Source organism: Homalodisca vitripennis, chromosome 6 (assembly GCF_021130785.1).
Source record: "Homalodisca vitripennis isolate AUS2020 chromosome 6, UT_GWSS_2.1, whole genome shotgun sequence".
In the NCBI taxonomy this organism is placed as follows: domain Eukaryota; kingdom Metazoa; phylum Arthropoda; class Insecta; order Hemiptera; family Cicadellidae; genus Homalodisca; species Homalodisca vitripennis.
This window is the reverse complement of record NC_060212.1, coordinates 60,547,501-60,684,506: the sequence shown is the minus strand read 5'-3', so window position 1 is coordinate 60,684,506 and position 137,006 is coordinate 60,547,501. Positions and strand designations below refer to the sequence as shown.

At 34.5% G+C, this 137,006-nt stretch overlaps 2 protein-coding genes across 2 annotated transcripts; both read left to right on the top strand.

Annotated features, from left to right (window-relative positions):
* Window positions 1-21,838: 21,838 nt before the first annotated feature.
* LOC124364360 lies at window positions 21,839-45,553 on the top strand. Its single transcript, XM_046819759.1, has 9 exons — window positions 21,839-21,993; window positions 34,723-34,841; window positions 36,268-36,376; window positions 36,667-36,725; window positions 36,909-36,944; window positions 39,410-39,533; window positions 42,460-42,551; window positions 44,218-44,245; window positions 45,401-45,553. The coding sequence occupies exons 1-9, from the start codon at window positions 21,915-21,917 to the stop codon at window positions 45,451-45,453; spliced, it is 699 nt and encodes a 232-aa protein (XP_046675715.1). The 5' UTR covers window positions 21,839-21,914; the 3' UTR covers window positions 45,454-45,553.
* A 13,264-nt stretch (window positions 45,554-58,817) lies between these two features.
* On the top strand, window positions 58,818-116,888 carry LOC124364359 (protein big brother-like). The gene is made up of 7 exons (XM_046819758.1): window positions 58,818-59,018; window positions 68,083-68,169; window positions 69,867-69,977; window positions 97,542-97,658; window positions 97,814-97,933; window positions 107,829-107,918; window positions 116,215-116,888. The coding sequence occupies exons 1-7, from the start codon at window positions 58,842-58,844 to the stop codon at window positions 116,254-116,256; spliced, it is 744 nt and encodes a 247-aa protein (XP_046675714.1). The 5' UTR covers window positions 58,818-58,841; the 3' UTR covers window positions 116,257-116,888.
* Window positions 116,889-137,006: the final 20,118 nt, after the last annotated feature.

Here is a 137,006-nt window from a genome sequence, read left to right as displayed (position 1 = left end):
GTGTGTGTGTGTGTGTGTGTGTGTGTGTGTGTGTGTGTGTGTGTGTGTGTGTGTGTGTGTGTGTGTGTGTGTGTGTGTGTGTGTGTGTGTGTGTGTGTGTAAGCAAGCACTGTTCTATACATTTGTTGTTAACACTGTGGCACCCAAGTGGTGCTACAATATCTAATACTATAAATGGTTCCACATATTTCTATTGCAACCTCTAGATAAGGAAGTTTCATGTTAGTACTATTCTAACTGTGGGAATTCGGAATCTAGAACATGAAATAGGAAAATGGGCCTATTTCTTCAAGGTTGTAGGATTCCAAAGCTAAAGTCACATTTATCTCTACTTTAGACCAGTTATAGCTTTCTTTTCATTTTATGTAATTTCATTCATGATATGTCATTTCTGTACTAAAATAGATGAATGGAAAGTTACTAACAGTAAAACCTTGAATTTTTAAGATTTCCACACACTCTCATTTTTATGGTGGTGGTTAGCCCCAAGCGTTTCTACTAGATACATCGGTGAATGTAATGTTCTTTGATGTGTAATTACCGTCTTATATCTGGACCTTATCAAGGGTAATCAATAAACTACCCAGAACAGTAACATGTTCGGACATTTATACGAGACCCAAACCACTTGTATTACTCAGATATTTTTGTACAATGAATTGAGAATGCTGAAATGGGAATATGGTGGACCGAATTAATTCAGTTAAACGAAAATTCAGTTAAAATAGGACAATAAACAACTGTCCTACAGCTGTTTACAGCGAAAATATGAGGCTGCAGATCCACGATATTATACTGGAAATAATTGAAATTCCTTATGTACTGCATTTAATCATGCCGTAGTTATTTATTTGAGAAACAGAAACAAAACGATCTCCTTTTATTAGAATCAATCCGATTAACTAAAAATATTGGTGTGTTGTACTAATAACTAATAAACGGGATAGAACCACAAGTTACTAGTTCCCAACAGTATCAAGAACTTAGGCAAGAAAAAGTTGTGGGCGGGGTTCAGACAAATGATATTTTCCCATAATGGAAAAAAAGTAAGGCCCATTTTGTTCCTTAAAATGTTTTTGAGCCGGTTCTTTGTTGAGAACGATCTTTCAACAGTACATGTTAGTAATACTGAATACTTAAATAATAATAGTTAAATAAAAAATAATTAAAAAAATTGAAAATTTGGGGGAGGGGTCCGGACCCCTAGGATCCCCTCTCTGGCTACGTCCTTGAACTGCATTTAACATAATACCAAAGAGTTTTAAACAATTCATTCGCTCATTTGGCATGAGTTGAGGAAAATGACTGCACAAGTCTCGGAGTCTCGTGACCATAGAGTAACGTATTATGTATGCTAATATACGCTCGTGACGATCGTGCATAGTACAGCGTCCTAACTGATACATTCGCGACAGACAACAGAATATTCAATACGATGGAATATCCGATTGTCTTAGAGACAGTGTGCATGTAGTTGTATTTCCTGGATTATGTACGACACAGCGCTCTGGTACGATCTGTCTATTTTAACCGAGATTGTAAACTTAGTTATATGTTATTTACTACCTGAGTAAGAGATCAGATTTCAGGTATGTGACAAAGCGTTGCTGATTCCTTGTGTCACTGAACGATGCCAAATTTCCGCAAAATTCTGTTACCTTCGCAATTATTCCATCGCCAAAAACTAAACTCGATCGAAGAACCAAATGATGTTATAATTCAGTTTCCGTATGTTTTGAATGTAGTGCATTAGATTTATTACAATCCATAATATCAAAACAATCGACAACAACGTAGTCAGGAAAATTGGGAGGAGGGTCTAGACAACTGATATTTTCCCGTAATGGACAGAGAGTAAGGCCCCATTTTGTTCCTGAAAAAGTTCTTCACCCGTTTCTTTGTTGAGAACGATCTTTCAGAAGTACATGTCAAACATTAAATATACTGAATAATGTAGCCTAAATAATAATAATCGTTTACTAAAAAAGTAACTGAAAAATTAAAAATTTGGGGGGAGGGAGGTCCGGACCACTTGGACCTCCTCGTTGGCTATGTCCTTGACAAATCCATACTATTTTTAACGTCCGATAAGGCGTGGTTAGACGTTTGATTTAATTTACAGACTGTTCATTTTCCCGATCGAAATATTGGTCTGACGTTCATTTAGATGCGGGATTCAGAATTAAACCAAAATAGACAATATTCCAAATCAAGCATTAATAATTCCACTTAGGGCATTTAGATCAACCCCCCCCCATATAGCTTTGCATACAAAAGCAGTAATAATCCATTTAAGTCTAAGAAGAAAATATGTTAACTGAAAGATTAATGTATAAGATTATTACTCAATGTAAACATCCTGCTTATTTTGGTTTGATGTACTTAAACTCGACATATATAGATATGTAGCATTGGGAAAAGAAGATAACTTTATTTTTACAATAGTTTAAAAACATTTCTCAGATGAACTCTAATTTCTTTATTGATGAAGAATATAAAAATCAACGGGATTTTAAAGAACCTCTGTTTATGATTGGCAATAGTGGAAAACCTAGCATCAGTATAAATATAACAGGTAACAATGAGTTTACAATTATTAATAAGCATCTTCAAAATGAAAAAGTTATTTTGCAGGCAATAAGACAGAAACTTAACACAGCATACAAAGAGTATCTGTGTGTTTTCACAAATGCCCCAAAAATAAAATATGGTACAGCGTCTGCCTTTTATATTCCGATGCTCAACACATCAAGTCAATAATCATTAAACCCGTATTCGTCTAGTTATACAGCCGAACTAATATCAATTTTAAATGTGTTGAATATATAAATAATTTAGATTTATTTATAGATAGATGTCTAGACAAAATATATATGGTTCAAAATGTTGAAAAGATGGGATATAGGTAATGAACATTCTAAGATAAGATTTGGTCGCGCCAATATAAATAAAAACATATATACTATTGGTCAGTACTTCACTCCCCTATGTCTGACATGTACTTTAGGTTCCCTAGTGAGACTTTAGAACATATCTTTTTTACGTGCCCTGCATATGATCATGCTAGAAGCCAGGGGTTGAATGAATTAAGAATAAGTATGGGATGAATTTTCGAAACTTAGCTAAATTTCTCCAGTCAAATGATTTAGAGATTTTTAAAACAAAATAACGCTCTGCGAACTGGTAACAATGTAACCTGGATAAGGTGCTTCATCCAGAGTCCTCTATTTCGGATTAGGAATGCCTGATGGACCCTTGGCGAGAATTCCTAGATCCTTACAAGACTCCTACGTCAAGAATCAAATAGTACGTTGAGGCGGTATGGGATTTCCCGAATCTTACTAGCCTAGAGCTAACAATTAGAGAAAATGTTATTGTTGTACAGCTGTCCATCCATTCAGCTGTTGCTGTAACTCGTCATCTTTGGTTTGTGCAGTGCATGTTTATTATTGTATTATTTGTACTTTATTCGTGTTTTAACGACAAGATGCGATTTACATTTTAAAATCAAGAGTACGGTACGCAGATATTATTTTCGTCTATGGTTTTGCCATTGGAAATAGTCGTACAGCTAAACGAGAATACTATTTCCGAACAGAACACCTATTCACGTAATATTTGCATCGGACATCAATAACTTACGAACAAATTAATCTTTTCCGATGGTTAATTGTTCGAGAGAAGATAATATCATTGACATGATACAACGCAGTCCTCAACTTGGCACTCGTCTACTTTCAAATTGATTAAACATATCTCTTAGTACAGTATGGAGGACATTGAAAGAAAACCAATTTTATCCATATCACTTACAGAGTTCAAAATCTTCATCCTGGTGAAGATTACAGTGCATTAAGATTACAATTTTGTTGAAGGATGTTAGAAAATCTAAATAATGTAAGTTATCTTTTATTCACGGACGAATCGATGATTACAAGATACGGCATCCTACATTTGAAAAATAGTCACCGGTGGTCAACTGAAAATCCAAAAGCAGTTGTAGAGTCCAAATGTATCCAGTGAAACGAACTAACTTCATCAAAGGCTTTGAGGAAACTTGTGAGCACACAGAGAGTATACTGTGTAGCAACTAATTAATTGCAGTACTTTCAAATTCAATTTTCGATAACTGTAAGGTGTGGTATAATTGGTGGTCAGTTAACTGGCCAGTTTGTTTTTTAAAAACCACCTTACTGGTCTCGTGTACAAACACTTTTTAGAGAATCATCTGCAAGTTCTGCTTGAAGATGTACTGCTTGAAAGAAGACATAAAATGATATTCCAACATGATGGCGCACCGGCACATTATTTACAAAATGATAGAGAGCACATGTAGATACGTTTTCCAAGCACATGGATTGGTCGAGGTGGACCAAATAATTAGCCTCCTAGCTCCCCTGATTTTAAATCTCTTTTGGATTACTAACGTTGGGATCATTTAAAGCAAATTGTAAACACACAACCAGTTAATTCCAAAGAAGAATTATTTAACCGAATTTTAAACGCTTGAGAACTACTTAAGAACGACCGAGATGCTATCTGAAAAACAACACATGGTTTCGTTAAACGCACTAGATTGTACGCAAATTATCAAGGAAATCATTTTGAACACCATTTACAAGGTATGGAAATCGGAATAAAAGATTAGCAAAGATCAGCAATTAAAATGTTTTGTATTTACGAAAAACGTTATTTTAATAAACATATATTGCATTTTTTATCTTATTTTTCGTATGTATTGATTTAGTTCAACATTAATTCTTAACACTCTTTGTTTGTTTATTATTAGCCTATTTTACATTATTCTCTTCGGAATTAAATTCTCTAAAAAGTTTTGGTTAAAAGGTTTGCGTGTTTATCACACATTTAATGAAGTTAATGTACTTCAAATCTAAACAAAACATGTTTTTCGAGATAGAATTTTGCATATTTTGTCTGATGTCACAAAAATGGGTGGTCTAACAGGTTTGGGACGTATTTTATTCAATTTTTCAGTTCATTTCTCAGTCCATAAAATCCAATAAATGTAACAACTATCTTTACGCCATAAAAACATCAATTTCGCTTATTTTCGTCCTCTCCTAGAAATCTTTTGCTAGCCGTAGCTCGCTAAAAAGCATTTCCGGACATAAGTCTATATGAACTTTTTTCATTATTTTGATGAGCGGAAAACACCTGAAAAGTTTGTCGGGTTACTCGTGGGACACCCTGTATACTTAAATGACATTTATTATTTTCACCCGACTGTGGCGGAACCTGGGTCCCTCCCCCTGAATACATTGCTGATTATATCAGTATGAATTTACGTCATGGAAATTATGTTCGTTTGACTGCAGTTCCGCGTGAGGTGTAATTTCCTGTACAACTAACCACTCATTACATATCACCGTACAGTAACACATCCTCTGGTGTAAAAACTTGGATTTACTTATTGTATAGCATATTTTCTTCTAGCGTTTTCCGCGTGCCCTGATTATGTAAATTCCACTAAACATACACATTTTTTTTAATATTCCAATTTTTGTCTATTTGGTTTTCTGTTTTAATATAGAGAACTTGCTTCTTGTATCCCACGTACTGTTTTCTTTTCTTCTAATCTTATTAATTAAAAATTGTGTTTATACTTTAGAAGGCAGGAGTATGCCATACCAAGTTTCTCGCAACAGACTCAGCTGAAGTTTCATGAAAAATTTCAAGTCTACAGTTCATTACATGCTTGAGATGTTCTGCAAACAGACAGACAAATATACAGAAAAAAATATCACCCCAGAAAACAAAAGAGAAATTGTGCCAGGCTGTTGGCTTCACTGACGCTTAGCCACATCCCATGGATAGGCATGCGTCACCTTAGAATTCATTCTTTGCTATGTTGCATGCAAATTTTAAGTATATTGGTGAAATCATTAACGAGATACATACCAAATAGAAGTAGTAGGTAGGCCTGCCCTTCAAAGATTGCCAGCAGTGTTCATGCAGTTCGTAATTAATTTCAAATTTTCGCATTCTACCGATATATGTGATCTGGACTTAGTCTAAGTGCCGAGTACTCGAATACCGAATGTATGCAAGCTGGAGCTCAGGTCGCGCAAAGGGTCAGTCTGTGAGTTTTATTGATTTTTTCTTATCTTGTAATAATATTCTGATTCCTGGGAAGATGACGTAGATCACGTTAGCTTTCTGGTACTTCGTGCATGACATTTCTGTCAATTGCTATTGCTGTCAATTCTTGTACGGCCTCGGTCAGGACTGATGCTAGACGATCCACTCACTATTTCACAGGGACAGTCATTCAGGTAGGCATCTCAAGACTTACCACATTGTGACACCTGTAGCATCCCTTCTGCGACAGAATTGTTCATCAGACAGCGTATCTTCTTTTACGTCGCAGACACTTTGACCTCTCGTGTCCCAAATGATGACTAAAGTAAACCTGGAGGAGAGGTAGACGCAGACACAGAGTGATTGCCTTAAGTCAAATGATGAACTGCTAAACAGAATTGCTGAACTCGCATACCGTCAGTCTGCTTTTATAGATGGAATTCAGCAACTTCAATTAGATCTAGAGTGCAAGGAAAGCGGGGAGTGTGTGCAGGCTCTACCAAGGTCGTTATCGCTGTGGGCTGTTACACCCCATATCAAAATGACGTAGGCCTAAACACCAAAACTGAATCGGTGACTATAGCCCTGAACTCTACTGAGTGCAAGCAATGTGTTGAAAAGGAATTACGTCTGAAGGTTTGCGAAAACGCTAATTTTAATATTCTAATTCAGTGTGCTGCAATTCAGAGTAAATATGAGGACCTACTCAATATCACGAAGAACTTTTAAGGATACATGGGAGAGAAAAAAGACACGAAGACAGTCTTGTCAACAGAATGCTGACGATAACTCATTATATTACTTTTCAAAACAGATTTGATGTACTCAGTGAAGATCCACGATTAGACGATCGATCACTACTTGAATGATAAAGTCAGGTGCGCAAATGCAAGAGAAAGATCAAGAAAAAGGCTCACCGGCTCTTGCATCCAATATTAGACAGTCAAAGCCAACGAGTACTTTAAACGAATCTCATGATTCCAACAGAAACACCCCCAAGAAAACGTACGAGATAGCCATATTCGTAACATTTCTGATACTTCAAAGAGAAGGGTGCCACATGGTGTTTTTGTTTGTGCTAATTTTAATGCACCTTCTAAATCTATTTTAAATAATGCTGAGAGTATTAACGGAATTTCACCAAGAATGATTATGTAATTTTTGTAGTTGGTACGAATGATCTATCGCACTGTTCCCCTGGGCGCGACTGGGCTTGTGTTACTCTACCTAACGCACTGTTAAGGTTGTTGAAGGCTAACCAACACATTACCACATCGATATGATCTGCCTCCAAAATTTTATATCAACAAATTAGTTGACCAAGTTAACCGACAAACGATGTCACTGGCAGGGGAGGGTATCGAAGTTATTGATATTAATGAGTTTGGAAGGAAATATTTTTTCATACGTCATGGCCTACATCTAAATGACTTGAAAAACATGCTTTGTGTGAGTTGATTGCCCGGCATGTTTCCTCCTCACCATCAAGTGTCTATCGGGAGTGGATTGCACATTGCCACCCGACATCGAGAGCTGTTTGACCCACCACTGAGAGTCCGTGTATAAGAGTGAGTGATACGGATATTATGCCTCTTGCCGAAGATTTATCCACATGTCGTTCAATAACAGCAGCCTCACCACCTCAACCCCCTCAGGATTTACTTTCTGAATTTCTTCTTCTGCAGTCATCGATAGCGACGGCGGGTGGTCGCGCCCAGGAGAAAGGAAGTGCCGTGCCGATTCCTGTACGAGTTCAAGAACGTTTTTTTTAGATATAAGACAGCCATTAGACATAGATACTGTTGTTTAAAGGATGTACCAATCCAAGACTGTAAATTACAAAATGTAAATAATGTATCAGGTCACCAGGTCGTGTAGAACTCCGGTTAAAAATATTCGAATTATGCACATGAATGCGCTACTGCCTGAGTCATTTCGTGAACTCTCCCATTCGGGTGGACCTTGTTACCAGCAGATAGTCGTTGTTTGACTGAGAGGTAACTGGCATGCTGGACAATAAAGTGGTGGTCAACGTGGTTGGAACGGGATTGTCTGACCATTTTACTCAGCTTGTTTCAGTGACAGGAGCTAGCAATGTTGGTTTGTCATAATCCTCCCGCCACGTGCAGTACCCGTAAAATAACCGCGCAAAACCTCAATCTTTTAAATAACCTCTTATATAGAGAGTCGTTGAGTTATTTTGATAATTCATTCTCTGTTGATACAATGTTTGATGGATTTTTTGCAAACATTTAGACACAGTTTTGTTGTTGCTTGTCCGAAGAGAACAACAAATATAACATGCATCAATCAACAAGAAATGGCTCACTCAGGATATAATAAATTCAAGTAGGCTTTAAAGAACCTGCGACTTTAAAACCCTACTAAAAAAAGAATCACTACAAACATTATTAAACAATTATTCTAGGGTAATAAAAGCTGGTAAGTCACAATACGTATATAACCCTCTCTCCTTTTCTTCTAATAAGAGTAAAGATGCGTGGAAATAAATTAGTCCATCTAAAAAGAAAAATATATATCATCGATTTTTAAACTGACTGATGAATTAGAAGGATGGCTTTTAAGTGGCAAACAGAAATATATGAGGTATTGAATAATCACTTCACAAATATAGGAGCACAAATACTAAGTCGAGACCTACTGGAACTCTCTTTGCAGACCCAGACAAAAAACTATACATGATAGTCCTCTCACATTGTCGTGCTCTTGTGGGCCTAGCTAGGTAAATGAGACACTTGTAAAAGTACATTGTAAGAACTAAATTTGTTAACACCACCAGCACTATACATTTTTGAAACTGTTATGTTTACAAAATCCAATAGTGTATCAGTCATTGATGGATTGCATGATTTACTGCATGATTTTTATGTAATTGCTAAAATAAATACCATGTTGTCCTTATATAATCTGTTTAGCAAAAAAAAATAGTAAAAAATGTTTTTTTTTTCAATTGTAACATGCTTTTTTTAAATGTTTTTGTGCTGTTGGCTTCAGATATGGCGCCTTATGCAAATTAAAGGAAAGAAGTCCAAATTTCAGTAGAGCCATATATGTAACCATTATGCATTTGACTAATAGTAATAAAATTGTACAAATGGCAGTAATAATAGTCCAGTTTATTATTAAAAAAAGTTTTAATTGACAAATATAAGTTGTGTTGACAAAAGATGACTAAATTATATAAAATTAAAGACCTAAATTAAAAGTTTACTTATTGTTATTGAATTAAATGCAATGAGAAATCAACTCTGATGAACCCTATCATGTGTATTTACATGGTGTGATATTTGTAAAAACAGTTGTTGTCTTTAATTGAGGCACAAAGTTAGATTGCACTTAGAACACTTCACAAAGCTTCGCTACTCTGCAGTTAGGCAATTTGCACCTCCAACCTAGAGTCACTCCAGATAGGCCAGTGCCCTGTCTCGTCTTTCTTACATCTTTTGGAGGAATGGCAGAAACATGTGGCTTTTTAGCTTAGATTGGAGAGCCACATCCAACTCAGTGGCTTGGTCTTCCTCGTTTTAGAGGTTGTTTTGTACCTAGTTTTACACATTGCCAATTCCACTGATTCCCTAAACTCTGCCAATGGCAGAGTGACTTTGCCTTTTTTTTTTCAGACTCTTTTGGTACAGCAACCAACTGTTACACATCGTTACGTCCAGTAGGTGATAAAAAAGTCTCATGTACCACTTTCTTGTTTTCATTCGTATTTTGTACCGCCCAAGGATGGAGTTGATTTTGTCAACTCCTCCCATGTGTTGTTATAGGTGTTAACTACTTGTGGACAGTTTATTTCTTTGATGCTTCTTGTTTTTTTTTGCAGTACCTTCCAACCTTGTCCTGTTTACCAATCCCCCACAAAGGAGGAAAGTAGAGTGACAACACTTGTTGTCTTGCCAGGCAATAAGAGACAGTTTCAACCTCTTTCAACTTTTGCACATTTTTCAGTTGAAAATCCACGTCGCGTCTTTTGCTTGAAATTCTGAAGGTGAAGGCAGGTTGTTTCCTGGAACTCTATCCCTCCTGACGGTTCCAAGTGCATGAACATTCTTTTTAGCCAGATGAACAAGTGGTACAGTAGTAAAAAAAGTTGTCCATGTAAAAGCTGGTGATTTTGCGGTGAAATGCATCGTGACAGGCGAACTACTACATTGGCGCCATGACCCGAGATCTGGTTCACCTGGAAGTCTTCGACGACTTTCGTCATTTTCTTGGCCCGTGTAAATTTCAAATTGTAGGCAAAACCGGCTGACCCCACTTAAAACATAAACTTTGTACCCCCACTTGTGTGGTTTTTTAGGTAATATTGTCTAAGGTAGTTTTGGCCATTGGAATTCAACCCAAGGAATTCCCGGCTTATTCTTTTCTTTCACAGGTTTTTTTTGTTTAGGTTTTGTTCCCACTGTATTTTTTTTTAGTTAGACTAGCACATTTTTTTCATACAAAGATTAGGCTTTTTAGGTTTGGTCTTCATACAAGGATTACTAGATGTACCAGACGTACCTGGGCAGTGGACTTGGAGGAGGGATATTTTCATCTTCATCGCTCGATGAATCAGTAACTTGCAAAGGATCCAGTTTAGCATAAACAGGTTTGTATTTTCTTGGCGTTCTCCTGTCGTCTTCATCACTGCTTACCCTCAAAGTCTGGATCAGCGTCCACATCGTCCAAGTCTTCACTACAGTCAGATAAGGGTAGCAACGCATCAAGAATATCATCAGTATTCAAAAACTCGTTCCATACCTAAAAAAAAGAAGAAAACACTTAGTTTAACTTGAAAAACTAATGTTACTAACATTTGTTTATATTAAGAAACAAATAAGAAACTATTTTTCATATTAATGACTTAAGTGCATAATGGCACAAATCCAATCAAAAATTGGTCAGTTTTAAGCCTATTGCATGATGGTACATATATGGACCATTTGAAAAATAAACATTTATAAACTTAAGAAAAGAGCAATATAACTTTAAATAGGTTCAATATGATCTACAATACCTCATAGAAGGTGAATATGTTAGTCCTTTTTCATCAAAACTCACAATGAACTTGTATTTCGGACTTAAGAATCAGGCATTTATAGGTTAAGTTCACATTAGGAGTGTCACCATGTGCTGAGTGGAAGGAAGCAACGGTGCTGCAACCTAGTGGCAAAATCTGAAAGCTCTTAACTCAGCTGGTAGTGCCAGATGTGGAATGTCATGCATTCAAGACTTTAAAAGACATTTTTGAACACAAAAAAAAATAATAAGTGGATGGTTCATATTAGTCAACGATGCAGTAAAGGGTTAATATCGGCGCCAGGTTATTTTGGAGGTTTCCTGATTGTCTACATTACATCCAAACTAAATCGGGATTCAAGCTAAAATTGAGGGAGCACTTGGTGGCGGGGTGCTTTTACTCATTTGGAGAGTGTTTTGCGTCGAGTTTATTACATTTACGCTTTAAACCTGATTCTCTTAATTTGATTCCTCTATTTACGCTGATTTCTTTTATCATTGAATAAATCTAAGGTCCTGTTGTTTTTAACTATTGACTTTGTTTTAACAATAGTAAGATACTGACACTGTCATACAACTTGTTGTCATACAACAATAACTGTTTTTATATGAAATAAATAAGTATTTATATCAGTTGAGTTTCATATAGTGTTTAAATAATAAAATATACACACCAAGTCACCAAGTGATGGTGTAGGCCTATGTGTTGTGGTAGTTAGGCTACTTGTGTTACATGTCGTGAAACGTCATATTATTGTGTTGAACTTGTTTACAAATTCGTGTATTGTACAATTTTTTCGTTGCAACCGTGGAAATATGTAGAAATGAAGTTTATTGCAAAATTTAAATTTTACAAATGACATCTTTCTTGAGATATCTTGCCACGTGGTCCGTCCACATTTTGTTCAGTTCATGAGTTGGATTTCAAAGCAGTGTTGAAATAATCAAGGTCAATATATCATGTACGTGTAAGGGTAGTTAAGCTACATATGTTAATAAGTCACACATTAAAATCTCATATGACTGTACTCAGTTCGTTTAAAAATGTATTTGTTCTGCTATTTTCTCATTGCTGTCGTGGCTACCTATAAGATCAATTTTAATGTTCTCTAAACCCCTCAGCCAAGTCCCATGCAGTGACGTGCACCATCAGCGAACTCGATGTTCCCTATAAGGAAACGAAGGTTCTTGTCTTGAGGTCAGTTCTTTGGTGAAATATATTATGGATAGACATAAGTGAAGTTTCTCTAGTTCTTCGAGTAATAGGCTTCGCTAACGCTCAGCCAAAAATTAAAAGTAGGCAATGTAATTCAGATAAGAAAGTCTTATTTTTAACGGTATGTACTAGAGTTTTTTTGCCTACAGGAGCTTTTATCAATTTAAAAACTGTAAGAGTTGGCTATTGTTTTCTAAATAAAACTTAAATTATCCTCAATTAATATAAAATTGACATTTTTAGTCCATTGATAACTGTTATGCCAAAGCCAAATTGTGACAGCACATCTTGAGCATTGGCATCAAGCATATATATAATGTTTATACTTAATCATAGCAAAGATTGTAGTAGCCTATATAAATTCTTGTAGTATATAAAAACGTCTTTTACAGCACGTTTCGTACTACATACAAACACAGTTAGTCTATAACAAGCACAGCAAGATACTTACAATACGAGATTGCCCTTATTTGACAAACCTGGATTGAAACAAAAACACTTGCGTGTGTTTTTGCTTCCAACACTTCGATGGAGCCTTATTAAAAACCTTTTTTGGCATTTAAATCAGGCGATTCTTTTTTTAGTTCACTAATAAAATATTTTGAGAAAAAACTTGGAGAGTTTCCTCACAGAAAACATCAGCTGAATTCTTCAACTCTATTATTTCAAAATATCATATCTAAATTACCAAAGTATTATATACAACCCTTTCTTTTTTATTTATTCATACAGCATTTTGTTTCACATCACTTGGATATACCATTATGTACATCAATCATGATAATTAATACTATCACTAACACTCCTACTACTTACTTATAGTAGACTTACTACTGTATAGTGTATATCTTTAACCTTTATTAATGTTCTGTATAATACAATATTTTAATAAAATGTTTGAGTTACTATCTCTCAATCTGTGCAATCCTTCAATGATTTACTACGAACTCAGCTTCTCATGCAATGGCCATTTATTGTGTGATGTTCTATTATTCTCCATGAGATAAATACAGAATTTTGAATTTAAATGCGTCCTATATTGCTTGGTAACTTATCTTATAAATCTTGCTTAGTTGTTATAGAAGCACATACTGTTTTAAAATGTATTAGGTTATTGGACATGGTATTTGAAACAAAACATCGGTTCAGAATTTGTTAATTCAAACTTCTCTTCAAATAAGGAGCGTTTTAAGATTTTTACAGTGACACGTGATTAATAAACGAAGTTTTTCAATATTTATTTCGTTGGATGACAATGGATCTTGACACAACGACAACTGATATTTTGTTCGCGTAATTTACTTAACTGTGGGACATGTATTGTATGTTGCGTTCTCTATCAGCTGTCAAATATTTTGCATATATTCACAGTAAATGACATTTCCTCAAACAACTTTAAGATTATTTAGAGAAGGTATATCGGAAAAAATATATCTCTGATTGATCCTTACATCTAAGCAGTATAAATGCCAAATTTCGTCAAAATCTGACCACCGTGTGAATGAGCATCAAATAAATTTAAAAACGTTCACATTTGTAATAAGGGTGAGATTTTGTGATGGGATGTTCTACACTGAAAGTTCTCTCTCATGTGTTTGGAACTTGAACATTTATTTTCAATAAACTCGCCATACAAAAAATAAACAATTTTAATCTGATACAGTAATTATCACATGATTGGAACTTTCTTACACTAAGTTATGCTGATTCAAAGCTAGAACCTTATCCATTGTTAAATGTCAAGAAAAAGGAGTAGGAAAGAATATACTTTAAACCTATAGGCTGCTTGCCCATGTAGGCTAATTTCCATTGTAGACTATATGTTAATCAGTAATATATAGTTTAATAACCCATACTTAAATTATATAAATAATAACTATCCAACTACTGTATTTAAAACTAAACTGTTTTATTTTTATCGCCGCTTAGTACGTATAGTAAAAGGGTAATTTACAATTTATCAACACTGTATATATAGGTGTATATGTTTTTGGAAATAAATATTTTTTCTATTTTATTCTATTGTAACCCTAAAGGGGTACACATGTATTTTTCTTCAGCTGGCACAGACGGGCATATTGGGGCCCATTTAAAGACTGTTTAAAAATATGAATTATCATAAATTACGTTGAGAAAATAGGTTTGTTGTCTTCTTTAGACTCTTAATGTGAGTGAGAACACTAATAGTATTGATTGGAAATAATTTAAAAAAAAACTATAAGTTTTTTGTTTCAATTGCTTCAATTTTGTTGACAAAATGAGTACGTCACTATTTGAAAAAAAAAAAAAACAAAAAACATATTTATTAATTGTTTGAGACTTTTAGATACAAAACTATACAGTAGGGCGTAGGCCTATATCACATGTAAATGTATGTGGAATCAATCGATAAATGTATTTATTTTATTATACTATTACCAATTTTACAAAACAATTACAAAATTAGGACCAATTTGACTATTAAATTATTTTAAAATATACGTATGTAGGTAATCTTTTTTTATATAATCTATTTTATTGGTTATTGTTAAAAAAGGCCAATAATTAATTCCACTTAATAGGCTACACATGCGTCAGGAGTAGTCACTCCCTTCAAAATATTGTCACTATTGCCACTTCCGTTATCCTACAAAATTGTCATAATTGTGTTGTCTGGTAGGTCCATTTTGTAGTTTTGCAACAAGAATTAAGTACACAATACAATAATATAATGTACTTCACAAATAACCACAAAAATAAAAACACAATACGGAAGATGAGGATGTACATAACCTCAAACGGCACATAGGGCTGCACCATTGATATGTATTTATAATATATCGATGGGCTACACTGGAGCCCAAGAAAAAAAACATGTTTGCTACTCAGCTGATAGCTGACAAAATGGAGGGAGGTGATATCTATTAGTTCTGACTAAATTGACATGGATACCAATAATTCCCGAGACATTGTTAACTGAGAAATATGAAAAATAAACTTCTGTGGAGTCCTGAGGACCCCATTTGCCGTTTGAAGATAAAGATCTTACAGTAAAACACACTAGAAGAGCAATAGTTAACTACTGAAAATGTTAACATTACAGTGTAAGTGTAATTACTGTTATATAATATCTTACACATTTGTTTCAGATGACACCTTTATCATGTCGTTTCCTTTTGTTATCACAATCTTCACAGCATTCGACCCGAGAACTACATAATGGTCCCATTATGTGACTAAGTGTGGGTACTTATAAACATGTGCTACATTCTGCGTTGTACACTCTGAGGAAACAATTGCCAATTATTTGATTACGAAATCTGACCTTGGTTTTTTGTTACATCGACGGTGTCGTAATAATATAAGTGTAATTTTGTAGTTTGCAGAAGCAGAGGCCAATGCTAGGATGTGCCTGTGGGATTCCCATATTAAAGTAGGAGATGGTGGACAAACCTCCCCTTCCACTCACCATGCCAAGTGTGACGATTGTGGATGCTACTTGTATAATCCACCATCCTCGGTCGTTTAAGCGGTAAATTATGAGAAATACAAAAGTCTTAGGAGAAATCTGCAACAAAAGTCATTGTTCCGTATACATCCGACGTCTGCCGGACGAATCGAGATGTGAAATGAGAATTTATAAGGAATAAACTGTCAGTTAGGGAATGTAAAAATCCATTTTCATAATTGCACCTCCAGAGGTAACTTGCTACTAGAAACTGTGGACCATTCTAAGTTAAGAAGAATTTAATAAGAAACAGAATTGTTTAAACATTAGTTATTGGCTGAGCGTTAACGAAGCCTATAACTCAGGGTCTGACAAATTTTCATTTCTGTCTTTCTACTTACTTGGCTGCGCGTTATATAGAGGACGATCTAAGCTATAGACTTGAAATTTAGCAGGAGGCTTCATTTCATATAGGCTACATCGATTATGGTCCAAATCACTCAATGGGATTTTGATATTAGCGAATATTTTTACATCGGTCTTATAGGTAACCGAGATGGCAGTGAGGAAATAAATTTAATTTGTAAATAAACTGAGTACAATCATATGACATTTAACATGTGATATAGTAACGCATGTAGCCTAATGAAATAAGCTACATACTTTCTTTGAAATATTGCGTGATTCCTCAGCCAGATCGCGATAAGTGGTGTGGCCTACTCTTCCTTCGTTGTATAATTTAAGGTAATTAAACAGCTTGTTTCACTTTACTTCTCAAATTATACAACTATTAGTGCAAAGTAATAAACAAATAAAATCTTCTAGTACAACACTGTTGCATTCTGGGGTTTGAAAACAACTGAATACGCAAATTGGTCTATAACATAAAAACGGATTATAATCCGTTCGTTATACATCAGATATTAAATAATTGTACACAAGAGTACCGACAGTTAAAACCTACGTAATAATAAGGGTTGTTTTGTATTATACATCATATATTAAATAATTGTACACAAGAGTACCGACAGTTAAGACCTACGTAATAATAAGGGTTGTTTTCTATTATACATCAGATATTAAATAATTGTACACAAGAGTACCGACAGTTAAAACCTACGTAATAATAAGGGTTGTTTTCTATTATACATCAGATATTAAATAATTGTACACAAGAGTACCGACAGTTAAGACCTACGTAATAATAAGGGTTGTTTTCTATTATACATAAGATATTAAATAATTGTACACAAGAGTACCGACAGTTAAGACCTACGTAATAATAAGGGTTGTTTTGTATTATACATCAGATATTAAATAATTGTACACAAGAGTACCGACAGTTAAGACCTACGTAATAATAAGGGTTGTTTTGTATTATACATCAGATATTAAATAATTGTACACAAGAGTACCGACAGTTAAGACCTACGTAATAATAAGGGTTGTTTTGTATTATACATCAGATATTAAATAATTGTACACAAGAGTACCGACAGTTAAGACCTACGTAATAATAAGGGTTGGTTTCTATTATACATAAGATATTAAATAATTGTACACAAGAGTACCGACAGTTAAGACCTACGTAATAATAAGGGTTGTTTTGTATTATACATAAGATATTAAATAATTGTACACAAGAGTACCGACAGTTAAGACCTACGTAATAATAAGGGTTGTTTTCTATTATACATAAGATATTAAATAATTGTACACAAGAGTACCGACAGTTAAGACCTACGTAATAATAAGGGTTGTTTTCTATTATACATCAGATATTAAATAATTGTACACAAGAGTACCGACAGTTAAGACCTACGTAATAATAAGGGTTGGTTTCTATTATACATAAGATATTAAATAATTGTACACAAGAGTACCGACAGTTAAGACCTACGTAATAATAAGGGTTGTTTTGTATTATACATAAGATATTAAATAATTGTACACAAGAGTGCCGACAGTTAAGATCCACGTAATAATAAGGGTTGTTTTGTATTATACATCAGATATTAAATAATTGTACACAAGAGTACCGACAGTTAAGACCTACGTAATAATAAGGGTTGTTTTGTATTATACATCAGATATTAAATAATTGTACACAAGAGTACCGACAGTTAAGACCTACGTAATAATAAGGGTTGTTTTGTATTATACATCAGATATTAAATAATTGTACACAAGAGTGCCGACAGTTAAGATCCACGTAATAATAAGGGTTGTTTTGTATTATATTAATGAAACTATGCACATTATTTTGGAGGTTAAAATATATTTCTCACACCATTTCCTAATTTTTCACGGTCACAACTCCCTCGAGAGTTTATTGATAATCCTAAATGGCATTATAAGTCAAATACATATAATTTTAATAATACAAATGTTTTCATGAGTCAAAAACAAGTATTTCAAAATGAAATACATACTTAACTATGAAATGTGAGCTATTTAAGGATTTTAGCTTTGGTTAGTAAATTGGTTGATTTAACGTTTACTTGAGGTTTATCAAAACACAGACTATTAGGATAAAGAATGCTATAAGGTTTGTGATCACAAGACGTGGAGATTCGAACAGAAAATGTATACTACGATTTCAATAAGCCACTGTATTGAGTCCTTGCTAGCTATTGAGTGTGTCACTCTTCAACACCTCATCGTTTGGTATACAGACTGACGGACAGCGACACGATTTCAATAAGCCACTGTATTGAGTCCTTGCTAGCTATTGAGTGTGTCACTCTTCAACACCTCATCGTTTGGTATACAGACTGACGGACAGCGACACGATTTCAATAAGCCACTGTATTGAGTCCTTGCTAGCTATTGAGTGTGTCACTTATACAGTATTGAGTCCTTGCTAGCTATTGAGTGTGTCACTCTTCAACACCTCATCGTTTGGTATACAGACTATTTTCAATAAGCCACTGTATTGAGTCCTTGCTAGCTATTGAGTGTGTCACTCTTCAACACCTCATCGTTTGGTATACAGACTGACGGACAGCGACACTATTTCAATAAGCCACTGTATTGAGTCCTTGCTAGCTATTGAGTGTGTCACTCTTCAACACCTCATCGTTTGGTATACAGACTGACGGACAGCGACACTATTTCAATAAGCCACTGTATTGAGTCCTTGCTAGCTATTGAGTGTGTCACTCTTCAACACCTCATCGTTTGGTATACAGACTGACGGACAGCGACAGCGACACGATTTCAATAAGCCACTGTATTGAGTCCTTGCTAGCTATTGAGTGTGTCACTCTTCAACACCTCATCGTTTGGTATACAGACTGACGGACAGCGACACTATTTCAATAAGCCACTGTATTGAGTCCTTGCTAGCTATTGAGTGTGTCACTCTTCAACACCTCATCGTTTGGTATACAGACTGACGGACAGCGACACGATTTCAATAAGCCACTGTATTGAGTCCTTGCTAGCTATTGAGTGTGTCACTCTTCAACACCTCATCGTTTGGTATACAGACTGACGGACAGCGACACGATTTCAATAAGCCACTGTATTGAGTCCTTGCTAGCTATTGAGTGTGTCACTCTTCAACACCTCATCGTTTGGTATACAGACTGACGGACAGCGACACGATTTCAATAAGCCACTGTATTGAGTCCTTGCTAGCTATTGAGTGTGTCACTCTTCAACACCTCATCGTTTGGTATACAGACTGACGGACAGCGACACTATTTCAATAAGCCACTGTATTGAGTCCTTGCTAGCTATTGAGTGTGTCACTCTTCAACACCTCATCGTTTGGTATACAGACTGACGGACAGCGACACGATTTCAATAAGCCACTGTATTGAGTCCTTGCTAGCTATTGAGTGTGTCACTCTTCAACACCTCATCGTTTGGTATACAGACTGACGGACAGCGACACGATTTCAATAAGCCACTGTATTGAGTCCTTGCTAGCTATTGAGTGTGTCACTCTTCAACACCTCATCGTTTGGTATACAGACTGACGGACAGCGACACTATTTCAATAAGCCACTGTATTGAGTCCTTGCTAGCTATTGAGTGTGTCACTCTTCAACACCTCATCGTTTGGTATACAGACTGACGGACAGCGACACGATTTCAATAAGCCACTGTATTGAGTCCTTGCTAGCTATTGAGTGTGTCACTCTTCAACACCTCATCGTTTGGTATACAGACTGACGGACAGCGACACGATTTCAATAAGCCACTGTATTGAGTCCTTGCTAGCTATTGAGTGTGTCACTCTTCAACACCTCATCGTTTGGTATACAGACTGACGGACAGCGACACGATTTCAATAAGCCACTGTATTGAGTCCTTGCTAGCTATTGAGTGTGTCACTCTTCAACACCTCATCGTTTGGTATACAGACTGACGGACAGCGACACGATTTCAATAAGCCACTGTATTGAGTCCTTGCTAGCTATTGAGTGTGTCACTCTTCAACACCTCATCGTTTGGTATACAGACTGACGGACAGCGACACTATTTCAATAAGCCACTGTATTGAGTCCTTGCTAGCTATTGAGTGTGTCACTCTTCAACACCTCATCGTTTGGTATACAGACTGACGGACAGCGACACGATTTCAATAAGCCACTGTATTGAGTCCTTACTAGCTATTTGGTGTGTCTCTCTTCGACACATCATCGTTTGACACAGACTGACGGACAGCGACACTATTTCAATAAGCCACTGCGTCAAGTTTTTACTAGCTATTGGGCGTATCCCTCTTCTACACCCCATCATTTATTCTTTTTGAGCAATTATTTCATGACTAGGTACACATAAAACTATACACCCTATACCGTGCTCAACACTCAAAATTCATTCAATTACTGCTATTATCTGCAGGGTCGTTTATTAATAATTTTAATATCGTTATTTTTGGCTAAAAGCCAGTAAAGTTATGTACAATTTGGCCTATTATTGCACTAAGAATATCTGCCGATCCCTGAAAATTTGTTTTGATATTTTAAACACTTTCAAATAACTTTTATACTTTCATATTTTTGACTCTATAATAGGGTTCAAGGCGGCAGCCAGGGTATTTATACTTAAAAAACTACCATAAGTTTCAAGATGATGGAGTTAATACAGTTTGATAGATTACACTGTCATGTCAACTATTACAATAAAATTGTCATATCACCAGTGAGTGATATAATAACTCCCAAAACTACCAATGCATGTGCAGCATCCTACCTTTCCTCCGACTGGGAGGAAGGAATATTTGTACTTAAATTCAGTTCTTTATTATTTGAATACTTTCCAATACACATAACGTAGCTATGGTGGAAAGGGTTGATTCAATGTGCAGGTCGAGTTTAGGTCCACTTCACCTTCCATTTAGTGCTGCGTCTGGAATATGAACACAGATTCCAGGAGTCAAGTCTGTGACAACTTTCAGGTTTCAGAAGCTGCGCTTATAAGGAAGGTGAACTGGAGCTTAACTCAACATTAATAATTTCTAATAATTATGATAAAATTGATATTTAAGGTGATGAAGTATCAACTTACTTAAACCTTTTAAAAACGTTATTCCTAGAAAATATGTGACTTTTTAAATTTATTAATATTTCGTTAAAATGTATAGTTTTTAAAATCATGCATATACATATTTTTAAATGTAATTTACTTGAATTATTTTTTAAATAAAAATGCTATACTCTCAATCATAATTTGCATACAGTAAAATATTTATTTATATCATCAGTGTTTGATTGAGCCTGGGTAGAAACTTTTTCCAAAATGATTAGTTTGAATGCTTTTCATTTCTTGTAGAGTGAGAAACAGTATATCCATTTTTGTCTACAGGTGGGTATGTTGTAGAACTGTGACTGAAATCAAGGAAGCATTTACCCAACTAACAATGGATTACAGTGATTCACGCACTTACAAGATCGTAAGTCGAGATGTCCAAGGAAGAAGATCTATTGTCTGCACTGAATTAGCAATGGCCAAATGAACGATATTTCTGCTGTATGCCACACGGTGAAGAGAGCCAGCCACAGGCAGGAGGCTGGGGGCTGATGCGGTTTGTTGACCCGAAGTGGAAGGCCGGGCTGGGCCAGTATATAACTGTGGCCCGGTCACTGGGGCACCACATTACACTGCAGTAGGTTACCTGTACGGAGCACAACCATGTTTACACAACAGCTGGTACTTGCGCTCTTCGCTCTCGTAGCGGTCTCTGCCTACGACTTCGAGGACTCTAGGTTCAGTGAGTAACTTTAAATGTCTTTAATTAGTAATAATAATTTATCTATTTTGTTGAAATTGTATCGATTTCCAGCATTGCCAATATTTCCTTCCAAAGTTTGGACGACAATTTAAAAATCAGGAATTAGTTTTGTTAATCATATGTGAAAAATTGTAGCTAACGTTTTCAACATACAAGCTTGTGTTTGGACTGATATTGTTACTTTGTGTGAGGCACAACCCTTTAAAATAACACTTTACTGGCAATAAGAAAAATATAAAAAGCATAACATAAAGGATCACATGAATGTAAAGAAGTAAGCTTAGTCACTTTTGTAACCAGGATCAAGTAAAAACGGATACGATTTTTACAATTTGTAAATAAATAATTATTTAAGGGAATTATTTTATGAGTTCTGGCTTATAAATAATTACGTCACTGTGATGAAAAACTGCTCAATTATATTAATTTGTTTATATACAAACAGACTTAAATCGCTTCAGTAATTTTTAATATAACGTAAAAAGTTATATTTTGTTTTAACTCAGTCAAGTTGAAACGTCGCTATGTGAATTTATCAACCACACTTTTAGGTTCTGTTTTCGATTAGAGTACTTTTGATTTTTCAGCAAGATTTGTGTCAAACTCCATAACACTTCTGAAGCTAGGAAATATGGAATAAACTTGTAAATTCGACAAGGAATGGTATACATTTGGAGCAGAATTAAGAGTTATCTCAGCGTTGTGGCTCATCACAACGGTTGAAGTATAGGGTATGAATCTTTTTACAACATGGAAATAAAAATTATTGGAGGAATTAAATGTGTATTAATAAAAACATAACTTCCCTAAGAAAAATATTGTTTAAAAACATAGTTTTTAACCAATTTTATGTTATTTAATTATGAAATTTCCTTGTTACAATTCTAAAAAGCTGTGACTCAACTACATAAAGTAAAATTAATGTTTTTGCCTTCATTCGCTTATTTGGGCCTTGTTACGAAATTATAGCCTATAAATTTTTTACTTTAAATATCTGTGATTACGTGTGGAGTGGTCAAATCTTTCTTGTATTTTCTCATGTGTTCGGGAAAACTATATCTTAAAGAACTATGACTTAAAAATAAAGCCAGAAAATAATTGCACCATCTTCTTATTGTGACTACAGATGGCTTTCCACAAGGAGGTGAAAATACATCAAGGTTTTATTTGCATTAGCATTATTTTGACGTGGTTAGAACATGATCATTTATATGAGAGTTATGTATGCGTTTATTTATAGCAATACAAAATGTCTTAACCTAAAAAATTGTATTTGAGAACGTAACTTACGGCATCTTTGGTCGATGTTTTACATTTTGTTTTTCTAGATTTTATACTCAGAGCTTATAGTAGAGAACTCCAATATTTGAAACATAAAGTGTGTTATTTCAATAGCGATTTCGAATTTTCGGGACTTGACCGATTTACAGAGACGAAAAATTAAAACCTTGAAATAATTTTGCTTTGATATCACTTACTTACCATACATACAGAGCATTTTCTCTTACTCTTCTTTTTCTTACAATTCTAAATGTCTTCTACATTTACATTTACATAATTATCTTATCTTAAAAATATAAAATCTGAAAAGACTAAACAATCGGCAAAAATATTAAATTGTCTCTAAAAATTAAACAACATTAATTATATTCCCACTACGTAGTTATCTAAGATTTTAAATATGAAAAATATTTTTTTTTGTAGCATCAAGTTGTGCGTTAAACGGAGCACTTGCTAGCAAAAGTAGCTCATAAAAACATGCGCAATTAAAGTTAAACGCACACAAAGAAAAGAATATATTATGTCTTTAATGGATCGTGACGTTTATAATGAAGATTATTGTAGTATTCAAATCCATATAAAATTACAGTGATCACAACAAAAACGGTGATAACGGAATACAATAAACATTAAAGAACGAGTATTTAAAAATTACCCTAATTACAAGCATCAGTATTTTTTCAAGAATGTAATTAAGGCTGTATTGTGTATTTTACAGTACATCCAAAGAGAATGAAATAAAAATGTAAAACCTTTATTGGATACAGGACACTTGAATTGTTTGAATAAAGAACGAACGTATAGTCTACAGCCCAGATTTTCTTTGGAAACACTCGACAAGAATAATATTTGGTTTTTTTTAGTAATTATTATTTTGGCAAACGTCTGCCCCTACTATGTGAAAGTCTGGGAGTTGGTAATGCAAATAAACGAGTCACATAAGTTAGTTAAAGTTCGCGTATTTAACATAGTTAACAAAAGGTTTGAATTATTGAATGAAATATTTATTCAAATTACAAAATGAAACCTTTAAAACCAACATACAACAATTCCCAGCTTTATGTAAAAAATGAGCAGAGATAAATAAGTCATTTGTTATTTTGAACGTATTAACGAGGCAAATCCAATGTTTCAGAAGAATGAAAAAATAAATTACAGTAATAAAATGGAAAAAATTAATAAAAGGTAATTGATTTATGAATATTTGTTTAATATTTCTCAAGTAACTTTCATTGAAAAAAATCACAAAGAAATTAATTTTGAATATTAGTCAAAATATTAAAATGCAATCCAGTTGGGGTTCCTAGGCATTGGTTTATATCCCGTCCCGTTTAAACTTTTTTATTTACTTATCAAAAAATAGAAAATTGTTTTTTTTTATCGCATAGCTCCGAAATTAGTTGCCTTTTTTAGTAACTGTGATTATATTGATAATGACATTTTCTAATACAGAACCAAAACGACAGTTGGCGGTGTAGTTTCACTGTTGTGAAGATATACGTCGAAACTTCATTGAATGCTTATTGCCTCTGTCCGCCAATCTGTACATGTTTCAGCTGCATAGAAAATGTTGATGGTATTGTTTTAAAACTAATAGTCTCATGGGCCCCAATGCCTAAAGGCTACAGACTGCCTATCCTATTAGACCACACTACGTTATACTTGCGCTGATAACACTTGCCAAAAAACATTTCTTACTCTTTGTACTAGCATTGTCTGTATGGTAAATTTAATTGCATAAACTATAACTAATATGGCTATTTTGAGTCCCGGGTGAAAGAAGCGCTTTGGATGATTTACGGAATAATAATACTGAAAATAACAATAATAAAACAAAAAGGACTATTCAAACCTTTGTAGATTTAATTAACTGGGATGGACTTTTAATAAACTTTTAATATTCTTCACGTCCATTCAAAGATTTTCGGTAAAGAGACAGATTTTGTGTTTCCGTTATTTTTTGTCAAAGTAGCCTAACTGAAAACGGAAGTGGAAAATATTAAAATTATCCTAAAATATTTTATGTTTATAAATGTATAATAATGTTTACTAAAAATAATTACAATGCCTGCATAGTTAGTAGAGACGGCAGAAATCCCCTTGCTCGTTAAAGCTAGCTAGTTCTGTTTTAAAGCATATATACTCTATATTTTTGTTCAGCGTTTTAATCCAATATACTCTAATAATAATAAATTACCTAATTTTTTATAAATTAAATTTAAAACTTAGACCTTTTTAAATGCCAGAGTTTACTCAATATAACAAGTTTTTAATAGTTTTCTGTAATACATTTATAATCCCTGTTTCCTTCGTTTGCCGCTAGATGGCGCAAAACGGTAACATTTCATATTTTAGCAAAGGATGCAATATCATATCAAAGACTGATAAAATACAATCAGATGTACAGATATTACCCAATTAATATGAGCAGCTGATTAAACTAAGTTGTAAAATTCAAAACTACATCAAAGTGATGAAAATCTTTAACCTACCTTCAACACTATGCTATAACCACTAATAAAATCGAATAATTTCGTAGTTCGTACGATCTGTACTAATTTCTTTGAATTTAAACTATATGAAGAGGCCGTTTGAAAACTATTTTCCGCATTTATGGTCTAACTGTACTTGTGGCGACCATGATTTTAACCCCAGAATGACAACTTTATACCTCTTTTACGCCATCATTCTTAATTGTAGATGTATGGAAGATGGTGTCTATTTTTAAATCTTTATTACCAATCCATCGGCTTCAAGAACGTAGCCAGCGAGGGGGTCCAAAGAGTCCGGACATCCCCCTCAAATTTTCAATTAGTTTTTTAGTAAACTATTATTATTATTATTATTCAAATAATTCAGTATTACATATACTGTTGAAAAGAACATCCTCAACAAAGTAAAGGGTCAGGAACTTTTTAAGGAACAAAAAGGGGGGCTTTACTCTCTCTCCACTACGGGAAAATACCAGTTGTTTGGACCCCACCCAAAATTTTTTCCTGGCTACGTTCTTGGTAGGCTTTTCAATGTTTTATTAATTGTATTAGTCATTCAGAGAAAAAACTTATAAACCTTTTTTACTTCATTGGCTTGATTAAAAGTTACACACGCAGTTTACAAGAAAACCCAAAAAGTGTTTGATTACGTTTTCATCACATCTTTAAAATGAGACATCGCGCATTATTCTAGGGCCAAAACAAGGGAATACAGTGTTTAATATTGTTCTTAGGGGGAAAAACAAGTTCGTTACACTACAAAGGGTTGTTAATATTTCTCTGTGAACGAAGCAAAGTGTCTATATATTGGAAGACATTCAACAATATATCTATCTTTTTTAATACATGAAGATTGAGATCTTGACCTTGACCTTGGAACGGATCATATAGCTGTAACAGTGACCGGTGACCGGTACCACCGGTAGTCTCCCCAGGCTAAAGCGGTTCACCGGTCTGTGGAGCTCTCAATTATAAACCGTTACAACTCTCGTGATTGTTCCCGCGCCGGAGGCTTGGTGTTGGCTGTCCTGGTCTTTGTTCTAGAATATTCAATTCAGTGTTTTACATTTCCCGCCACATCCTGGTTGGGTATTGAGGTTATGTTAATTAATCCGTCATTGCAAATTTGAATTGCCTACTTATTATTATTTAGTGTATGAAAGAACACATCTTTAACATTGTGTAACTTTATAATTCGGGCCAAATAGGTTTTTAGTTTTTATAATCATTACGTTGTTCTGAGAAAGTGGTTTGAAGTTTGTTACCACTTTTCTATCTTGGTTCCGACATTCGGGCGGATAAGATCGCACAGTAAGTGCATTATAAAACTGTTTATATGCACATGGGTTTCATTATTTTGTGTAATCTGAACTTTATACAAACAGAAAGTTGTGTATACTTAATTATCGGTTCGTATAATTATACCTATTCTCATAAACACAATTGAATGTTCCAACTAGTGTACAACCGGTCTAAGTTATTAATAATTTTTGCATCAATATTTTTGAAGTGAAAACTTCTTTAGGCGAGTTGAGCGTTTTGGTAGAGGGTTAAAATCCTCGGTTCGCGTCACCGACATGCTAATGATAATAGTAGACTTGGCCGCGACTACTAACCTGCATGAAAAACTCAGTCTCGCTGTGTTAAAACTGTCCCGGCGGAGTATGAAAACAAGACTGCGAAAATCAGTGACCTTTACGGCTTCCTCTCGTCGCGAATTTAAAAGTGAAGCCAATTGTCGTACAATTCTGTAGGATGCGTCAAATTAAAGCTCTTAATATTGGCAATCTATTGGTTACATTTTTAAATATTAAAAAAATTTCGAAATAATTTTGATTATTGTTTACATTTTACATAGCGTTTACAATGACAAGAAAAAAGTAGTAAGCGAGGATTTTTTTTATTTTTTGGTCAGACAAAATTTGTCAGCGAGAAAGTTGTGTGAAAATAGATGAATATTTTTTTTGTAATTTATCATTTTTTTATTGGAAGTTTTAGTTTAGCCAGTAGTAGCGTATGAAGTGATGAGTGAACGTTTCTTCTGCCGGAACTGTAGTTGGCGCATTGGCTCACTGATACCGTATTAACTCAATAAATTAGTTTATTGTGCAATAAAAATACCTTTACGAAAGAACCAAGTTAATTTAACTAATTTATTAGTCTTAAAAATATTGTGGGTTTAATTGTTATTGCAATTATATTACTTTATCCGTAGTTATACAGATAAATTAATAATGAAAACAACGAATATATTTTTAAACAATTTTAATATTTGTACGAATATTTGTATTTAAAATTTAGCATTATTCATTTTAATTATGTTTTTTAATATTTAACCTCTTCATCATGAAATGAGTATTAATACGGTATAAGATTTATCTTACTAGCGTGGTACAATAACTCAGTAAAATAAGGCAAAATAAGGATGCAACCTCGGAATGAGAGATAATAAGCTAAAATTTTGCATACGTCTTTATTTTTGATAGTATAAAACTTACCTCAAAAGTCCTCATATAATCACGTGTACGCGTCTTTAGATATTTAAGGTCAAACTTCACGAAAATCGGTTTTTTGCAAATATCTCGTTTCCCTTACGCTAAATGACTTTGAAGGTGGTTAGAGAAATTGTAGAACGGAAAAATTCTCTTCAACTTTGTCTGAAGTATTTTTTATGTACGTTCAAACCTTTTTTTAGATACAGCGCAAAGAGTAGGGGACCGCTTACCTGTATATACGAATAATGCGAGGTCAGCCAGTAGAATAGAATACAATAAATAAATGAGTTATATTGTTAATTATTTTCACTTACTATTATTATTATTATTACTTAATACTATTATTATTGTTAGCATTATTATCGCATATATTTATAGCATATATTTATAGATATTAATTATAAATTATATATTCTCTAAATAATACTTAATTTATTTTTACCAAACATACAATATTAAAAGAAATATTTCAAATGAAATTTGATTTATATATTTAATTATATATTCACTTTCTTCATTGAAACCATCTGAAGTTTATGAAGCGTTGATGCATGATTGTCCATTACACTGCCCACAAATTAAAGCGCATCGCAATTCCTGATTTCCTGCATCCGCAATTAGAACCACAACCTTTTTTGCTATTGCAAAATAATGTATTCAGCAGTTCTTCTGGTGCTGGTGGTAATAATGTTTGTTTGTATTGGTTCCAGGAGTTCATTTTGCACTACCCAGCCGAATTCCTGGGGTTCTAAATCATTTCCCAACCAAATTTGGGTCTGATAATAGACACGAAGGATATGCTGACAAGCTGCTGTATTTGAAGGTGGAAGACTTGATAACTGCACTGGTTTGTTGAGTCTTGCTGATTTGATGAACTGGGTGTATCGATAAGACTTCTGATATCGGAGCATTATACGTTGCTAAGAAAATACGTACTCCATTTTCAAATAATTCTTGTACAGAGCAGTTTTTTTGTTTAAATAATTGAGCTGATTGATTTAAATCGTGATTTTTTTGAACATTTTAATAAACGATATTTTACCTTTTTTTATAAAGCGCAGAAGACGTATCAAATACACTAAACGCGTGTAAAAATAATAGGTGTTTTCTTAGAATGAGGGTATTTATTAAAACTTGTCTTATTAATTGAATTATTATTGGGTATTTATGAATTCAGTGTTGTCTCTACATTACCCTTAACCCAATTTTTTTTGAAAAAAATTTCTTGTTGATGTGATTGAGCACGTCCTATCAAGATAACTAGCAAATAAATATCTTCTCTTACAATGACATAAGTTTTTTTTTAAGTTTAGACTCTGCAATAGCTGTTCTACAATGGGAACATCAGCGTCATCTCTGGCTTGTTTTGTAGTGATATTAACAGTTTTTTTAATTTGTTGATAAGCATGTCTATAAATATTTTTTTATTAGATGAATGCGATAACACTTTTTCTTGGCTGATTGCCACCTCCATTGTTTCATCAAAGCGGAGTTCGTAAGATTTTGAAACACCCAGCAGTTCTTCTTAATTGTTCCATTGCTTTAATGTTCTTAGTGTAGTCTGAGTAAACCATCAAATACAACAACGATACTTGACCCATAATGTGTTTGTAAATATTTGACGTATTTATTCAAAATATCAGAGATAGTATCATCTTTATTCCATACAACGCGATGCAAGAGAAATCCACCATCGATGATATATGTTGTAGTGGTTTCGTCTAGGCATATTAAATAATAAATAATAATAAAAATTTAATAATAAATGATAATAATGCTAACAATAATAATAGTATTAAGTACTAAGCAATAATAATAGTAAGTGAATAATTAACAATATAACTCATTTATTTATTGTATTCTACTGGCTGACCTCGCATTATCGTATATACAGTAAGCGGTCCCCTACTCTTTGCGCTGTATCTAAAAAAAAGGTTGAACGAACATAAAAATACTTCAGACAAAAGTTGAAGAGAATTTTCCGTTCTACAATTTCTCTAACCACCTTCAAAGTCATTTAGCGTAAGGGAAACGAGATATTGCAAAAACCGATTTTCGTGAAGTTTGACCTTAAATATCTAAAGACGCGTACACGTGATTATATGAGACTTTTGAGGTAAGTTTTATACCATCAAAATAAAGACGTATGCAAAATCTTAGCTTATTATCTTTCATTTCCGAGGTTGCATCCTTATTTTACCGGGACTACAATAGATTTCTAGTTATTTGATAATATTTTTTCGTGGATTTTAAAATTGGAAAATTAAAAAAAATGTTATAATAATTTTAGATTTTATGAAATATGTTCATTTATTGTTTTTATTAAGATATTGTTAAGATAATTGTATATTAATTATTTTTTCAACCACTTTGTATATATATTTGTTCATGATTTGTTTAACCCATCATATGTAACTAATAAATAAAACATAAAAAAATTTCATATAATTTTTGCATAAATAATATTTAACCTCTTCATCATGAAATGAGTATTATTACGGTATAAGATTTATCTTACTAGCGTGGTAAAATAGATTTTCTAGTTGTTTGATAATATTTTTTCGTGGATTTTAAAATTGGAAAATTAAAAACGCGTCACATTTACAATTACAGATGTACTGCTACTATAACGTATTGTTAATTACTCTCAAACTTAATAGTTCTGTTTTCACTTCTATCGGCAGTCCCACGACTGCTACTGTTTTTTTTGTAAATTAGATTTTTTTAATTATAACCATTTACGTGTATTTTACGCATTACGTATTCTGTCATAATCTTTCTCTTATGCTGTCTTTACTAATTGGCAATTTCAGTGAAATGAAAGCAGATTTGGATAATTTATAAAACTGGCATTACCTTCCTAATATAAAGCAGTAGCAATAACGAATCATTCGGGAGCATTTCTGTGAATTAAGCGGAGCGAGAGGGTAGATCGATTTCGTTCTTTGTCAATATAAAAGTAAGTTATTACAAACAGGAGAAAATGTGAACAAGAACTTTGAAGATTTATTATAGGGGAATGATTTTAAAGTACAGTACAATGTCGTTTATCCTAACCTGATTTACTCAGACCTCCGGTTATCCGAATTGATTTTACATCATGGTTTTTTTTTAAGAATAAATATTTGTTTAATAAACGGTATTTATTTTTTTCTGAACTCATATCCTGCAGAATAATGCATAATAACACATATGCATCAGGCAGAACGATTCAAATCCCAATATCGCATTCCCCGAAGGGTTGGCCAATTGCGTCAGTATTGCGGCAGGAAGCATACTGAAAATCCGAAGGCGCACGGTGTCTTTTTAAGAATCAACACAGATTCCATATGAATGCGTTTTTTACAATTTAAAACACATTTTTAATTCCAAAATATATAAAATTAATATTTTTTGCGTAACATTATAAACAATTGTAAAAATTTGAAATCCTTATCATCAGAAGTTTTCCATTGGGCCTAATTATAAAAAGACCCAACATGACTACTTCAAATGTCTATAGTTTCTCGTGAAGTGACCTAAAATATGTTTTTTCTGTTTTCAGGAAGGGTATCTTGAAGGATTGTGACAATTATATTTTAAAACATTTACTCAACCCAAAATCGATTGTCCCACCTTAAGTCACAACCAGTAGCCTACGGGCACGTTAACAGTCGTCCTTTTATGTGGTTTCAAAAAAATGTTCTATTTTTGTGGTCCGTGGCCAATAGCTCGTTCCAACGGCCGACACGAGGGACGGTATACCGCTTAATAAAGTCATAGGACTTCAGATGAAAGTCGGCGCCAATTATGCGGTTTTATGGATTTAATCATTATTATTATTTTTGAAATAGTAAAACGACAATAACTTTATTACCTGTTAAAAATTAGATTTAAAAATGTATGCTTACGGTATATGTAGGTACGCCCTAAACCAAGTCAACACACCACTTAAAAATTTCGTCAAATATTATTCTTACAATTAAAACATTTAACGCATCCCTTTAAAAACATGTTGATAAATCCATAGTTTAAAATATAAACTAACTCCTCGGTAACACCACTGTGAAACTATAATGTGGTATTTAGCGACCCTCCCTCCGGGAATAGTCTACCTCCGAATCGAGGTTTAGCCGTAATACGACTCTCGTACAAACTGCTAGTGTACAGTACACCCATTTTCAAAGTAAATTAACCAAACATGCAATGGATAATGGTAAATTTAAAGATATTGCTAATATTTTCTTGTAAAATATTCATAAAACTGTATAAAATAGAATAATGGAACAGTTCAATGTATTTAATTGTATAAATTATGATTGCCCTAAAATGTTCTCCCAATTTCACGATTCGACCGCAGCAACCATCGCGGTTTCGTCCTTTTTTATTGTAACTAATGCCATATTATGTTCCCTGTAGCTATACGTAGGCCTGCCGTTTTTATGTTTCTATTAAATAAACGTTCATGATATACAGGGTGTTCAGTAAAAGTGTTCCAATACTTTTGGATTTTGTTCTACATATAAAAATGAGCAAAAAAGTTCATATGAAGGAATGTCCTAAAACCGTTAGTTTTCCGTATACCTGTCTGTATGTGTTCTTTATCAAAAAAAGTTATATCTTTTGGGCCAGTTAAGATAGTTATGAAACTTTAGAGTCGTTTTAACCTTTGATAGACCCTTTTCAAAATAAAATATTAACGAAATCCTTTCACCTGTTTCAAAATGGCGTACTTTTAATTTATTGCATCAAAATAACTGAAAACCGGCTGACGTCCGCCATTTTGAAACTTTTCAAGGATTTTGTTAGCCTAATATTTTATTTAAAAAAAATTTAACTAAAGGTTAATACAATTCTCAAGTTTTATAACTTTATATTAACTGCTTCAAAAGATATATATTTTTTATAAAAAACACAGACAGACGGATACTATTACCTTCATGTGAAATTTGTTGCTCATTTTTATGAGTAGAACAAAATCTCAAAGTATTGGAACACTTTTACTGAACACCCTGTGTACAATTTAATTTAATGCAAAAGTATAAGAAATTTTATATAAATAAGTAATATACTCTAGTCAGAGGTTTTTATTTTCTTAGACGGATCGAGGCTGAAATAACTGTTTGAATACGCCGCTGAGGTTACTACTTTTACTATTCGCGGAACACTCCCATTTCACCGTATTATAGCAGGGGTGGCTTTGATAACCCTTTTTAAATGGCATAATATTGTCTCTTGCACCCTCCCGGGGATGGCCTCTAGAGCTCTCTTCCGCGTCTTTGGACAGCATCTGAGCAAAATGCTTATTGGCGTGTCTGTCAGCGGGGATCCTTCGGTCCCTGGAACTGTCCAGCAGTTGGAGGGTGGACCGCAGATGGCGATTACCTCGCTGAAGAGTCTGATGAGGGCGGTCAACTGCGCAGCAATCTCAGCCAGGATAACGTAGACGATGCGCTGGTTAGGGGTTGCTATCTGGGCTTTTGCGTCAGCTGCTGTTACCTCCTCGTTTATTGGCTGGGTAGTTGAGATAGTTGACTACTCCAACTTCTGCCTTGGTGTCGCTCTGGGCCTTTCCTAAGTAATAAGTGATGGCTATAAGTAAATGTTCCCATATCCGCGCCCATATCTGAATTATTAAATGTAAAGATCCTGTTTTAAGATCGAAGTTGAAGAGCAAAACAGTTTTTAGCGAGAGCTTAACGTTCAATTTCAACTTTCATAAGTTGTTATTAACCCTCATATAAAGCGATGTGCCGAAAATCCCAAGGCATTTTAGATTGTATATATTGTGATTCCTGACTTAAGTGTGTTAGTTATTACCTGAAGAAGGGATCAAATTGTAGACCTCGAAACGTCAGATGTCTGGATTTATTATGTAGAAAAATTACCTACCATTCAGATTGTATGTCTTCGTGTTTTAAAATAATTTACTGAAATTGAGGGCATAGGAGTAACAAATGGGAAGTTTCTGAGGTTTTGCTCCTCATTATAATAAAATCAAGGTAGGCATACACCAGATCATGTATTCTGTAAAAGGCTTCGTCTGGAATAGAGTGAGGGAATCCCATCTGGGGATATGAAAGTTTCATGAAAAATTTAAACTATAGCTGAATTTGTTCTTAATATACACTGCAGACAAACAAACTGATAGAAGAGAAATTTTGTCAGTCCCTGAGTGATAGATAGCCTTTGCTAAAGCTCAGCCAAATCCTATAGAAGGACATACACCTTACTGAACTTGATCTAACGTATTTATAAATATGATTTCATGTAAAATTTCAAGTTTACAGTTAGACCTCGAAATATCCTGCGGACAGAAGAAAAACTTTGCTTCATTTGTCTGAGTGAAACAAATATAGTCAAATGAATAATACAAATTAACTTTTTTGAATCTCTATTTATAAACAAATTATAAAAATTTTACTCAGAATGTTGCCTCTCAAACACAACTTCTTTTGCAGATGAACTGCTAGCCGACCGATTAGAAGACTGGGACTTCTCAGCCAGGGTACGCAGGGAAGTCTCCCCAGACGATGATGATTCAGACAAGTTCCTCAAGTGCAAACACCACCATGGCAAGGTTGTCCGATTTATATTATTATATTTCACCAATGTTTCTTGAAAATTGTTTCTTACATTGATAACTCTTGATTGCATTTTTTTGTTCTCTTAGGACAAGAAGCTTAGAATATTGCACCTAGTCCTATAAGGGCCTTTATGCTGCTTCCGGAGTGTCAGGATATTTTAAATGGTAAGGTTGGGAGTAGGGGTCGCCTCCTGTCGAGATTCACGAGGAATAGTTTAGGGCACTAATCTCAAGTCATGTCTCTTAGGAAGAAAGAAAAGCCAGCTCTGAATCACTCTTTCCAGTCAAAGCAGGCAGGGGGTGGCACACCCTTATGTCCTGGCTGGCAAGAACCTTTAACTCTTAGATAAAAAACTCCACCAACTCCAACAGTCATCTCCTGTAGTAGACTACTCCATTGAATTACCCTTGCACCCTAGAATCTCGACATTTGCTGTTAGTGATGTGCCGCTCCTGCACATCCATTAGGTTGCCCAGATTTAAGTGATACATTGGTTTTTGCTCTACTCAGTGTGGGTTTAACTGGAAGGTACAAATCAGCCAGCAGTGAACCCTACTGGGGACTGTTGATTGCATACAAAATGGCTGAAATTACAACTAGTATGGACTTTAATTTAATTTCCAGAATTTCTTTCAAATGAGAGTCCATCAATAAACTGATGGAATTATAAGGAACAAAGTTCTAAATTCACCAGACTAAATTAATTTCATTTCTAGCCTCGCATGCATTTCAGGATATAGTAATTGTCAATCCTTCATGTGCTATTAATTTTGGTATAAACATTCTTTAGGGTTGATTAAAGGTTTTCTCCGAACATTTACTTTGTTTTGAAAAATAAATGTTGTTGGCTTTGTATCTTATAATAAATAGTTTCTATTATTTATATTGATTTTTTGTTGATAGGTTTGTTCAAAGACGTAGCCAGCGAGGGATCTGTACCCTCTCAATTTTAAATTTGTTCAACTACTTTTTTAGTAAACGATTATTATTATTTAAATAATTCAGTGTTACTGGCATGTTCTGATGAAAGATCATCCTCAACAAAAAAACGGGTCAAGAACTTTTTAAGGAACAAAATAGGGACTTACTCTTTGTTTACTATGGGAAAATATTAGTTGTCTGGACCCCTCAAAAAAAAAAAAATGTTTTCCTGGCTACGTTCTTGGGTTTGTTGTTTGCTGTGTTGTAACATTGTTATTTACTATTATAGTCTTCAACTGCTTAATAATGAAAAATTCACACCACACCATCTCACTTTGTTATTAACAATACCTTTTGGACACTCACCAAATGGAATTGTACATTCTGTAATATAAGAATGTATTCTAACTCTAATCAAATCAAGTATGTTTTAACAATTTTTCCATACACTAATGGAACATCAAGTAGAAAACTCTAACATGTTTTGGTATTGTTTAGACTTGTTGTGGAAAAGGACGCTGGCTCAAACATTTCGGGGACAAGGACAAACAGGCTATCTCGGACTGCTTCAATGATTTTGTCAGCAAACTGAATGCTTCCGGTATATGTAAGTCTATGTCTGTAATCAAATTTATAAAGATTTTCTTTAAAAACAGTGCATTCAGCTGCATTCATTCTATCAGTGGTGTTAAAATTTCTAAATGTATCAACTGAATCAAATTCTGTCTTTTATTAATAAAGGATGAAACTAGATACATTTTGGTGTTCATAATCTAAGATCCAAATCCATCAACTATCAAAATAATCAACAGAAACTGTATAGAATAGTATCCATATTCGTTAAGCTGAGTTCTCTCATTAGTGTTCAGTAAATTAACCATAAATGATCTTTTTTAGCAACTGGAGGTGATCCATTTTCCTGTGCAAGAGTCAATCAGATGAAAATGAAAGTTATTGTGAGTACAGTTTTGTTAATGTTGCTTTTTCATTTACATCTTATAAGCCTATTTTAGATAATACCATCAGATATTTAGTAAAAGTATGAGTTTGTTCTTGTTTTATTCAGGAGTTATACTTAATTACTTATATTCACCGAAGTTTATACATAGTGCATTTCTAATGTGCATATATTTTTTCAGTGCACAACTGAGTGTGTGGCAAAGAAAGCAGATTTGGTAAGTTATTTTTTGTAATTCATAAAATATTTACTGTTGCGTTTTTAATGTTAATCAAAGACGTAGCCACTGAGGGAGTCCAAGGTGTCCGGACCCACCTGAATTTTCAAATTCTTCAATTAATTTTGTTGTGAACGATTATTATTATTATATAATTTGTTTTCAACAAAGAAACATATCAATAACTAAGGAACAAAATGGGGCCTTACTCTACAGGAAAATATCATTTGTCTGGACCCCCCCACCACAAAAATCTTTTCCTGGCTACATTCTTGACGTTAATAGAAACAATTAAACTCTTTTCGACTCAAATTGCTCACTTATGACTCCCAAAAAGTAGTAGTCTCTGATCTCTGTTACATGTTATTGTAAACTGAGAAACAGTTATTCATAATATAAAATGTGTACTAAGGGACACAGCAAAAGAAATCTTGACTAAACATGAATTTATGCTAATTTGACTTACATTCTATTACTTACTTACTCGAATTTTTGACATTTCGTCCAGTTGGGTTGTATGGTGTGGGACATGATGTTGATCAAGATGTTGGGTACATTTCGGACAACAATAGAGTGTCCTGAATTTCAGAAAATGTTATAGGCCAGGTGGGAAGGAAGCATAAACAGAGATCCATGTAGCTTGTACACTGTATAAAAAATTGTTGAAACTATAAAAACTGTGGAGGAGAAATTTTTTTCCAACTGCTCGTTCCAGTCCAATCCATCATCCAGTTTCATTCCCAGGAAATCTGCACCCTTCGACTAATGTAACATATTATCTCCAATTTATAAAATGGGGTTTCTTATCATTCTTAATTTGTTTTTGATAGATAGATACTCATAATCTTGTATTGTTGGGATTTGGTTTAAATTTTTTTTGGACAAGAATTGGGCAGCCAGGTTTATTTTTGTGGTTGCATCAATTTCCAATCGCTCAGTTTCTTTGTACTTGTGCCACTATTGTTTTACCTGCAAATAGCAATAGATTATTTTCTGGAGTTATTTGAGAAATGTGATTTATGTAAATAAAAAAGAGTGGACCCAGTTTTGATCCCTGAGGCCTACTACAGCTGGTCAATTCCAGGGATACTTATAATTCAAAATTTTGATTCATACTTCACCTTGATCATTTGGTATCTGTTGCTTAAGTACGACTTCATCAACTCAATAACAACATCAAAGTTCTGATAGCTCTTTTATGAATATCTCTGCCTCAACACAATCAGTAAGAGTTATAATTTTGTGGATGCATAATATTTATGTATAATACAAATTTACGCAAAAACATTTATAAACTTTGTGTGACACAAAATACAAATTTAAATATTTTTGTACAATACACACACTAAAAATGAAAAAATTATATTTTCACAATTTTTACTAAAATTCTACAATATGCTACTTTGCATTTTCTGAAAATGGGCATAGATAAATTTCTTGACTGTAAAACAAATGAACATAACATAAAACATAGTATTTCATGAAAAATATACAATTTTTGTTCTAGTTTTCACTATATTAATTTGTTTAACTTTGGGAAACAGCAAAAATTTGAAACTTAACAGATTTTATTGGGATTATACTCCAATTAGCTTCTTATTTCAGCTGTCTAAAAGTTGGGTTGTGATAGGAACTGGTTGACTTCTAAGTAAAAAAATTAAAAAAACTTAGATTGTTATAAAGCAAAATTTTAAATCAGTCTTTTTCTTAAGTTGTATTCCCATAAGTGTACCATTTGCATCCTTTAAAATTAGTAAGGTATTATGATATTTTAACAAACTTTTTAACCACCTAACTAAATAAAAGGTAAATTTCTTATATGGTTCAATGTGAAGTCTTATATTAACAATGCTTTCTCAAAACTCGACATATTGGTAATATCTGTCTATTTTATGTAATACAGATATTAATATTTTTGAATCAGTGATATTAATGTCTGTTTTCACACTGATTATTTGATGTGATGTTAATTTACTGTTGTAGTTTCAAACCAATTCAACTAGAAAAAGGTAGTGGCAGTTAAAATTCAAATGAGTTGTACTAAAAGGTTCTATAGAATATTTTAACAAGATTGAAAAATAAATGTTAATTGTGCTATTTAGTTTATTTTTTATTAATGTTTTTAGTTTTATATTATCCTTTAGTAATAATATTTTTTTTAATTAGATGACTACAACATAGTTGGCCTGATGAAATGATTTAGTAAATTCTCTTCAGGGGTGATGGGCATATGTATTGGGGAGAATTTGGTGATCAATATCCTCTCCCAAAATTCTATTTTATTTTATGATAATTTTCAATTGCATTTAGATACAGCTAAAACAATCAAAATGCAAACATTATGTTAACATGCACTTATGTTTACATGGTCTTATTATTGGTTTACTTTTTAATTCTCAACAGTTTACATACTCTCTTAACACTTAAAGCATACATTTTGGTAAATGCTTCATGCTTGTTGTTAGGTTGACGAAGATGGTGCTTTGAAGCTGGATAAGGCACTCAGCTACATGGACAAGCTGGAGCTGGAAGACTGGCAGAAACCCATTTTGGAGGAAGCGATAAAGAAATGTGCACCAACAGCCAACAGTAAGAAACAATTTTAATATTTAAATAAAAACATCCAAGACAATAATTTGTTGGTAACATTACATGAGACTTTTTTGTGTACAAGATTGTTAATTGTTTTTATAAAGTAATTATTAGGTTGAAATGTGGACCAAATTAAATCTCTTTCTTGAGGTGACAACATACTATATGTAGTAATCAACGCAAGATATTCACTCATCCAGTCAGACATACAAATCTTAACATTGATACATATATTCAAAGTCTTTCTACGCTACCCCCTCCACTTTTAGCTGGCTATATTACCCGATTCCCATAGTTAGCAAGAAATTCCTCCCCCTCCCCCCTTCAAGTAGAAGACTACATAAGCTAACTAACGTTTTAACCAAGCTTTGAACGCCTTTGCCCTTGACTTTAAGAGCAGTAGATTCATCTTACTTTTTATTTATTTATTTTAAAATAGTTTGTTACTTAACGTGTAATTAAAAATAAAGTCAATTTATTCTTTCAATAAAAACAGACGGTTTGAAAATCATTGTTTTTTTAAATTTTAAAACATGCTTTTATGAATTGTACTTATTGAAAATAAAAAACTATTCATTCATTCATAAGAACCTCTCTTTTTCAATGTGAACAACAGATGTCAAGATAAAATTTCAAAGTGGTAAAAAAATGTTTGAAACCTTTAGTTTACAAACATTGCATCCAACAAATCCCACTTCTCCTTTTGTGAGATGGGATTTAGACATTCGAGGATGTCCATTGTTATTGAAAAGACCGGAAACTCTATACAGTAGACAATTCTTAATAATGGTCTCTTGCGCATTGCAGTCAGAGATCAATGTGCTAATAACTGTCACCTGTGTATTTAGAATGTTTGTAATAACATTTTTAATAACTGACATTGTTTTGATGAAAGTGTCACTCATGTGGGAGAATTTACTGACCACTTCCCAAAAGTCCTTAAAATGTTACAAAAACTTTGCTTGTCGTGATTTGAATAGTTAAGAACGTAAATGTTAAAATCACCTAGAGTTACAAATTTGTTTCTTGTTGTGAATTTCATTTGAAAGAACTTCAAACTGTTGAAGAAAAATCTCAACATTTCTACTGGAAGAATGGTAAATGCCAATTGTTTTTAGTTTTCATAAATTTGTATTCAAAGTAATTCCTATCAATTCTAAATGTATCTTGGTTAAATAGAATACTTTGTTGAAATTGAGATTAATTTTTGTGAAAATCGCTACACCACCTCCTTTATGAGTATTCAACAAATTAAAATGTTTTTTGAAATGATGTATCCACTGTATCCACAGTGTTCCACTAACTATAAACACGTCGGGTTCTAATTCATCACATATGAGATCTAGCTCCCCATCTTTGTTAGAAGCACTCTATGCATTTTGGTGAATCAATGTCATAAGATTGTTTATTGGAATATGGTTTCTCTTTGATTTATTCGTGTACAGGATAAGTTTATTTTGCTTGGCTCAAAACTAGAGGAGGTTGTTCTAAAAGATTAGGCGACAGTATTGAATTTTCTGTACATTCTATCATTGGAGAGGTTTGTCTACCTGCCTCAGCATACCTGATGCTCTGAAGAGTCCTGACGGTCTGTGAAGATCCCATTGAAACAGAAGGAAAGGCTGAGTATCCAAGACCAGCCAGTGTCTCCACGATGAGCTGTCCCAGTTGTTGCTTTCTTGTAGCTCTGAGGAGCATGCCATACACTGTAAATTGGAGGGACCACTACCACCATTGTCCATCACCATCACACATACATGGCATGGGTTACTACACAGCTTTTGGGTTTAATTGTTTAGCAAGATGTTCTTGTTGTTTGGACTATCAGAAGAGATATCATGGCAGTGTGGCAAATTCACTGAATTGAATTTCGAACCAACCAGTGTTGGGTCTAAAATACATTTCTAGACTGGATTCTAGACAAAGAATTATTATTAATGCTGATAGTAGTATTAACTGTGCAAGAAGTAAAATGACTAGGGAACAGATAGACAAAATACTGAATCTAAACAATTCCAGTCCATCAGTATTTTTAAAAAATGTAAAAAAAAACTGATGGCTTATCATTTAGAGACTTTAAATAAATCTCTTTCTTAATTGTTTAGAGAATTCACACAATTTAAATAGTATGGCTTATTATTTAAATTTAAATATTTAATTAATAGTGCATTGAATTTTTAAAACAGCTTAAAATTCTAAAATGGCTTTTCTAAAAATATTTCAATGCAGATTACAAAAACCGAACTTTTTTAAGAATGTAAGAAGCTACAAGAATGATATGGGTTTTAAGACATTCAGCATCAACTTATAATTTATAAATTAATGAAGACAATATGCTAAACAATTAGATTTTTAAAATTGTATAGATTTACTAATTTTTAGGGATTTGAGGGATTTTACCTAAAGCCTCATGGTTTGCTCTTGAAACAAATTCTACTCAAAAAGAGGATTTTACATAAAAGTTCAGAATTTATTCAAGAAATTTAATAGGCGCTGATGCATGTTAAATGAGTTTTTACCACACCCCTACACTTGTTGCATTATATTTTAATAACTGAAATAACAATTTTAATATAAAGTTATATCGCAAATTATTTAGACCTTTTTGCAAGCTAATGAAGTTACATCAAACTTGTTACAGTCTGTCAAATTAGAATTTTTATAAAATCCAACATATCCAAAAATACATTTTTTGTAGCTATTATCACGTTAAAATAGTTTAAACTCTCTACTATCTCATAAGATAAATGGCTGGTTAAAGTTCGGACCTTTGAAGTATTTTATTCTATGTTGCACATTGATCTACAGAGATTCATCAGTTTTCAAATACGGATGGATTTTAATATGTTGAACATATTATTGAATTAACAATCTTATACATGACAATTTATTTAGTTGCTCTACGAAGTGGTCAATGTTGCAGATACCCTGGTATCCACACCCAATACTGGAGACATCAAATGCAACCCGGTTTTACTGAGCCTACAGCATTGTCTCTTCCAAGAGGTAGAAAAGGTAAGTTGACAGCAATGTCTTTGAGATTATCTTGGTAAGGTTTCAATTCTTTGATGGCTATCAATAGAATGGAACTGCTATATACAGTACGAGAAATTCCATGTGGTTCTTGGCCTACTGATCAACTGAAGTAGAGGGGGAAGTCGTGAGCTCAGTCTGTGAGCTGGCTTCCTCTCCTCCGCCGTTCCCCCTCCTTGCCAACTGCGGTTCCCCTCCCACACATCTAGGAGACCACATGAAATCTCTCGGCCTGTACTAAATATGAATAGTGATTAAATTATACAATTGTTTATTGAATCATAAGTCTTAAAATTAATATAATTAATTACAACTTTAGGAAGTTTAAAATTCCGAAGTTGTATAGTTAGGTAGAAAAGTGAAAACAGTTTCAAAATGAAATTACAGGGTACAATGATACAGTAGAATGATGTTAAGATGTGGTGTTGTACACTGCACAATAGTTATTTGTTGATTAATTGAAGCAAGTCTCACACTCTGTATTTTCAATAATTTAATTTAATGCAACTTTAAATTCCATATACCAATGAGTATTTTTCACTGTTTAAAGTATACTATTGTATGTTATAAGTTACACTCAAATTTGGGTTTAGTAGACATTTTCATAAATTTAATGAGATTAATTGTCATTGGATATAAAAGTATAAAATAATACTTCAAAAGAGTTTTTAATTTCAATAACTTGTGTAACTCATTTATTATGAAAACTTGCCATTATGTTGAAACAGTTATAATTTATAACTTTCAATTAAGGAAGATTGTAATGGCAACTACTGAATGCCATCTTTACACATTTTAAAATACAATCAAGGATGTAGCCAGCAAATCCAAATTATCAATTTTACAATTACAGAAATAACTGGACTTGGATTATCTAACGACAGCGATCCTGGCTCTTGACGGCTACCACAGGATTTATCCTTGGATGTTGGATGTAAAAGAAACGTGATCATTACACGTAAAACAGATTACGCTGCTGTTTTTGTGTAATATTTTATAATCTTCACAAATCCGAGATTATTTGTCAGTAATGTAACTGTTATTCTTGTATACTTGATTGTTTTTTGTTCAGATAATTGTACACAGTGGATGAATTTATGGAACACAACATCGTGTAAATGACTAAATACAAAATTTAAGATCAAAATGTTTTAAATTATACATATTTTTATTTTAAACTATTGCGTATTTAGGTTATACATAATTTTATTTATTTCTCAATACTAATGTATTAGTAACGCAAAATATATGTTAGCTTAAACAATGTTTGTTTACACAGGGACGTAGCCAGCGAGGGGGTCCAAGGGATTCGCACCCCTTCAATTTTCACGATTTATTAAACAATTATTATTATTTAATTAATTCAGTATTACTGACATGTACTGCTAAAAGATCATTCTCAACAAAGAAACGGGTCAAGAACTTTTTAAAGGAACAAAATGGGGCCATAATCTCAGTCCACTACGGGAAAATACAGTTGTCTGAATCTCCTCAAAATGTTTACCTGGCTACGTTCTTGAATACAATCTTAATAATGCAATTTTACTTTTTTCCAAAACAATATTAATGCTATATAATTAATGGGTAGTATATTTTCTGTTCCGAGCTGTGTGTTTCTATATACTGATAAACATGTTTTTTTTTTCAGAATTGTCCTGAGGATCAGAAAAAGACAGGTGAGATTAAAAGTTAATTGCTTGAGTTTATTGTTTAACATGCAGCTTTATTGTGAAGAACTTAAGCTTCACTTCATGAGAGCAATGTTACAACTCAAAAACTTGTACGTTCTTATTTCTTGTTGCAGAATTATGTCTAATTTTAAAGAATACTAGTAACAAATATTCAAATCTCTTTATTTATCCGTGCAAAGAGTATAGTCTTAATATTTAAACAATGAAATATAAACATATTTTTTTCTGGATAGTCAATTAAAGTATTTAAAGAATTAAAAGCAAACTCATTACACCTTTAAAATGAGATGAGTCTGATAGTTCTGAGATAAGAAATAGAGCAAAAATTATAAGGGCACAACACTGCTCTTATGGAGTTGAGATCAAGATGGAACTAAATGGAATGTAGATCCATCATAAAGATTATATTTAATGTTGATTAATTAATTTTTAAATGTCAGCAACTGTCTTGAGTAGAATATTATTTTGAGTTATTGTGTGTCATGGTTTATAAATATGGACAATAGGTTATGTATGGTAGATAAGGGGCAACTAATAAAAAATTATCCATCACCAATGATTACTTTGTTTCTGTCAACTCACGGTATTTATGAACACATTTTAATATGAAAGTTAATAGACACAATTATTATTATTTCTTAGAGTTTTTATAAGTTTTGTTCATATGCTAATCCAGACCTGTAAAGATTACTACTTGATCTTCTCAAACGTTTTTTATCTTAATGTGAAATAAACAATAGTAAAAATTAAATTAAGTTACTGTTGATTGTGTCCCATAACAATGGTAAATGTATGATCAATCATGTTACGTTCATGAACTTTCCATTGACAAGCAAAACTTCAAACAAAGAGAGCTGTGTTTAATTTAATTATAGCTTGATTGTAACATCAAAGTCTTCTGGTTTATACCACATCAAAACATTGCTTACACAATTAACTTCCTTTGTAATGTAATTACACAAACCAATTCCAAAAATATTTTGACTGGAAATGGGTCACAACGACATGGCCGAAATATTTCAGTTGTGAACTGGAAGACTTTAATGTTAGAACAAGACATCAACCATGGAACCCTTAGACCTAAGGCAGTTTCTTTTTAGCTATTTACGACATATTGTTTAATATAATTTTATTTTTCAGATGGAAAATGCAAGAAGTTGTTCGAGAAAATAAAGGCTAATAATAGTTCATAGTAAAGTTTTGGTACAAATTATTTATTTTATTATAATTGATTGCTTTCCTCTTGCCTTACTTTGATGTGATAAAATGTTAAAAATAAACACTGTTATTTAATTTGTCTTACTTGATTTACATTCCTGTTTCGTTATTTTAAAACATGTATAGTATAATGTCAAAGTTAAATGGAACTACTTACTGAAATTATACTTTAGAAACATAATTTTTCCAAAATTTGTCCCTCATGAATGGTTTTGTCAGTGATTTATTTTCATTTCGAATGATAACAAATGAACGTTCAGAAAAATTACACGTAAATACGTTTATATTTAATAAAAAAAAGTAAAATGTCTTTATAATTATTGAAATATGTTTTAATGTCTCTGTGCATTTAGCCATTTTAGCATCTGAGTGCAATATATACATTAAATTTCTGTAAGTGGCAATAGCCTTATTTAATTTCAATAAACATTGAATTGCAAAAAGTACTTGCTCCGCCGGAATTCGAACCCGGATCTATTACTTGCCGGGTGAATGTGCTACTACCAATTATATATATATATATATCCATTTATTAATTGTATTCCCTCTATGTAGCTACTTCGGTTCCTTTTACATAATATAGTACTTTCAAAGTCTGTAGAAAAACTTTTTTGAGCAGACAATCCAAACCCAAACGCAGATATATCACTAATGGACAAATCAACATAATTTGCTAATGATGTGCTATCAGTGGTAGGCCTGGCTATCGGTTGGCATAGTGACTTCTGTGTTCTATCTTTTCTGTTATTATGATATAAACGTGGAATACACGATCAATATACATAAAGCACACAATTTGAATTGTAAATTTTAAGTTTCTTTAACAATTTTTATTAGTTAATTAATGAGGAAAACAGTCTCAAAGTGTTTTTATTCTATCGTTAGAATACTCAGTCAAACAAAAAAGCGTTTGGATATATAACTAAGACACTTTTAAATCTGTTACCAAAAATAGGGGCTTAAAAGTTATTAATATCCTTATAAAACTCAAAGTCATTCCCCTACGCTGACTCTAAAACAGTTGAATACATTACTTAAACCTGAAAAAATGTTATATGTTTTATAGGGTTTTCCATTTTTCTAATACTTTGATTTGTATAGATAGATCTTCTTACTAGCTGTACATCCAGATCAATTTTCTTTATAGTTGTGACGAAATTTTGTGCAATTTTCTTGTACAGTGTATGGTGTAATGAGGCTTTTTACACATTAATGTGAGTTTCTTTAAGCAATTGATTGTTATTTATTGATTTGCTAATTTTATAACAGATAATTATGAATATGTACATTAAGAACAAAAACTTAAATGCCAATTTATTTATACAATAAAGTTGTCATATAATAAAGTTAATTTAAAAATTATTGCATATCACAGCTTTATACAAATATCTTTCATCAGTTAACAAAAGTTTAACATAATTTTACGTTATATTATTTAAAATCTATAGTATAATAACATATAATTGTATAATACTTTTAATTTGTAACTTAAATACATAGCAACACTTTTAGGTTGCATAATTGTTTGCTAATTGTATATATTTGGAAAGAATGCAAATCAATTTCCTTTGTCAAATATTTCCTTTGAATATTAAGGAAATTCTTTATAATACTTTGGATATAAAATGTATATTTCCCACAAACAATAAATTTTACTCATAGTAGTAGTACGTTTATAACTTTTTTTGTGAATATTCCGTTATCCAGGGTAGTATTATCAATTTTCCCATAATAACAGTGACTGGCCAGTTTCTATGAGAGTAGACATAGTTACTAATTTGTCTCATAGAGCGCGTCAGTGTTCACTTGTTGTCTCTTTGGTATACCTTTTGCTCGCTAGAGCGCTGATGTACGGCTGGAGTAAATTATAGTAGTTTGTTTCTCTCATAGGTTGCGCGCGTTGTTATTTTCTAAAATCTTCAAACTGGATAAGAGACTGACTCTTGTAGTTTAACAAAAATTTAGACTAGTTGGCTAATCGTTATTACTTTTCCAATCATCATTCCTTATAGTAAAACAAACCTTCAACCAGCTTATGATAAATCTTAATTAAAACGAATCAGTTCTAATAATAAACTGCGATAGCACAACTAATGCTAATTACAAAATAGTAATTAATTATAACTAGTTACTTGTATAATAATTGGTTAAACTTATTATTATATACAATCCAACCAAAAAATTATGAGGCTCTTATACAAGGTTTTTTAAACATGACTAATACAAAAAATAATCACTGAGACCAATCGGACAACCTAAAATATCAGATGAGGATAAAACCCGCTTTACAACAGCCAAAGTTGATAACATTGAAAATAAGTAAAGAAGGGATGTGGCCTAAACTCGACAAGAACGCCAGACGCTATTTCCTTGTGAATTGGAATGGTAATCTAATAAAGCTTAGACATTTAGGAAAACATTTAAAATTCACTAAAATATTAAGTTTTCGCATATGTTACAAAAGGGAAGACTAAATGTGCAACATTTTTTGGGGAATAATACTTTTTTCAAAATGGCTCAAAAACTGAGACAGTTGTTCAAAGTGGTAGGGCCCGGTATTTATAATATACAAAGAACTTGTCATTTCAGTGCTTAACTGGAATATTCTAGTTTTAATGCGCGCTTAAATGCAATATACGACTTTAATTGCAAAAACATTTCCGTTTTTTTTTAAATCAAAATATCTAAAAACATGCATGAACGTTACCAAATTAAATCGATCCTCGCTTCCAATAGGAACACAAAACCAGATTTTTATTAAGCTAATATATGCAGTCCCCACAGTCCAACAAAGCCAAATTACGTCCAGTGTAAAAATGGGTTTCTTCAATTGAAGGAAATCCTAATCTATCTTTATAATATTATAAATGCGAAAGTGCTTTTATACGTGTGCTTGAAAGCACACTTTCAAGCATAAACTATTCAACCTATTGTATTGAAATTTTACATGGACATTCTTAGGGATGAATATAGGCTTATTCTTGTTTAAAAAATACCTCTGAGCTACGCCTCACTGGTCTCTAAAGCAACAAAAATCCCATCTTGGTCTCTAAAGTCGTGTAATATGAAATGAAAGAACCTATTAAATGTAATCAACACACACAACTACAACACAACAACAACATTATATTACGACAGCATGACCATATGGTTAATTAAATTCAATTTAATTAATTCATTTAACCACTATTTTCAATTTGTTTTCATTTGTAGAGTGAAAGCATAACATTTCAATGTAGTGGCAACAAGGTAAACCATTTTATATATTCTGGGTTTTACGTAATGAACTAAATTGGGATGTGCACATATGAAGTATTGGATTTAGTTTTCTTAGACATTGTGGGGCGGTATATTTACAGTAAGAAGGAACAAAAACAAAGGGACCGGGCATTAGCTTGATTCGATAAACCATTCGCTCGGTGATTAGCCTATAATTTGAGGAAACAAGCGAGCGCAGAGCATGTGGAATCACAAACCAATACGCGAGATACTAAATGCAATGTTTATTACATAATTGTCGAGAGGACATCACATCCATTTCTTACTGATCAGGTATACGAGACTGATTAGGTATATAAGTATGTTAGTGTTATTCATGTTTATTTTAGCTTTTAGTTTTCAATAACAATATCTATATCCATACAATTTAGAAAACTGTACTGTTTTTAATCTAACCTCATTACCAAATTATATATAGGTCTGTATATTGCTTCTCGGGGCAAACAATCAACCTCCAAGTTTGAGTTGGAACTAGAATTAAATTGAACTATTTAACTGAAATGAAAAAAAACCTGAAATAAGAATTACTCGCAGTTTTGCTTAACCTCTGATCCTCTTAATCATGAACACTGAAAATGGGTAGGTAGGCTACCCCTCATGCATCCCCAATACTAATATGACTAAATATGACCAAACTAACTAACTATATAGATATGACTATATGTGCTGGTATTGATATGACTTTATATGACTAATTCAATTTTTAAAATATCATAGGACCTTATCATATTAGCCTACACCACAAGTTTATTCACTAAGAAAGCTATGAACTTTGTTTGACTTTGGAGTTCTCGACATTGTTCTAAAATTGTTCAGGTGTTACTGAAATCGTAGGAGCTTTTCAATCAAATGCATAGAATGTTACATAGAAATTTCGGGCGCATCCTCATGGTATCTGTTAGGTATGTCCATAAATCAGAATATGCTTTTTACTTTTTGTACATCAAATGAATTTAACAACTGCCACCGTGTTTACATTTTTGAAATTCACCCACAATTGGCTTGTACTAAACACGATATCTTACACCTTAAGCAATAAGGAACTAGCTAAAATTCTATGCAAATACAAATTTAGAATTTCCTTCCTAAAAAAACTCTTCAGAACTGTACTGAAAAAAAAACCGCTACAACAGTAGTTTTTGCGTTACTGGATTGTATTACAAATTTATAACTGATATACCCCAGGTTATAGTCCAGTAGTAGCCACTAGCCAGACACTATAAATACCAGTATTTACTCATCAGCATAGTTATCGAAACACGAGAATAATTCAAAAGACCACAAACTTAGTCTTTGGGATTAAGAGGCAATCTCGAAATTTCAAGATTTTGCAATGATTTTACAAGGAAACGACCTTAGAAATATCATTTTTTCCTATTTTTAGGACCTTAAAACCTAACGCCTTCAAAGCTACAATTCTTACATGTTCTGACGAGTAGGACAGCAACCTAAAATCGTTCATAAGTGTTTTGGTTCAAGGATAACATTGTTATCCATTGTTTATCCTCTTCTATTTTTATTCATCCAATAACCTATGTCCTACAATTTTATTGGATGAATGAAACGAGTTAATGAAGTCATAGTAATGAGAATATCTGTTTCTTTGGCTACATGTTTTGAGACCAAAATAAATTTTTAAATTGATTAACTCTATAAACCACTTACATATTTTATTAAAACGTCACTACTGAATTTCGATAGTAATACTTTGGCAATACGGAGACATACCTTGCTTTCCATCTCCTTACCCCCTGCTAATCACTCTGTCGCTGTCACAGGTTTGTCAAGTAGCCAATATTTTTTAGACATCAAACATCTATGGTAGGAAGGGCTGATTCGATGTTGAGTTTAGCTCCAGTTCACCTTCCTCTTACGTGCAGTAGGCTATCTGAATCTGATGCTGTTGCAGACTTGACTCCTGAAATCTGGAGTTATGTTCGTCTAAAGGGATCCAAAAATAATCAGTGGCGAAGAACGAAGTTCAAAACGAACCCCCTCTCTGCATCGTTTCGACATCAGAGACACACAGGCTACAAACAATAGTGCAATCTAGGTGAAGAGGTATTCTCATTGTCTCACCAGATGCATGGATTCATCAGACGAACATGACTCCAGATTTCATGAGTCAAGTCTGCAACAGCATCAGATTCAGATAGCCTACTGCACGTAAGAGGAAGGTGAACTGGAGCTAAACTCAACAATCTCATCGATATTTTTACCCTAGACACGATGATCTCATACTTGTCTAGCGCTTGTTTTTGTGTGTTAAACTAAAAAAAATTATTTAAGAAGAAATTTTCATTTCATTGACACCCTTTCATTTCGAGGAGCAGTGATGACACCCAGATCCCTCACCTCATCAACCGTCTTCAGCTTGTTCCCATTGATTGTGTAGCCATAAGAGAAAACCACTTCACTGCGGCTGAAGTGCATCACGACGCACCGTTTTGTATTCAGCTGCATTGAATTCATCCCACACCACTTGCATATGCTATCAATGGAACGCTGGAGTTCATCTTGATTAAATGAAGAAGTGACTCTGTTAAACAGCTTGATATCGTCCGCAAAGAGAAGGAAACGAGAGGCTGCCACACTGGTGATGTCGTTTATGAAGATGTTGAATAGTAATGGTCCTAGGTGAGAGACCTGAGGAACACCAGACAGTACGGGAAAAGGGCACGAGTTACCTCCATCGCACCTCACAATGAGAAGACGATCACTCAAGTAGCTTAAGGGAAATCACTATTCCTTAAGGGAAATATCTCCATCCATTTCAATAAAACCCAGCTTGTGTGCTTATGAAATGCAAATTGGTTCTCGGTTCCTAGATTAAACTTTGCCACTCTCTCCCAGAATTTGGCGTAGGCTAGAAGCAATATTCTGCTAGCATTATGAGGCAGATTCTCAAAATAACCTACCGGGTACGATAGTAAACAAGGTAGAAGTACGCGACGCTACCTACGACGTAGGCTTTCCTGAGGTTGCATGAACATTTTAAATGTATAGCTCATTTCATTCTCGAGATGTCTTGTGGACAGATATACAGACAGGCAATTATACAATAAAGAGGTTGTTGTGAAAATACGCATGATTGACATCATTCTTGTAGAAATTAATTTTAATGTAAAATTTAAAATCTATATGTGAAAAGTTTCTCTATAAAAATTGCCAGATAATACATTAATTTTTTTGTTCATTAGATTGGGTTTTATATTAGTGTTTAAGTAATAAAAGTCTGAAAGCTAAGACACTATAACATTATGTATGTGTTGGGATAGTTAGGCTGGATATGTTAACATGTCACATGATTTTTTCTCTTACGAGTGCATTGGTTTCGCTTACAAATATATTTATTGTGAATGATGAATGGTCAACTAAAACCCTTTTGAAAATTATTTTGTTTCAGACACGTGTTTCGGTATTAAACCATCATCAGTGTGAGCATTCACCTCTAACTAAACAATAAACAACTAAATATACACATGTGGACCATTTAAACAGATATTAAATTTATATTTATTGTGATATTTTCTCGTTGCATAATGGTAACCCAGAAGTCCAATCTAAAAATATTTTCTAACGCTGAGCCAAACCCCATGGAGTGACATATACCATTATCTATCTCATTGTTTCTCATGTAGAAATGAAGCTCATGCACAATTTCAAGTCTACAGGTACTTAAGTTCTTTTTAGAGATATCGTGCGGACTGACAGATAGACAGACAGACAGAAATTGAATTTTTCCAGCCCCACGAGTGATAGGCTTCGTTAAATAATAGCGATAATAGACTACCAATAACTTAGAACTGCAATTAAGTAATTAGTGATAACAACAATGACATTAATAACAATAACAGTAGTTTATAACAAAAATTAATTAATTAACAGACAAAAAGACAACAACAATATTGGAAACGCAATCTGACTTTGTGGCACTATCAAGAACACGATGTGGTTATTAATTTAACAATAATTAAATTGAACATACATAAGTAGGAAGTAAAGTTTTAACATTTTGTGTGCAGTTTTGATTGAAGTTGACACAGCATGCAAGCGTGTAACTATATAATATTTAAATCTGACTTAATTAACCAAGTAGCCTATCTTTAATTAAATACAAGTGACAGATTATAAGAGCACGTACATGTATCTTTGTCAGAACTAAACTAGACAATATCTATTTTTCAATCAACAGTAAATTAATTTTGTTCTATATTTTAACTAGTGCAACAGTTAGACGATGGCTACGTCAACTTTCGGGTTCACTGGATTTTAATAATGTAATTACAAAATTCAGTTTTTAAATTTTCCAAAAACTTAGTAATAATAACTTTTCTTTCCTCTGAGGCAAGCGATCAAATAAAGATTTTCTTTTGAATCATAAAATTAAGTTCAAAGTGTCCTACTAACTTTTCGTGTAGGAAAGCAATGGTTCTTTTATTTTATTTTATATTCTATCGCTTTTAGTTGTCAGTTACTTATTATACTTTATTACCACTGTTTCGATTTTAAATGAAATTTTAAGATTTTATCATGCATGAACGACACAAATCGAAATTAGTTCGTTTTCTCCTTTTATTGTTAATTGGATCAGACACTGACTATCTTGTACAAATAATTATTTATAAGTAAAACTAAGATAAAAAATAGTATGGTTATTCACAAATTATCTTTATGGAAACTAAAAATATGCTTAATTGGAGCAAAAAGAAGTATTAAAGAAGTATAACTCGAACAAAAGACAAAATGTTCTTCGAATCACAAGAAGTATACTCTCCTGTACGTGGGCCCTATTATTCTGTAACTGAACTTACCTATATGCTACATTTATGTGTGCAAATATCGATACAAAATAGTTTTACATTAACATACTTATAATAGATTTTTCATTTAGAAAAGCTGTCTCTTTAATCAACTTTCCACTGATTATTAATTGTGGCTGAATAGTTCAATGTCAACGTGCAATTTCATAAAGTAATTCCATGAGTAGGCCTACCTAGCCTACTTGTCTTGTTCCTATAGATACTCTCTATTTAGAATTTGATAATTGCAATGTTTCCAGGTTCGGATCATCACGATTTGTAGTATACTCATATAAATCATGCTAATCATCATGAATGAAATACATTAACACGCTTCTATTCTCATTTAAGTAATTTGACCTCCGCATAGTGCAGTATCGAAAGACCCGACAGAAAGTGAAAAGACGGACAGACGGACTTAAACCTCCTTTACTTTTTGACCCTAAATCGATAGGGTTCTTCCTTAGACTAAGAGGGAGCCATGTAGCAAGTCTAAAGTCTCTACGACTACACATAACGTAGCTACCTACGGCAGGAAGGGTTGGTTCAATTTGAATGTTGAATTTAGATGGGTTATGTGTAGAAAACTCAGTTGCTCCACCGTGCTTAGAGGTCGTATCTATCACATTAAGAGTTATTGCACAAACTAACGGACGAACATCGACACGATTTCTAAAATGCCCTGCCAAATCCTTAATAATAAAAGGAATTTAAGACCATTTCGTTTAAGACAAAGTTACGTTTAATTTATTATTGTATTTTTATGAGACTATTGAGAAAGATGTTCCATGAGCTACGCATGGATGGTTTATTTCACACGGTAGACGAGTTCATCAAAGCACACGTATAGTATTTGTATAAATTATATTGTTATTGTTTTTTTTTCAAAATTCAAGAAGATATATTTACTTTGTTACCTTCCTCTTCGTTTTTGATCTCACTTGCTGATTGAAAGCGTCAAATTAATAAAAAACTAACTGAATTATATTTGTTTAGGCCTATGTGGTGGATCCGAGAACCCCCTGCCACTAAAGCATCAAGCTCGGATAAAGTGTAACGTGAATTAGTCTGTAGCCAGTACATGATTTGGCTCTTGAACCTTTTCTCCCATGCAAAGACCTTTGTAAAGTTTGAGGGAAGGGAATTTATCCTGTGTAACTTTCACCCTGCAACGTTCTTGGTTCATTTCCTGCTGTCCCTAGGCTACAAACATTATCTTCTGTTATATTGCTTGAAGATGGGTCTGTATTTATGTGACACTGACGAGGGTGTACTGATTGAACAAAACAAAGTCGGTGTACCAAATTGATTAAAGAGTGGCCGGGAAAGTTCATGTTGTCCCTTGTTTACGATTATAAGTAATGGCTTTATTTGCAGATTAAAATGTGTTTACAACTCAAATCATGTGCCCACAAGAAGGATGCCATATCTGATATCGCTGTGGATCAAGAAATGATATACTACCAACAGAAATTTCTCCATTAGCTAACTTTTTAGTTTTCTAGAGATTTATAGAATTGCACAGACCGTTGAAATATGATCATTCCAGGACAGTTTAGGATCCAGAAAGAAGACCCGGAGTTTGCTACTGGTGTCGGAAGATAGGGGAGAACTACTAAGAGAGCAAATAAACTCTGTCTTACAATCATTTAGTTTTCCTTATTGTAGCTAGATTATTTTTAGCCGCAATAAGGTTACGAGAGAATGTAGCCTAACGTAGGATAAGGTAGGTATTCGTTTTCCAAAATAAACGGACACTTCTTATTGTTGTTATTATTTATTCAATATAGTTTTTGCTATATTCGTTGTTATTTATTTTTTAACTTCTGTATTGCCATTGTTTGCATTTTCACAGAGAACTCTTCATCGGTATGATTGTTTATTAGGTATTTTTTTAAATTAATATGTGTATGTAAGTATTATTTTGAAAAAGATTATGTTTTACAATTCCAAATGTTATATTATAATTTATTCCTATGATTTTTGGTTGAGCTTTAGCAAACTAAAATTTCATTTCAGCCTGTCTGTCTCTTCATGTTTATCTGGTCGATGTCTCAAAAACGAAATGACGTACAAATTTTAAATTTTGCATGAAACTTTATTTTTACCACGATAGACATGAACCATAGAATGTGGCTGAGCATAATATGTCAATTTCTTTTCTGTACGATTCTGCCCGCGGGCACCTTGAGTATTAAATGAATATTTTAGAAATTTGCATGCAATCTAAGCGAAGTCTGTTACGCGATCTTGGTGTAGCGTAGGCTACTCATATCCTTTTATTATTGCAATGGATTTATTGTTGTTTTATTGTAATTAACAACTAAAAATATAATAACTTGTACAGCCTTAATACTTAATAACCTAAGAACTTAATAAACATTATACCCTAACTTTATAGTTTTGTTTGGGTTAGTACTTTTAAGTTAGTTTGAAGTCTATTATAAGTTAAGTAACTAAACGACGAGTTCACCTACTGTGATATAAGCTACTATAACGTATGTGAATGTAAAATAATTTGAATATGACCATTCAATCATATTAACGTTTTAACTACGGTAGGCTACTCATAAAGTAATTCAGCCAAATTTGCTATAAATGTCACAAAGGAATCATTTATAACGTCGCATCTTACAAAGAAAATCAGACTCGATGAAAATAGCTAAAATAAATTTAATTTGGTATATTAGTGAAATACGAGGAGAACGTAGCCTAATCAGCTTTGGCGGGCCCCGGGAAAAATATTCATGTCCCGTCACTTCGTATTTGGCGGACCCCAGTGAAATTGATATGTCTGTTAAACAAGCATAATTTCCAAGAAATATACTTTTGAATAGCAAGCAATTATTAAAGTTAGAAATAATCAAGTCTTAGCATGCCACTAAATCTGTTTATCTTAGTTGGTTTTGTTCTTGCGATTAATGAGGGAGAGACACGTGTAGGCCTACAATCATAACCACAAGTTTCAGAGTTTTGATTTTCAAATTGGTTTAGTTGATAAGCGCCATAACCGGTAACATTCTTCACTGTTATTGACATAAAAAGTGTTAATTTTTGTAAATAGTTTGCTTTACAAGTTTAAACGCAGAGATGTAGGCCTACAAGGTAAATTGCAGTGTCACTCACGTGGCTGTAGCACTACTATTTAACTAACATATGGCACTATACATTGTCAGAACAGTTCCAAACGTTGGAGGTTTTCACTTCCATGTTTCGGGAAGAATGTAGGCGTACATTATTTAAACTTTGACAACCCCATGTTGAGGACTTTTAGCTCTTGTTAACCACATGATGATGGAACATTCGTTCCGAAACATGTAGTGGAAACCTAGAAAATATGGAATTGTTGGACAAGGTAAAGTACCTTATTTTAGTTCATTATACAATATATATATATATAACAATTATTGGACTTTTTGGCATAAATTCCCTTTAATATTTCGGCTTTGCCGTTTTCAAAAAGGTATAATACAAAAATAACACAGTAAACAAAATTTACATAAGTAAATAAATAAACATTCCCATAAATAATTGATTTATTTTTTATTCATGCAAATGTTTATTTATTTACTTATGTAAATTTTGTCTGCTGTGTTATTTTTGTACCTTTCATTATACGTTTTTTAAAACGGCAAAGCCGAAATATTAAAGGAAATTTATACCAAGAAGTCCAATAATTGTTATAATAGAGCAATTCTGCATTTATACACCCGAAGTGAATATATATATATATATATATATATATATATATATATATATATATATATATATATATATATATTGCAAGATCTTTGAACCAAACAAGTCATAGCGTAATATCAATATGGTAAATTAGGCAATATTATATATATATATAATATATATATATATATAATATATATATATATATATAATATTGCCTAATTTACCATATTGATATTACGCTATGACTTGTTTGGTTCAAAGATCTTTGCGTTGGTAATTTATGTATCCGTGACTTATAAAACAACAGATTCTATTATAGTCCGAATAGATTTCGAACAAATCAAATCCTGCACAGCAAAAACAAATAAGGTTGTAGTAAAAAATGACGATAAGATCTTTCTTCACAAAGGACTGGTCAATTAATGTAGTGATGCAATCGGCTTTTGTTTGGTTTAATTTTGTTTTACTTAATAAGTTCTTTTGGATACCTTTCCGAGAAGACAGAAAACATAGAAACAGCGGTTTTTATCACTCGACAACGAGTAATAAACATTTAAAATAGAAATTCTTTGCCAGTTTTGTAACGATGCCCAAGGGAAACAGGTAAAGAAAAGTAGCCTATGTATGAAAGGTCTTTAATGATTTTGGTTTGATATGATGAAATTATTAATGAAATATAGCCTAGTTTTTGGTGGTAGTTTACATTAGGTATGTTTGGTTACCGTACTGATGGAATTTTAACGTTTTATGTATAAAAACGTGAAGTTCCCTTTACGTTAAATATAATAAAAACGTCCATAACCATAGTTGTCCTGCACGTTTATGGACATATCCGTAACCAGCATGTTTCTAAACTCATACTACTTGTATATTAAACTTTATCTTGTCCAGGCCAAATTAGTTTTTCGGGTAAAACGATTAGCCCTCATCGAGGGTAGGTTGGAAAAATGCGTGCCATCCGATAAGTTTTTGTTCTTTTCTTCTAGATCAATATAAGATTCAAGAATAACAAGTTAAGATGTGAAGTAGATAGGTTAAAATGACACATGCACCAACAGGACAACTGAATGACAATAAGACTAATGTTATCTACCGAGATAAGATAAACCGACACAACAATACAACAAGGAAACAATGCATGTTTATTTAATTAATTTTCCTACCGGAAACATACATAAAGCTTGTGTGGTCGATGCAATGCATAAATACCCACAACACATCTATTATATTCAGCAGCTTAATCGTGAGTTTTATTTCAAAGTGGACTCCTCACTACTTTAAAAGATTCCTTGTAGTATTATCACATTTTTTCTAATTTTATGCTCCTCGGGAAATGTTATCTTTTAAAGTTTGAGACTCTGATTGCACCACAGACAAACACGTAATTCAGGAAGCATTCTAGGAATAGCACCACACTCTACCTCAAGCGGACGGCGCTCAGGAGCGCTCTGATCCGAACTCCAGAGAAACCGCAGAGTTGTGGTAAGCGAGGGGCGGGGCCTACCGTGATTGGCGGAGACGACTGGCCAATGGGAGCGCACGCCAACCACAGTCGCCACGCGGGGTGGGGGAGGGCAGGACGATCAGTTCCCTTCGGCATGCTGTCGATGAACGACCCAGCAGGCGCTCTTGCGGGTATGTTACCTTTCGATTCGATCGGACTGTACGAGCAACCCAAACCGCGCTTCATCTTCAAGATGCCCCGTGTTGTGCCCGACCAGAAGGCGAAGTTCGAGTCGGATGAGCTCTTCAGGAGGCTGAGCCGCGAGAGTGAGGTAGGAAGTGCCTGTGTTATCAGTAGCCTACAGTGATAAGGATGTGTCTCGATTGTTGTGTTTCCAAGGGTAATCTCTCTCATCACTGGGTGTTATAGATTATTAAGGTTGCTGTTGACAAGCAATAGAATACTGCAGAATTGAAGTTAAAATTAAGCTAGGTGCAGGGAAAGCGGTTTCTACTTTTATAAATAAATTCCCAGCAAATGCACTAAAGTTTGATGAAATATTGTTATTCTAAATTGAAATATATTCCTATTACGTTTTTTTTTATAGACTAATATTACTTCTGGTCGGGATCTTTTGATACTGATTATGGACTATTTAGTCAATACGATAACCTACTAAAACAATCTAATCTAAAACATATTAAACTATATTTAGGCTACTTTTAATCGTGAACCCAATATTAAAATCTTTACCACTCTCAATGTCTATATATGTTCATTATCTGCATGTAGTAAATCAACATAGATTGTTAAATTGTATTAAATTACTTAACAGCTACAAAGTTAGGGGAATTCCCACCCGAGGGGGGATTTGGGGTTCTCCCCTCTGGATAGTAGCATGCCCCTCTCTTCTTCCCATGTATTACAGTGATGGCGCCAGATTGGTTGAAGGGTGGAACTGGTAAAAATGTTCTTCATGCACTAAACTCCCCCCCTCCCCCAGAGCTTCTTCTTTAATAAAACAAGAACAAAAGGACATTTCCTTACTTCTGATTTGAAATAAACTTGTTATCTATTGTATTTGAAATAGGATAACGTGTTATCATAACAGATAATTACCCATCTATACAAATACAAAAATCAAGTATTAAATGTGATATCTCAATTCTTATTTTTAATTCTGTTAGGTTGTTTTACTGTTCTATTTTTATTGCAGTCTGATTTAAATTTACTGTTTTGTTAATTTATTGTCTCCTCAATGTTGGAGTTGAATTTCTGGCTGTCTTGTTGTCTATCAGTTTATTATGCTATCATCTATTTATATAGCCTACTATTTAATTCTTTAATGGCCTCGTTTGGTTTTAATTATATACTTCAAGATTTACCTTCCCAACAGCACATAGGCCCTATCACTTAAGTTGACAATACTTTTGCAACTAATTTTTAAAATTAAGTCTAGATGATTTGCTGTAGCGTATGTTAAATGACCGTGAAATAATGAACAATAAAATTAGAAATAACGATAAACTATACATTAGCAAATAATATTAATTAAAACAGAAACGTTAAATTGTTTTAATATCACAGAAAAAATCACTGTTATGCTAGAATGGATCAGTATTGTGAATATAATAAAATATAAATTTTTTAACATTAAAAACCCCATGTTACAAGGAAACCATTCAGATATTGTTAACAATGAAAATAATATTTTAGATGTTAGAAACGTAAATATTATGCAGATGTTATGTTTTGAGTACGGTAGGAATATAACAATTACAATATAATAAAAACTCAGCATTACAGTCGGTATAAATAATTATAATAAACAAAAGGCTAGATTGCACTTGAAAAAAAAACTCAATTCAAGCCACTGAAATTTCACCCTTGGCCAAGTGCTATACGCCCTTATTACGTCCATATTACGATGGATCATATTACACCCAAGCTAGAAAGACTACAAAATCAGCCACCAGATAAAATGTGTGTGCAAAGGTTTAAAACCAAAGTACAGTGCAAGTTGTTACAGTGACCAGGGCTATTTTCTTGGTGGAAAACTCTAGAAGATGAATTGGTAGGCTATTTATTTATCGTCCTACTCTGTTGCATACTCTCCAAAGCATTATATTTTAATAAAATTCCTAAATACGTATCCTGTACCTTTAATTACTCTGTAACTTTTTTATCGACTCAAGGCGTTGCACTAAGCTAGCTACACCTGACGGTAATGTATCTTGTGCGTCAGTGTTGTTGTATGTAGCATGCTACATTATACAGTACGATACCATCTTGTAGGTATGTATAACTTCCGAAGGAAACAGTTTTATAGTTAAAAACACATTTATTTTTAATACCTCACGTTTACATCCTGAATTGTGGTGCACGATATCGAATTAATAGTAGAAGGGTAATGTGTATTTATACATTCAGTAGGGGTTAGATATTTATTCGTGGGGGGGAGGTGGTGTGATTGCATTTAACAATGTATAGTCTGAGAGCTAACTATTGGAGGTTATAACGTTTTGTTGATTTTACAATTAATTATCATGGAATACAGTATTGGACTATGAGAACTAAAAATAAGAATATTAGTAATACTTAGATTAAATCTCATTAATAAGAACCCAACAAGTCCTTCTAAAATTGTAGGCTATCGTTGAATGCTTGTCCGTATTTGGGATAGCCTATTGATTATTGATAGAAAGATCGTACACTCTATAAATCTGGTAGCCTACATAGGTTCCTTTTTGTTAATTTTAAGGTACAAACATTTAACCCAGACAAAGTTACAGTAAGTTTTGTCCAAACTTAAGATATTAAGAATGGTAACCACTTCAGGCAGTCAAGATCATAACGTGTTATGTTCCTTTCATGGGTACCAATTGAATCTTTCCACCAGGGCCGTAGCCAGGAAAGAACTGTGGGGGGAGGGAGGAAATTTGGTTTGCTATGTATTTTTTCACCATTGAAACCCCAGCAATGTGAGCAATAACATAAATGAGGATTTCGGGGGGGGGGGGGTTGAACCCCTAATCACGCCGCTGGCTACTCTCCTGCTTTTCACAATTTAAATCCATCACAAATAAGCTTGAGAAAAGAATGTTTTTGGCTGTCGAGCATCAATTTTCACTGATCAGAGAAGCAGTTACAGCCAGTTAGAGAGTTTCGTTACGTTCTGTCGAGTCCAACTCAGCTCAGTGGCATCGGTTTATCTTTAAGATTTCAAACCGCCACTAGGCTCTATCTCCCTTGGATACGCCCTGGACCAGTCACCGACACGGAACTGTAGGCCCAGGCGGCAGTGAGCCCACAGTTCCCGAGAAACGAGTGAATCAGTGGCGTTGTCATTTCCGCGCGGTATTCCCGACTCGACCGTAGCTGCAAAAAGCAGGCGCAGGCACACGCTCCGCATCTGGGCCTCAGCTGGCTGCTCGGAGGATAATGAATGAATGAGTCGGTCAACCTTGATTGTGAAAGCAGCAGGAAACCATCCTTCTTCCGATTATTCTTACTGATTAGTAAGTTCCGTGAAGACATATCAAAAATAGAAATCTTCTAACAGATGAAGAAATGTTTAAAAGTTGTCCAAACTTCTTTCTTCTGTTGAATTAATGATAAGCCGCTGCGATATCTGATAGTGTTAATTCACCATTGTATTTGAAGGTACGAATTTATTGTTAGTTTAAATGTGTATAACTGTCTGAACGAGAAAATACAGTCATTGCCGATTGCAAATACAGTGTATAATTCCTTTTTATTGGCAAATTACATTTTCACAGTCGACAGCGTATTGAATTACGCATTAGATTTGCAACTGTACAATAACAAAATCTAAATCCGTTATTCAACCACCATTAGGCTACTATCAATAAATAAAATAAACTAGCCTAAGTAGTATAAGTAATAATTATCCCTACATTATAATATTAATAATAATGCCAACAACAAGTATAAAAATAAATAACCAACAAATGTAATATAAGCTAAATTAAATACAAAACTTATAATGGTGATAACAATTTAATACTAGCCTATATGTGCTACTCAAGTAATTAAAATTATAAAGATGCTGTAATCAGAATACCATATTAACAATATAAACAAACAGTAATAACTAAATGCGAAATTAATTAACTAATAATAATAGGAACAACAAACAAAATAAACAACTTGGGCAGCTGTAAAGGACAACAATGATTGCAATGTGAATGTTGGGTTTAGCTCCAGTTCACCTTTCTCTTACATGTTTTTCTAAAGAAAAATAACAAAAAAACGTGTATTTGAATAGTAAAACGGATTTTATCTAGGATATTATGTCATATGGGTATAATTCTCAACTATTACACTGTACAAGAGAATTTACAGGAAAGTCATAAAAGCAGCTAAAGCATATGACATTGAAAGTAGACTGAAGAGCAGATAACATATCGAAAGTAGCATGGGAAATTATTAACTCAAGCAAATTGAATCCTAGAGAGTCGTGCCGCGATGCTTTCAGGGAGCATGGTTTTCTGACTTAACCCTCTCTCTATATCTTGGATGTAGCTCTGTATTGTCGATTCTGATGTGAGTTAGTGCGTGGCAGGGACGTCCACAGGTATGATACTAGAGGTGAGGACGGCTACAGGATGCAACATCATAGAACAGTGGCATCTGAACAACTTCCCTCACAAGCTGGTGTCAGAATAATAATAATCTCCCTGAGAGCATAAGAAATGTCAACAACCCAACCCTGTTTAAAGCTCGATTAAAGGACCTTTTAGTGTCTGAAGTGTTTTACTCTGTAGATGAGTTCATGTTACGCCGCTGGGACCACTAAATTTTCATAACTTAGTACCGATACTGAAGCCATGTATGAATGAGAGGGAGAATGTAATTTAATGTATGTATGCGAGCAGTGAATGAGTCTTAGAATAGGAAACTGCAGGATTTTTAACTTTATTTATTGACGTTTGCAAATACAATGTAAAATTGTTTTAAAGCAATAAAAATATGATTCATTGATTGATTGAGTGTATTAAAAAAGAATAAACTTAGTTAAGTCATAAAACAATTACAATTAACTAAAAATATATTTACAATTCAAGTGACACTCAACTGAAATGTGTGAAAGAGATGAGAAAATAAGTAAATAAGAAAAAAGAGGTTTAAATCGTTTCGTAGCAAGTACATTTAATTAGTTTCAAATATATATATATATAATATATATATATATATATATATATATATATATATTAATTAACTTAAATTTCACTTAATATTCCCTATTCTTCGGAGTTTTTTTTATTTTTAAATGGACATCATTACCATAAACAAAACAAAAATAAAACTAAAATATCTTTGAAATCGTGAGTTTATGGTCTTGGATTCATACATAAGTTGCATGGAATAAAGAGTTAAATTTTTCCAGATTTCACTCATATTTCGGGACATTTTTCTTTTCTTTTTTCCATTGTAATATATTTTGAACTATTTAAAATATTTAAAAAAGTAGCCAAGACGGTCCAAGCGTCCTTAGGTTATGAACTTTACCTACAAACAGCATTTCATTTTTATTGATATAGAAAATCGTTTAATCGTATTAGTCTTCAATCAGTAACGATATTCTTATGAACGTTATATGTAGAAAATTGTATATAAGAATTTAATAATATTATTAATCTTTAACCATTTTTAGATAGATAATTCTCAGACATAACACAAAATATATTTAGTGAATCAGTTTAAGATGTTGTTGGTACTTTTTGTATTGTCAAACTTAGACAAACGTACAATATCTTATCCTCTATTTAAATTTCAATTTAGAATGTAGGAATATTATCGAAACAAAACGACTGATATTCTAAGAAGAATATACGGGCTCAAATTATTTGAGCCTATTATGAAAATTTGGTGTCTATGTCCAGGCGGAGGATTTTATTGAGCGTCTACAATTTGGGGTTTTTTGGCCTCTAATGACGTAAATGATTTTGACGTGGCCCTTTATTCCAGGTAGTTCTGTTTGTTGCTAATATTAAATTGTAAAGCCTTAACAAACGACTTTACGGTTACCATTTTGGAAACTAGAACACTAGGAATAAATAAACCGCCTGAGACATAATTAAGTGCTCTTTGCATTTTTCCTGAAGTTACCAACGTTTAGCATATGGGATTAGTTTAGCATAGGGATATTTTATGGGATTAGTTGGTCTAGTAAAAATTTGTATTCTTTCCTTTGATAAATGAAAACTCGTATTTTCCGAGCATAGGTCAGGCGTAGCATTTTATATACTGATACTATCTAAATCTGCTTAAATAGATTTCAGAACCCATCAGTAGAGGTTTATGTGATCTATTTGCTTTTGAATAGCGAATATTAGAGCAAGTTATGCCACACTGGCTTTACTTAATAAAAAAATTAAATATAAATATTTCGCTGTTAGCCCCAACATTTAATATTAAGAATAAATGAATTAAACTTAGGATAGAAGTAGCCACATTGCATTACTAATTTACAAGTTGAAGTTTTAAAGAACCTCTCTGTACTTCCTTGCCATAATTCATTAAAATAAGAACAAGATTAGAATTAATTGAATAGATAAGCCGGAATTTTGATAAATTTCTTATCCCTAAAAAGCTAAATAAGACTAAATCAATTGAAATTGGATTTGCGAAAAGATTTTTACAAGCTCTATTTTAAAATATTGTTATTGTGCATTTAAGCAATTCAATATTTGAAAACTTTATGACATTTCCTTCCATTTGAGTGTGTATGATGGCTTGGTTTATTTTTCGGATTAGGTGCATACACTTTCATTACACTATGAATCCTTATAAAACCTCGTATTACCTTAAAAAAATGTTAGCCCTGACATTGGCCATTTTTCTATGCAAAGCTACAGGAAACAATAAACTAACTTTAATTTTATAACAAACATGAGATTTAAATTGAATTTATTTAATTATATTACATTTCATTACTGTAATATTATATTGAAACTGTAGAGGGATAATTATGTACACCATAAGTTGTTAAGGAATGATGCATAAATTAATCTAACAAATGATTGAAGTCAAGTTGACGATAGTGGTTTCAAAATGGCTCTATAGATGGTTTTTTAGAAATTGAATTTTATGTGATTTTCAGAAATTTGTGTGGCAATATTTTTGTGTGTAATTCAATTGGAAAGCGCAATTTGAAAATTCCTTGTATCGTGTTTGTACTGCTTTAAAAGACCGGAGCTGTGAAAATTGAAAATAGCCCATTTATAGGTACCATGCAGTTATACATTAAATATAAAAAATAACATCCGTCACCACTTATATAGGTATACGTTTCACTAGATCCAAAAAAATAACTCGTTTTGAATTGTGCATCCTATACGTTTTATTTTTTAACGCGAAGATTATGTAGCAGAATATTCCAGAAGGCGTTTCTTGTGTTCTTTATAACGAACTTAGCAGTAACACCGTTCCATTTATGGAACAAGAAGTGGGTTTTTTATATTTTGAATGGAAATATGTAGTTCCAAAACCATACGACGGCCACCCCTTAAAATCGTTAGGCGCTTAAGCTTTGAAATAAAAAACCCACAACATATACATTTTTGTTATAATAATATTAATAAAATTGAAATATATCAAAATGTCACAGATAATTAAGCCATCATTTTGCCTATGCCTCTGCTAAGGACGAGAATATACATAGCGAGAATTTATTTTGACTGGATTGAAACTTACTAATAGGCTGTTTATACCTGTAATAATAACGAACGTATTCAAAGGATGCATAATTAATTAACCGCATAGAAATATCGCATTGGTTTATCCAATTATAAATTGGTTGTCATAGTAGGGATTGTAAGTAGTGCAACCGTAGGATTTCGCTCCAGTCGATTTTTCTACTTAAGGGTGGAAAGGGGAGATCTCTTTTAGAATAGTAGTTTTTCTGAAAGTGATATTACGTTTAAAATGCTGCAATACTTAGAAACCTTCCAGTTGTGAGGTGGAATGCCAAGATTTTTGCCTCGGAAAAATCTAAATATTCTGCAAGAGAACTTTGCTAGTTTGATATTATTGTTGTGCTCTAAGTGGTTTCCACGTAAGTGGTCTAGACTAAGTGGTCTCCTCCCTGGAGATTTGTCCATGCAGACTGCCTGTCACCTTTAGCCCCTGCCGGGAGAACCTCAAGATCTAGGGGCGCGGGTGTCGTGACCCCCTGATCCCTGAAATAACCCCAGCTAGTTCCTTGTTTACAGAAATAGCGCTATTGTCTGGCAAATCCTCGCAGTCAAAACATGGTCACGGCCTCTAGAAATAACTGGACTTGGATTATCTAACGACAGCGGCCCTGGCTCTTGACGGCTACCAGAGCATTTATCCTTGGCTGTTGGATGTAAAAGAAACGTGATCATTACAAGTAAAATAGATTATGCTGCTGTTTTTGTATAATAATTTATAATATTCACAAATCCGAGATTATTTATCAGTAATGTAACTGTTATTCTTGTATACTTGATTGTTTTTTGTTCAGAGAATTGTACGCAGTGGATGAATTTATGGAACACAACATCGTGTAAATGACTAAATTCAAAATTTAAGATCAAAATGTTTTAAATTAATTTTTATTTTAAACTATTGCGTATTTAGGTTATACATAATGTTATTCATTTCTCAATACTAATGTATTAGTAACGCAAAATATATGTTAGCTTAAACAATGTTTGTTTACACAGGGACGTAGCCAGCTAGGGGGTCCAAGGGATTCGCACCCCTTTAATTTTCACGATTTATTAAACGATTATTATTATTTAAATCAGTATTACTGACATGTACTGCTGAAAGATCGTTCTCAACAAAGAAACGGGTCAAGAACTTTTTAAAGAACAAACTGGGGCCTTACTCTCTGTCCACTAGGGGAAAATATCAGTTGTCTGGATCCTCCTTCCAAATTTTTTCCTGGCTACGTTCTTGTACATGTTAATACAACACACAAAACTTGCTTAACTTGCTTGTTGTTGAACTTGTTGTTGGTTTAACTTCAAAAAATGGTTGTTACCGTTATTAAACAGTAGGCTTGTGAAAATTTTAGGCTTTAGACCACTGAATATGTTTGGCCATTGAATATCTTGTACAGAATAGAAGCTGAATAAAATGTTCAAAAACGCACACGAAGCTATCAAACTATGATATTTCTAGCGTTCTTGCTAATCAAAAAACCTGTGCAATTATTATTGTTTTGATTTATTTCTTCCGTGATAATCTAACTGTCGACAATATCTCCTATTGAGACCTGAGTGAACCTGACACTAATATAGATATAACTGTACATACGCTCATGAAATATCCGTAGAGTTTTCATAGTCCTACATTTGTAACCGTTTATAGACAGAAGGCTGATGGTGATTTGTCTGCAGGTGCGGTACACCGGCTACAGGGATAGGCCTCTGGACGAGAGAGTGCTCCGCTTCCACAACGCTTGCAGAGAGGGTCACACGGAAATTGTAAGTATAGACCAAAGTATAGATTTAGAGAGAATAAGTAGAAAGAATCTTGCAAATGGACGAATAATCTCAGCCAGTGCAAGCACTGGGAACGATCATAGGATAATAGTGTTATTGTATGTGCATTAATATCCTAAATAATCGAAAAAGTTATTCTAAAACAAAGTAAATGTTTAGTTCGTAAATTGATATATTGTTGGATAGACAATCTTAATGATAAAACAATAGATTTTTTATTACACTTGGCTTTTTATAATCATGACCGGTTACTAAAGCAAAAATACAGGAGAAGGTAGATATTGCAATTTTTACATTCATTTTTGTAGTTTTATTTTATAATGTCATTATAAACTTTGGACTACGTAAATAAGATGTATTGTTTGGAAAGTAATCTGAGAAAAAGATACTAGGAGTATTTAAAAATATCATGGCTATGTTGAGTCTATTGCGTATTAAATACATAAACAAATCTTTTTAATGCATAACTATTTTTCTTTTTCTTTATATTTTCGTGTGTGTTGTGGAGTAAAAATAATTACACTTGGATAAAGAAAGCTTAGATCGTCACGTAAATAATAACAGACAAACATATGGGAAAATACAATAAAATTTACTCTTCATTTCTTTAAAAATGGCGACTATTTTAAAAGTACAATATTACATTATTCGAAACGCGCTGTAAATACAGAAAACGTTAATAGCACAACAATTAACCCTTAAACACAATTTTACTGATGTAACGTTCTTATATGTAAGTAAAATCGCTCAAATGGCTGTAAGCGTTTAGTAAAATTACATGGTGGGTCAATCCCAGCGGGGACAGAATAAGATTTTCTTATTCTCTCCTTGCTGGCCAGCCCTCGCTCCATATGGCATAGGGTTACATTAGAGAAGATTAAATAATTATAGTCTATCGCAATAACAGGATACGTTTTAATGTTAAACATCAGTTTTTTAGCTCTCATTCAAAAACGTTTAGATATGTACAAAAAAGATGGTTTAAATGTAAAAAAAAACAAACACTTTTTAAGACCTTTAAAATGACGAGCTACATAAAGTACTTTTCCATTTAATTTTTTAATTTATGCCCTTTATTACTTTTTCAAAGTATTAATTTTTGGGGCTGAGCAAACTTTAGTAAATATGTTTAAGTGAAATGTCATTTCAAACTGTATTTATTGTAGATGAAGAATTTACTGGTTTACTGTGTAAATCTTTAAATTTGTAGAAAATTTAAGTTTTTTAGTTTTGGTCCGCTATTTTGAAACAGTAAAATATTTTTGAAAAGAAAACCTTCGTGCAGTATTACTGTATAAGAGATTTAAAACAATGTGCTATGTGTCATAAGTTTACATTAAATATTTCAAAACCTCCAGTTCTTGCACATCTTGGTCCTTAAATTTAGTTATTATTTTATAATCAAGTATTGATCCTTTAACCTCTTTACCTTTCAAGTAGACTATCAACTTTTATTTTAAACTATGACCAATATTATATTATTTGTATTAAACCCCACACAGGAAGACCGATGTAAAAAAAAATAATCGAAATAATCTTTGCGGCATAGTCAGAGAATCTTCCTTATTCATTTTGATCCTTAAATGTTGGATAATCATTTAAAACCCTGTTTGTTGAGGGGATGTCTGTCTACTACACTCTACAAGTTGTGACTTCTTACAAACGTTTCTACGTTACAGGCGTTCGTGGCCACGGGTACCAACCTACAGCTGGTATTCAACCCCACGGCCAACGGCTACCACCTAAGTACTGCTAGCAGAGAGTGTGACTTCGACAAAGAACAAGGAAAGGTAGGAAACCATCTTCAGATATATATTTTGTACTTTGTCTCTGAATTGTAGGTCATTAGGAAATTTTCAGCTAAGATTTAGAATGAATAGGGCATTATCTAATGAATCAGGCTTTAAAAGGAAAACAACACATAGAGACAGACCAAAATCTCTTAAAATTCTCTATTTGTAACCTTTTGAAAGAGGAATCTATAACAACTGAGTCACGTGACTTTTGCTATCGCGAACTATCTTGTCGTAAAAAATTGATATATGCTCATTTCAACAAGGATAACAGGTTGTTGGACATTTTCCCTCGTTATGTGGTAAAAAAATTTGAAGCTCCATAATTCTAGAACTATCTCTCACCTTCTTAAACTTAAGATTAAGACAAGCGTCAAGTCTGAATCTTAAATTTAAGACATTTTCATTGAGGAGTTCTAGAATAGTGTTTAAAGACATTACGGGTAGCACTATTTTTTCAGTTCATTAATTCTGTTATTATTTTTTTAAAGTTTGTTATTTACGATGGAAGGTTTGGCCGGTCAACAGGATCTCGGACATTTGCCATCGTTTTGGTTACATAAGGTATAACACAACGTTTCAAGGATTGGAAGCTGTCCTCTTCGTCAGTCGGGGGAGGTATTAGTACATACAAACATAGAGAATAGAAAGAAGATAAAGAAAAGGGTTCAAATATACCCAAAAGCTGCTTGGAGTCTAGTCCAGGCGTTGTCACTTGCAGAGAATGCAAGTCTCGAGCACAAGTGACGAGTACGAGAAACACAATCACACATCACACCAGCAAGTATAAAAGTGGGATACTGTTATTTTCTTCTTTCTGTTCTCTACTTTTGTATGCGCTAATACCTCCCCTACCTGATGAAGAGGATAGATTCCAATCCTCGAAACGTTGTGTTATAACTTTTGTAACCATTACGATGACAAATGTCCAAAATCCTGTTATCCTGTCAGTTTGTTATAATCCAATGAAAGCAACTCTTTTGGAGCTACAGAATTAAAAATTTCGCCACTTTTGCTACTTACTGTCTTTGGGGTCGTTTTGGAATCTTTGTACAAAATATATAGGTTATAACAAATAATCCGGTTGGTGATTTTTATTTAAGACATTTGAATATTTCTATATATATATATATATATATATATATATATATATATATATATATATATATATATATTGGGTTTTAAAAAGGTTTTAACTTTATTAATTTGTATATACGTTACCAGAACCATTATTTTCTCAAAAATACTGAAACCTCATTTCCTGTCCTGAAATCTCTGGAATCGCATCTGCCTCGAACGTCCATAGCTATCGCGTTCATAATACATTCTGATGAATAAATTATTCCCTAAACACACGGCAAATGTTAAGTAGCGACTGAAGGGCGAGGGTGAGGTACCAGAGGGCCGTGACAGCTGTATTATGTACTAAGGGGACCCTTAAGGGCGGCACCCTGTTGACAGCATTACTCTAATATAATACGTTAAGCCTGTGTTCATACAACATGTCACAAGGACTCTCGCAATGGCGACCGTTTTAAAATGGCCGCTCCGGCCTCCCTTCTATTGAATCGACCCCCCAACCCTTACAGCCAGCCCTTCAGCACAGTATCAATTTCTAAGGGTGACATCCTCCCGGCTCTGATAAGCCAGTTTCACTTCATTGTCAGACCTACAATCCGGTCCATCCCCCGTCACCGGACAAAGCAGGATATTTTATCCCAGCGTAAAGTAAAAAGGGGATCCGTTTAGCGCATTAGGCATCGAATGGGTGACTCGATATGTTATTTACACGGGGCCCTTCATTAACTGAATTTATTACTCTTAAGAAAGTATTTTATAGCTTTTTAGTTGTAATTTTTAACATATCGGAATGATGCTGAATCCTCGAATGAATTTGTAAACGAAGCTTTTTGCTATATTTTGTGAATTTAATTTTTTTTAAAATATAATTGATGCAGACTACCTTAGTAAAATATGCTTTTTTTTAAATGAAGTAGTAGAATTTTATAACCGAAGGATTGAGGTCATGTTAAAACTTCTCATTTTAGTCAGTAACGTCGGTGGAGCTTCAGTTCGTGAAACAATTTTCATTTCAAATAAAAAATTGGTGATTTTTATTTTTAATTCCACCACATTTGTCTTGATATATTAATTATTATTATATTATTTTATGGAGTTACTGAATGATTTAGCTACTACAGTTTATTTGAAATTCATATTTGCGGTGTATTATAAGTTTAAATTGATTTTTCATTATATTTTAATGAAAATCGTAGGCTATTACTTTTGCTCATAAACCTCTTTCATAATTCGGGAGTAAATCAGAGACGAATCAACGTAGCCTATAATTCTACTGCCCTTAGGCGAAAGGCGGTCTGAGTGAATCTTCGCACTGTCGGTGTCAAGACCAAGGACGTAGCCAGCGAGGGGATCCAAGGGGTCCGGAACCCCCTTCCCAAAATTGTCACGGGTAAGAACTTTTTAAGAAACAAAATGGGTACTGTCTGTCCACTACGGGTAAATATCAGTTGTCTGGACCTCCCCCCCCAAATTTCTTCCTGGCTACGTTCTTGATCAAGACCTTTTTGTTAAACTTTGATACAAATGTTATATAAACCGTTGTAATTCTATAGAAATATTTATCCCGCTCATCAGCAACAGTCCTGTGTGAACGCCACCACTCTGTGACCAGCTATCGATAAGCGTGAGAACACCCGAGAGTTCACGTCTCGCCGGAACTGATACGGGACTGACCGCGCGTTATCATTGCCACTATCGGTCTTGGTCGGGAGATGTGGACCTCGTTAGGTCAATGCCACGAACTTTCGAATTTCCAATTTACATGTCTTTATTACCGAAATTCAGATTCTAACACCCTTTGACGAATGCTAAGGGTCGTTATCCACATTTTCAGGGAAGATTTTGTTCTTTAAGACTTAAAACATTATTCTCCGATGGTCCACTTAAAATCCGATTTGGACCAGAGTATAGGTTATGAGTCCCAGGAGACCAGATGGTAGCCACGCGCCTCGCCACCTTCCAGGAACCCGGCGCCCGCTAGCGCCACGTGCTCGGCTACTCCTTGATGGCCGGCTGCTAAAAAAAGATTGGCCTAATTAAGTGGTGATTTACGGAGTTTAAGGTTTTACCGGTTACGGACAGCAGACAAGCTGATGCTAGGCTTGGCTAGGCTTCGATGATAGCAACTAGGCCTTGAGTGATGATAGAGGTGTTCCACAGGGTACTATCTTGGTCCCTGTACTATTTATTAATTATTTGCTGGCAGTTTGTTATCATAACGAAAGTGTAATGACGTTTTAAAATTTGTATTATAAACATATAATTGTATCCTTATTTAAATATATAAAACATATTATACAGCTTGGTTTACATTTAATTGTAAGTAGAAAAATTTTTTGTGCAGACCAAAATTAAAACGAATGACCTAGAACTCGTTCTTTAAATAAACCTATATTCAAAAAATGTAACTCGTAACAGTAAAATATTAAATGCATGGTATGAGTAGTAGGCCTACTGTGGATGAATAATTCCACCATTTCCAAAGCTTTCAAAATATAAAAACAAAGTAATCTTTTAGGGATAAAACTGCAGAATATAGTGAAAGCAAGGGATGCTCTCATTCTTATTAATCTTCTTGAAGAATAGGCTTCAAAATAAAATAGACATTTCACATGGTGTACTGATCCTTTTACACTTTTGGAGTAATCCAAATGGATAAAGGATTTATTTGGTAGCCCATTTCTCTAAATAATTGTTACTTCTGTAAGCTCAATGGCACCTTGCTTGGAATTAAAATGTTATATCCAAAAATAATATTCTATATTTGTTGTACACAACAACACTAATTTCCAATTATTTATTTTAATATATCCCTGAATTTTAATAAGCAAAAGATAACTTAACTAAAAAATTTGTGAAAGTTATATTTATCGAAGAAAATTGATAAAGCTATTAGGCCTATGTTTCTGGACCTCAGCTGATATTTAAACCTGCACGCTCCCCTCCGGGATCATGGCTAGGAAGGCGATGGATCACCGGGGGACGGAGAGCACGTGTCCGAAAAACAAAAGCTTCCTAAGGGTCAGCAGCATTCTGTTCGTTGCCCAAAAAAGTTCCGTTTCCGCAGATCAGTTCAGGCCCTTGGCCCTTGACGTGACGCAGGCCGACAGCTGACCAGCGCGTAACATATCTGGCTTTGTGCGTGTGGCCGTCCTTTATTGCGATATAGGAGCCCTAAGCCTCCCTCCGCTTCGCGCACAGGGAATTTTACGTCTTATTTGTTACGAACTAGTCCCAATTATGAGATATCGGTCTGGCCAACTCACATTTATCCGATTATAGAGGTATGAGTAGTATTCACGTATTTATTGGAGGATGAAATATTGAGCTGATCTCAATGTTCCATTGATTTGGACTTCCGCAATTTTGTTTGGCACTGCAACCTCATTGTAGGCCAGTTTCAAATTTGGAGAACTTAGAACCCATAGAGCCAGTTTCTGAACATTACCTCCTTCTCTTTTTGGCATCTATCAAATCGTTCCATTGTTTTAGTAACAAATTATGATAACACCAACAGACTTGTGTAGTGAACTTATTACTATGACATTCTCAGCAGAGTAAAACATCAATCCTCTAACCGCAAGAGAACTTAAAATCTTTTGGCACGTATATACGTTTACAAATAACTTCAATGTCAAATTAGAGTGTAGGTTTCATGTACCTTCAAAGCTGTATTGTAAAATAAAACAACAAAAATATTGCTTTTAGAGAGACATAATTTCTTAATTTACTTCCACCCGCTTCATTAAACAAGAATTTAGTGGGCCCAGGTTCTAGACTATCATACATTCTTCAATGCGATTGACAAATTAGATGTATTCTGCAGTGCAATAGCCTACTTCTGTTGTGCATTTGTGCCGCAGAAAAATTATCAATTGGAAGTTAAAAAAAGTGTAAGCTTACAAAACGTAAAATAGAATAAAGTCGATGAGAACTTTTCCAGTCAACAATTGTTCTTTCTGAAAGCCCTTATCTAGAGCAAAAAAATTACTCATTGTAAGAAAGTTTAACATCGGAAATATTTTTAAAAACCATCGATCCTTTTCTTGAACGTTCCCCCGGTCCATATGATTTCACAAGTCACACGTAGGCCTCCAAACTCCGTGACATCGCTGCCTGACGTGCCTGCTGCTCCGGACGCGTGGCTGCTGTCCGTCAGAACGAGGACACAAGGGTCCTGCTCGTTAAAGGGTTTGCAAACACGGGATAATTAGCGCCGGCGTGTGGCAGCCCTGCAGTGCATTGTTGGCACAAAGCGCCGTATGACTGGGCAAGACAAAGGCTTTGTACAGACCAGCGGCGCGGCGCTGCCTTCCCTTGCTAATTAGCGCAAGATTGCCCTAGTGATAACCGACCTTTGAGATAAGGGAAGTTACCTATACCTCCTCTGTCTATCCAACGACTTCTTTCACAGGACTGCTATTAATCCATGCAGTGATCGGTTAGTTATATTTATAGACGATTGACTCATTTCGTTGTTTGAATCATTTGTGGAAATTTTTAATCCCACGCAGAACCATATATATGCAGGAGGGCTGCAAAGATGTGAAGGGATAGGCTAGGTTCATCTCTCTTATAAATTTTACTCCAAAACACTTACCGTACCTGAAAATAATAACCACAACAATCAAAGCAATTTCTAAATACACTTTTGACACACAAATTCTAGTCAAATTGCTTGAAAGATCAGCCTACATTGTCTGAATGCAAGCAATAATTATTACGACCATGAGATATCATGAACAGTTTAAAATTAGGCAATTTGCTTGACCATGGTTAGATGGTGAATTTATAATGAATTAGGGGAAGTTGCATTAAATAGTCTCATCGACAATAATAGGTGTTTGAAAATCCAAGAGACAACGAGCGATCTGCAGTAGTATCTAAAATAGTAATTGAAAGATAACAGGATTTCGGATATTTTTCATCGTTATATGTTTATAAGAGGTATAACACAACGTTTCGAGGATTGGAATCCATCCTCTTCGTCAGGCGGGTGTGGTAAATAATACACAAAAAAATAAAGAACAGAAATGAGTAAATAAGGATGTTAGAACACTTTTCTATTCCTTTTTTATGTTCTTTATTTATATATGTATTAATACGTCCCCCAGGAGGATAGATTTCAATCCTCAAAACGTTGTGTTATAACATATAACATATAACAATGGCAAATGTCCAAAATTCTGTTATCTATTCAAATCTTCCATTGTAGCATAATGGAATCAATCATCCAATACCTCACTGTGAGGTAGAAATGTACGTTTAATATTATAGTGATTATGTTTAAGGGGTTCACTTAAACTATTACTCTATAGGTACTCTTTCTCTTAAAATGTGCATTGTAACTTAGTTTCCCGGGTGTTGAGACTTTCTTTTAAATCGAAAAGCAAGAAAGAGTGGTTTGAGGAAAGATACTAAATTTGTGGAAACTCCCAGCTACTGAGTTCTGGTATGGATAAGTTTGTTTCTCTTTCGACTAAGTTGCTCCTAATATCCTGATATCCTCAAATTCTAATATCCTGATATCCTCAAATCCTAATATCCTGATATCCTAAAAGCAACCGATATCAAAGTGACATTTTTAAGCTTGACAAATACTAAAACGCAAAAATAAAATTAATACAAAGTAGTTAAAGTCGCAAAACTTGCAACCCCTATCTTGCGTTAATAGACTATAGCGAGCATGGTTGGTTTTCTTCTTTGAACAGAATGTTGTGTCCACCGCCAAATTAGCCCTTTCTACCACAATAAAGGATTGGATTGACAGTGTTGTTGGCCGGTATAGTGCAGAGAGCCGGCGCTGCCCCGGTGGTCCTGGTTGTTTGTTGTCGTGTTTCCGACTCATTGCTCGAGTACACTCCCGTCGAGGGTCCTCAGGCGTGCGCCCCTCTGGCCCTGCCACTGTTGCCCCGGGGCGTCTCACTGGGCGCCTCGCCCACTCTGCCCTGCCCCGGGCTAATTACAGTTTAAACTGGCCTCATTACAATCGTCTACAACTCCACAAGACAGCTGACTAACGCGTATCAAACAATAAAACAGACCAGTGTATATCTCTCACTGAGTACAGTCAATGTCGGTAAGATTTTCTTAATTCAAGTTAAGTTATACCTTTCACAAGTTACGTTTTATGTTGTATCTGCTTACTAAAGCATTGCAGGTAGCACATTTCTTATATGACCAACCGATCTAAAAATATGACTTCATCACATGTGTTGCTAACTTCCTCTAAAATGTCATCTGATCATTCTGAGTTGATAATAATTTGTTTTCCTTAGATCATGGGGAACCTTTGTACAGAATTTCCAACCCTGTAGGACCTTTTGAAATCGTTAGAGAACAGACGACCATAACGTCGGTATGGTGGGAAGGGTTGATTAAATGTTAATGTTGAGTCTAGCTCCAGTTCACCTTTCTTTTAGTGCAGCGTCTGGAATCTGACGCTATCACAGACTTGGCTCCTGAAGCGAGAGTCATGTTCGTCTGTAGAGATCCAAAAGAAGTCGGCGACGACGAAGCTGAAAACGAACTATTTGCATCGTTTCGACATCAGAGACACCTAGAGCCACAAAACATAGTGTAACCTAGGTGAAGAGATATTCTCATTGTCTCATCAGGTGCACAATTGAGTACAATGTAATATTTTAGACACGATCCCAGAGGGTGTTAGAGCAACCGAGTTTTATACATTAACATAGCTATGTTGGGAAGGGTTAATTCAATACACTGCATATATACACCTATATTATACTGGGTAAGCTGCTGGGTAACCAGACGATAGCTCATTTGTACCTTGGGTGTCTCTGATATCGAAACAATGAAAAGAGATCATTTTGAACGTCGTCGTCGCCGACTTTTTATAGATCTCTTCAAAGAGATCAAGAGGTTGATAGAGACAAGTCAGATTCTAAACGCTGCACTAAGAGGAAGGTGAACTGGAGCTAACCTCAACATTCACACAAACGGACAGAAGGGCCTGTCGAGCCCTTATTGTCTCATTTTATCATCTATACATTATTTGTTAACATGTTTAATTCAGAATTATCAAATCCAAAGCCAGTTTATAATCCGGTACGTAATCGAGAATAGCAGTCATCACCTAAACAAAGCGACTCAAACGATGCGTAATTCGAGGGCGAGCGTTGGGGGTGGTAGTTGGCAGTTAATACAGCATCCGGTGACAATGACTAGTATTGTGTGCCGGCGACAATGAGACTAAAACAATAGTAATGGGCAATAGCGCGAGGTCCGCCAGCTTCCCTGGCACGGTGGCCTTTGGGCCGTCACTCATCGTCAGCCCCCCACGCCGCCTCCTCGTCACGCTCCCAGCGTGAACCGGGAAGTCATTATCCTTCGGGATATTCAAAAAGGGAACGAATTTTCTCCCGATTTTGATCAATCTCGTGGAGCTCACTCGCACTGGGTTGTCGTCGAGTCGCAGGGGTGCCACCGTCACGTTAAGGATGGATGGGTAAAATTTGGTGATCCCTGAAAATGTGTCATAGTAGGTAATTTGATTTGATCTTTTTGAAGCGAGCGATTTTGTAAACAACTAATTATTGTTTTTGAGGACTAAACGAATCGTACTGGAGCTTCTTCTTCTCGAACCAAAAATTAGGCCTAGTACCGCCAGAACTATGAAATTTGTAAAATCAATAATAAATTGATTTTGATTATATGTAAGATTCGGCCAGAATGTATTGTTCATGTCGTGCTGCATATTTTTCTATAATTTTACAAGTTATTTTATCAATACTACTGAAACATTACTTAATACTTGTTCTGATAGAGTTGGGGGAGGAGTAGAAAAACCCTTATGTATTTGTATCATAACACCCGAATTAAGACCTTGCAGTGCTGGCGGCCATGTTGAATTTAGCTCCATAAGAACAATGTTAAACTTTTAGACACCTTCACAACTTTAGAACCCTTACTCGTAAGTCGTAGAATAATGGAAGTTGTCTCACATTTGTATTGGTTATTCATACAACATTTCTCTAATTCTTTTTACTTCTTTATTTAATTATTCACAAAGTACTATGCTCTTTGAAAGAAAAACTGAAAAGCTTTGGATGCGTATTAATTATATTTTAAAATGGTGCACTGCTCATAAATTTACGACTAAAATTAAGGACGTGCAAGTGTTTAAAGTTGAACATTGATCTAATAGGATCAATTCACCAGCTACTCGTTGCGAGGAATTTGGAGGTCATTGAAGTAGGACCAATTCCCCAGCTACTTTTTGGAAGGAATTTGGAGGTCATTGAAGTAGGACCAATTCCCCACCTACTCGTTGCGAGGAATTTGGAGATCATTGAAGTAGGAGCAATTCTCCAGCTACTCGTTGCGAGAAATTTGGAGGTCATTGAAGTAGGACCAATTCCCCAGCTACTTTTTGGGAGGAATTTGGAGGTCATTGAAGTAGGACCAATTCCCCACCTACTCGTTGCGAGGAATTTGGAGGTCAATGAAGGGAGGTCTATGAGACAGCGACGCGACGGTGATGCGACCCGTGTAAGTTTCCCGCCCTTGTCCAGTGTGATATTACCCGCTGGGCTAGTTTCTGGGCGGGTATCCCCAGACTCATCTCTGCGTGATTCGATTATGTCCGGTCGGTGGTCTGATACTTGTGGTGGTAACTCTACCTGAATATATACATGTCGGGCAGGTAGCCCTCCTCTCGCCCGTGGGTGGGCCTGTCCATCCCGTCCAGACACTCTTCTGGATGTGCCCATTGATAGCTCTACAATCATTGGCATCAAGTAGGCTACTCTTAAGAGGGCTATTTTGAGATCAACACAGTATTTAACGATATTATTTAAATGAGATTTTTTTGTTAATCGGACTTAGTATTTATTTTTATTTATTTATTTTCACCAATCTGTAGCTAATTGTCTTGTGATTATTCCGTCTTTTTGTTTGATAATTTATTTTTGTTGATCAGCTAAAACAAAAAAAAACAAATTTATGATCACAGATCCTGTGTACCCCAATCCGAGTGAAATACACACAAGTTTTTGTTTATTCGACAAATTATAAAGTATTTATTTGTTATTATTTATTTATTTTCACTAATCTCTAGCTGAGTTGATTACTTTCGTTCTTGTGTTTGATAATTTACTTTTGTTTATCTTTTCAAAACAACAAAAACAAATCTACGACCACTGATCCTGTGTACCCCAATCCAAGCGATTACACACAAGTTTTTGTTTATTTGACAAAATTATAAATTATTTTTTCTTTGTAATAATTTGGTTCTTAAGTTAAAATCGCCTGCCACTAGGCAACTTCAATTACTTTTTTAAACATTACTGGACAATTTAAATTGATTTAAAATTGACTTAGTTACATCATCAATTATATTAAATAGTTACACTTAGCTTATTAAATCCGCGTTTGTGGCTGTTTAGTCTCTCCTTTAATTATTTTAAATTCATATTTAACATCACACCTTTTTAAGGGAATTTTCATTTATTATAGTATGCTTCTGTCGAACTGAATGGTCGCATTATTTGAATGAATACAAATCTTTATTAGTCACAAAACAATATACATGACATAATATACATAAATAGTAGTGTTTAGACTAATAAAGTCTGCATCCCGTGGTTATTTATTAACCTGTGTGGGATGGTACACAAGAAACTTAGAACTTGAAACTTTTGGGGGTTTAGAGCCAGTCACACAAATTACTTTACAAATGTAAAGGTAGTTTAAGTTTCTGAAACTTGATAACTAACACTCTTTTGACACTACTATGTAGATCCTGCTAAAATCATATATTCTACACTAATAAATGAACAAATAATTATATATAGAAAGCTTCTCCGTTTCGTAAACTACTTTTAAGTGTGGCATTTGATATTTTAAGCTGCATAAAGAGCTTTATGGGGGTTTAAACGGGAAACTTAATTTTTCACAACACAAATTCGAATACTTTGCCGTATTAGTCTACGTAAGCTTTTGTGACTAATTATTCTTAAAGTTAACAGGGTTTGATTGATTTAGGGGAGAAGTAGACATTTTAGTCCTTGAATTACATTTGTCTGTTTACAATTTTATCATGAAATTCAGCAAAGGCAAATTTAATGTCATACATAAAAAATGAAAATGATTCTTTTCTTAACTTCATCGTCTAGAATTTAGATAGATAGACTCCATGCTGAAAAATTATGAATTTCTTTGAAATAAGTATTACGTATACATATTATGTTATGGAGACATATTCGAAATAGTCCATTTTCACATTATCCAAGGCAGATCTGAATTATGCAGTCAGAATCAACGTAATAAATTACTCTTCACAAAAAGGGAAACGAGTCTACTTTTTACGAACCACTGACTTGAGGGGCGATCTCGTTCCCATCGGTAAAACAAACAAGTCCTTTCCCTGATATATAGGCGAGAAGAGGTAGAGGCGCGATAGAGCCTAAATATGACAACAAAAACAGAAGCGAAGTAAGACAACAACAAATTAACACGGACAGCCGAGCTCGGGGTCGCTAGCTGGGGTGAGCTGAGCTGTCAGCGTGACGAGGGTAGGCATTTGTCATTAACACATTGTCATTGTGCTCTATATTGGATCAGTTTAGCTGTTTGTCAACTAGCTCACCCTTCCTCTCTACCTGGCAAGTCCATTGGCCCGTCGCCTTGGCGATTGCGCTACAACTCTTTAACTTTAGCCGGCTCATGCAGGCTGGCAGGTACCATTGAAAAGTTGGAAACTCAATGTCTCGAGGACTCGGCAATGGAGGGATCTTATGTGTTAAGTTTGTGACACCTGAGGAAGGGGGTGGATTTCAATCCTCGAAACGTCGTGTTGTTATAGCCTGTCCAGTGACAGAGAGAAAAATCTATTTAGATACTTCAGAAGGGGGCAATTTCCAGAGGTGAAGTATAAACGAGTCCACTATACACAGTTTTGTAAATAACCCCAAATATCAAATTATTCTTCTCCGTGAAATGCAAAATTAATAGGCCTATACAGTTGCAAACAAAGAAGACTAATACATTAATATTTATTTTAAGAATAATAATAAGTTATTATATATATATAAGCTTTTAAATATATTATATAATTGTTCACCTGATGAAATTGACCAGAATTGTTTGTACCTGCAAATGAATATCGCACCACAACAAAGATGCTCATAGTTAAACTTGACTTACTGTTCTACAATAATATTTTTCATTCGTGAAGAAAATTCATTGACGAATTAATTATTATTTGCTTGAATAATGTATTCAACATTAAACAGACAATAACGATTAATTTTGTCATTCCTTAATGATCTAAAATCAGTATAATACGCATAAAATTTAACTCAAACTAAATGAATTTTAAAAATATAAATGAATATATATTTTACGGAAAAGTCTACGAATAGAACCAATAAATTGTGTTATTGTGTTCGATTGTAAATGGAATTTTTTTGTCTGGATGCAAACATGTTTTTTCTGTGGGTATTACATTCACAAAATTATGTAAATTTCGCCAAGAATGTTTAGCCAAATCCTGAAGCAAATTTCATTGAAATTTGGCCTAACTATGACAATACAGTATTTAGTTTATTATTGGTTTAGTGACAAATTTCTATTACTATGTACTTGTGTTTATAATGCACGATTGTACATAACATTTTCATTATTGTCGTATAGAAATTCGCCTGAATTCCCTAGTGATATTATGTGAAGTTAAAGGGCGGGGCACCAGTTATCCTAGGTACGGCCCTGCACTGACCAGTGGAGACAGACTATCAAGTTGCACCCTCTGTCACTCTGATATCATCAGACGAGAGTTTAATGTAGTGGCAGACCTGACACGCAAGTCATGGTGACTGACGTGTAACCTGCTGCCAACGAGTAGGCTAACCCTTCTCTTCCAGCCATCTGGCAGGACAACGATGACAGATCGTTGAAGTGCCTGAGCTCGTTGTCTGACACTTAGCGCTATTGGAGGACTGTAACTTTGGTGATTTTAGAAGACGAAAGTGTGATCACCACAGTCCCAAACATTTTTAAAGTGATGATTTCGATTTTAGATCGGGGTTTTAAGAGACAGATCTCAACTGGAAACATAAGAAAAAATATTTAAGAAGACAACATGCTTTCAATCAAATATTATTGAACAAAATTAATAAATTAAAACACGTTTCACCTTTCAGTCATATTTCATATTCACAAGATGAACTCTTTGTTTGAAGTTTGTTTTGTATGATGGAAGGATTATAAAGGAAACAGAACATAGCCGTAAACATTTTTCGGGCATATGCCATCGTTCAATGATACAAAAAATTAGTACCACGTCATGATTTGTTTATTTTAACCTATATCGTAGTAAGGTGGTAAGTTAGTTATTCACCTGACGAAGAGATCAGATTGCAGATCTCGAAACGTAGTGTAAAAAATCCTGTCTTCTTATACGATTATTATGTAATATCCTTATATTCAGCTGTTTTTGGATCTCATAACAAGATATTCCTTAATATTACTATACATGTCAACATTTCTTTGTGAAATCATAAAATAAGTTATTAATTTTTTGTTACAAATAAAATATTTTTATTCCCTTCAGACACCTTTCATAGAAATACTACGAAAATATCATAACTTTGTCTCCTAGGAAATTAGATGTCTCTAAACATTCATTTAGACAGTTACAATACCTCTTGAAGTTATAACAACTTTTTTACTTTTCATTTATTCAGAAAAGGCATCTTAAAGGTTAACTTTTGTAATAATTCAAAAATAAAATTAACTTAATCGAGCAAACAACTTACTCAGGTCGTTCCACAGCTCGTGATTCGAAAACCAGCAGCTTAGGAAAGAAAGGTGAACGAACGCTGATCATAGTTTAAGCCCCCTGGCTCTGGTTTCACAGAGAGGTTATATAAACCTCAACCAATCATAGTGTTTTAAACACAAAACCGCAGAAAGCCATTCCGGCATTGCTGTAAAATTATAGCCGCAGGAAACGGCTGTCTGTAGTCAGTACGTGAATTGGCGTATCCACGGTTCACGCTTCGTATCAATTCGTGCTCAAGCCTTCTCAGCTCATTAGCTTGATCCTTATAAAAATGCAGTGTGCGGTTTTCTTCAATTATGGTTTAAACTCTTTGATTTCTCCAAAAAGATCAAAAATATTCCAGCCAAATCTTTTTAGGGATGAAAATAACATCAATAGCACTTTGCCTCAGTATCAAAACCAAATGCTTCTGGATTCTTGACAAATCCTAGAATATAAATTTTAAATTATATCTAACCACCATAAAAACGTGATAGCCTACCTTTTAAAATGTTAAAAACTGTACGCATACTTTGTTGATTTAAATTTGTTTTCAAAATTATTCGAAGATAAATCTAATAATTTAAACCGTATAACGTAGCTATGGTAGGAAGGGTTGATTTAATTGAATTTTAAGTTTAGCTCCATTTTACCTTCCTTTTATTGCAGCGTCTGGTATCTGCCACTGTCTCAGACTTCTTGACTCCTGGAATATGGAGCCGTGTTCGTCTGAAAAGATACAAAGAAAGTCGACGATGAAGAAGCCCAAAACGAAACATTTACATCGTTTCGACATCTAAGACACATATAAGTCTGAGACAATGTCAGATATCAGACGCTGCAATAAAAGGAAGGTGAACTGGAGCTAAACACAGAATTCAATTAAACTGTATAGTAGTTTTAAATTTATTGTAGGTTTTATTTTAATTTTCACTTGCCGAATGTATTCCTAACATTTTGTCATAAACTGATCGGATATGGGTTTATTATCTACATACGAATTGATAAATTTCACATTTATTAAGCTGTGTTTACTCTTTTATATTTAGGTTTTATTAACAAATCACCCACTCTTGCTTCCAGAATTTAATACACTAGGTCCTACTTTAACACAAAAACAAAGACTGAAGCTTTAAATCTACCCCGACTATATTTGTTAGTGATGTTATTGCGTGTTTGTTAGTGATGTTATTGGATGCCCCCTGCTTCATTTCAGCATGCCAGACATTCTTGTTTCACTCTGAAATCTAGGGGTTGGGGGTTGCAACCCTTGCCCTGGCGCGAGGGGGAGGGACAGGGAACATCCCCGATTATCAAATTTAACTCTTTGTTCGTCCACTCGATGATTAATAACGCAGTAATTCCAATTCGAATCGCGTTAGCTTTTTATGGTATTACTCAGCAATTCGCAATATGTTAATAATCGCTCAACATGTGCAAGTCTGTTGAAGGGTTAGACCATTCGGTCTGAGTTAGTCGACGAGGGTAGCAGAGCTAAAGGTATTGTGCGCATGGGGATAAATGAACTTCATAAGTTAGGTAATATAAATGTATTCTCTTTCTGTTTTTAACAAAAGAAGAGGTTGAACCCCTTTTAAGCCTTATTCTGCCCGTCTTCATGAGCTTCTGGCCTGTGCGAGTAAGAATGAGAGTCGATACAGTTCAAGGTCAATGATACTGATAAAACGTTCAACGGTCACAGACAGGTTTTCAACCTGCGCTATCTCTAACTCCGAACCCAAAACCCAACGTCTTAGACCACTCTGTCTTCGGTATTCTCAAAATTAATTACACTAAATTTAAAAGGAAGTCAGCCTATTTGTATGTTTTGTTATTTAAAGCTCTCTCAAGATCTGTTCGCCTACCAAAGAGGGATTTTATTTGGTGTGAGAAGGTGGGGGAGGGATAATCGTTGTTTAAATTTCATTTAAATTTTACTTCCACAGATTTCAAATTGCTCAACTAATGGATTGAAACGAAAAAGCACAGTTTAACAATTTGGAATACTTCGTTCTTTTAAAATTCAAAATGTAAATTCCATAAGTTCCCATCGTCAAATGTTCTAATTGATATTGAAGAAAGCTTTTACACATTTTATTTGCCTAAACAGGTTGTTTTATGACAAAACGCTTCATTCATATTACAGATAGAAATGAAGTCACTATTTTAGCTGCTTTATTGATGTATGTAATTTGTAACATCATTAAGTAACAGTTTTGCATTACCATCAACATAAATGGAAATGAATGTGAGTAAAAATGTAAATAGGAAAGGAATAATCGGATGGGCGTAGAAGAGGTTGAGTGATTATCTGGCTGGTCATCCTATTTCATCTACTGAAATTGAAAACAGACTATAACATTTTTCAATTTCAATTAGTCAGTTTTGTTTGGCTTTTTGATTATGTAGTGGTTTCCTCAATCAACCGAAACGTTGGGCCCAAACATACAAGAACCCTGTGCTATTAGTTTGTAATAACGAACCAACAAGATCCCGCATCAGTGATGGTGCAAAATGAGTAAGGATGTGCTATTACCTCCAGAACTGTCTGAAATAGAGCCAACCGTGAACGATTGGTCACCTCAAGAATGTTTCACTTACGCAACATAAAAGCACACGGATGGAAACATAACTCTTTCACGAGCATTACACCGCTTCTTATAACGTCCCTGTACAATTTTCTGTCCTTTGCTTTTCATTGAGCCACCTCAAAAGTTGCTTTCCTAGCCAATTCATCTTCGTCCACTATTCCCTTCTTGAGAAAATCACAAAATTTAATTGATACTGCTTTATTGTTCTTAAATGTCTCACTCATGACCTCTCCAAAACAGGGAGTTTATGGTGTGAGATGGTGTGGCGGTGAGGGGGGGGAATGTCGTCGAACATCTGCTACATAACGACCGAAGGCGACCAGAGCCGGCAATAAAGAGTCGGAGAAATAAATGTACTGGCCGGGGCACCAATATGTCCGATGGCCAAATGTTGCGCAGTTTGTAACCCTTTGTAGTCGGACAGGCGGTTTATTAAAACGGCTCCATTAGAGGTGATAGATGGCCCGCTCATCGGTCTCGCTCCGCTTTGTCTTTCGCTTCTCCGCGTGGACGTGGGGTGTTCTTGGGTGACGAGCTGAACCTTGAGAGCATCTTGAGGAAGAAAAGTGGCAAGTGTCAACGTCTTAGGAGTTACTATCGTTAAAACTGCTGCACCTCGCAAACTGAGGGGTAATAGGCCTACCTTCTTCTAGTAAAATTTTGAAAATATAATTCCTTTAGATCCATATCAACATTTTGGAAATTCCCATTAGTTGGCCAAGGGTATATTCAATTATTTAGGCCACAAAATCAAGCTAATGTTTTTTCCTCTTTACATTTAGACATTTTAACTGGCGGAAGATTATATTGCAAATTTTGAAAGATTCCTTTTACATTTATGGTTGACTTTTATAAAAGTCATCGTATCCTCAATCCAAACACCTTATGGGACCCCAGACTCCTCGTAACTTTCCAATTAAATTTTTATAATAATGGCGAATTTGCTTTCAATTAACCTTTCTAGTGGGCGAATAATGCAAATTTTGAGAAGTTCCTTTTACATTTATGGTTGCCTTTCATAAAAGTCATGATATCCTCAATCCAAAAACCTTATAAGATCCAAGGCTCCTCGTACCTTTCCAATTAAATTTGATAAAAATGGGGAATTTGCTTCCAAATTGACCTTTCTAGTGGACGAATATTGCAAATTTTGAAAAGTTCCTTTTTACATTTATTTATATTTTAAATTTATGGTTTAGGTTTCATAAAAGTCATGATATCCTCAATCCAAAAACCTTATAAAAACCCTAGGCTCCTTGTAACTTTCCAATGACTTTTTATAAAAATGGCGAATTTGCTTTCAATTGACCTTTCTAGTAGACGAATATTGCAAGTATCACTTCTTTTTGCAGAATTTGAAATGCTCGTGAGCGTGATGTAGTTTTTCGTGCATATGCCCTTATCAAAGTTCTGGATTAAAAAAAAAATTGTATCTATTCCCTTACAACGTGTCCGTAATATATGTTGTATAATGGTGATTGGGTCAAATCGCGTACTCCCCAACACGGATTCTAAATTGGCCAGAACGCTTTGGACTCAATAGCCACGGGTCAGCGATGGGCGTGCGGGGGAGTGGCCGCTTTCAGCATTTCGGGCAGGAATTAGCCTCGCCCAGTGTCCTGCGACACCTGGGCAGAGCCCGGCGAGAGGCTAGGGCAGTCCGCCACCCCGGGCGGCCGTTCGCTGTTTGACTTCACCCTTTACAAGGGTACACATGTTTTGTCAGCACATTACCCCCCGTCGCTGCCCTTGCTACTGTTGCCCGTGCTTCGCTTTATGAAATTATCGCTTTTTACGCCCCGAATTGTCCTGTTTTCGCATCTGTCGTCGCCCGCTGGCTGGGCGTAACCCTTGCTTCCATTCCATTAAGTCCTTTGATTCACTTAACAGGTAACGGGACGGGCGTGAAGCCCGGGTGGCAAAAAAATCGAAATCGAATCGAATTAATACAGACTGTTGCCCGCGGCCCTTCCCGTGAGAGAGTCTGTGAAAGAGTTACAACTGGAGTCGGTCAATGGCAGAGGTTCTGGTGAGGTCCCCAGAACTGCTCCCTGTGGCGAGTTAATTGAGGACAGTTGGGGATGCCGTCAAAGACTTGCAGAGTAATGCTTTTATATCTTCAGATTACCTTTTGAAACTATCATTGGAGACGGAATATTAACCACGATTATACGTTTCGTAGGTCCCCGGTTAGTAAGGTAAACTCTTACTTAGCTAGACCCGGTGAGTAAACTCTTTTGAAGAAGCTGTTGATCCAAGACTACGTACAGAGGGCATTTTCTTACAATTCATCACATTATTCATCTCATATTTGACAATGGCTTGACTTGCAGTGCGCTGCAAAAAAGTAAGGAAAATAAATATATACTCTGTTATGAAAATACGATTGCTTCATTTTGGACGTAGAAATACGTATTTAAATAAATTTACAGAATGTTAGTCCATATATGTTTTAAAATGTTATAATACAGATAAATTTCAATATAATAATTACACGAATTAGTAGAACGTTTATATCATAATAAAACTTTATTACATCGAGGTGTAAAAGATTAGTTTTATTTTAGAAAATGAATGAATGTTTGAAGTACAACTGAGAATATTGTGATACTGGTAAACAAATTTTTAATTTGATATATTTTGAGAATATTAACTTACAAATGTATACTGGCTGAGATCTTAAAGTAGTTTAGGTGGCGAATTAAAATAATATAGATATAATAGGATTTATTAATACCTCCTATCTATGTGAAAACTTGGACACTCAAATATACCTTGTAGATGACGGTGTACTATATCCTCAAGAAACATAATTTCCCTTTTTCCTGTTAGGAATAGTTACAATATAACTAACTAACCAAAACTAATTTTATATATTTGAAAACTTCCCATTTTCATATCTTCTCCCACTGTTGTGGTTTCAATCTCACATTGTGCTCGGAGACGCTTCCCACCACATCACAGCGGCACCTCCTAAATCAAGGAGTCGTCCCCCAATTGGAACCTCACCCCGCCCCCGCCCCTCACAGTGGAAATATCATTCTATAAACTGTGCAATTACCAGAGATTGCCGACATCTCGGGTAATTTACCGGAACCAAATTACAGCCGCCACGATGCGGCGCAACCAGGTCTCGGGTTCCAATCCGGAGAGGGTAAGTGCTCGATTGTACCGTCGCGTCGGTTACTCAGAGACACCGTTTAGGCAGCTAGGGCAAATTACGGTGGGATATAGTAATCGTGTATTGTTTTGTTGTATTGTTTGTTGACCGCTACGTTTATACTCATGGAAATAATTGAAATAATCGTAGGCTACGTAAGCTTTGACAAAAGGTTGAATAATTAAGAGACAACTTTTTCTGAAAAAGTTTATTTTGAAACATAATTCCCATCCACATTTATGCACTTCTTCAAACGTGCTACTATTGTATGCCAGAAACAAAACAAAAAAACTCTGTATTGGCATTTGAGCCAATCTTTCAAAAACCTTTTTACACGTGTTTTGTCCTGAAACTTCCTCTAGCGTTGCCTCCTCCTTCAGTGGACCAAACAAATCACACTTTACGAAATCGTGGTTATAAGGTGATGAGACACTAACCCTCAGCCTACTTTGCTGATGCTTTCACGGATTAGTATCTTACTAAACTTGAGCAGTGTGAGGACATACGTTGTTTTGCTGGAGAATCACACCTCCCCCCTGAGATCCACGATGTTTCTCTCTCATGAATGGCTTCACCGAGTTCAAAATTATATCTGAGTAGTATTTACTGTTTATTAAACGCTGTTCTTCGAAATAAGCACAATAAATTAAACCCTCAGCGCCCCAAAATGATATCGTCAACAAGAATTGCCTGCTCCTACTTGGATTACTGAGCCTCGACCACTTTTATACTGTTCTACCCGCTCCTTAACATATCCTCGGTGATCCTTACAACTTTCAACGTAAACACTTTTCTGATTCTAGAGTTACATATATTAGCTGGTTTATCACCTTCAACAAGTAAAGCACTGATTTCGGAGCGTTTTTCAAACATTATAGATTTCGAGTGGTCTCGCGATTGTTAAACTAAATTTTGTGGTTATAAATACAACAATAACTCTTCAGCTGATCAGGAGTCGTCCCAGAGATTCCAACTTAAAGTCATAAAAGTATTGAAATTCTCCTATCAACAATTTTTTCTCCCGACCGATTTGTCTCTCTAATTATTTAATGCCTCTTGTGCCTACTTTAGACAATACTGATTCCAAATCAAGATTAATGGCGTGCCCATTTTTATACTGCTATTACAAGATTGAATTAATGCAACAATGCATGGCCAAAATTACATAGGGGCGTAAATATTTCATAACTAGACAAAACCATTGCGTAGTACTCAATTTTGATTATCTTGAAGAAAGTAGTTGTTTATAACTTACCATGTTTTAATGACAACTTAATGAAACCGCAAAATCGTCAGTGTAATGACCTGTTAGGATGGCACCATATCTATTAGATCCTACATTGAGACGTGTACTGTTGAAGGCTAGTTGACACAAATCGCTTCAAATCCAATATTTGTATGATATACCATTCGAATCAGGACTAGTTTTGGTTACAGGATGTGTGACCAGTGATGATGAGAAAAACGCGTCTGAAGTAGTGATATATAACGGGCTGTAAAATGCAGATTATTATAAAGTTCAGCTAAGTTAAAATGTTTATACTGTTAATACAATCCAAGTCGTGGATTCTCACTTTGTAAACGTATGGTTACAGTGCCGCTCTAGAATCTTACAGTCCATACCCAGCTAGTTTATATAACTAATTAGTTAATCCTGACAGCTAAACAAAATATAAAACAAGACGAAGTTTTTAAATCTGGCCTTTACAAGGCGTCTTCTCACGGACGACAAATTGTGTTGTCACATTGGCAGTGTCTCGTTTGTAAGTCACAGCTCGCTCCATTATTACGTTTTTTGCCTGCTAAACGACACGACTAGCCATTCACGGGCAAATCTATTTTGTGTTAATTAATGACAGGGGTAGCGACGAAGTCAAACGGTCACATTAGAACCGGGCCGGTAAAAACAAGGGGATGTTTGTAGGACGAGGTGTCGGGGCGAGGGGCGCGACTACAGTGACCCCTGCCTGCCGCTTGCGCTTGTTTCTGTGATTAATGCCGCTGTAAATCGTGCAAACAGGCGCACAATGGTCACCTTGTCCCGGCCGTTACGGTCAGGCCCGACATTGTGTCGAGGTCATTACCGAGGTTTAATATGCGATTCTTGCAAAAGAGTTCGGTTAATGTAGCGCAGTCCAGCACGTGGAGAAATGCATATGGTGTAGGATAACAGGATTGCGGACATTTGCCATCGTCACAGGTTATATAACACAACGTTTCGAGGATTGGAATCTATCCTCTTCGTCAGGTGGGGGAGATATTAATACATATATACAAACATAAAGAACAGAAAGATGTAAAGAGGGTAAAGAAAAGGGTTTAAACGTACAAAAAAGTTCCTTGGAGTCCAGTCCAAGCGTTGTCAACTTTCACAAGTCCCGAGCACAAATCATGAGAATACTACTTATAGTACGTTTATAATGTCTCAAAAAACCTTATGTTAGAGTATTCAATTAATTACTTTTCATTAAAAATAATGTCAGAGATAACTTTAAAGCTTTACGTAATTATGGATGTATTATGTCACGTATCTGCAAAACAATTACTAAAATGCCGGAATTACTTTCAAATTGCCAATTCTAAAAACTAAAAAAATACCCATTCAAGAAAATTTATAAAATATACATCTCTATAAACATAACAAGGTTTTCATAACCTTCACCTGAAAACCATCACCTAAAAGAAGAAATAATAAATAAAAAACCACTGAAAAATACAGAGCACGACGTAAACAACAGATAATTAAGATTGTACAATCAGTTTTCGTTTGGGTCTATGTGTTTTAAGATTTCCTTATCTGAAAAACAATCATTTTCGCAGTCCAAGAAGAAATGTTTGTATTCAAACAAACAAAGTACTTTGGACAACCTTGAAATCAAAATAACGGAAAAGAGATGGAGTTGAGGGATACTGTATGCACTTTGTAGTGAAGAAAAGATGTATTTTTATATGAATATAATGAAATATAATTTCTGTCTTATTTTATTACAAATTTACCATTCCCTTCTCATAGCTCATGTACACAATGTTCAAATGCATGTCCTCGTCTTCAGTACTTTCCTTCAACGCGACATAAATTTGTAATAAATGCCATTTTGTGGTGATCAAGATTTCTCTTGCCTTCATGGAAGATAACATGAAGTAATGTAATATAAACATTTTTTTAAATAACCGGCCAAAACCAACCTTTGTATTTTCCTCCAAGGCTAGAGATGCTCTAAGAAGTCTTCTTGTAAGAAGGGAACTTGTGTAAATCTGCCTGAACCGAGGCACTTTCTATTTGGAAGAAAGTGGTCGGCAACATGTCGGGGAAGGAGCGGCGACAAAGGGCAATACAACCCTCCATATTTCAAAAAGCCATCACGGGACGAGCTCCAATAACAATAAATATAACTTTGTATCGCCGGCCGGCAAACTTGTTATTTGGGAGGCCTTAAACGCCCCTTGTCACCATAAATAACAGGACTGTCTGTGGCGGTCTGCTAGAGGTTCTTACCTGGTTTTCGGACAACTCTGCCCCTAAGTTAATAAAGATATAATTGTAAAAACTAACTACGCAGATGTCAAACTGTTCCAATTATAATATGATTAACATAATTTTCAGTCTAGATGTAATGTTTTCATCTCATATAATTAAACCACACGGAGATAACATAAATATTAGGGCTAGGTATACAAATATTTTTTGAAACGTTTACTTGAGTAAATTCATGGATTCAATACTAGATAGAATCTAACCTAACTCTTATCAAATTATAGCCTAGTTATCTCAGGAGTTTTCTCCAAATTAATATTTTTATTGGCTGTAAATAGTTTGTACTTGTTTAACGTAGGTTAATTACAAAAATTTACATTTTGTAAATACGTTAAATCAATTTAAACGAGTCTTCCTTCTTCAGTTGTTATTATCCGAACTCTCGATTATCCGGACGTATCTCATTGCTGGATGGTGACGACGTCGACTACCGCTTGGTAGTTATCTTATGTGTTTTATCCTAATAATGTTTCTGTTGGTTGTAAATACTTTGCACTATTATTACAACAATTTACATTTTATACATTCGTTAAATCAATGTCAACGAATTCTCCTCTCTTCAGTTCTTGTTATGTGAACTCTCGCTTATCCGGACGTCTCTCATTGCTGTGAAGAGTGACAGCAGACGTGACGGATCGCCACCTCACAGTGACGCGGGTCCCCTCACCCTCCCAACACTGCATATTTGGCGTCAAATCGACAGCATTTGTAATCTAGATCGTTGGTTTTGTAAAGTAATCGGTCTCTTTACATCACCAGTAGTTTTCGTAGAACTTTTCGCTCACGTGGTTTGGATAACTTTGTTGATTTTAGAAAGAAATACCAGTTGAATTTATACGAGTTTGGCATTGTTGTGGTTTTGGAATTATGTTATTAACTTTCTAAACCATCTGGTGAAATATACTGAACTAAACAACTGTATCTGAAACATTCACTTTGTATAATAAACTAGGAACATTAGGCTACGGAATCGAACCATTCCGATTCTGACATAAAATGATAGTTCTCCAATTTTTTCAGGACGTTCTGCTTTTTTAGGTGAGGAAATAGTTAAGTGTTTTGAATTGGGCTCTATAGTGGACTTGTGGAAAATAGTAGTCTTCTTTGAAAGGTGTTATTTCCCCAATTTTACTCTGAAATTTTAACAATTTCCAAAATTCACTGAATTAGTAAAAAAATAATTATAAGCGAAATTATACAACAATATTTGGCTTTACTTAACAAAGCCAAGTTTTTTCTAGTTTAAAATTCTGCAAATTCAATGCAAGCTGCTCCTCAATGAAAGTAATTGTTATACTGATTAAGAAAAATAACTCCTCCATCATAACTCTCTATTAACCATCACCGAACCATGCGTTAAAGTTTCCAACGCCGACACTGTTAACATCAGAGTTGAGGCTTTATACTTAATTTTAACTTCTACGCTACATTAGAATAATATGTTCTTGTCAACTGAAATATTTGTGCACTTTTATCATTTCAATCAGTATTAGTTTTATTATCACTTTAAATTTAAATAAATACTGTACAATATACCTCTGTAATAAATAAATAGTGTATGTAATGATGCGCTCATACACGAAATTCATGGCGGAATCATCAAAGACCAACAAAACTAAATTCTGCACAGAAAGGAATTTTAAGTGTGCGCTTACGTAATATTATTGTTACGTAACTTCTATAAAGTAAATTGTTTAGACGTGCCCAAAATTTCCTGCAAATATTTTGCAACTGTAAAAAATCCACGGATAACAAAAGTTGTAAAAACACTCGGACACTCGAAAACTCGACAAAGACCTCAGGAATATCGTTGTTCTGACACAATAGCGACACTCTGCCGGGGACAGACACTTTAGACGCCTTTGTCGGCGCCCCACTCTGATATTGATCGCCTTCCTTCGTCTGTAGAAACTGATACCCTCTCGAAGTGACTGACCTTTCCTTCCAGTGTCCTTAGACAGCACGCATTACTCGATCAGGATATAGATATAGCCTAGGTCCTGAGAGGAGAAACACTTTCAACATCTTTATCGGCGGCATCGTGTCCTTTATGTCTACTGCTGTGTCTTCCCTTGTCCTTTAGTGTTTTGGAGTATCGTTTTAAACCTTCGCTGTGAAGGATGCTTGACACGATGTTTTTTACCCAAAGGTCTACATAGTGATAGGTCTACACTCAAAACGAAAAAAAATTTTGTACATGCCCCAGCAAACAAAACTGAAATTGTATCAGCCTAATGAATGATAGGTTCAACGACGCTGTCTAATGATTGGGCATCTAGGGACTGGAATCCATTTTTCCGTCTAGAAGTTTCATACAAAATTACAATTTTATAGATTAAGTTTTTCTGGAGATATATATTATACATGGTACATTCACAGTGTTCATTAAATTGGGTTTCATATTACTTTTTAAATAGTAAAAGTCTACATATCAAATCTCAATAAAATGATCTTGAACGAGTTGGGATAGTTAGGCTACATGTGTTAATAAGTCCACGTTAAAGTCTCTTAAGAGTGTACGGAATTTGTTTATAAATCTATTTATTCTGACATATTCTCATAGCCATCGTGGTTACCCATAGACCACCGTAAAAATATTCGCTAACGCTAAGCCAGACACCATAGAGTAGCATGCGCCATAATCGAACTCAATGTTCCTAATATAAAAATGAAGCGTCTTGTGCAATTTCATGAAAATCATTAAGTTTAAACATTATTTTCACCTTATAGAAAAATCTAGTTGGATCCCTAAATATCAAACGATTAATAAATACTGTATTTTTAATAACGTAGCCAGACTTCACGGAAATTGTGTGATAGTTTATGGATTTGTGGATGTTTTACTAATTATCAAATTTTAAATTAAACGTAACAAATTTATATTATGTAACACGTATGGGAAATCGTAAAAAATACACATACGACGTTGAGTAAAACATTGCTTCTTTACAAAGTACGGTAGTTTACCAGGAGTAAGTTTTTTTCTGAAATTAGTCCTGAGAATGTATTCAAATTATTTTAGAATAAGCTCCCTAACATGTACACGTGCCATCGTGTAATGACCCATCCAAACAGAAGTTTACTACCATCCAAACATTCCTGAGTACTAAACCTAAATCTGTGTCTGTGTTCATCGTATAAACAGACAGTTTCCATTATTTGTTTAGTTTATCCCCATTCCACCCGGGGCGCTGCGCCCGGAATTTTATTGCTTCCATTACGATCCCGTTTTATTTCCACCGTGTTTACACAAGTATTGACTGAGGCGTCTAATTAAGTCTGCAAAGGAGGAGAGATGAATCGTCACTTAGGGTCGAATAGCGTTACAACAAATGTTCTATTTCAAAAGATTTCACGCCGTTCAATCCGAAAAAGACCCCTCGAAACGAAAGTGACCCTTCGTATTCGGCCAATTTCGATAAGAGGGGAAGAGAGCTCCTTGAGCGGGGAACACCTGGGCTATCCATCAGCAGATATCATTACGACAATGGCCGAGAGGCGACGACAATGGACGAAAACTCCCGACAATGCCCGAGTGTTGACGACAATAGCCGACCCATCGTTCACAATTCGATATTATAATAATGGTTATTGTAAACACAGTCGTGCATCGCTGGCTGCTGTCACAGCCCCGACTCGACTTCTGTTTGACGTCTGTGTTAAATCGGCGCTTTGTGGTGTCAATGTCACTTTCGCACGTTTCCTAGCCGGTCTCTCCTTCTATTGGGGTCCATTCATGTTCCCAGCGTGAATTTATCTCGAATAAATTTGTTAGAAGGTCAAAAATTGTAAACTTTGTCCTACTGACTTCTGGGTTACCAAGAGTTTCACACATTTTTACACAAGTTTCAAACAAGTGTTTTAGTTGAACATTAAAAAATTGATTGAAGAATATGGTTTTAACGTATACTACGAATAATGACAAATCCAAAAAATACTAAAATTCAGATAAAGCCATGATTATTAAGATTGAATTTCGTACAAGTGAAGTAAAAAACGGCAAGGACGAAAAATAAAAGAAAAAAAACTCCAATGTATTGTACTCTTCAAATTTTTGCTTCAACACATCTCAAAATCACCCCTCTCTCCCTCCATACGACAGATGACCAAATGTTTACCGTGTGTTTATGTAGGGCATGTCTGTTAGCGGCCCTATCGTATAAACCAACTGTAAACATATTTTATGATGCCGGCATCTTTGGCCCAAAACAGCCCTAACAAATAAATCCGCTACCCCTCTTGTATTTGATTAAGTCTTCTTGTAGCCATCGGCGGGCTCTTTGAACTTTATCCGATTACAAGAAAGTAAGCTCAACATATTTAATTACTGGTAAAGAGATCAGTTTATCTTTTTTCACAAAATTGTTAAAATCCTTGTTAGTTGATTTATACAATTCTTGTCCTTTTGTAGGTCCACCTGCGTTCCCACTTCATCATGAATGGAGTCTGTGTGCGGTGGCGCGGCTGGATCGACTTGGAACGTCTCGATGGAGTTGGCTGCTTGGAGTTTGACGAAGAAAAAGCTATGGTAAGTTTATTAGTGATAAAATTTGAAAGAATAAAAACGAATGTTTTATAGGCGATAACCAATAGAAAGAAATAAACCACTGTGAATCACATGATTCCTCTTTGGTTTGGTCACAGAGTTAAAAGTATGACAACGACCAATGGTCTTTGTTGCAGATCGAAGACTCCATGTTGAGGGAGCAGATCGAGCGCTACAACATGCGACTGCGGGAGTTCGAGGAAAAACAGAGGCAATATAGAGGACAACAAGAGCGTGGTCCAGATCCAGATCTCGAGGTAAGGGGTTGAATCTGTATAGTAACTGAGAGGTTAATATGAAATTCAGGGATTGGAAAATTTATCTGACATATAAGAACGAATCGAGCTAACCGATTCAGATGGGAACATTTGAATAAGAACCTGTTAAAATCTTTTTTGGGCACCAATGTCTTTCGATTGGTGGATCTATAAACAAGAGCAATTGTGCAAATTCTTGTTGTGGAGTTCAGTGTTGCCCTCACGGATCGGTGCAAAGGCGTGTCAGTTCCCAGGATTAAAAGGATAATGTCTCTAATCTGCTTGCTTAGCCCAGATGAGAAGGGGGATGGTGAGAGCCGGATGGGTGGGTCTGCGAGACGCTGGAAGCTGCGATGAGTGCCGCGGGCGGGCAGGGTTGGAGGAGGGATGAAGCGCGTTCAACTGTACATTGTTAGATCAACAGCAGCAGGAGGTGAAGGGGTGAGGGGGTGTTTACCCAGCCCGTAGTTCCCAGAGCCACCTGCACCCTCTGTCGGCAAACATGCCAATCATAATACTTCCTTGATAAGTATAAGGGTGATAGCCAAGGATCATGATTTTCCGCATATCAAACTGAATTGATCCTTCCGATATTGAGTTCCTTCAATTTTAAATGTGTTGTGGGTTCGGTAATGCAACAAATCAGTTGCCAAAATCTGGACACAAGCGAGGCAAACTCGGTATTTCCCCTTCAGGAATTTATAGAACCCAAACAATAGCTACGGACGAGACATGAGTGCAAACATGCCATTCATAATACTTCATTGATAAGTATAAGGGTGATAGCTAAGGATCATGGTTTTCTGCAGGATTTGGAATAGCAAACTAAATTTATCCTTCCAATATTCAGTAACTTCAATTTTAAATTGTGTTGTGGGTTCAGTAATGCAACAAAACAGTTGCCAAAATCCGGACACAAGAAAGGCAAAGTCGGTATTTCCCCTTCAGGAATTCATAGAACCCAAACAATAGCTAGAGACGAGACATGAGTGCAAACATGCCAATCATAAAGGATTTACAGCCTCGTGTCAGCCCGAAGCGTACAAACTGGAAGATTTCAATACCTGTTCACAAGAGGCTGCCGTGCGTTGTACAATATTTCTGAGAATTGACGAGTTGAGAATTCGTGATTTGTTTTTGAATTGGATTTTCCCAAGGTTAGGGATAGCTAATCTTAGACGCTCATTTCAAGTATTGTAATCAAATGTTACTGCAGAAAGGATTATCTGACAAAGTTATTAATATAATTCATCCTTTAGACAGTTAGGGTTGAAGAACTTGATTTTGAATTCTAGTTTGTATAATCGTAATTTGAATTAGATTGAATATATTAAAACGAAAGGTTTAAAATTAAAAATAAAATAGTTATGCTGCAAGTTTGAAGAATGGTTATTTTGGTGTTAGTAAATGCTGAGTTACGGGTAAAAACATAGTTAGTAATTGAATAGTTTATTGGTGTGTACGCAAGGTGGTTTCGAAATATGTACCGTACATTTTCCCATTTCGAGGAACTATTTCACATTCTAAATCCTAAAAAGGACATCAGTTTGGATCACGATTTCCCTGAAATACAAGTAAGGCGCCCTCCGCTATTCTTTATGAGAGAGTAGTTTGGATTCCCAACAACAATCCTACTTCTTAGTCACGTGCAAGATTAGGAATCGCCTTTGAAGTCCATTGAAGAGATCCATTCATGGCCCTCGAAGTCAAAAGCCACCTCCACTCTAATCCTGTGGCCGCCGTCAGCAGGCACAGATCCTTCAGAAGGGTTGTCTGGTAATCTGACGTGGGCCAGCTGGCTGTTGGACTCCAATTGACTTTTGAAACTTGTCCAAATGACGGTTCGCGCCGGCATTCCGACTATTGTCCCCGGGAACCGTCACAAATCAAGTTGACATCAGCCCATTCGCACCCCATTTAACACCCACTACAATATTTGGGCCGCCTTCTCTGAATTCTGTTGTGCGCCGTCATTAGTTGTCCCGCGTCACCCGACCCGGTCAACGGCGGACAAAAGTTGGGTATTTAGAAGTGAGTAGACATTTCTGCAGGAACACACTGTCATATACCATACCACTTTATCTTGTCGTGGTTATTTTAAATGTTCAACGAAACCGTTTTGACGTTACTGTATGTAGCAAATTAGGGTTTGATGGAATTTCTAGGATGATGACATCCTAATATAGAATTGTTATTTCCTTACGTGATTCCCTGTAGCATCGGATATTCCAGAATGATGCAGCGATCTCCTTTACGAAGACACAATTTCCCGGAAGTTCAGCGGTTGCTCTGAAATCAGTAATATAAAGTCGAGCATGTTCCCAGTACTTTATTGCATGGAGTTTTCAACTTTAATTACGTTACATTATTAAAAATTTCAATTGTGTAACGTCATTCCAGCAGTTCTTTATTTACAACTGAGGCCTAACTTCAAAAACATTCACAACAGGAATCTCAAACCAAATTTCCAGCCTCCGATAACGCCTGTATTTGCACAGGTGGAAAAGTCAGTTTATCACCACGACACAAATCTATTGAGGTGTCCCTAGTAGAAGTCCAACAAAAGCATCTTTTCTTGGATAGGCGGAACCCGCGAGCAACCTGCAGACTTTTGTGTTGGGCAATCGATCTTCGAACATCTCAATCGCTCTTAGCCCATAAATCCTCACATTCTTCCTGTAAAGATACTGACCATGCTAGACGATTGTGCAACATCCTTCTGATTTGATCTACGTCCCGTTGTGTCGTCGGATGTCTCTTCCAAGAATCGCCTCAGCCCAAAGCACCTGTCCCCGTGGGAACGTTCACTGCCCACTGTCCACTATTCCACCTCAACTGTTCCTTGTCCACCACTCCCCCGGATTATCGGATAGTCGGAGCTCTCAAGTGATTGCCCCTCTCAGTTTGGTCGGCGCTTGAAAAGAGTTCCTTAAGTGCTTCCGACAAATGGGACGAAAGGCAAAATGGTATAGATTTAAGTAATGTTTTCTTACCGAATGGACCGTGTGCTATGCTACAAATTTCACTTAATACTTTGTTTGAAGTTGGTTTATGACAATGGAAGGATTGTGAAGGAAACAAGATTTTCCGGACATTTGCCATCGTTTAGTGATACAATTCAGTAATCGAGGTGTTACTGATTTTTTGTATCACTGAACGATGGCGAATATCCGGAAAAAATCCTGTTTCCTACACTTAATAGATACAAATAATTTAATTTAAGTAAAATCCTGTTAACATTTGAGCATATTAATTAATATTTAACTTTCTCATCATGAAGTGATTCAAACGAAGAAAATGATATTATTTAGTTATACTGAAATAAATAAATTTTCTTTTCTACTTAATTAGAAAAGTGATTTGTCAATCACGGGTGTTGAATTTTAAAATTATATATTTCACAAACTAGGCTTCAAGATTCATCCAGTCACTTTAGTTAGAAGGCTTTGTAAAATTTAAAGCTCTGGACATTTCGATTTTCAGAAATGATCAACACATTATTTAAACCACATTGCTCAAAAATATAATGTTATTTTTAAGCTTATAACTTGTAGAGTCAGTGCTTTGCACATTTCAATTCCACAGTTTGACGGTATGGAGTTTCGCGCGGTTTGTAACACTAAATCAGCTGATGTAGGTTGCTATGAAGAGGGAGTGGCGGGAGGGGGCGGAAGGGTCAAATTGATAAGCCAAGTGAGTTATGTTGTCAAGCGTTCGAAGGCTTAAGTCGAGGGTTGACTATAATGGGGGGCAATTAATAACCCAGAGAACATATTCAAATATCGGGGAGACAAAGCGGCATGAATATGCGCGGCCGGGTCAAATCTGCGAATCGATTTCTATTCCGACAAAGGGCAAATCCTTTATCCGAGATTTAATTAAGAAAATACGCGTAGATTAGAGGGGTCGAGGTTCATTTGGGCAAAGCCGTCTAAATGGAAAACAAGTGTACATTGGGAGGGGTGGGGGAGGGCTACAATGGGTTGAGCAACAATCGCAAGGAAGCACCTGCCTCTGCGATCGCGTCGCCGTCCGAAGCGTCACGCACGCTGCATATCAAGCAGGCTGTGCGTTAATCCGTGTCATAGTTACACCTTGTTGTCGGGTCGTACAGGCTGCGCCTAATGGGGACATGTGATGCTCTTCCGATACGCTCGCACCCTGCCGTGACTAATGTTGTTAATTATGCAATTATGCCACACCGTGAGTTGCTACTTGCCTTTGTATCTAACCACCATTAGAAGACCAGTGTGGACCAGGTGTCATGAAATTAGGGTTGTAGAGGGATATGTTTTTAGAATGCCAAAACGATATAGATTATAAACAGTTTTATATATGTATTCTTCAGTCTGTAGTACTCGTACATTATAGAAGCTTTTCAATTTAGGCGTATTTGAATGGTTGTATCTTTATCGAAATTCCCACTTTATCATTGTATGTCTACCAATTTATCCAATTTATTATAGAGCTTGAGGTAAAATACTAAAGTATAATTTTCATCCAGAGTTAATTCATGTAGGCCTAAAGGCTGTGAACAATCTGCATTTTAAACGATAAAATCATTCCTTAAGGTCTTCAAAACTCAAAACGTTTGTATAAGGTGACTTCCCTTTGTGCGGCACTTGACTTATTTTGTTTCATAAACGTCTTCTTAAAGATGAACACAAAACAAATATTACCGCTTCAAAATTGTATATTACCCGTATCCTAGGTTGTTAGTCCAAAAACAACCCACCATTATTATTAAAGTATTAACTATTAAAATACTTTAGGCGATTTAATCCAACTTAAGGTCAGTGTCTATTAGTAACACAGTGGCGCTATACATAAAATGTGAACAATTAAAAATGTAATTGAAGAACTGTCTAATTAAATTCAACTTTTCATTTCAGATTTTGCCATAGTCATTACTGAAATGTTTAAGTAAAAAGCTTATATTTTATTTTTATCTCTTAAGGGTAGAAATTCCGAATTCATTGTTTATCCTTGAAGGACAAGTAAGAAGGGCTAATAAATTACGAAGGACAGCTTCTCACCCATAAAAGATTTGAAATTAATTAAATAGTTTATAGAGAAAATTTTTAATTTTAGCAATGCAATGCTAACAAATGAATGCAATTCGAACCCCCCACGATGGTCTTGAGTGCAACAGCAGCTAAGGGCGCAATAAATGAATACTCACCCTGAAGACGAAGGGATGTAATAGGGAATGACAAGTGGAAGCGTTGCTCTCAGATTGAACAGTTGACTCCCCTAAGCCAATCCGCCCTCCAGTCGCGTTGCCCGGTGCCGATAAAGAATTCCCTCTTCCATTAAAAGCGAGCGAGGGTGAACACAATACTCGTGCCTTTTCATTTTCTCTGTCACGCTCTACAAAAGTGGAAATGAGAGTAATAAAAGTCCTTGTGAGGAAATAATCATGTACGTGTTGTCAGTAAGTGAGTGTCCTGTGCCTCCCTGAGCGATGTCACTTTTTTAATAAAGGAAATACTGCCGAACTTTTATCAATACTTGTATTGTTTAGTAGACAACGACGAGAATATTTGATTCCGTTATGCCACTTCTGTTTGTACTCAGTAACAAAAAACAACAATAAAATTTATTTCGATTCAAAATAACATATATTCGAGCTTTAATATTTGTTCCGTAGAGTAGCGTTGAAGTATTTCTAAGCTTTATACCTACGCATTTCGCAGTCATATTGGATACATAATTTCGAACGTATGAAGTAAACTATTACGTGTTTTACTGAAAAAATGGTTTCCGAAAGAGCAAAGCTAAATGTGTTAATACTGGAATATTATAATAGCTTCACGTCAATTTTAATTGAGTTATCATATAAATTGTTGATTGTTGCTCCGTTACATTTATTAAAATTACTACATTTAGTTTTTTAATCAGAAAGCTAATTTTTATAATATCCAAACAAATTATATATAGAATTTTTAAAATAAAGTCATGAAAGTACATTTGACTATTTTATTCATCTACCAACACTGTACTTATTTTGAAAACTTCTGAATTTTATTTTGAGGGTAGTTGCAAAGTGAGTAAAGAAGAAAAAGATTGGCACTAATTCAGTCCCCAGAGGCACTCCATACACTGTATAGCACTCAGGTGACACTAGTAGTCTCCCACGCAGTTTTTACCGGCAGGATTATCTGCGTGCCCCGCGGGGCCAGTGTTTAGTGTTACATTAGCCGATGGTATCACCGGCTTTGTGTCCCCCGGCCCCGGGTAGGACAGTGTCACAGATACCTGCCCCGCGGGGCACAGCGACAAAATGCGATTGTCGGCTGCGCTGCACACCAAAGGCTAAATCGGATCAGTCTTGATTATCAGTCCAAATAATGATCATCCCTCTGTGCTTGACGAGCAAGGAGATACTGTATAGATTCAGGAGTCACCAAATTGTTGCTTAATTCACATTGAGTTCTAGAAAATAACGGTAAACATCTGTTAGATTGTGGTCTAATATTTTAATTCGTATGCTAATGTAATTAGTTCGTGTTACGCATCTTTCTGTAGCTCTTTTATCACAGTTTTTGTAAGACCGAAAATGGTTTAAACGTGCTTCACAAGTCTAATAACCTGGATTCCGGCGATGGAGAAGCCATAGTTAATGTGATTTTCCAACTATTTGTGCATGAAAAGTTCCTCAATAAATCTTTAATGGGAAAAATACTCGGTGATAAATATTTATATTATAAATATACGGAATCAAACAATTAGTAATTGAAATCATATTACATTTTGTCAATCCCACCTCCTCCCCAGCTTATCGTAGTGTTTTACTATACATTTAGGAAACATAACGCTGTGGACTTCTTCCCATGATTTCCCAGGTAATTACAGCAAAGCATCAAGTAAATTGAATAGTGACGGAAAAATTGTGTCAGATTTATCTGTGCTGGAACAAAACTAGGAAAACTGCCCTCCCGGGTCGCCCCTTCGACCCCCCGCTGGTCTTAAAAACAATTCCATTAGTAATCTCCGAGCCCCGGGCTACAAATGTCAATATGTCAATAGCCCTGACCCCCCGACCCCCGGGGTGGATACGGCCATCTTGCCGAGGCGTCCGGGCAGAAAATGTCTTCATTAGTCGCTACAACGCCACTGGAGTCCGAGCAGATATTGTGTTAGATTGTAGCGGCTTCCTTTAATGAGGCATATTTCGCAATGTCAATTCAAACTTAATAATGGTTGAGATTTCGGCTAGTTTTTTAAACTTTGCAGTGGGATTTGTAAATATTATTTTTCTTTCTCAGAAACGGGATCTTTGACATATTCTAAACGGAAAATAAGCGACGATGAAGTGTAACTAAAGCTGAAATAATATGATGAATAGCAAGATTGAACTTAAAACGAGACATCCTAAAATTATAGACAATCTTCTGGTTTAAATTGTAAAATATAAAATAGTCTATCGTTTATTTATTATAGTATATAACTTAAGTCAATACATGTTCACAGCAAAACGACTACATGAAACGTGTTATATTTAATTCGAATAAACTCAGTTGTCAGTTGGCCTATTCAGTCGTCCCAAATCCATGCTTCCATTGAAAACCAAACACAAATTTTTAAAACGATAGAATATAGAGAGCGGATGGGTTTCAAAATTGAAAAAAAAACCCTTGATTTTTTCATGTGGTTGAATACAGTAAATTTGCCGTTACTTAAAAATTGTAATTTTCACTAAGTTTAAAGATTTAGTTTAATTATTGAATAAGTTGCTTTATAAAATGTCCATCCTTAACCGTATACTTTTCAAAACAGCTAGATGTTCTTCACATATCGCAAATACAAATTTAGGAACATGTTTAGTAAAATTATTAACAAGTGCCAACAAAAAAAATATTTTGATTACATTTTAAGATTTTACTACTCATTACGAACAGACTACGCAAGGAATATGTATACGGGCAATTAATTAAGTTACAATGTTATTTGTTCAAGTCACCAATAATTATTTGCCAATCAATGCAACAAAACAAGTTTCACTTTGCAGCTGCTCCAAGTTGCTTTGTTCCTTCATGACCTTTCCTTGCGGTTTATTTATCGCCGCTGATAATGCAATGATAAAGATTACAATACTGTGGTTATACTAAGTGGAATGAACATTTTCTGGTTTTGGCTTCATGTTACAATTACGTCGGCATTTCAATATGATCTTGGTTGCTTTAGTCCTTAGTCCTTAGACAATAAAGGAAACAGTCCATATTTATTTTATTCCTTTTTAACGAACGTTTCATAATAATAAAAGTTTATATAATGTATAGTTTTCTACTCACATGCAAATATTTTACAATTTGATTCTTGATATAAGTTATACTCTATATAATTACAGAAATTAATTCCGTATGGAACTTTTATTCCTTTTATCCTGTTTAAAGAGAGTTAACTAACAATTTATCCAAACATAATAAAAAAGTTGAAGTAAATTTTATAAGCATGGAACCAAAGTTTCAGTACCAAATGCTCCAACTCAATTGTCAAATGCTTAAATATTCATTTGTTAGGCAAAGCCTCGATAATCCTAAGGTATTTAAAGAAAAGGAGTGGTTAGGCTCTCTGCTAGATTTGCTCGCATACTCAATGGATGAAGAAATTATTGGGAAAGAATGTATTCAATTTTCTACAAATTGAACAACAAAGATAAAAGAGCCAGTAAGCCAGAGATAAAATAACATAGCATTAATAAATTACATAGCAATCAAGTTACATAAAACACCTTAAACTTCCAGGGATCATTACATTTCTACTTCAAAGATGTTACTTAGGCTATACAGACTACGTCTTGTAATGTTCCATTTGGTTATTTGTGTATTTGAGGAGGAAAATGTTGTGGCAGCACTGTTTCTCAACTATTCCTCAAATATGTTACATATTGAGAGCAGTTTATAATTAAATATATCTCTAGTTGTATAACCGACCACGTGAGTGATATGATATGAAATAATCCTTAAAATAGTGATGGAATGTGACTTTTGGGATCCAAATGATTTACATTACAGGTGGATCTGAACGACATAATCATCGGTTTTGATGATATATGTAAATAGTCGTAAGTAAAAGTGGATCTGAACGACACAATCATCGGTTTTAGCGATATATGTAAATACTCGTAAGTAAAGGTGGATCAGAACCATACAATCATCGGTTTTAGCGATATATGTAAATACTCGTAAGTAAAGGTGGATCAGAACCATACAATCATCGGTTTTAGTGATATATGTAAATACTCGTAAGTAAAGGTGGATCAGAACCACACAATAATCGGTTTTAGTGATATATGTAAATACTCGTAAGTAAAGGTGGATCAGAACCATACAATCATCGGTTTTAGTGATATATGTAAATACTCGTAAGTAAAGGTGGATCAGAACCACACAATACTCGGTTTTAGTGATATATGTAAATACTCGTAAGTAAAGGTGGATCAGAACCACACAATAATCGGTTTTAGTGATATATGTAAATACTCGTAAGTAAAGGTGGATCAGAACCACACAATCATCGGTTTTAGTGATATATGTAAATACTCGTAAGTAAAGGTGGATCAGAACCACACAATACTCGGTTTTAGTGATATATGTAAATACTCGTAAGTAAAGGTGGATCAGAACCACACAATACTCGGTTTTAGTGATATATGTAAATACTCGTAAGTAAAGGTGGATCAGAACCACACAATACTCGGTTTTAGTGATATATGTAAATAAGTGTGTGATAACGATACAAATTATTGAGGTCACTTCTTTTCAATGCCGAAGTTTACTATTACAAGAAATGACACAACAAGAATTAGAATTTAACAATTTGCCATTGTTGCATTGTTATTTCTCCAGTAGCTCCATATGTTATAGTTATTTATCTTGCTATTCTGTTACAGCTGAGGATGGCCTCCAGTCTCCAGCAAGGCCCGCACCACCAAGGCGGTCGCTGCCACGGAGGACCTCAGAGAGTCGGCCTCAGTTTGCAAGTAGGCCTTACGCCCCCCTAGGTCCTCCCCTCCCCCCGCCAACACCACCGACTCTGTAGATATCGTTAATATGATGTACAGTCTTAGTTAGTGCCCGCTGTTATGTATAAATCTATTATTCGTTTTTACCTTTTAATTTTAAGTTTAAATTTTTAGTTATATTTAATTTTTACCAAATATGTTTTTGTTTTAAGACGATCTTATCATTGTATTGAAATTAAAAAATATAATTCGGAATGAAATGTTTTGGAATGTTTTATGCACGCAAATTTTTATTTAGCATGATATTGTTAAAAAAAAATTATTTATATTAAGCAATAATTCTTACAATAGTAATTTATATAGCTGTAGGTTTATATATAATTTGGAGATGTGTACAAAAACAAAAATATTTATTTATTATGACAAAATTGTTTATTCTGTATTAGAATAATCATATTCTATGCCTTGATATTTAAACACCTACATTTTAATTATTTGTAACACGGTTATTTTGTATTATTACTTACGGTACGATCTAACTAATACAATAAGTTATGAAGGCTTTTAATTATTTAGAGTTAAGCTGAAATGTGTATTTATTACGCTGTTTTAAAAAGGTTTGCAGTGGAAGCCATTTTCATGCACTGCAAACGTGTTCACAAAGATACCTAGATGAATTTGAATGAATTATATTTTAAAATCAGTTCCTCCAACTTACGAACTGCACGTCTACTTGATTGAAATACATCCTCTCGATTCCTACGGTAAATATGACCAGTGCTGTGGGAATCCGCCCACTTGTGTTACGGGACAGGAGACTAATCCTCAACAATCCAGGCTGTGAACCGCAGCCTGAGCACACGAAGTGAGCAAAGCGAACGAGGGAACAAATCCCGACATATCGACATCTCACACGTTCACATACAAGCGCGGATTAGGCTAAGCTGAGAATTACTCATCGAATTTTCATTTTAATTCCGCAAGCATTTTGTAAGTCTATAAAATTACTTGCCAGATTATTTATCAATAGGACAAAGGGTTATTTTGAAATTATCATTTAAAAATATATTCACACATATATCTTTCAAACGAAGTGGATTAATTGTTTAGAATAAATTGGACTTTTAAGTATTCCAATACATTGACGAAAATACATTGTTGTGCTAATTTTATAAAACAAACTTTTGTATTGTTAAAGAACTAATACTACTTATAAAATACAACTGTAGCCTTACTGTTTGTATAAAACGATTTTAATGTTTAATTAGCAGTCAATTATTTAATTGTCATTTAAATTAGTCCAAAATTAAATTCACGCATAGGCTAAATTTTTGAAACTAATCGTATTTATTGATTAGAATAAATTGAACTTTTAAAAATTCCAATACATTGATGAAAAATTACAATTTTTGTGCCAAAGTTAAAAAACAAACTGTTGTATTGTTAAAGAACGAATGATCCTTATAAAATACAACTGTAGCCTAATTGTTTGTGTAAAAGGATTTTAATGTTTAATTAATTAAAAAATTAATTAATTAACAGTCAGTCACCATACAACATTGTACAGTCTATTCTCCTGGGCCAAACAGAATTACCTCCCAATTAGTTAAAACGGAACCCTCGGACTGAGCGCGCCCAGAACAAAAAGGAACATCTATTTAACAAACTAACGACTTTGTTTTTTGTTTGCGATTGTCCGAGGCCGGGCAGGCTCCCCGTCGAGGGCAGCATTAAAACAAAAGCCCATTATCCGGTCCGTGAGAGACCATTACTTTAATGAGGGCTAGGCCGGCCGGACATTACAACCCTTGCTTGACTAATGTCACATCTTCACGCCCTCCAGGGTATGACACATCTGCTGCGATCAGCTGTTTAATAAATCACTCGGTCGTTGATAAATCAGCTGTTGAATGCGGCGCTATTCGATGTCGCCTAGGTAGCCTTCATAGATATACGGTGGTGATTAACCGCTTCTCGAATCGTGAGCGTTGGATTTTGTTATAATAAATAAATATTTATTTTCCAACCTTTACATACATGTTTACAATAAATGAAAAACTTAGGAAGTTACTGAAAAAGGTAGCTGGTCAGTGTGACAGATAAACAATACATAAATAAACAGTATATAGCTTATAGCTTGCTCTCACATAAAAAAAACTAAAAAGTCAACAGACTGCTTTCCGCGACGCCTGCACAAGAATACAAACAAAACTACAACCAAAAGACAGACGTATAGCAGTCTTTTATACATTATAGAGTGATTATTAGAAACTAATTAGACAATGTAAAGAATAAAAAAACTGTTTTGAAAAAAAAATACAATTATACAATCTTATGTACTAAAATCATAAATAATTTTACAAAATTTGTTATGATTTTTTATGTTACAGTTCCAAAACAATATATTGAACCCATGTTAACGTTTGTCCCTTTCCTTACAAATTACATTAATTTTTCAATTTTGGAATGTTGTATACTAGTATACTACATGATATACCCGTGTACAAAATATCACACCCACACCCACTTGTGTAAAACATATCAAATGTATTCTATGATCCCTTAAAATTGTAATATTAAAACATTTACCTCAGAAAGCTATAATAAATACACAAGGACTTTAGTTATAACGCAACTTTATAACTTATTTATAATTTAGTTACTTCTTTTATTTAATTCTAAATTTTCTTTGTGTTATAAATAAACGTGCATTTTGACATTCACAAGACAATACATATTGTTGATTTTACCTTTAGTTTTGTTTATTTCCATGTTTATATTGTGTTTGTAATATTAACATGTATTGTATATTTTCTTGTACATCAGGAATTGTGTCTTACCAAAGTATGTAAGTAAATAAATGTGATTTTAAGGGTTATTTTTTGTTTTCCTTATTTTCCTTTCGTTGTTTTTCAGTTTTGGTATTAGTTTTAGAATAACTGTGGTAAATTTTAATAAACATTAGAAAACAGCATTTAGAAGCTAGAAAATGTTCAAATTGAATATGAATGTAATTTAACTCCTGAAATATTGCATTACTGTATACAACCATCAATGTCTAAAAACTAAAAAACACATAGCCAACATTTAACACAAAAATCAGGTAGATTTATAGCTGAATTTACAAACCCTCTCTTGCAAAAAGTCCTTTATTTGGATTGTTCAACACAACATTATTTAAATAAAAGACAGTATTAGGTATTATTTTTATATATGTTAAACATAAAATAAGAAGATTACTTTCTGAACGAATGTATTCATTTAATATTAATAACTAAAAACCATAAAAAAAACTATTAAGATAATTGATTATGTGTTTAAAAACGACATATCACCCATCTCCTCAAAAAACTTATAATCATTACACTTTCTTTAACTGGTATAAATGTCTTTTCCAATAAACTCCGCTTTCCAATTCAAGTAAAAACATACATTTTCTCCAAACATCTCTTCACTTTTCCACAACACTATATTTCATTTGAATTTGCAGAGTAACTTCGAGCCAGTACTGATTATCCAGTGTCAAATTCCCCCTGAACCTTTTTCACCTTTAAAATTTCTAAAGAGCGTGTCATTTAGTAAGTCCAGGGTAGTCCTCATATGTCATGGAAACATCAGTTGATAAAGAGGGACTCCTTTAGCTGTTCAAATATGATATTCAGCCTTATTTTCTGATATCTTCTGCTGTTGAACTCTGTATGTCTGAAGTAAACTCTTGACGATCTGACTACTCATTCAGTTGGCCATTTGACGCTGGGTAGAAAGGCAATTGTTTTGTGAATAATATTTTTGCTATTTTGAAATGTTAATTGACCTGATGCAAATTTGTGTGCAGTTGCCTGATATTAAAACACATGGCAGCTCAAACATAGAAAAATGTTTGTCCAATTGTTGCAAACACAACGTAGTAGTCGACTTTATCTATCACTTCAACCCAATAAGTATGGGAATCAACCTATGATAAATACCACCGTTCCTTCAGTGGTTCTGCAAAGTCAATATAAATATGTTGCCCAGGGTTCATTAGTTGATTCCCTAGGATGAACACCTCATTTTGTGGACATTCTGTCTTCATGAGGCACGGTAAACATTGCTTCGCTAAATTTTCTCCACATCTACATTTTTCCCAGTAGGAAAAGTGTGTCAAAAGTTTCATTTTAGTCTTATCTAAATGCCCTGCATGTCCGTTCAATTCTGATTTCTTTTAATTTTCTGATACATCGACTCATGATCCTCGAAAGATACATCCATCTTGAAAAGTGTATTCACTGTCTTCAAGAGCCACGGTTTCAAACTTTTTTCATTACTGGATGTAATAATTTGCTTAGGTGTGGATCTCTAGCGGTTCCGTCTTGAACATCTTTTCCTTTTATAGGTAGAGTTTTGATCTGATGGAAAATATACTACTCGTGGTCATCCCATTTTTCTAGAACTAAATCTTTTTCTGCACATATAATCCTCATTCTCGTGAACATTCACCATTCCGGCAATCATTGCTGTAATCAAATCCTGATAGGAAATTTGCATAGATCAAAATTCCCGAAGCAATCCATACTTGCTAAGTCCCTCGAGGAAATCAGATATTGAAGCTAAAGATTTGTTGTCTGTTAACAAAACAAACTTTCCACGATAACATTAAGCATTATGTGTAAGCCCCCAATAACTTCCTACAGTTTCTTATTAACCTGGCTGTAGTGCTGCTATGTTTTTGCCAATGTCCTAGAAGCAAAAGCTATTGGTCTTCAGTCCCAATGCTTTTGTTTAGAATAATGTTTTTATGGTATATAGGCTAATAATGCATGTTTTACCGTACATTTGGGCAGTATCATATTGCAAAACAATGCACAAATATTCGCCAGTCGTCGTTAAATATGACGACAGTAAACATTCAAGTTAGTAAGTTATAAATAGTTTGAATATGGAAAATAACTCTTTTTTTCTCTGAGCATTTTTGATTGGTTATTTTGCACTTAAAAAACTACAAATTACAGTTTCACATTTTTTTCGTAGATTTAATTTGCAACTGTCACATTTAAAAGTTCCAAGTACGCAAATAGTTTTAAAAGTAAACTCTCGTCAAAATTGCAAATTGCGACTTCCGAAAGAGTGACGTGTAGTGGTACGCCTATTAAGAATTTGAAAATCCACAATTTAAAAACTTTAAAAGTGCAAAAAAACTAATTATATATAGTCATGTACATGTTGTTTTTAAATCATTGAGGTTTTATACGATTCTTTTACTTTTGCTCTTTATTCAATCAAGTATCTTGAGATAAATATTTTGCATAAAATGACGGCCGTCATTTTGAAATTTAAAATTGTTAAATAATCCACCATATAAGTTTTCCTTACCCGCAAAAGGAACAAAGATATCGGTACTCTATATAAATCTCTATCTAATAAATTAACGAGATGTCTCTTTGTTTTCTTAATGGAAGTGTATAAACATGTCTCGCATTCTCCGAACCACTTTAGTAAACATGTTTCTCGAGCCAAGAGAAACATATCTTATATACAAGTACAATACGAACATAACTGTCCGGCGCTTGTTTCGTCTGTGTGTATTTTTAGTTTAAAACAAAGGAACTGTTTAAAAACACAATAATTTTCTATGAACTTTATGGACGTCCAAAATAGAATAATCAGACACAGCAGACATTGTTTTGTTCCAAATAGCGTATGTTTGATTTTAAATTTAAAAGGGACATAATCAAAGATCAAATTCTTAAGAAGAAAATGGCACTAAAAGAAAACGCATTTCCTGGCGCCAAATGTGTTTTTTAGGTGCTGAAAGAAACTTATATTGGTAGATTTATATACATTCCATTATTATTGTGCGATTATATTTGAAGTCAAGTAGGATTAATCATGTATTTAAATTTTAATGAAACGTTTTGCCAGTTCTTTTCCACACAAATCTGCCAATGCTTTGTTTGTCTTGGGTCGAATTTATATTTCTTTTGATGTCTTATAACCTCATAGAGTGTCTAAGACTCCTCATAACCGGTGTGTTAACTATTGCTTATTTAAATGTAAAAATAAGTCTGACAATTCCACTCTGTTGCGAGGTTGTTTGTTGTTAATCTGTGTGTCTAAACTTGTTATTCCTAATAAATATTTATTAGCTTGTTACAGTTATTAATTATGCCTAATTGGTATTCTGCAGTGAATATGCAACAATCAATTACATTTATTGTGAATGCCATAGCAATGCCAATGCGGAGCTATAATGTATCTGGAAAGGTATCGAAATGCAGTGATATCAGGTTATCGCGTTTTCAAAAATGTTCATCAGGCCTTCTTGGAAGCCAGAATACCTTTTGATCGACATAGAGAAGGAAGACCTTGTATAGAATTCGATGAAAATGTTGTAGAAGAAGTCGAGGATAATCCAAATGTAAGACGAGATAAACAGCCCATTGGATATTACAAAGGCAACAGTACCATCCATATCATGTGCAATGTGTGCAGACTTTACTACCGCAAGGGAATATGTCTGTCAACAAATGTTAGCAAAACATAGGGTTTTAAATAAAAATCTTTTAGTTAGATTAAAGTATATCTAAAAAGATGGTTTTGTAAACATGCACAATCTACACTACTGGGCAACTGAAAATCACCACTTGATGGGAGATCAGACTCAGCATCGGTTAAGGTAAATTTGTGGACTGGTATTTTAGACGGCCAAATCATCGTTACGAGTTAAAGATACTTTAAATGGTGAAGTTTACTTGCATTTCCAGGAAAATGGGTTTCAAAATCACTTGGATGACGTGCCTTTGGCAACACGAAAACAGATGTGGTTTCAGAACAATGGATGTCCATCTCATTACGCAAGGCTAGTGCGTGACTTCTTGCATAATGCAATAGGAACTATCGAAATCTTGGAGTTATCCAATAATTCCGTTAGTTAAAGTTATATCCGTGATGCCCGTGTTATACGGGCTGGAGTCGCTTGTGGAGCGGTCGCGGATATCGCTAGGCAACTGCCTGTTTCGAATCTGAGGTTCAACTTTTAACATTGGGGGCAGAGTTTAAAACTGTGTTATAAATAGACATTTACATCAAATCCATAAACGTTTCACTTCAGAAACTTAGATTTCAGAATCACTTAGATTTAATTGTAAGAAAGATATGTAACGATAGAAAGGCATACAAGGTAGGACTATGTTGAATTTGGTGTATAAGGTAATAAAACAGCTTCTCGTAACGACCTGTGGACAGATTTACTCAGTACAGAGTCTAATTCACTTCCTGGTGTGCTATAAATTTCAAATTTGATTTAATTTTTGCTTAAAAGGTGAAATAGCATGAAAATATTTCAAAGCTGGTTGGTTTTTATTTTTATTTACAATAAACAATTGACAATAGCTGACTAGTGCAGTCTTTTCTCTCAATCTCTGTACCGCCTAAACCAGAGGTTGTAGCTAAAATACCACAGCAGAACCATCTTTTATTTTAAAATTCCGACAAAAAACAGTCCAGTCAATTTTTCTCGTATCTCTAACGGTTAAGATACAAAACGCCCTCAAAGTCAAAAGTTTGGTTAAATCCGGAAAATTAAACAACTATGGTCTACTTTTCACTTTCCAGCAAACCTAATCTCGGACTTGAACTATCACAAAATTCTTCTTCTTCTAATTTTGCTAACACCACCTAATTTATCTACGCAATCTATTGATTATTTATTTTTATACATCACACATCATTTGGCTGAGCGTTAGCGAAGCATTACGACCCACACGATTCTCGAGAACGGGTACAGCTGTGACCACGCAATTTTAAAACATCATCTCCAAATTCAAACAATACGTAATTCCTCTTATCTCCGAATCTGCCAACACCCCCTTTAAGAGCCTGGAGGCCCAGTCCTCAGCGAGCCGAAGGCGAGTTTGGTGTTATAAGGTCTAAAAGCATTCCGTTCGATTGTTTCGTCGTCTACACTGTTAATCGGTTTATTTATATACGCCCAGATACGCATAATATATGTATCTTAATTTACATAACCTACTGCCGGTATATATTTATTGTGAATAGACACATTAATTCCAAACTATTCAAAATGTATCTTTAGTGATAGGAGTCCTGCAAGGGATTATAATTTTATATTGATGATTTTCATAGTCGTCTAAACGAATAATGTTTAATAATTTTGATAGCATGCGTATTACTGAATGCGTCGTTTTAATACATTAATTTAACCATCAACACAATTATGTGAAAGCTTTCAGGACAAAGGTATTAAACACAGAGGAAAATATTTAAAATCCGTTTATCAAATTAGACATTATGTAACAGATTGTGTATGTTTCAGGGAAGAAAGAAGACAGAAATGACACATGGACATCACAACTAGATCTACATCTACTGTCAGATTTGACCATAGCAACTTGTCTCCTTTCCATCGATTGTTTGTACAGAAGACATATCAATGTTCATGCTCGTTCATTAATCAATGGAAATTGTTCTAATTACGGTTTTATTCAATGATAGTTTTTAAGATCTGTGAGAACCCATAGCGTAAAACTCACCGATGCTGTTGAAATAAACTAGTACTTCCAAAAACTTCTAAACATTTTATGAAAGAGACGCCTTTTTACAGAAATAGCTCATTGTAATTGTAATTTATAAAAAATATATTGTTGTGTACTACCAACTCATGAACATATTATTACTCTTTATCATTCCACACACAAACTTGAGTAATATTTGTTATTATTTTTTGGCAAGACTAAAAATGACTCAAAGAAGAAAGTAAACTAGCCCATATGTACAAAATTCACTTGTCTGCAGAAAGCTGATTAGAAATGATCTAATACCTTGTCCTTGTGTCAAAAACTTACTGTAAATAGCAAGTCTTACTTGTTTTATTTGTTGTGTATTTATTGCGATGTAGATGTTAATACCAAAAAGTATTGTAATGTAAGTGCTGTGCTGGTTTTTGTTTTTTTGTTATTAAACCTATTGATGGTCAATTATTGTTTGAAATCGTGTCTTAGTCATTTCCCCAACTTCCATGGGCTGTTCAACAAATGAGGTGTTGTGGCGATGCTGTTTATCTGAAAACAAAACTTGCTACATATCTTAAATTACTATATAAAGTACCGTAGTTGAAACCAGCGCGCAGAACTTGACACTAGACGCTACACCAAAGGGTGACACACCTATGTGTTTTATTTTCCCTGATCTATATCAAATGAAAACCATATAAAAGTATATATTTTCTTAAACAGAATTAAATGGTCAATCGAATAAAAATGTTTTTAAAAAATCTATTTTTTGGTCGAAAAACTGCCTATCTCCCCTTAATACCTTCACTGTGACACGACGTATGTAGCGAGTTTAGGACAGCCGGAGTTGTGACGTGCGTCCGCCGCAGTCAATATGTTAAACTCGTATGGTGTACATCTCTAGCTACAGAATACGTTGTTAAACTATGATACATCTCTAGCTACAGAATACGTTGTTAAACTATGGTACATCTCTAGCTACAGAATACGTTGTTAAACTATGGTACATCTCTAGCTACAGAATACGTTGTTAAACTATGATACATCTCTAGCTACAGAATACGTTGTTAAACTATGATACATCTCTAGCTACAGAATACGTTGTTAAACTATGGTACATCTCTAGCTACAGAATACGTTGTTAAACTATGGTACATCTCTAGCTACAGAATACGTTGTTAAACTATTGTACATCTCTAGCTACAGAATACGTTGTTAAACTATGATACATCTCTAGCTACAGAATACGTTGTTAAACTATGGTACATCTCTAGCTACAGAATACGTTGTTAAACTATGATACATCTCTAGCTACAGAATACGTTGTTAAACTATGATACATCTCTAGCTACAGAATACGTTGTTAAACTATGGTACATCTCTAGCTACAGAATACGTTGTTAAACTATGATACATCTCTAGCTACAGAATACGTTGTTAAACTATGATACATCTCTAGCTACAGAATACGTTGTTAAACTATGGTACATCTCTAGCTACAGAATACGTTGTTAAACTATGATACATCTCTAGCTACAGAATACGTTGTTAAACTATGATACATCTCTAGCTACAGAATACGTTGTTAAACTATGGTACATCTCTAGCTACAGAATACGTTGTTAAACTATGATACATCTCTAGCTACAGAATACGTTGTTAAACTATGATACATCTCTAGCTACAGAATACGTTGTTAAACTATGATACATCTCTAGCTACAGAATACGTTGTTAAACTATGATACATCTCTAGCTACAGAATACGTTGTTAAACTATGATACATCTCTAGCTACAGAATACGTTGTTAAACTATGATACATCTCTAGCTACAGAATACGTTGTTAAACTATGATACATCTCTAGCTACAGAATACGTTGTTAAACTATGATACATCTCTAGCTACAGAATACGTTGTTAAACTATGATACATCTCTAGCTACAGAATACGTTGTTAAACTATGATACATCTCTAGCTACAGAATACGTTGTTAAACTATGATACATCTCTAGCTACAGAATACGTTGTTAAACTATGATACATCTCTAGCTACAGAATACGTTGTTAAACTATGGTACATCTCTAGCTACAGAATACGTTGTTAAACTATGATACATCTCTAGCTACAGAATACGTTGTTAAACTATGATACATCTCTAGCTACAGAATACGTTGTTAAACTATGGTACATCTCTAGCTACAGAATACGTTGTTAAACTATGATACATCTCTAGCTACAGAATACGTTGTTAAACTATGATACATCTCTAGCTACAGAATACGTTGTTAAACTATGATACATCTCTAGCTACAGAATACGTTGTTAAACTATGATACATCTCTAGCTACAGAATACGTTGTTAAACTATGATACATCTCTAGCTACAGAATACGTTGTTAAACTATGATACATCTCTAGCTACAGAATACGTTGTTAAACTATGATACATCTCTAGCTACAGAATACGTTGTTAAACTATGATACATCTCTAGCTACAGAATACGTTGTTAAAACTATGATACATCTCTAGCTACAGAATACGTTGTTAAACTATGATACATCTCTAGCTACAGAATACGTTGTTAAACTATGATACATCTCTAGCTACAGAATACGTTGTTAAACTATGATACATCTCTAGCTACAGAATACGTTGTTAAACTATGATCCATCTCTAGCTACAGAATACGTTGTTAAACTATGATCCATCTCTAGCTACAGAATACATTATTAAACTAAGTTAAGAACTTTTTGGACATTTTCCATCGTTCAGTGATACAGTACAATCAGTAACACTATGTTTCGAGATGTGCAATCTGACCACTTTTTCAGGTAAGTGACTAAACTAATGCCACGACTATAATCTAGGTTGAAGTAAACAAAACATATCAGAGGCTTATACTAAGTCAGGAACAGCAACTACCATGCTGTGTGTATATTCCATGCACAGTAACTCAAAACATGCACTTAATAACAACTAAACACTATTTATTAAAACTGAACTACAGACTGCTGGTCACAATACAAAGTTAGTAAGATATTGCGAGTAAAAAAGATAAAACGGATTAAGAGAAAACTCGTATAAATAAAGGGACCCATCATACAACACATAACACTACATGGACATTCGTCTTAATTTTCGTTGGGATTCATGCAGCATTGATGATGGCGATGATGATATGATGATCAGAAGGTAACCTACTGATATTATTCAAGCAACGACCATAGAAAGGTTCTAATATCGAAAACCGAGTCTAGAGACGCAAAACAACGCTAATCCCAAAGACAAAATTATAATTAGAAACCAATCTCTCTGAATTAGGATTAGAAACCAATCTCTCGGAATTAGAATTAGAAACCAATCTTTTGGAACTCAAAGGATTGTCCGGATCTTTGCTATAGAATTGGAAAAATATGCTAAATAACTTTAAATTGTTAAATTCTGATTAGTATTTCTTCTTAGCTCTTGATGTAACAATATTATTACAGTTATTACTGGTATAGTATCAATACCAAAGCAATTAACAAGGCAATTAAGGCTGATTGTAGACAGTAATTGTTTTTTTCCGAAACCAGCGCTGCAAACGTTAGATTAATTGATTATCTTAACATTTTCCGATTTGAATAGATTGGTTTCTAATTCTAATTCCGAGAGATTGGTTTCATCATGTAAGATGATGAAAATGGTACGGTACCCGTATTGTTTATAATAGAAAAATTATCTTATTCACAAGGGAATATGTACTCTATGGTAATTGAATTTTAACCAGATTATGTCATTTCTAATTTATTTTGCTATATAATTTTTAATAATGTATATAGTACTACATATAATGTACTTGACTCTGCCTTAATTAAAATAAACCATAACTAAACAAACTCTATAAACAATCAAAGGAAGTTTTAAATTTTGAAACTAAGTTTAAATATATTTACGTCGATGACAGTTGGTCACAAATAATATTTACATCATAATCATATATCGAACAATGTTAAGAGTAGCCTTCGATGATGGCAGCCTATGGGGCGTGAGAGGGGTGTCGGGGAGGAGGGTAACCATGGTAACGACGTCGGAGGTAGTGGCGCATGCTCGGCATCGCGACGTCTATTGGCAGGCGTCCACGTCAATACAGGCGTCACGACGCTGGCTGCTGTCCAGGCTTGACTGGGAATGTCGCTTTTTTCCCTAAGTTTTGTAATTTCTATTAACTAATTTTAAATCTTCTAAGCCCAATAGGGATTAACAAAACAGCTAAATAATAGAAATTACAGTAGCATAAAAACACGACAATTTCGACTGTTATTAAAATTTTGTTTGTAAGCTAAACTTGCTAAAATTGTAAATTACTTTATTTTCGTAGGAAAGCTGGTTTATGTTAGGGAAGACGGCATGGTTCACTAATATAATTATACGATTTACGTTAAAAACACTTTCAAATGAACGATTTCACGAAATACCATTACTGTATGTATATATCGTGTGAACATGATGTGTAATCGAATATGGCAATAAACATTTAATTTTGTGAATTTACAATGAACACAAAAATCAGGTTCAGGCGCTTTAGTGAGAGATCCATTTCATTTCTTACCCGAATAACAATAACCTATAGTAGTACTTTTCCAGCTCGAATATTTGTTTTGTAACAATGTTCAATCACTAGCTAAAAGCACATTTACAAGCACCACACGGTAGAAAAGTTTGCATTTAAACTATTGAAAAATTAGTGTCTTTTTTTAAACTCTGCTTTTACAGAACTTAAACAGAATTTATGTTAATGTATAAAAAATAAGTTATAAACTAATTTTCAATTTTATTGGAGAATTCCATTTTAGACATCACGTTTTCTTGCTAGTGAATCTAGAGAACATTACGTGAATGTAAAAGAGCGGGTGGAGTTTTATTAAAAATTAAAAAAGGTTAAAAATTAATTTTAATCAATAAATTTGAATTGGTCATATTTCATTATTGAAAGCCATTAGGTGAATCTCAAATAGAGGCTACTACTACAACTAAAATGTTGAACTAAATCATAGAAGCTATTGGTTGCCTAAGTGTGTAATTTCCATAATTAATTATGCATTAAATTAATAGTACGATAAAGTGACTGAGTAGAGTGTATTAATTTTAAGATGAATAACATATCAAACATTCGTACCCTACTTTGCGAACATAGTCATGTAACCACAAAATGCTATCTGATTTCAAACGTTCAGAAAACCACTTTTGCAGTATTTTTCTGCAAATGACCCACTTGTTGCAGACGATCGGATGACGCGATGACTCAGCCGAGCGATCGCCAGGCTAGATGATCCGCTCCTGCCAGCCCACCTAGGCCGTTCGGTCATCTACCCCCTTAGTTCCGCGTGATCGGCTTACAGAGATGCTGACCCATGGGAACTTATCTTGCGTAACTTGTTTGTCCATCGGGTCAAGGTTCCCCCGAGCTAATGTCATACAGTGGTGGACGAGGGAACTCTAGGATGATGAGACCTTAGTTATCAGTAATTGTGAGAATTCGTGAAGACCTAAATTCTTTTTTATTCTTGTGCTTATGTTAATTTAATCAGGTTTATCTGTATTTTTTGGATCGTACCTTCAAAATTATTTTTATATGACGTGTGATTCTGGTATTATTCACACAAATGGACAGCTCATGGTTTGGCCACGACTTCGTCTTTAGGTCATTACAATAACTCAATTGACGCATATTATAGATTTTGTGGTGGATTGTTTTAAAAGGAGGTATTCTAAATTATTAATTGCTGAAATTTCAATTTTATCTTTGTCAAACAAGAAAACTAGCGATTTTGGGTTCATAAGGAAAAAGGAAGAACTTCGTTGTATTTCCTGAAACACATGTTGAATCTTCATAACAAGTGTATACAATATAAGATGTACACGTGATCGTATGCATACAGCTAGAATGGTAAAACATGTTTACTCCCAGATCCTTACGCAAGCTATTCGGCACCTTCTAACACTAGAGAATGTGCAACGTCCAACATAAAATATCCTGATGAGGACCTAAAAAATAAGGTTAAAAAGGGAATCGACTCTCCTTGCAAAAATTATTGTTTTCTGTGTGTGCAAGAGGCTGAGGAAATCCTCCTTGCACTTAGTACTTTGCTTAATGTACTTTGCCTTTGCTTCCAGAGTGATAGGATTATCAGAATGGGTATTGGTGGTAGGGGCCACCGATTTTCGAAATTCCATAAGGAGGGATAGCAGACTCTACTCAAAGTTGGTAGTGAAAAATTCTATATCAAATTTAGACTAGGAACAGCTTTAACGGTAAAATCCTCGACGCCCTACCATGTCAGACCATCGACCAGACAGTCTGGTTCAAGTACGCATCCGTGGCAGCTCTGCACACAAACGGACCAAACATCAGATACGTTGGTCGTATTCCAAACATCGAAGTAGAAAGGCTATACCTTCTGTTCTGTCAAAAACTCGGACAAGGACTTGGTGTGCTTTTTTGGGAGTCGAAAGTGCACGAAAAACGAAGAATATGAGTTAAACATTCTTGGTCAAACGATAAAAAAAGATTTGTAAACATACATTATTTTAAAGTACTCAAAAACGCAATAAATTTTTCAATTTTTGTTGAATGTACGAGTATTATTTTACCAATTCACGTAATGGTAAAAAGTACGTTTTTGGTAAAGTAAACAACATTGTAAAAATCAACTTTCGTCTAAAACTACCCTCAAAATTGAAAATAATTCTAAAGCCAAAATGTGTCTGCAGTTGCATTCGGTTGAGCTTTTTATTATTTCCAATAGAGAACCACGCCCTATACCCGCCCTCTCCCTGTTAGAGAAACTCTCACACTTATTGTACTTCAGACATCGGTACCTTTTTAACCATGGATTTATTCACATTTTCTATAGCAGCAAGGTTTATTCATGTTGTTCAAGTGAGTTTCTAAAATTGTAAATAATTAAACTCTAACGTTCCTTTTTTATTAATGCATTTTTATTTCATTTTTTCATATGGTATCAAAAGGAATGATTTTACGTCCATTTGTATTGTCGAATAAACATTACGATTTCCTTTCCGATGTGTTGTTTCTGAAAGTTTGTCAAAATTCCTTCACTTTGTGACGCACAAAACAGTAAAACACTTACTTTCACAGTTAATCATGGTTCAATGATACATTCAACTGTACCAAAAATCATCTGCATCCTGTTATTTGCCAGACAGCAAGTGTACCCTCTCGACTACTGGTAAGACCGGAATGGAAGCGTCACTAGTCAGGGGTCGGAGGCTGTTCTCACGAGGCACAGTTTCCACTACACCGACTACCGTGCCGTGACGGAAGGTGATAATAAATAAAATTGTGCGCGGCGCTGTGCGGCTCGCAGTCAAAGGGTTCGATTGACATGTTCCGGTGAGCTCAAAACGTTTGTTTCCGTTTTCCCGGCAGCTGGGCCGCGACGCGCACGCCCGCCTTAACAAATTGCCCTTAAAACGTTCCCTGCACGCGATTCCGAGCCCTCCTCTTGACATCTCCGCCCGCTGTCTGCTCTGTCCGATAATTCAGACCGAAAGGTAAAGTATGGAGCTGTAAAAGTGTAAATGTTTTGGATCAAGCAAGATAAAGAAGTTTTTGTATCCCCTTGAAATTAAAGTACCTTCAGACTAAGAAGTCTGTGAATCGGTCTTTCCCAGTGACTTTAAGCAGTCACTTTAGAGAAGACGTAAGGTTTCTCAAAGATCAGAGACTTTGAGAAACCTTACGTCTCAAGTAAGAGTGAAGAATGGGCGGAATTTGACATTTAAAAGTAATTTCAGCAGTCTACCAAGATAAATTATGATCATCATAGTTTGATTCTTACATAGAATTTGCTTCTAAACTACGAAGTTTTGTATGCCATTGAAGTACCTGTAGACTAAGAAGTATAAGAATCAGTCTTCATAAGTTCCCAGTGGTTTGCAGTCATTTTAGAGAAGACGTAAGGTCTCTCAAAGTCTCTGATGAGTGAAGAGAGGGCGGTATTTGATATTTAGAAGTAATTTCAGGAATCTACCAAAACAACTCATGATAAGTAAAGTAAAATCAATATCTCTCATTTAACCAGGCAAAGTTAGGTCTAAGTAGCCCTCTCTAACACATAACCTGGGGATCAACGGCTTAAAGGTGAATTCTGAACCAAAACGAGTTCCCGCACGCGCTCGTTTTAGTGGTGCATGGGATGTATCTTGTAAAATTTGCATGTTTACTGAATAAAGATTTAACGTAAACTTTGTAAACATTTTTGTAAAACCAATGACCGGGCAGGCGGACTGCTTGCAAGGACAGGATCGCTCAGCGGTCACTCATCAAAGCAGCAGCCACGTTCGGGGTTGCTTGATCTGGTTATCTTGCGATAACCGTTGTACCCGCTACACTGCCCCATTGGCTCATGATCATCATTGTTTGGTTCTTAAATAGAACTTGCTTCAAAATTACAAATTTAGGTATTTTTACCAAACTGATCCATTGTATTTATCAAACGTTTCTCTTTTTCAAGATTTGCCGAGAATATGTGGAGGAAGACAAATCATTCCATACGTAACGCAGTATAGTAGGCAGGGTTCATCAGTGTGAATGTAAAGTTTAACTCCATTTTCGATCAATTGAGCACCTGATTAAACATTGAGGACATCTTTTCAGTCGGATTACTCTGGATGGGTGATTAGTAAACCAGACATATCTCTTTTGTAGCGTGTGTGTCTCCGATGTCGAAATAAACCAACACGAGAAGAACTAATCATGATACTTAGAGAGTACATTTTCTTCGTCGCCAAAGGGATGGATTGTTTGCAACCGTTGGATGGTTTCCTCGTCAGTAATCTTGTGATGCTGGCGCGTCCAAAGATACTGAAATCTTTTTGTGTAGCCTACTAAATAGTACCGCGAAGGTACTTTACTATTTCGGCCTACCTGGATTTCTTCAGATGAACGTGGATTCGAAATTCCAGGAGTTAAGCCAGTAGGAATTTCAAATTTCAGGCACTTTACTAAGCGGAAGATGAAATAGAGATAAACTCAACATTCACATTAAATCATTACATGACATCATTTCATGATTTGTCATGATTGCGCAATTCCAGCAGAACGCGATAAAATGATAGTGACAAAAATGTTAAGTAAGTTTAAACAGACTAAAGGTTATAACCCTTTGAACGGCTAAGAGATCTGCTAGTCCTAATTATCTAATAAGATAATTAATCTCTAATCTACAATCTAAATTCGCCCTTTTGTGGTTTTATTTTACATTTTGTGAACATTCCTCATTATGAATATTATTATTGGAGTATTTGAGTCATTGCCCAAATGTGTACCACTTTATCTTTTTCTATGGAGTCTAGTTCTTCTTAATTTTTTTAGATACTTAGTTCATGTCTCACAGAAAAAGAGAAACACTATTTTTAAGAAGATTTTAGCGTCAATTTCAGTTACAGACCCACCCCGCTCGGACTAGGCTATATACCACTACTGGCTAGCAGCTAAAGCACTGTAGCTGGGGAAGGGTTGAGCCAAGCTTAGCTCCCATAGGTAGCTGTAATTGATCCCGACTATTGTCCCAGGATCAGTCGGGATTATCCCACCGCACCTGCAGCGCTCCCTTCCTGGTCCGGGATCGAACCCGGGTTGTGTCGAATGTTTGACATCGCGTAATTGAAGTGTCAGCACTCACACGTCAAGACACTTCCTGGCACTTCCAATGTGTCTGGTATTAGGGGACTGTTTGAGGGTAAATATTTGGCAGTTGTGCACTAAGGCAAACTCGTGTACAAGGTATAGCTGCTACTTGTTCCTGTTTGTTTTGCAATAATTTACAAAGGGTTGTTGACAAAATTTTCAATACCAACAACAATGAAGCAACCTCAGAAATTACACAAATGTTGGTATAAAAGTGAAAGCTTTAATGTATTATTCTCTGATGTGGGTTTCAATGTACGTAAAGTGTTAGGTATTCAACCACAAAGTTTACAGTGAAAACCTCGGGTTGTGATGATAACAACTACATTTATAAGAAATGACAAATGCGGAGAAAACGATGATGATGATGTAGCTTCTCTTCATTCAAAAAGTCTAAATGAAAGCCTGGGTTTACAAAATACGTAGCTTGAAATCTCACAAATAAGTAGTGCCATTGTTGCAATTATTTTATATTTACTAACACGAGGTTAACAAAACCGTCATTAAACACGTTCTACATTTAAAATTGACATTTGCAAAGTCAAAAACTGCATTTTCTCGGAGATCTTCTAAAAAAGACTATAACACAAATATACATCATTCATTAATTAAATGAAATTTTAGTTTTGAGAGGTCTCTCGATTTCAAGGAAAGCATCATCACACACAGTTGGCCTACTGAAAAAAGTTACAGTAATAATATAATCAAATTTGTACTTAATATTTATATTATAAATGTTGTACATATGATTTCCTTCAATAATTTCATGTTCTAATGGTAACTTTCTTTTTGTGGTTAACATGTGTTTTTAAATCGCCGTTGTCACAATTAATTTTATAAATTCTAGATTTGTCTCCCTATTTAGTTTTTTCTTTGAATTTCCTAATATATTTTTAGTTCAATTTTGGAATTTGAAGATCGGCATGTTTTAACAGAGCGGTTTCTTGGTTACATTGTTGTAGGGAACAGACATCCGTTATTAGGTTCATTTGATTTTATTACAGAGTTGTTCTAGAATTATATTCAATAATTTTTTTTTAAATCTCATTATCAACAGCTCATGTTTTTTAGCCATTAAATACTGTAATGCAGTTTCCTTAATTTTATTAACTTCTTATAACTATCGGGTTTTATATAACAGTATATAACAAAATTAAACTATGAAAAGCTGCTCTTTATTAAAGAGGATAAAATTGAAACAAATTGAATAAATGTGTCGTTTTTTAAACTTCCTGTAAATATTAAATCCATTGGCCTTTTGTATAATTAATACATGTAGAAATGGGAGTTGAATGCTAGTTTCCATTTTATAAATGAATTGAGAGAATCTATAAAACTTTGGATATTTTTTTCTTGTTCAAAATAAACGCTTTTCCTCCAGAATCCAAGAATCTGAACGCATCCATTGTTTCTTTTACATGAGTTTTAAACAACGCCAATTTTCAAGAAAGAAACACATGGTGATTAAAACAATTACAGGCCAAGTTAAATTTTCGCGGTGTAGTCCAAGTTATTATGATGTAATATTTATAAATTTAGGAATAATTCTTATTTATAAAGCAGTTTTAAATTTTTGTCCATGTCTAGAGCGAAACTTGAGCAGCGGGCAGCTTACCAACGTTTCCTTTTAACAACAGAAGAAATTGAAATAGCTTGTTTTAAAGGCCAATCAATACTAACAGTATTGCCAACATAAAATTAAACACATTTTACAAATTTCCGAACATTTCAAAATCTCATAACCAGCACTGCAATCAAAGTATCAGAATCGACAACCGTGAGTCATTCAATAGTTTAATAGTAGGGAGGGGGTGATTTTTTGTGGGGCCGGAGGGATAAAGTTGGCGCCTAATTGAGGCTTATCCCGAGATAATCCAGGAACTTCCTGCTCGTGATCCGGTCTGACGTGACATATTGTTGTGCCTTTCGCTTCTAGTGATTACCGGTAAATAGTGATTACAGTGATACAGCCTCCCGGCCTCTGCTGACAGCTCTGGTAGGGTTGTGGAGGGAGGAATGGGAATAACACTCACTGTAGTGTTGATCCAAAAGTGAACACCAGCCAAGTAACATCTTGGAAATGACCAATGAAGTGCGTCTTCTAAATAATGTTATAATTTCTGAAACGCATTCCATTTACTAAGGATCAGGACGATCACAATAATTTGACGCCCTAAAACTCCACACCCATATTGATTTCAGAAAGAGTTCTAGTGATTGAAGTCACAACCCTTATTTGGTGGTTATTTTCTAGTTAAACTTTTTACAGTTACAAAAAGATACTGTGCTGTAAACTCTGGTGTGTTAAATACAAAAATGAAAGCTTTAAAACTGTAAAAATATCCTTGCACTTTACCCGCTGCAGTCAAAGGCCTCACATCATATCTTCGAGTAGGCATACCCTTGCCTGAATGCCTGAATTTCCTGGAAGATCATACTTCTAACAACATTATCTTGCTAAGTACAAAGATGCTCTTTGATATCTCTTTTCCACTAATATGAATGTCTCTTGATAGAAACTTCGTCTCTTTTACAACTCGTTATACACTATTAAGATGGTACAATCTGGATTTGTTTGGGTTAATTTTGAAATAGTTTTGTACTCAGCTGTTTGACATACTTTTCCTGGAGGAGAGAGAAATATAAAATTTTGCTTACGATTCCTCGAAGAATTTTAAAACAATTTTTTGGAGAATATTATGAGGAGACCCACAGAAAAACAACTAATGTTAAAGACTGTAAGTATTTATGAAAAGAATTAAGTAATTTAATGATAACTATCAACTGAATGTTTGAGATTATATTTAATTTAAAATGCTACTTCCTCAATTACAAAACCGTTAAAAAACTTTTCACTTCCTCAAGTCAACTCATTATATCCTAAAAATAATTTTTATCTTCAGCCAATGTGTCTTTTTTGCTCTTGGCCGCACCTCGCCATCTTTAAGCCCGCAAGGTCTCAAATCTATAACGGCTATAAACTCGGAACTATCACTATATGAGGGCAGAAATTAAATACGAACTCATAAGCACTAATCGTATGGATAAGAGTGCAAAACCTCAAGGTATTCAAATGGGTATTTTCTGAAATTTTAGTAAATATTTCAATAGAGTTGCAAAGGGAACCTTGGAGTCTGAAGGAAGCTTGTTTCTTAGAGAGGACCTGATAGGAAACTCGAATATTAGTCTACAGGTTCATAGTATAATGTTTGGTTCAGTTAGTTAGTTGGATAATCAGTCCTGATTCACTTGTTAGGAATATTGTGTGCTCTTGTGTATTTCCAGAGTTTCAGCATTTTCTAGACTGATGTTACAAAAGAACAGGGAATTTAAAAAGTTAAAGTTGAGAACCTAATAGTTGAAGAAATATTGTAATGAAATATTTATACGATATTTCAAGAAATTCCTCATTTTAAAATCGGTTTCTCAGCTAAAAACTAAAACCGTTTCCGTTTGTGTGTTCTATCAATTTCGAAATCATTCAGAGAAAGGTAATTAGTTAATGCACAGTGTAACTGAACCACCCGGTAGGTAATTTTGTAGGGTCTACTGTAGGGATAAACAGAAGACAGTTCTATACAAATGTGTTCGGTAGCAGCTTTCTCATATAAGAGAATAGTACTATCATCCAATAAGATTTGTGTGGTAGAAGTTTTGTGCGATAACAAAAAAAAAAAAAATTATGGTTGCCTGTAAAGTCGGTTTTACGGGCGAAGATTTTACGTGACAACGTCTTTTTCTCGGTAGAATATTTATTGATATGAATATTATTAAATTGCACAATAGGGATAAGGAATTGAATGAAAATAAGAATTGCACAAATTTTAACTATAGAAATATATTTTGTTTACTAAAACATTGTACATAATTTGAAATTAATTAAAATTTGTTATTGTAAATGGTAAAGTTGAATAAAACATTTACTAAAATTGGAATTTGAAATTCTTGCTAAACACAGTTAAATTCTAACTTCGCGCGTGGTGATTGTTCGGTTTAGTTCGTTTGTTTGGTCGCACTGTTATGACAGGTTAGAGGTTATAATTTGTTATTTTAAATGTTTGACTAGCAATACGCGCTGTTTCTTCTCAATCGACTGAATTACGATTGATTGCAGAGTGATTTAAACTAATAATTTACTTAACACTATCAACATTTGTCAATAGTATGACATAACCTATAAACTCAGTTTCTCAACTTTTGTGTCAATCTAACAATTAATCAATCAATCATAGTTTACGATAATGAAATATCAGTGTACAATTATTTACCTTTATTGTTGTAGTTGTTGTAAATGACGAATCTAAGCACTCCAAATTTTCACGAATAAACATAGTTATCTGCTTTATCCCGTGCGGCGGACCCACTGGACGGGCATCGTAACGTTACCGGGCGTTACACTTTTTCATGAGTGACTCCGAGCCGCAACCTAATTTAAGACGTTGTCACGTCAAAAAAAAAATGAAATAAAGTTATTTGCAGAGATGTGTAGATAGTGTGCAATGCTATATCTTGTGTATACTGTTATTATCCAAACTAATCTAATAAAGTCTTCATTTGTAGCTAAAATTTACAATGATGGGTATTTATATAACTGTTAAAGTGTACTCATAATAAAATGTTTGAGTTCCTTTCTTTAATAAACCCAAACAACGGAGTATCGAATGAGCCAACGAAACGCAAAAAGAATTTGCTGGGGGAACAAACTGTCGGACACACACTGTACTTTTACATTTCGACTACGAATTCAACAGGGGTTTTCCATGCACCAAGAGTATCTATGTTCCTATTCTTAAGTCTAGGATTTTTCAGTCAAGATTTATTGCACGAATGGCCATACAGACAGACGAACAGACTGTCCTTTGACCTTTTGTCCTCAAAATTAATAGTGCTCTTTCTTGGACCAAGACGAACTTCTTTTGAGTTTCTAACCCCAAAGTCAATTGAGTTCTTTGTAAGACACACGGCACATACAAATACTCTACAAAATCTATACTATATTTGAAACACTATTATACCCTTATTTTAGGTCTTAGAATTGTGGGAGGCGTACCATCCTAAAGATGTAATAAATTTGCATTCAAACTCTTAATAGTTTCTTTTGTAAAAAGTGTTCTTTTTTTAATATTTAATTCGTTACTTAGCATGTATCCATTTAGATACATCGCCCTGACTGTGACTACACACTCACTATATATTGCTAAAAAAAACTAAAACGATTACGAAAAAGATTGAACGTTTATTCTAAATTATAATAAAAATATCGAAAAACTAATAAGCGTTTGGGTATGTATTACATATCTATCTTTAAAACGAGACACATTATCTATTCTATGACCAAAAATTAAAGTTTAAATTTATTGAAGTTTAACATTGATCTTGTGGGGGTAAAATAAACATGACCACCAGTGCATAGCGCCCTGTCGAGTACTTAATAAAATTACAGTAGGCCTACTATTTCTATCGTTTGGGCGTAACTAAATTTCAAGCGGTGATGAGATTATATTGTCTCATATACTGTTACATAACCAATAGCAGCTCGTCTTTAAAGCCTTGTACGAAAAATACACTTTGTATTATAAACTGTTGTGCTACTAACTCAATTGTATTCTGCACCACTATTCATTATTTCATTCGAACGAGTTTTAACACTTAATTTTATTCATATAACAACTATTGATATTAGGGATAGTCACAGTTTATTGAGTCTCGGTTACAACTTCGACAAACGAGAATACAGAATTTTGTGAAAGAATATTTGTGTGCTGACAAATATTTTGGATGTGACTAGGTTACACAAGATTGTAAAATCTCCACTAATTAATTTCCTTCCTGGATGACCGTAATATACAATGCAGCTTTATAAACCACACTTCCAATAGGAACATATTGTTACAAAATGGTGCAGCTGCATGTTACAAGCTGTAGGTTTCCTTTTGAAAACGAACTGTTCGATGTCATTTTGTATTCTTTGTTGTGTGTTGTTTTACATCAATTGCGTTATGTAGAAATTATTAGATGCTGTATTATTAATAAATTTTTTTGATTAAAGACGCAATTCTGCCAAGATTTGTTTTCCTACGAAAGAAATTACAGTAATATACTTGCTATTTATTTCTGTATTTGTAATAAAACGGTCCTCATGATTGTTTTTTTTTTTTTTTCATCAAGGACCAGACAAGACCGTGTCGTTGTCCGTCCGTTTGTGGGACAACTATTGATAGAAAGATCTTACATACTTGAAACTCAGTACATAGATCCTCTTTATCTAAGGAAGAATCCATTTTATTTGAATGTTAAAGTGTCAAAGGTCAGTCGGTCCGTCGTCTATTTGTCCATCCGTATACCCTTACAGAAGGTTACATAATTTCGTTCATGTTTTTGAAACAAAGAGATTGAATTAATTAATAACTAAAAATACATACACAAATAGTGATGAATAGATATATTTCAGAAGCCACTTTTTGACTTTAGGAAATCCCAAAATATACGTGTGTCTTATGAAAACCAAAATTACTATTTTTGAATAATCATAATACATTCTTCAGTTAATTACAATGAGTTGGAATAAAAGTAATTATTACAGCACTTCCTCCCTAAAGCACTAACCATGTTATTTTTCATTGTTACTGTAACAAAATCGAAAAGCACTATCGTAATAAACTAATAATAGTGCAGTTTTGATGTTTCTTCAGAATAACGGATCGGTTACATTTTTATGATTAGACCTTGAAACATTCACTAGTTATGAAGATTACGACATAGGATTCCCGCGAGCGTGATGTTGCCTGCAAGCAGTGATAGAGTATTCAACTAGTTGATTGCGTTCGATGTATAATTTGGTCGGTAGGAAAGATCCATTATGGTCACGTTCATATTAATATGCCATCCTAGCGCTTTATACGTGGGCATATGGCGTATTAATACGCAGAAGGTGAGTCACTGGGAACTCTTAGATTATTAGTAGTCCTGTACCTTGGAGAAACCCCATCAAAGCTGTTGTGGCAGCCATTTTAATTTTAGACCTATAAGAACGACGTTTATGATCCTCATGCATGTTTACAATCTTAGTTGTAGTCGCAGAACTTTGGGAGGTGCCTCATTTTAAAAATAGATCGAAAACGCATCCAATGCCTTTTAGTTGTTTTATATAGATGCGACCATAAATATGCTGTCATCCAAATGTACTTTCAAATTAAAAAGAAACACTCTTTATTTCGAAAAATATAGAATGCCTAAAATACTCTTCTGTGTTTCAAGTATGTTATTGTTAATGGAAAGTTAGAAAGTATGATAGGATTTCGGACATTTGTTATCGTTTATATTGGAAAATGTGCAGCACAAGGTTTCAGAATTGGAATATATCCTCGTTGTAGGAAATATAATGCATAAAATGTATTTAAAACTTCCAACATGCGGAGATGGACTGGCACTAAAAAAATCGTACCAGACAGCAGAAAGTGAACCCAGGCGTTGTCACTGCACATGTCACATCCGCACAAGCAATAGTGGAACACTTTAGTAGTAGTCCATTACCGCACGTTGTAGATTTTAAGTACTACTTTTGCATTAAATGTTTTACATCTGACGAGGAAGGTAAATTTCAATCCTTAAAACGTAGCGTCGTACATTGTAACATGTAATGATGGTAAATGTCTGATATTCTATTATCCTTACATATAAGGAAGGCATTGTATTGAAATACCCCAAAACAAGCTCCCTTACTCGTAAAGAGCTTTAATTACATAAAATATTTTAAAGTTTCTCAACCTTAAAGGTGAATATTTAAATACGGTTGTCTTCAAACACTAAATATATTTGTGTATATATTATAACCAAAATACAGCTGGGTTTTATATTTAAACCCTCATTTGTGCTTGTGTGTGTATATGAACTTGCTTCAGTATCCGCAGTTTTATTCATATATTTAGAACTTTAATAGTTATATTCATGTTACTAAATATCAATAATGCAAAGTTGAGAATATTTTAAACTCCACATCTCATATAAATATTATGTTTTTTATACTTATCTTACTATTTCGTAACATTAAAAAAATGTTAGTTTAAACAATAAAAAAGCATAAGAATAAATTATCACTATAATCAGCGTAAATCAATTATCAATAATTATTAATTATATGTGTATTTATTTATTACATAGAATGTTCTTAGTCACTTTAAATTTTCTAGTTGCATCCCCTATCTTGTGAAATGTCATTTCAAAGAGAAATTTAAAAGAAACATAATGGCATGAACAAAACATATCTACGACGATCCTAGCACAAGTTATGGGCAAACAACCCCTTCTTTACTTTTTTAATAGTTTTATTATATAGTTTTATTTTCCTGGTTGTATTAAAAACAGCAAGAAGAGACCTGACGTACCTGACCAAAGTAGTTTTTTTTTTATTAAAGACATATTACAATCGCAAAATTATTTCATTAGGTAAACAAGAGTAGGCTAGATATTAAGATGGTGTTTTTTGTTACTTGGCCGATTTGCAATATCTTACTAAAGTGTCTCTCCATAACAGTGGTACACCTTTATAATTACATATTGTAAATAAAGAACGCCTTCAGTTTCTTTTTCTTTTGATTGAGTAAACGTCAATCACTACAGTAGTTTACCTTTGAATTTTACCTTAACTAGCCTAAACCCGCGGCTCCGCTCGCGTGGCAGTAGAGAGGGCTACATCAATCAAGCATCGAAAAGAAATACTAATTTTATTATACGTTTTTTCAATTAATTTATTGCTCTACTAATACATCGTAGCATATCATAAAATCTATTATAAAAGTTTTTTGTTTATTTTAATGCGTTTTGGTAAACAACGTTATTAGTTGTATTATTTGGAGCATAAATATAAAGGTTCTTCGGGTTTCCGACTCTTGAGCAAGCGACGTATAATTGACCGTGCGAGAAACATGAGGGTTCCAGATGGATTCCTGCGACGTTAAGTGATTGTCCTTGTGCCTTATTAATCGTCATTGCGAACGCAAGTCGAACGGGGAACTGAAGTCTCTTAAATTCAAATGGCAAGTCGGATGGAATTAAGGGGATGCGAGGGATGAAGACATCTTTGTAATAAAGGTAATTAGGAGAATAACATCTTGTTGAAATTAAATATATTTTTTGTCGCATTATATATGTTTACAAAGAACAGCTGATTAAAAATTTGAAAAGACTCTTTCACTTAATAACATATGTTTGCTGCAATGCATTTCTTACGGGTATTTCTGTAACCAGTGGGGCGGAATCCTGAATCGGGAAAGGGATAAAAAGTATCCTATAACCTTCTACAGATCAAGACGAACAAATTAAAAAAAAAATTAGGCGAATCCGTCCAGCCGTTTGTGAGTGATGCTGTTACACACGAACAGTTTCATTTTTATATATATAGATTAGCCACTCTTTCGAAAGAATAAATAATAAAATTTTTATTTTTATTCCAAAGATTCAAAAACTAACGAGTTTAAAATAAATGCAATGCCGACATCAAACCCTCCTTTGTAATTCCAAAGTCAAGACCACTTAAGATAATGTCTTTGAAGACAGAAAAATCAAATGTTTTGATAAAATATTTCTTAAGAAAACTACAATTTATCATAAATAAAATTTATTCTATTCGGTTCAGGAATCGTTTTATTAATAAATACAACATATACTATCAAATTTCAAATCTTTCTATTAAGGTATTTTGTGTGGGTCTGATTGTAGGATGCCCCAGTTACTATTTGAAATGTCTACAATTGCTGGAAGGCAAAGAACAATAATTTTCCCCTCTCTTTAGAAAAATGTTTTAAATTTTAAATGCCTGTGACCAAAATTGTTTTAATGAAAACAATCATCCCATCCGAAAACCGAATGCTATTTTATACAGTAAAACTTTTAACATGTTAACTTAATTTGCTATATTTAAGTTTTCTGACAGTATATTCTTTAAAATTATGATTAATGAAACTTAGAAACTTTTAAGACCAAAATATAATTTTGATCTATCTGATGATGATTTTTGACCAAGCTGTAATTTTAGATGAAATAATGTGAAGGATCTCTTTACATTACTAGTGTTTATATACCTTTAATACTCTAATAAAAATACTGTGTTTTTTTAATTTGAAGTAATTCTTTCCATAATTTTAGGTGAAAGGTCAAAATATATTGGCTCATAGTTCCAACAGAAGAAATTGTCCCATTGGGCTAAATTTGTACATGAAAAGTAATTACATAATAAGAGTTCTATACTAGTAATAAAGAAATACTGTGAGTAAAAACCAAAAGATCTTTATTTGCATACGTACTTTTTGATATTTCAAACAAAGACAAATTATTGGGTTTCCTTGGTTTTCAAATAATATATTACTGCATTGGGGGTGAAATACATTTATATAGAGACATTTAATTAACATTACATTTTTTCTAAAACTAAAACTCGTTATAGGCGAGGAACGTTTCGAACACGGGCTATCTGCTATCTTCTTCAAGTGATTTGTATACTGCTTTTATGCTATAAAGTATATGACTTGTTATCCTACAAATTGCTACGTTATCAAGGGCCGGATTCAGATGGCCGGCACGGGCCACGGACCCTTCTTATCCCCCACATGGTGTTCCCAGAACAAACGACGTTTCCGGCCCCTAAATTACACCCTCATTTGTATCCCCTCTCCCATCCCATTCTGTACCTGCGTCTCCAATCAGCTGGATCATTACGTCCACCAACTCTGCTCATCGTTCGGACTCAGTGTTACCATCTGAATAATTGCGAACGGTGAAATTCCCTCAGAGACGTAGCCTGCGAGGGGGTCTAAGGGGACCGGACCCCCAAGATTTTCAATTGTTTTCAATTACTTCTTTAGTAAATAATAATAATAATTTAAATAATTGAGCAATACTGA

Bases quoted from the DNA above. Each gene is read 5' to 3' on its own strand.
- LOC124364359 (XM_046819758.1), top strand. From the start codon at position 58,842: ATGCTGTCGATGAACGACCCAGCAGGCGCTCTTGCGGGTATGTTACCT. The intron at 68,170-69,866 runs GTAAGTATAGAC...TCTACGTTACAG, and splicing joins GAGAGGGTCACACGGAAATT to GCGTTCGTGGCCACGGGTAC. The intron at 97,934-107,828 runs GTAAGGGGTTGA...ATTCTGTTACAG, and splicing joins GTCCAGATCCAGATCTCGAG to CTGAGGATGGCCTCCAGTCT.
- LOC124364360 (XM_046819759.1), top strand. From the start codon at position 21,915: ATGTTTACACAACAGCTGGTACTTGCGCTCTTCGCTCTCGTAGCGGTC. The intron at 34,842-36,267 runs GTTGTCCGATTT...GGTATTGTTTAG, and splicing joins GCAAACACCACCATGGCAAG to ACTTGTTGTGGAAAAGGACG. The intron at 42,552-44,217 runs GTAAGTTGACAG...TTTTTTTTTCAG, and splicing joins TCTTCCAAGAGGTAGAAAAG to AATTGTCCTGAGGATCAGAA.